Source organism: Oreochromis aureus, linkage group 11 (assembly GCF_013358895.1).
Source record: "Oreochromis aureus strain Israel breed Guangdong linkage group 11, ZZ_aureus, whole genome shotgun sequence".
In the NCBI taxonomy this organism is placed as follows: domain Eukaryota; kingdom Metazoa; phylum Chordata; class Actinopteri; order Cichliformes; family Cichlidae; genus Oreochromis; species Oreochromis aureus.
This window is the reverse complement of record NC_052952.1, coordinates 24,856,532-24,997,823: the sequence shown is the minus strand read 5'-3', so window position 1 is coordinate 24,997,823 and position 141,292 is coordinate 24,856,532. Positions and strand designations below refer to the sequence as shown.

The window sequence follows — 141,292 nt, the reverse complement described above, 5'->3', positions numbered from 1 at the left end:
CTTCCCTCCATCAGAGACACCTATTACACCCACTGTATCCGCAAAGCATCAGCATTGTGGACGACCCCACGCACCCCTCACACACACACTTCACCCTGCTGCCTTCTGGCATTCGAGCCATCAGTGCCATACTGTGAAACAGTTTCTTCCCCCAAGCCGGGAAATTTTTGTATCAATACCACCTATAGAAATACATTTACTTAGAAAATTGGCGACGTGTTTAATACTTATTTTACCCGCTGTATTTCAATTGATGAGTTTAAGGAACATGAACTGTTGATGTCTGACAATTTACTTTCATTACTTAAAGTACATTTTCTGTTTTAATGTGTCTATTATTAATGAACTCATACATGCATTCATCTAACAGTTTTCTCTCCGGGTACAATAACATCTCACTGCATGCCTCACCATATTCCACCAAATGACATTAAAGAAGTTCCAGGTCAGGTTTTAGTCTGGTAAAGGCGCAACTTCTTAATCAATTTGAACTTTTCTAACATATGTAACCGCATGTAACTGGGCAGATACTGTACATTTCAGAAACTTGTGAACATAAGTAAACCTGGAACCTTTATAAACACCAATAATCCAGCTATGACTAAAGAATGCAGGAAATACCAATGCTTTTTTTTTTTAGCATAAGTGAAGAATAGTAGAAAACAACTTATAATATTAGTTGTAGATTTGAAGACTGTATTTTTAAGTATTAAAAAAAATAAACATGCTTACTTCATAAAGCAATGATGTAAAATCAGTTATATGCTTAACTTATGGTGAGTCTACTAGAAATTCTTGCCTATTTTATCATACAGCAATATACACAAATAGTAACATGTTTTTTCACAAAACTGTAGGATCCTCTGTAGTTTCATCACTGAATATTCTTCTTTCCATAACAATTATTCCAAAATTAAAGTCTAAAGTTAACAACAAAAATATGATTTCAGCCTAAAATTGTAACCATAGCTTTGCTATACTTATTTTAAGCTGGATGGAAACAACTCACTAAAGTAAACCCAGCATATCACTCACAGACTCAAAAAATCCCCTTTCACGAATGTATTGCGGCTCACATAATTGCGATACACATAATCCAGACATACATGTTGTATTTTATAAACAATGACAAAGGCAAATGTACAAAAAGTAATCACGTTTATTTCAATTTATACATAACCACCATAAATTATGTCTCACCACTTACTTTGATTTTCACATCACATGTTGTCATGCGTCACATGATGCCCTCTGATATACATCTCTCTAGACTCTGGGTACATCCAACACACCATAAAGGAAAGACATTTGTGCTACAGTATGTAGGCATGGCTTGGCCAGTCCTGGCTCCTTGAGTCATTTTTGTCTCTCTGTCTGCCCCAGAAATCACAGTTATAAGAGAGTCTCTCAATCCAATTTTTAAAACTTAGTCCAGGTTTCCTGTGTGTCTCTGTGCCGGTCCAAACTGTGGCCTGCGGGCTGGTTCCAAGCAGCCCCTGAACCTCTAGCCAATAGTGACACCAAAGCCACACTGGAATTTGTTCTTACGGTGGTTGAGGAAAGCCCCGAGGGCCAGTGTGAGAGGCAGCGGCAACAGCTTTTTCTCAAGGGTTGCTCCAACCACCCAATTACTGTCAACTGTTCCTGCAGAAGAGAACATAGAAGTGAAGAATTTTGGAAAGAAAATGTTTGCTTCCTTTTTTTTGGTAATCTTCTTACTGATAGTTGCAACTTGTGTACAGTATTTACCTTTAAAGAGCAAGTTTGCTTTGGGGAGGTCCAACTGGTAACCAAAGGATGTTGTGGTGTCTTGCATCCTCGTGCTGGCTTCAAATTCAACTCCTACCTGCAACTGTAAAAGAACAAATTTAAAATATATATAACATAAGTCTGTTAATTCAATATTCAAATACCCATATGCACATTGCATGTGTCCAAAATATTTTCAAAGCACAGATCAGCAGACTTGCAAAAAATATATTCCAGAATTTAGATGTTGTTACTCTCGTCAGTCAGAGGCCAGTTTCCACTGAATGTGTGATAGAAAACAAACCAAAACAACAAACAAACAAAAACAAAACAAACACCGTTTTGCTAGGATTCCAACACTCTGAAACTGTTCACACCAAATGTGTCATTTTGAGGACAACACAGAATTTACTTCACCTGTGATTTTTTGCAAACAGACCCTCAGTATATCTGTCCCTTTATCCAGACTCCAATGTGCAGCAGTCAAACCCACAATTGAGTCTCATCAACAGTCTTTGCTAAATTTTACCAACGTTCAAAATCTTTGACCATCGGAAGCAAATTGTCTCTGATGTTAATATATTGTTGTGTACTGCTCAATCTCTCTGGCTGCATGCATTTTTGACTTACTGTTTTTATTGTAAAAATGTATTATGTGCTCAGGAGAAAGAAACCACTGCTTATCTAAAGTACATTTGCAAGTTACAGAGATTTTCTTGTAAAAGTCCCTCATGATTCTCTAGACATTGTCTTCTTTCATCCAATGCATAGCCAATCTTTTTGTTTTGTTTTTTTCATTTGAGCTACAAAACATTTTAACTATTACTGCTAAAGACAGTGGTTATGTTGGCCGCAAAAATCATGATAGGTTTGGCATTGTGTCAGTGATGTCCTCGGGAGGCCAAACTTCCACATGCCTAAGATGAAATCCTCAGACCCACTGTGAGGCTTTATGCAAGTGTAGTGTGATCTGAGTAGTATAGCAACACAATTTAACTGAAATTAGGTACCTGATCATTGGCTTTGTGATAGTATGTAGCATGAACTCCTGCTCCTCCCAAAGTCAACGTAGCAACATAGTTTTCACCTGTGGAGTTCAAAAAAAAGGGGGGGGGGGGGGATTACTATTGCACCTCTTAGATAGCTCACATTTTATAATGCCCTTAAAAGGTACATGATAAAATATATACATTTTAGCACAAAGCAGTCTTGCAGTGCAGATGGTGACTCTTAAAGAGGGATTTTACCTGTGTACCTGCCCAGGAGAGAGGTGACCGCTCCTTCCTCCCCTGGTCTCCTGTGATACACAAGCTCTCCACCGAGAGTCAGTGCTGGCGTAATAGACTGAAGATAGTGGGCCACCAAAATGCCTGCAGCAGTAAAAAGCATCTATTACAAATACAGATTATATTTTCTTTTGAGAAACATTTCCACTATACATTTTATATTTTCTAATTCCTCTTTCATTCAAATGTATACTTTAATATTACTTTTTTCATGTTTAAGTCAGAAGAAGTGCATTCATTGTCTAATATTTCCCACAATTATTTTGTTGAGACAAGTAGAAATGTATAAGCAGCACCAAGTATTGTACTAAAAAGAAAACAGCAGCGCCCATCTTTTTTTTTGCCAGTACCTATTCGTGTATGCATTTTAGTCCTTTGATTCCTCCCCATCTGCCTTGGCTCCCATAGTAAGTTATGAAAAAAATGTTTGAACTAAACATAGTACTTCTGTTTACAGAGGATGTTTTTGTTTTGTTTTGTTTTTTTAAATATTTTTTGGGCCTTTTTTCAGCTTCTATTTGATAGATACAGTGAAGAGAGGACAGGAAAGCAGGGGCAGAACATGTGGCAAAGGGCTGCAGGTCAGATCGAACCCAGGCCGGCTGCTCTCAGCCGTATGTGTATGGCTCAACGCAGTGAGCTAAACCGGTGCCCACAGAGGACGTTTATAGTCTATAAGCACTCCTAGATTTTCATTAACAGCTGTTATATCCCTCCTGTGTAGTTCACTAGTTCTTTTTTTTTTTTTAAGTCACCATCAAGCTGGGTTTTATTATCAATGGTTCTGAATATGTGGACACAGAAAGTTTTTTTAAGTTATAGTATTCTAGGAAATGAGAACTTCTTCCAGGAGTCACAGTTTGGACACATAGACTGAACTAGCAATGTGTTATTTTCTGTAGGTGAAACAGCACTCATTCATGGACCTCAGGTGCCCCCTGGTTTCCATTAATGTTTATTAGATCATTAGGTTGATGCTTTGGTTCTCAGACACCACACAATTCAACTCAGAAGCAAGCTGAAATTGAGTCACATCAGCTGTGGTTCTGATAGAACATCTGGAAAGTGTTTTACTGACACACGAAAACATGAAAGGCCCAATGGTGCTCAATTTATTATTTTGCTAAAAAAAAACTGATTATTGAACTAAATGCTTCAGGTTTCATATAAATTCTTTATTAAACATAAACTTTGTATTTCTTTTTGCAGCACATTTTTTACTTTTTATTTCTTGCAAATTCTGCTACAGTTTTGGCTAGGTCTCTCTTGGAAAAGAGATTTTAATCTCAATGTGACTTTTCCCTGGATAAATAAAGGATAACTGATAAAACTAATCTTTATCATACCAGATCCAACAAGTACATCTGGATTTCCGAGCGTCACAGCAGATGTGAAGTCCTCTCCTCGATACTCCATGTCACACTGCCAGTTCACAAACTTATGCTGCTGAGTCTGCCAATAAATAAATAAACAGAAAATATAAAATACTGAAAGGACAACATAAAACATTCACTGAAATGCTTAATAAAAATTCTAAAGGATCAGATCTAAATGCTATCGCATGTCTACATACCTGTATGGCTATTTTGGAGCGTACAGCTGTTGTAAGATGGTGGATGACCTGCGCATTCAGACTGCCGGTGTTGTCCATATCTCCAACCATCACTGGGAATGACTAGAGAGAATACCACTTCACTGTCAGCTTTTGAAAACTACGGCTGTATAAAATGGCAGTCAACATCAACAATACAGAATTTTGGGCTGTGAAAATGTGAAGCAAAACAATCTAACCAGGTGTTTTTGAAGTTTTGAACTCTAATAATACACTAAATGTCAAACACAATAATAATATGCAATAATAATATGTAACAATACACTTTATATTGAAAAGCCTTGTAGCTTGACGATGAACAAATAAAGCTTCATAAAGCTTCATAAAATTCATCAATTTTATGTAGTCAAACAGTCATTTAAGCCCCTTTTCCATTAGTACCTACTCGGCTCAACTTCAATCGGTTTTTCCATTTAGTAAAAGTACTTGGTATCAGGTACTTTTCGATCAGGTACTAAAATGTGACGTCGTCAGACTGCATGCCACTGATTGGCTGGTCAGTAGCGTCACTCGATGAGTCATGAAAGCATATCATTAACGCCATTTTTGAAACCCAGCAATGAGGAAAATGGCTACAAAAGACAATGCGGTGATCCCCGAGTCCGAAGAAAAGGCACAGACTGAGCAAAAGGTATATTCTTGCCACAATGTCCACCTTTTTCGTAGCATTCGTGTCACATTAATTACTTTGCGGGATGCTTGGATGCGTTGCTATGACGACAACCACGCACATTAGGTAGTACTGAATTGTAATGAAAAACCAGTCGATCCAAGTTGAAGCTAGTCGATCCAGGTAGGTACTAATGGAAAAGGGGCTTTAGAGACAAACACTAAATGAGGGAAAATGCACACAATTAACACCATAATAAAGTTGAGTTATCTTTGATTTAGGCACACTTTGTATGTTTCAGGAGTGGCATGTGTTATTGCACATAATATAGCACACACAATAATGATTTTTGTCATCGCTATATTCAATTGTTTTAGTCCACCACAGGTCAGACTTTAATGGTCTGGAATACATCTGGTGTTTAAACAGCTTCCATAATGCTCCAAAATTATGTTTTTCAGTTTTGTTTTGTTTTTTTGCAGGACAAAAACACAGATTTCACATAAGTGGCTGATGCTTTACAATTACACAGGACCCCAGAATTCCATAAAAAGACCTGTCACGTTCACAGACCAACATTTCCTAATGGCCTTGAAACATTCAGTGTATTAGCTGGTTGTTTTGATGTCAATATCCACAACCATACTCAAGATATTTATGAATGTCACTGTAAGCCTCATTGTAGCGTATCACAGCATCCCACTAAATTAGTGAACTATCAATTTTTGAGACAGGCATTTAAGGTGACACTACTTTGGCTCAATAATCCAAATCAACAAGTTAGTTTTTAGGTTAGGTGGCCACATTTTGGTGCTCTAGATGAATTTCAGATGCATATAATATTGCTATTGCTTTAATGTATGTGAACTTCTACAGTTAGTTTCCACATGCAATCAACATATTGTATTTTTTTTCAAAAAAAAATTGATTAAAAAAAAGGATTATGCATAGATCACTCAAGTGACAGACAAGATCTTTTACTGTTTGCATATAAAATGCAATCCCAGGGATCCCAGGAGCTGTGTTGTCCAGGGGCTTTTGCCCCCTGGTAGGGTCTCCCATGGAAAATTGGTCCTGGGTGAGACACCAGACAAAGAGCGATTCACAAGACCCCTATAAGTAGAATATCAAGGGAACAGTTCACCCTGGGATAGGGTTACCCTGGGACAGCGGGCCAAAGCTTCGGTTGTAGGGCTGTCTTAGTTGACACGCCTCTGCAATGTTGCATGGAGATCAGGGGTGGTACTTCTGGACTGGCTGACCGGGGTGGTGGTTTCCATCTTTAAGAAGGGGGGTGGGAGGGTGTGTTCCAACTATAGCGGGATCACACTTGTCAGCCTCCCTGAGAAAGTCTACAGCAGGAACAATGCGGTTTTCATCCTGATCGTGGAACACAGGACCAGCTCTTTACCCGCTCAAGGATACTTGAGGGTGCATGGGAGTTTGCCCAACCAGTCTACATGCGTTTTGTGGACTTGGGGAAGGCATTCAACCATATCCCTCAGAATGTCCTGTTGGAGGTGTTTCTGGTGTATGGGGTGTCTGGCCTATTGCCACAGGCGATTCGATCCTTATACATACATTGCGTTGCAAAAGACTGGTCCGCATAGCCGGCAAGTTGGGCTCATTCCAGCTGGATGATGGGCTCTGCCAGGGCTGCCCTTTGTTACAGATTCTGTTCGTAATTTTATGGACAGAATTTCTAGGCATAGCCAAGTGGCGGAAGGCTTTCACTTGGGTGGTCTCAGAATCTTATCTCTGCTTTTCATGGATGATATGGTTCTGTTTGCTTCATCGGGAGATGGCCTCCAGCTCACACTGGAACGGTTTGCACCCTAGTGTGAAGCAGTAGGAATAAGAATCAGCACTGCCAAATCTGAGGCAATGGTCCTCAGCTGGAAAAGGATGGAGTGACCACTCTGAGTCAGGGACAAGTTCCTTCCTCAAGTGGAGGAGTTTAAGTATCTCAGGGTCTTGTTCACGAGTGACAGGAGAAGAAAGCAGGAGATCGACAGACGGTGCTACGGCTGCAGTGATGCGGACACTGTACCGGTAAGACGTGGTGAAGAGTGAGCCGAGTATAAAAGCGAAGTCGATCTACGTCCCTACCTTTACCTATGGTCACAAGCTCTGGGTAGTGACCGAAAGAAAAAGATCGCGGATACAAGCAGCAGAAATGAGATTCCTCTTAAGCGTGGCTAGCCTCTCCCTTACAGATAGGGTGAGAAGTTCAGCCATCCAGGAGGGGCTCAGACTAGAGCCGCTGCTCCTCCGCATCGATAGGAGCCAGTAGAGGTGGTTCGAGCATCTGACAAGGATGCCTCCTGGGCAAGGTGTTCTGGGCAGAAGGCCCCTGGGCAGACCCAGGACACACTGGAGTGATTACATCTGTCGGCTGGCCTGGGAACGCCTTGGTGTTCCCCTAGACAAGCAGGACGAGGTAGCTGGAGAGATTGATTTGTGGGCTTCCCTGTGGGAGCTGCTATCCCCGTGACCCAGCCGCGGAAGGAAGGAAGGAAGGAAGGAAGGATGGAAGAATGGATGGATATAAAATATCACTAATCATCCATTATGGCTTATTAGACATTTATGTGAAGATTTACAAGTAGAGATACACAATTAATGGTGAGCACGAGTTTGACTTCAACCAAATAAATGAACATGATCAAGTGATATTAAAAATATGTGTTCAGCCAATCAAACACAAAACAAAAGCAAATAAAGCTCTCTAAAATTACCCCTTGATGAAGTCCCTGCATATGCCAAATAACAGCTGTTTCCTGCACCATAAAATGTATTGGATGTCATCTGGACAAGTATCACTACATTAAAAAGTGTGGCAAAGTAACACAGCTAACTTGTTCAACCACCTGATAACACCACAAACTGTAGTAAGATGACCGCATAAAGGCAGCGTAAACAATGCAATTGTTTCTTATTGAAATCCTCCAATAGCAGGTCAGGTGTCCAGAAAATCCAGCCTGTACAGCTTGTCAGCATATCCACCCAGCTCATGAAGACATAGTGAAATTGGCAACACGTTTAACCAAAGATATATTCATCCAGTAAATACAGTGAGTAATGAAGGCTTTGGGAAAATAGTCAAAATACTGGACAAAGATGTGTTAACCCTTAAGCATTAAGCAATACTAAAACAATACTAAAACAGTAGGTAGTTTCCTGCATAATCCTACCTTTCATTTTCATTTGGCTACACTCTAGGATGGCCACTTTAGTTTTGTTTGTTTTTTGTTTGTTTTTTTATCCTGTAGTTTGGACACAACTTTATTTAGTTCAAATTCAAATGTTTGAATGACACGGGACAATATATTTCACCTCAAAGAGGTGAATAAACACTTTATTTAATTAAAAAAAGATTTAATTAACAGGAATTTAGCACAATATAAGAATGCAAAGAGTGTCCTGTTTGTTTTGATTTTATCTTACACTTTGGTAAGTTTTCCATTTTTCTTCTAAAAGATGCACTGAATCTAGGTGACTTATTTTGTGCAAAGCATTGTACATAAGGAATGTAAGGCAACATGAATATAAAGGCAATTTTGTTCTAATGATTATTTGTGACAAATAACCGCGACCTCAATAATATTCATGCAATGAATGAGATGTTGATGTATTTATGGAATTAACATTCAATTCTGTGAACATTACAAAGTCAGAATCACATCAGTAATATGTTAAGGCAAAGGCAAAAAAAGAAAACAAAGAGAGCATTACCTCTGCTGGCCCAGTCTGTTTACTGCCTACATAGGTAGCACCAAATCGATAACCAGAATCACCCAGGGTGCTGAGGGTAACAGTATGGCTGACCTGGAAGTGGTTACTTAAGCCTTTGTTAACCACTAACCGCACCCCTTCCATCTGAAGCGGAAACACCTCTGAAACAAAGAAGGGAGAACAACACGGCTTAACAATGACACTTGATACAACAGCATAATTATGATGCAAAAGTTAAAAAACAAATGAAGAAACGCAGAGAGAACGCCTCATTTCCGGACCTTTACATTTGCGGTGGCATTCGTCATATGATCCTGGATTTGGGAGAGAGGCTTGTGCATCTGCCGTCGGCTGGTCAGATCCAGCTGCTGGAGGGACGGAAGACACTGAGGGCATAGTGAACCCAGGAGGGACCGACACCAAGCCTGGCACCCCTTGCCCACTTCCAGCTACAGCTGGGGCTGGACTGGGGGAGGCAGCAGCCAACACACTGCCCATAGTTTAAGATGGTAACAGCCTATTGAGAGAGACAGGCAGTGTATAATACGTTATTGTTTCAAAACAGCAATAAAAGCTGCATATTGCATTCAGATTACTAACTGTTAAACTGATCTTGTAGAAATGGTCAAAAAGTAAATTTTAACATATATGACCTGCATAGCCTGTGAGGTAAATACACAAATACATACACGCGGATTTTCTGCTCAGAGATCTGTTACCCATGTTTCATACACTATATCTGTAGGATCACGGAGCTCCTAAAGCATTAGCTCACAAGACCTCAGCTACCATCAACACCGCTACCCTCACTGAAGCAACGGTGCAGCATGTTGGTTTCAGCTAAGGCCCAATTTAGTTAGACTCTCGAGATTTTAAATACAATAAAAACAGTATAACCTGGTAGTAACACATGTCGTACTCCAACTGGTGGTTTGTTAGTTAAGCCACATGTGGATTTAAGCCACCAGCTGACAAAACTATTCACTAGCAGCATTTAACCTATGAATGCTAAAGCGAGCTAGCAGAGGTTGGTTAGCTAACTGGCTGGCTAGGTAGCCATGTGGAATCGACCACGAGATCTATTCGCCCATATGTGAATGGAGCGGTAAATAGATTTACGACGCAAGACAGAGTAACGCCATGAAATACCCCCCTGTTCCCAAACGACAAAAACACCCCCTTCCTTTCTGCAGTTTACCTACTTACGGTGACGGTTTGGGTCCAGGGGTAGAATAACACCGGTAAAGTTCACGACAACGTCAGTGACCGTAGTTGACAAGGGTCCGCCCACTACCAGACTCATCTGTGCATTGGCTCATGTGCATCTCATGCCGGCAGCAATTGGCTGAAGCTAGGACAACCCTTTTGTAGTGACGTATCATTAGATTAATTTACTGAACATTCGCTGAATTCGGCCTTTCACTGAATGACATTCCAAGGGTATGGAGCGAACAGGAGTGTTTACACAATTATATGCGAGGAACAAAAATATATTAATTATACGAATATACTTTGAGAATACGGGTTTTGTGTATTTAAAAAAAAAAAAAAAAAAAAAATGGGATCATCCCCCAGTGGACAGGGTTATTCTAACAGGTTCTAACTAAAATGTAAATAATGAAATGTTACACTGCATTTTAGGCAAATAAAAGACAGATTTATGGTTTGATTTGGATTCTGTCTTAGCAAGAAATATTAGGTTACATGGATCAGACTTACACCAAAATGCAATCATTCATGAAGTTTAAACAACCAGATAGAAAGTGCAGCTGTGGACTGCAATCAGTTCAACTTTTTATCTGCTTGGAATTGGCATTGCGAAACCTGATTTTTAAAAATAAATATAGTCAAGAAAAACATGGTTCATCAAGCCATAGAGATAATTTTCTTCTAAGAATAAAACAAAGGACTGCTGTTCTAATCCAGGAACCAAATCCACGAGTCCAATTACTAGTTTAGACAGACTGGAAGAAAAATGCATATGCGCATTACAAAAATGAGTCCCCTCCCTGGATGCTTAGCACTAATGTGAAAGTCAGCCAGAAACAAACATACATAAATACATATTTTACATGGATGATGACCCAGTGATACATTCATTGGAGTGTAAATTTGTGTGAATGCTAATAAGCACTTTGCCATTGAAAAAAAAAGTTGTGGTATGAATGGGTGAATGAGGCATGCTGTTTAAAGCACTTTGAATGCGCCATTAGAGTAGAAAAGTTCTATACACAACCCAATCCCTGATGTCAAATAGTTCAAAGTCATTAATGTAGTTATGACTACTGATATGTCACATGTGCTACAAGAAATGCATTTATTAGTAAGCGCAACTTAATTGAAACTTTGCTATTGGAACTCACAACTGTTTGTACTATTGGTGAAAAAAAATCAAAGTCGAGATCAGCCTTTAAATAGAGATACTATGTTATCTAGTTTAGCACTTTGAAGCAGCTGTTGTTCTGATACGGCACTATATAAAATTGAATTTAGATTGAACCTCAAGGTCTGAGAAATACTGTTGACTACCCTGGCTTAAAAGGAATTCTACTTCTTTCCTGGATTCCTGTATTTTGCTCCAGGCTTTATTGAAACGACAAGGGTCATTGATACAACTCTTTACATTGGTTATTTAGTACTAGAGTACATAGCAAAAGTGTAATGTTTATCATAAGAAACGGGTGTCAGGTTTGGTGCACTGCAGCAGCACAGCGGCCCTTTTTAAAGGTTCATTAGAGGAAAGAAGTCATTTTGGTTTATGAAGGGTTGTTTGTTCCAGCTTGTGCTCTTCTTTGGTCTCATTGTGGACTATATTCCAAAATATTAGGTGCCTCTCACAATTAAAGCAAATATCTTTAGTAAATCAAGGGGCAGCAACTTCATCTGTAAAGGCAAGGAGAACTGGTCACACCATTCAGATTTTCTGCCCAATTATCTGAATGTTAATGAAATGGTGATGACAAGAATGAAAGGATTGTTGGTGCTGATTTCATGGTATTTTCCACAGTTTGTCTCAGACAGTGTTACAAAAATAAACCCTGGGAGACAGCTTGTGAGGGTAAAAGTGCTAATGAGAAGGGTCAAGTAAGAATGGCCACAATGCTTCTAGCTGACAGAAAGATGGAAGTTGGGGAGAGGAAAAAAAAAAATTCATGCATGTCATGCTGCAGCAAAGGTGTCCACACAAAAACTGTGGCTTTACCTAATGCAGTACATGCAAATTTTATATTGAATGGTCTTTCAATCCTTAGTTAGGGTTAAGATTTTAAAGACCTCCACAGACAGAAGGGTCAGATTTCACGCAAGGCCTGTGAAAGTAATGCAGTAATGTAATAAAATACCAGATTACTTCATTCAATACTGCAGACCATGCATCACATTAATTTGGGGTTGGTGATCTTCAAATAGGCCTTTTTTAAACCAATAAAATACATCATAATACTGAGCATGTCATTATATTTATCACAGACAGTATAAGAAATGACCAAACGTAGGTGACCAAAGGTGCAGTTTTTCTTTATGTCACTGGCTCAAAATGCATTCCAGCAGGATGTGGACACAAACATTGTAGTTCACAGTTGGCACAATCCACCGAGTTCACCTTTGGTTACAGTTTTATTCTTATAACAAAGCATCAAAAGCAGATGATTTCCATCTTCCTTCAAGAGTGGCTGAATTTGGTGAGATCCTTCAACCTTAGCTCAAATCACATGGGCAGTGATTTATAGCAGTGTTGTCTGCTACACTGCTCGAAATCACTGTCCAAGCTCAACTGGCAATTTTCAGTGGCACACCAGTTTACTAGTAAACTCAAACTGAAAATGTACAAAAATATTATTGTGAGGGAGTATGGAGCAGAAAGAAAATCTTCACTTTGAATCTTGTGTGATGTGTAGCCAGTATTGTGTGACAAATGCCAGGCACCAAGTTTGTTCTGCAAAACAAAAGAAAAAAGCCAAGAATAAAATTATAATCTCCAGTTCCAACCATGTCAATGTGTCACTGCTGTAGTAAACCCACAGAGCAGATAGCTGGCCCTGTGTGCAGATCAGCTCTGTCCAAATCTATGCTGACTGCTCTGTAACCCCTTCACCTTTAAATCTTGTAAAGCTTTATATCCTCTTTCATCAAGATTAACTAATCAATTAGAAAGGTTGCTTCAGGAAGAGTGTTCAGATGCACTACGTCCTAAACCTAAAATACCCCTATGTATGTACTCTTCTTATGGTTCAGAACACAACGAGCAAGAATATTCTCTCTGGTTTCACCTGTACATGATATACTTTAAGCTATTCCTTGCTGATGAATTCCCCTCACAATCATAATACTGGAAACATAAAATAGGGCAGTGAAGACTCACTGGCCACAGATCAAACAGCTTTTCAGCAGCCACGTTCAAGGTCGAGCATGAACCCTGAATAATATTTTGATGTAGATTAACTGACAAATGCAACTAAAATCTGTGTTTACAAGGTTGCAACAACCTAGTCCTGAGCAACCAAAGGGCAGCAAACAGTCCATCTTGTTTCATTTATAAACCAAACTTTTGACTCCTAGAGATTTATTTTTCAGTAATGCTTCAGTTTGAGCCATTCAAGGAACTCACCACTGATTTGTGCAGCTCCCAGTTCTTAGTTTCATGCCTTCTCTTCACCGCCATCTTCTGCATCAACAGAGTGAAACTCTGCAACATACAGGCTCTTGTCAATGCTGCTGGGTATGGGCTTAATGTCAGTAACCAGCTGGTCCTCAATATTCTTCAAATTGTAGCGATCATCTGAAGTTATGAGGTTGATAGCCAGACCCAAGTGACCAAAACGCCCTGTGGAAAAACAACATTGTAATACCACTACTAATACAACCTTGACACAAACAGTAGCTGTAAACCTAACTTCTTATTGACAACACGACAGGTTACCTGATCTGCCAATGCGGTGGAGGTAGGTCTCTGCATTTTTGGGGAAGTCAAAATTAATAACCACGTTTACAGCCTGGATGTCAATTCCCCGAGTGAAGAGGTCTACAAGAAAACATGTGCTTACTCAACCCAGTGAACTTTCATTCTTCCACTTCACATTTTTCAAATGCAAAAACTCTTCACCTACCAGTGCAGACTAGGTTTCTGCACAATCCATTTCTGAAGTCATGGAACACACGGTTTCTGTACTCCTGCATCATCTTTGCATGAATGTAGAAGCATGAATAACCAAGTTGAGTGATTTTCTTTGCCAGAAGCTCAACTCTCTGAGTGGAGTTACAGAAGATGATAGACTGATTGATCTGGAGCTGGAAGAGAAACATATTTCACAAAATATGAACAAAACTGTTTTGTTGGAAGCTGTGTTTACATTGTGTTTAGTAGCTATAAGTGCAAATTTTATGTTTATCACAAATACATTTTCCTTTGTACTTAATCTAACAAAAAATGTGAACTTCAAATACTGGTTATAGGCACAGTGGCACGCAAAGGTTTGGTCAAAATTTCAGTTACTGTGAATAGTTAAGGAAGAAAGAAAGACGCCCCCCCCCCCAAAAAAAGAAGTACAAGAGAGAAAAAAGGGTGGCACAGCGGCTGAGAAGAAGTTGATGAGGATTTGTTCAGTGGTCCTTAGGTCAAAGAAAATGAAGAGCAACAGAAAATCAAGAGGTAAATGCATTACATGATCATGTGTGAAGCAACTCTGGTGTAACTTCAACTAGAAACAATTGCAAACAAACCATTGTTTTTTCCTAGGGTCAGTACTGTGTGAACACAGTGTAAGAGCCAATTATATTTACTCTAACCCTCATAATGGTCCACAGGCTAAATCATTGCATGCCACCGCTAACTTTTCAGTCAGCCTCCAGGTGATGAATAAAGTAAAAAGTAAGTAAAAGTAAGTAAGTAAAAAAAGTAAATAAGTGAAAAATGAATATGAATATGATGAATATGTTGGTTACTGGGCAAGTTGGCAATATTTTGGATGGCAGTGCAAGACTGATTTCATGAATACTTTCATAAAAGACACGAGAATGTGTCTTGATCAAATTTTTTATGAAATGCCTCATGTGTAATTTCATCTCACCTGGATAGTCACAGTATTCTGAGACTATCCAGGTGATAGTGTTCTTACATTTTTCAATTATTTTTGCATATTTTCCCACTAATATCTTCGACCACAAGACATGTAACAATGTTTTTTGGTTTGTTTGGTTTTGTTTTTTTGTTTTTTTTTGGGGGGGGGGGGGGGGGTGCAAAAACAAAACAAAAAACAAAACAAAGCTATCACCCCCAAGGCCCCTCTCGGTTTTTATTACAACTATTCATTTCAAAGCTCAATTTTTAAAACCTTACCATGTAACTACAACCCAGCCCATGCGGCAGTAAATTATTGACTAACCTCGTATTGTGGCTGGATTGTCTCAGTTGTTCTCCTGACTGAAGTTTGGTCCATTTACAGGATCCTGCCATGGAATTGCATTTGTCCCTAACCATCGGGAACCCTCGCATTAACTTTTATCGAGTAGGGAATAAGTTTGCATTCATCAGCTTACTTTATATTATGCTAACCATAGCTGTGTAGCTAGCCACCATGTAGCACACCATTATATATCAGCTAGCCCAACTTCGGTTACTGAAGTTGGGCTAGCAGTGACGTTTGTAGGGTCCCTACAAACGTCACTGCTGCTGTTTCGTTTCCTGTCTTCATTTATCTCGGAAGTGAAAAAACGTTTTGTTTTTTCAGAAATCCCTCAGTCAGAACATGGTATGTCATGTTTAGATGGAAACTAGCAAGCCAACTCCCTGCCAACTTCTAACTCTTACATTTCATAAATTCTGTTTTTATGGATGCCTGGATGTTAAACTTAATTGTTACACCTGATAGAGCAGCCACACTGACCATTTTATTAAAGATTAAATTTAGACAGTTTGTACCTCTCAGTGACGCTGCAGTCTTTGTTTGACTTTGGGACCAGAAGCGGAGTTTGGACCCGGAAACGGTTAATGACATCAGACTTAAAGACTGGATAACAAATGGTTGGTCAAAACTAGGGGTGCAACAATACATGTATGTGTATTGAACCATTCGATACAGTGCTTTCGGTTCGGTACGCATATGTATTGAACAATACAAAATTTTTTATTTATTTTATCAACTTTTCTTCTGATGCTGCTGTCTGTGTTGAGAGCTCAGTGGATCTGCGTTTGACTACTCCGCCTAGACTGCAATGTCGAGCACAGATCCACTGAGCGCCGCCCATATGCATTCACTCAAGCTAGCGAGAGAGAACCGTAGTGCAAAGACAAGTGGAAGTAGATAAAAACAACAAGCACGCATGCTACAAACTTTACCAGAATCATTTAGACAGCCCTTAGCACATGATTCTAAAAGGGCAAAAGAAATAGGGCAATTGCTACTTTTATTGCTGTCAACATGCGACCCTTTTCTGTTGTAGAAAAACACCGGGTTTCAGGAAATGCCGAGAGTACTTGAGCCCCGTTACAATATTCCTTCACGAACCTATTTCACCGATAACGCAGTTCCTGCTTTGTACAAGGAGACAAAAGCCAAATTAGAGACAGCAGTGTCAGCAGCACCTGGTGTTGCTCTGACCTCAGACGGCTGGACTTCAAGAGCTACCTGACCATCATCGCACATTACATTGATCCGGAATGGCAGATGAAAAGCAGTGTTTTGCAGACATGCCTCATCGAAAGTCACGCCACTGACGACTTAGCCAAAGGTCTGTCAGAAGCTGTGGAAGATTGGAAGTTAGTGTGACCAAATGCGATAATACCTGTAACTACTGACAATGCTAAGAGCATAGTTAATGCTGCCACAGCTGCTGGGCTAGGGCTAAGAATATACCCCAGAAGAAGGGTATAGTATAGCTTTGATTTTAGAAAGCGCCATTTCTCTGTAATAAACTCTTTTCCACAGATGAGTGATTTCTCGATAAGATTTCTTTTATTATTTTGTTGCTTCAGCAACATTTAATTTAAAAACTGTACTTTTGAGTTAAAAGAAATATTTATAATTTTAATAAACTAAAAATTAAAAAAGGCATGAACATTTTTTTTGTATTGAAAAAATATTGAACCGTGACACCAAAGTATCGAACCAAACCGTGATTTTTGTGTATCGTTGCACCGGTAGTCAAAACTAATCAAAATTTTGATTACTTACCCTGGAGAAGAGCGTGTTAAGACAGTGTACCTTCTGTCTTTCAGTCACATAGGCATAGTACTGAGTGATGCCCTTCAGTGTGAGTTCCTCCATTAGGTTGATTTCATAAGGCTTCTGCATGTGCTTACTCTACACAAAAGAGTTTACAACAACTTAAGCTGTTAAACAAGCGTACAAACAAACTTGCAAATTTTTACTCATGCAGAAGATTTAATGTTTGACATCTCACCATGAATTTTTGCACACTGATGGGAAAAGTGGCAGAGTAAAGCAAAATCTGACGATTCTTTGGCATGAAGCTGATGATATTTTCAATCAGGACCACAAAGTCCTGGGAGAGCAACTTATCTGCCTGAATAAAAGGAGGGGGAAGGTAAAACATCAAAAGGAATAGTATGCCCACAAACTTAAAAAAAAAACAAAAAACCAAAACAAAACAATAAACAATATAGAAAAAAAGAAAGAACAAATCGTACTTCATCCATCACCACCATTTGATTCTTGTCCACTTTTGCCACGCCCTTCTTAATTAGGTCCAGTATCCTTCCTGGTGTGGCAATCACTACATGCACTGCAGGAGAAGCGAAGCATGAAAAAAAAGAAAAAAAGAAGTTTTACCAAGGAAAGTGTTACTGCCATTGTTACTGTCACTCAGCTACATTTACATGCCAATTTACACATTTATAAAAGAAAGGTAAGTTTGAAACAATGTCATCTGTAAGTAATCTGTGTTTTACATACTGAGAATTGTTAAGTACACACCAAATAAGTTTGTCTAAGATACGACTACGTTTCAGTGTAAAAGCTACTTAAGTTATTTTTATTGTGTTCTCTGCCCTGTAAGCCCAGCTTACAATCTTTCTCTCTTCCTGGCCCCATTCATTGCAGACTTAAGAGCCAACAAACAAGAGTCAAGATTAAAGGAACAATTTGAACCTCAAATATGAACATATTTGCTACCTCGCCAAATAGTCAGATAAGCACATAAAATTTTACTATATGTTGGGGGAAAAAAAAAATTAAATATCTTTAACAATATTTTTTTTATAACTGATATCTAATTAAAGTTGACAGATTCAGTTCCAGCCATAAAAATAACTTTTTAAAAATTGTCTTAAATACCAGTCTCATCAAGACGCATGATGTCATCCCTCAAGTTTGTCCCACCCGTTGTAGCCATGATTTTGACTCCTCCCAGGTGCTTGCTGAGTTGAATGCTGATCTGGCTCATCTGCAGGGCCAGTTCTCTTGTTGGCACCATTACTATGGCTGGAAGGAAACAGATAAAATAAGGGCTGACATTAATGCAGAAAAAAATAAAGGTTTCCAGCAGCAGAAAAATTATTGATGGAGTAGTGCAGTGCAGCAATCATAATCAGTATATTATCAATATTTTCCATTAGTTGTAGAGCAACAAAAGAACCACTGATCAAAGTGTGTGTGTGTGCAGCTTGACCACAATATCCCTACAGTTCATGAAATAATCCATACTTTTCAGTCATGGCTGTCATATATTCACGCTCATGTCTCAGTTTCTTTTATTGCACTGTGCTGATGCACTTCACTTAATTATCAGTAGTCTGTAGTGCTCCAGACCACTGATTCTGCACAGTACTTTCATGCACTACTCCGACGCTGTGAAGCCACTAATCATGTACAGTCTGTCGCCACTTTCTTCCACTGTTGTCTAGCCACCAGGCATCATCTTCAACTTTAGTTGCTGGTCTCAACACTGTCATGACTGTAAGCCATCAGCCCAGCCCTAGAAGAAACTCACCCTGGATATGATCCTTCTTAAGGTCTATCCTCTCCAGGAGAGGAATGAGGTAGGCACCACTTTTTCCCGTTCCATTTTTAGCCCTTGCCAAAATATCTCGTCCTGATAGGGCAATAGGGATGCTCTCCTCCTGTTGGCAGACAGACAAGTCGATTCAGAAAAATGGGCATGGTTTACTGGACATGAAGCAATGTAAATATACAGGACTAAAGGATCACCCCTATTGTTTCCTCTAAGAATCAAAAATGTGCAATGTGACACCAATGTATAACAGTTCATACTTGTATGTAATCAGGAGGACTAGAGACTGGACTCATTTAGCCCCCTACTCACTTAAATTAAAACTTTTTTTTTTAGAGTAAATTAATCAAAAATGCTTCTTTGCTATTTGGTAGATGCATATTAGTGTTTCTCCTGCTATTTTTCCCCCATTTGTGGACAACTCCCCTGCAAAGCATATGGCTGAGGCATGGGGCTGTATCAAGGCAAAGTGGAGGTAACGGGATTCTGTTAAAAGGTGCAACTATTTATATGCCTAAATTAACACCAAAAACAGTAACCAGAGTTCTGGCTACTTTATTTACCTGGACAGGGGAGGGTTTCTCCCATCCCATTTCAAAGATTCCCATAAGCAGTTCTCGCTTTAGGCAGTAGTCTTCAAATTCATTTCCCTTGGTGGATGTCACATCCTGGAAAACACAACTCAATCATTTTAGTTTACTGTTTAAAAAGATCCAGAGGTTGAGGATTACAGCACTAGATGGCAGCATGCACTGAGTCTAAGTATGTATGTATAACCAGGGGTGCACATAAGTGGTCCGCAGGTGCGCATGCGCTGTCAAAATAAAAGACGCGCACCAGATAAGAAGTCGCAACGTGCGTTTGCGTACATAAGATTTTCTGGAGGAGGACAGACATTTGTTTAGAACTCTTAAAGATGTCGAAGAAGCAAGCTCCTTTAAGCAATTACTTTGGTGTTCCTCCACCTCCAAAGAAATGTCAGAAGGAGTCCGAACCGCAAAAGAAGCACGTATTCTCGGAAAAGTGGTTGCAGGGGGTGAGCTGGCTTCAAACAAATGATGAACGCACAGAGATGTGGTGCAGAATATGCCATGAAAATCCCACTCTAGCGGACAAAAACAGTGCCTTTTATATGTACACAAACGCGTGTTGCAACTTCTTATCTGGTGCGCGTATTTTATTTTGACAACCCATGCACACCTGCGGACCACTTATGTGCACCCCTGCGTATAACTATACTTGCTTGTAACGGCAGTCACCTACCGAAGTTTTCACCCTGGTGTCTTTTGGAGGAAGCTCCAGGCATTTCTTCCAGTCATCACCGAACCTAGTCGTAATCAGGAGTACGATTTTTGTGGGGAAGACCCAGACAATTATCAAGTGAAAAAGAAAATAAAGTTTTAATGTAAGCACTGTAACATTTTGTTCTTTATTTCATAATCTTCAGAGAGGGAAAAGGGCTTTAAGCGGTGTGATTTGGCTCAACTTGGAAAGATGAAGAACTAATACACTAAAAATACACAACAGCTTAATGTAGTAATTTCTATGGCAAGCATTGGTGAAAACAACTTTAAAGCAGCACAGCTTGCAAACTATACAAACTCAACAGTAAAACTAATGTATGCATGGCTAATATTATAACTCATAAGACCCGCACAATGGAGTAAGCAATTATTAGAAGTACTAATTGTTTCAACTAGATGGCAGAAATTAGCCAGATATAAAGAATAACTTTCACTTGTCCATATCTGTATTGCTAGTCTAGTTTTTTAAAATTTACATGTACAATGACAATAACCTATTGTTTTCTAAAGCAGTTCTACTGCTGGCCATAATATTGAAGAGTACAGAGAGCATGCTGACACCTTTAAAACTGACCTCTGGAAACCAATGTTATTTTTGATGCCCACTGGTTATGAAAAACTAAAAACAATTTCAAATTATATTCCTTTGGTTAGGCAGATACTTGCCCCCACCTGTACGTATGTCCCTGTTTGGTAAATGAGTGAACATCTAAATAAGCATTAGATGCAAATCTACTTTTTATGGTTAATTTATTTTGGATCTTGCTTTTAACACCCAGCTAGCCCTGGTGTGAATGCTGATGATGTTCTAAAATTGTCACATATGCACACAACCCAAAGGTGAACTACATGATCTGCACAAAATTAACAATCACAATTCTGTAATTCATGAACTTCCAAACAAAGTACTAAGTGCTCACAACAGCAAAAACATCTTACTGTTAAACCTTAAATTATTAAGTCATGTCAGGACAGGTGTAATGGTAAATAAAGCTGATAGCAGGGATAAAAAAAAAGGCTTTGACTGTTTATTTTGCAATTTTCAGCCAGAAGATTTGGTGAGAAGTCCTGAACTTTCCCATGGGGTTCTCATGCAGGTTGTTCTCTAAAGCACAAGCTATCAAGCAACAAAACATGATTATGTGAGGAAAAAAACTACACTTTTCTGTTTTCAAAGTAGAAGAGAAACATTACTAAAACCAGTATCTTACTTGATGCCTCCGCTGCTCTGAGGTATGCTGGTTCTTTTATGGGCACTGGGATGTTGGACATTTGACAGGAGTTCAGGCTGTTGTCCACCTGTCTTGGTCTGTCCCCTGAGCTGCCCATTTGCTGGTTTGTTCAATCCGGCCATTGGTGCTGGGTTTGCTGTTCTTGCTGTCGCCATGTGTCCAACACCTAACTGGATTTTCCTCACAGTATTGTAATATTTCAGCTTAGTTCCTTTTCACTGCGCTATTTTCAAGTGCACATGTATTTAAAAACTAAAACGTGAGAAAAATAAAACCCTTTTCTCTTATCTATCCTTTTTAAACCATGTGTTCACAATCTAACATTCAGACCTCTTCATAAAAAGAAGTTTGTGTGTAAATTCTGCCTATTTACAATACAACTCTCCAAAACGGAGAAATCAATATAAATAGCGTGACTAATATGACCAAAGAATAAACTTGTGTGTGTTTTTAGTGTGCACTTGTGAATATGAGTTTGACTGTTACATTGACTGAAAATGGGCAGTATTAAAATATGGACAACTTGATCACATAGCTAACTGCTCTCATGTATATAACTCGTGCTGCTGGGGTTTAATACTGGAGTAATCTTAATAGTGGTTTGAAAAATTACAATTCCTGCAATTTATTTAAAGCACTGGCAGGCTACATTAAATTTTGGGGGTCATTTTTTTCGGTTTTCAGTTCTCCTGTAACAAAAAGCTAAGATGGAAGCCTACAAAACGTTAAAGGAAACGATGAACAATAAACAAGAAAAAGCAGTCCAGGTTACCTGCAAGAAATAAACAATTGCGGTTGGTTATTTTTAAGCTTTAACAGGCTAGTCAAAAGAGAAGAGCACAAAAATAACGAGCGCTTCAAAGTGGTATTACTCAAAACCACCTGACCAGATCAACGAAATACATTTCAGATGTGTACCAAAGGCAAAGCTCACCTTTGCTAAATTGTGACACAAATAATGCTACTACCACAAGACTGGTGGTAGATGGCAAAAAAGTCTATCAAGTATTTGTGGAAATATAAGTAAAATGAGGAGGTCGAAAAACGTTAACATTTTAATTCTGACAACTTTGCCTTTGTTTTGATGCCGAGGCTAACAACTTAATAACAGCTGCAAGCCGTTTTAAATTTTAGCAGCCAGTGTTATGGTCACTTAGCTAGCCAGTGCAATTGTTAGCCATGTTAAACAACAAAGTAAAGCCAACAGTGACCGCCATGTATTTAGTTTTTCCATAAAGTTACCGCTATCGACAACAAAGTTAGCTAGATGTCTTTAACTTACACGAGTGTACGCGCCGTTAAAACTTCACGTACAGCTACGTGGGCTTTGCCATCGAGCTAACAAGCTAAGGCTGCGTCTTTTTTCCCGGTTTATGAGAAACTGTTTCAAAATATCTGTCGTTTACAAAGAAAACGCATCTGCATCCGTTTACATCTCACCCTTCAGCACTTCCATTCAACAATCCGAGCACGCTGATTCTAGCCTAGGCAGTATGCGCTAACGGTGACGCTTAAGTCTACCAGTCAGAGAAAGATGCTACCTTTCCCTTACAAACTTACCGCCTGTGTCGTGATTCAACTGTATATCGGCTTTTCGTTTAAGCTTGGTAGGCAATACTTTTGACAAAGGCACAGAAGTTTTTTTTTAACCTTTTGTCTCTTCTTTGAGAGAACTGACAATTCAACATGGCCGCGCTCGTTTTGGGGTTGGCTGTTTGAACCAAAGGAGCTGCCAATTGACCAATCACGGGCCTGTTTTCAAACGCCTCAAAAGTTTTAGCTACTCAGCTCAGAGCATTACTAAGGCACCGACTCTGAAGCCCACAATACTGGCACTATCTAAATATAATGACGCTGACATTAACCTTAATACTTTTATTATTAAGATCTCATATAAATTTTGCCTATTGAAGTAGTGAAGGTGGGTGAGCTTAAATTCATTAAGTCAACCCTGTGAAGTAATGACAGTCCACCAGAGAGGTGAAGAAGAGAGGGCAGGCAGGTTAGAGAGGGTGGAAATGAGTGTCAAGGGTGATTTGTGAAAAAAGGATAGCAGCAAGAGTGACAGGGAAGGTGTGTATGACGACAGTAACACCTTGCAAACAGTGGCTCTGACATGAGATGTAGCTGGAGGTGGCCGCTGTGGAAACCTTTAAAGGGAGCAGCCAAGTAAAGAAGAATATAAGTTTTTCCTGATACTATATGATCAAATATATTAATGTCATCCAGAAATCCAAACCAGTATCTGATAGCCTTAAATTTATGCACAAGTCATATATCTCATATAACAAATACCAGTGTGAATTCTAATTGTGGTTGTTAAAACAGAGAATATGATTTTCACTATTAATCGCATCCTCTTTGGAGCTAACTATAGATAACAGGCACCCGTTGTTAGCTGATCTTATGAGTTTCACAAATGCTGTCAGTATGGGAATGGCTCTATTATTACTGGGATATTGCACAGGTGGAGCTTTCCGCACCACAGTTATATTATGTACAAACAAAAAAGGTATTATGTTTTGGTCAAAGCTGACAGAGAAAATCTGTGTTATTATAGATGCTGTTGGCACATTGTTTTTTTGTTTGTGTTCTTGGCTATCTTCAGTTATTTTGAAGAGATTTGTATAATCATCTATTTTGCTTTGTGTTTAAACATTGGTGATTTATCTGTAATGTTCAGATGATGCTTTGGCAGCAGTGAGGTGTTTCATTTCCCTCGTGCTACCCTTGCTTATTGTGTTAGGGGTTTGTGGGTGGGCGTAGAGCGGCTTGGTTAAAAAAAGGAAAGTGAAGAGGGGATGGAAACTGTTTTGTCTCACATCCTGTTCTGTCACCTGTTTGCCTGTCATCGTACCCCCCTTTTTAATCTTTTCTTCTTGTTACATAAATACTTGATCACAAAAAGGTTTAAGGTGAATAATAAAGCTAAAGCAAGACATCACATTTATTATTATTATTATTATTATTTTATTTTATTTTTATGTTTTATTGTTTTTTCTTATAAAAATATCTACATTTTTTAACATTAAAAAAACATATCAGCACACACACTAACAGACATAAGAGGTACAATGCCTGTGCACAGATTATCAAAAGAAGGGAAACCAGGTATTTGACTGTGCAATATATGCTAAGTCTTACAAGGAGACTGCAAACTTAAGAAGTCTTGGTGGCATAATGATGAAGACACTCTTAATGTACATGCAATATCCACAGTTCAAGTAAGGCCAGGTACATTTGTTGCATAGCATCATCCCTCTAATCTGCTAATCAGAAATTAAGACAAAGTGCCTAGAAATACTTTTAAGATGGGACTCTGAGTTCATTGAGCTTTGGTCCGTAGCAGTCATTTACTCATGTCTGTACATAGTTTAAAAAAAATGTCTTTATGTTCAGTCTTGAATGCATGCAGTGGAATATTTCTACCGATGCATAGTTTTCCAGCAGTGTTTCACTCCCCAGTTTTCAAAGAGTCAGTACAGGACCAGAGTCTCCTTAGAAGCAGCAAGCTAAGCAGGGAGGCTGCAGGCAGTCTGTGAAGGCATGAAAGCCTGAGAAAGGACACAAACTATGATTGTCCAGGGAAGAAAAATGGGAGGTTTGGCCTAATTTCATGTGCAGTCCATTCCTGCCCCGCCATCCCATTGGGTGAAGCCCTCTCCAGCATGATGTCGTCGGATTGTTTCCTTGATGCTCGACTGTGTGGACATAGGCGCAAGTCTTACTGGACAATAAGTCTGAGATCGTAAAATGGAAGTCTCTGGAGAGTGGGAAGCGCTCTGATGAACAATGTGTGGTGTAGTTGAAGGTGAGCACCCACGACTATGGCTGGGAGATGGGGACCCTAAAAGAGAAGCACAGAGTATAAATTAAATACTGCAAATTTTGTTGTTTCTGTGTGTGAGAGAAAAAGACGCTTGAATGCTCCTCACCGTTTTCTGTTAGGTTGCTCTCAACTGGTGAGACTGACATGCAGTGCTGATCTTGGACTCTTATTTGCCTGGAGCCTCTTCCTCGTAACACATCTGCTATCTGGAAAACAATTTATAGTACATTGAAAACTTTGTAAGTGACTTAAAATAAGTTTCACAGTGATATACTAAAATAACTAGAGGGAAATGGTGCACTATTCAGGTTTGGCCTCTAGAGGGAACGATACACACATTTACTTCCCATTTTGGCTTCAACTCTTTCTTCCCACTAACCAGAGCTAGGCCAAGTAGGTTTTGCAACTGTTTGTATCTGTTCTGACATAAATTATGTAACACATAGTTGTGAATTCCCATAGTAAAATCATAGAGAGAGACTGAAAATTTGGACAAATATAAGGAAGTGATTTACTGTTAGATCAGTAACCTTTAGGAGGTCTATTGTTTTCCAGCACAAGAAGCAGGAACATACAACCATAAAACAGAATAAAAGGAACAACACTTTAACAATGGAATTTCAGCAATGTCCATTATATTTATTGTTTTTCCTCTTTGTCATCGCCTCACTCACTTTTTTGTTCTTGGCCACCATCACTGGGGTGTCATTGTGGTAGTTCTTGAGGCTACTGTCAGCTCCACTCTTCAGCAGCAGCCGCACTGTCTCCACCTGACCTCGGCCACAAGCACTGTGTAGGGCCGTGTTCCCACTATATGACTGGCTGTTGACATCACATCTATTCTGCAACAGAAAATCACCAGAAAATGATTCATAAAGGAAGCCAGAGTAGATGTCGGTAACTTAGAAAATGAAACAAAAGATAATGTCCCAAAGAGGGTGAGTGCAGTCTGTGATGAAGAAAGGAGAAAAGATTCACATATACAGCATAACTGCTAAACTACAATTATTGTACAATACTTTAAAAGAATCCTAAGAAGAAAAGGGAATACAAAACTTTGTACTGATGATGAGGTGAAAGAGAAAAGCAGAATTATTTAACTCCGCTGAGTCACAACCCTGCTCTCCCCTCTTCTACCCACACAACTTCATTACCTCAATGAGGAAGTGGACCATGTCTGCGTTATTGCTCTCCACAGCATGCATGAGAGGACTCTGGCCACTTTTGATGTCCTGATTAGAGAGAAAAAAAAGCACCATGGGAAAAGTCAGAGAATGCAGAGCGGAAATGTAAAAAAGCCGTGATGCTGTGAAAACCCACAATGCTGAGTCAGTACAGCAGGGACTGACCATAGCATTGATGTCAGCTCCAGCATCCAGTAACATTCTTGCCAAATCCTTACGGCCCTGCAGAACAGCCAGATGGAGAGGGCTAAAACCTAAGAATAATAAAAAAGCAAAAGCCTGCGTTTTATATTCATGTTCAGATCTTTACACATAGTAAAAAAGATATCAGTTACAGAGGTACAAATAAATGTCTTCTAAGCTGCTTGGAGATTTGGCAATGCAACACTACACTGACACCAGACCACAAAGGAAGGAAATGTCCTCTTCCCACCCACACACCCAAAACAACCAACCCAACCCATACCTGAGTGTGGGTTTACATTTTTCATACCCACCTGCAGACTGTTGTGCGCTAGTTAAGGCAGTTAAGGAGATTATATGATAAGGTGTAGTAATGTAGTAATGCAATTTTCTTGTGATAGCACTTTCAGTCTGGAAACTGTGTCAGCGCTTTTTAATTCACTTAACTTGGTTGTGCACATGTTTCAACTGATAGATGTAAATGTAAACTGGGTCACAAATGCAGGGGCCATGTGACAAAAACAACAACAACAACAAAAATAAACAGAAAAGATATCAGGAAGTATAGTTTAATTGTTAGCCAAACAGTTTTAATTTGATATTTTATGAATTAGTTAAACTAAATAAAAAATTATAATAATCAGAGATAAAAATGCTTGCAAATAATTACAGGCTTTATCACACTTAGTGAGAGCTAAAGAGGAGTAAGCAACACTTTTAGTGTAATACATGCCAAGAAGTATCTTTTATAACTCACCCTCAAAGTTTCGGATCTCAAGGCATGTGGCAGATGATGGCATAGAAAGCAGTACAGACAGGCAATCCCGCTGGTCATATTCACAGCAGAGGTGGAGCGCTGTTTGCCCATTACGGTCCAAGGCTGCAGGGTCGGCCCCTGCTTTCAACAAAGCTTCCACCATGTTTGCCTGCTTAGTTATCACTGCCAGATGAAGGGGAGTCTGAGAGGGAATAACAACAAGAATTATAGTTTAAACAAACCAGATATATCACGGCTGATAACCATAAAGATGCAGTGCAGTGTTTCTTGAGCTTTCGGTTTTTCACAAAGCCCACAAACAAGGGAACTAAATGCTTGACATAAAAAGACACAGTGTTTACTTTGGCAAATATAGGATAACTATTCTTGTCAGTGAAGTTAAGGAAGAATGTGGTGTTTTCTTGTAAAGGCCTCTGTTTATCTATAACCTGTTCGACAGGTTAAAGGTCAGTGAGACAAAAAAAACCCAAAAAAACAGTGCTTGTATGAACACACCAACACCTAGAAGAAGCACAATGACCATGAGCTGGTTTCACCTATGCATGTGTATTCCTAGATTTACACAAATACACTTGTGAAATACACAAAGTGCAACGTTTTCAGCACTTAAATTAATATATCTTACAGAACAAACGCTGTCAACAAGAGTAGAAGCATCAGACTTTGTGATTAACTGAAAATGAGGAAGAACCTGTTCTGAACCACAGTCGACAATGCCGGGAAAAGCAAAAGTCACTGTTCACCAGGTGTTTCCCTGGATGAATATTGTAAGCACTGACTGAAATCCCTTTAGCAATCTAGGATGTTCCTGTGGGTAAGGTCAGCATGTATCATCTTGTTTATATTTTTGTCAACTATGGCTCGGGAGGACGCAGGCAACCTGGTGTTCATTAAGCAATCCTTAGTTCATAGTTCAGTCATAAAGGGAAGTATTTAAACCTGGACTTTTTTAGCTGCTATTCTAGTTACACAATAAATGTAGCAAGTAGGAACGGACTGCTTCTCCAAGTTTCACTTTTGCTGTGTTACTACTACTGTGTATGTGTGTGTGCGTGCGTGTCTGTGCACCGAGAGTTTGTTCCAGTAAAGACTGCTAAAGTAGGTAGGCCAGCAGTGGGAGAACATCTTTGTGGAATTCCTCTAATGTGTCAATGCAACTTCCCTGAATCCTATGACTCACAAACATGCATAAGTACACAGTCATGTACACAATCATATTCCCTGAAAGATTTCCAGTATTTGAACTTTCTACTATTAACTTTGACTATAGAACAATATTATGAAACGCTACCATACTATTAACTTTTCCCAAACGCCATTAAAGACATGTCTTAAATCCCTTTAGATATTACTTTACCACTAAGGCCTTTTATGGCCTTTGATATAGACCCCCTTAGAGCTGGCAGGCTCTGGCTTTGGCTTCCTGTAATAGATTTCAGAGTGACTAAACTAAATTTCAGCCAAGATAAGAGGAAAGGTAGGAAAGGGATGAAGGGGTGGAGAACAAGGGGAAAAAAACGGAAGTAGCAGAGGGGAGTCCAGGGGAAAGACAGGATAACAAGGGAAAATCCCTTCTCTTTCCCTTGGGTCTGTCCTCATAGGCTTACATTCCCGAAAGATGAGTGGATCATCATGGATGAGGTAAAAAGATGACAGCAGTGGAGGTTTGGGGGTATGAAAAACAACCCCAGGCAGTTCCAAACAAGGGGAAGGCAGCACAAAGTGCCAAAGACTTGTCTTCTGCTGTGAGCACAAGAGGGTAAAGCCAGGCCTACTGCACAAATAAACATCACATGCTTACGTCAGTGTTGTTGACAGTTACACTGATAGGATCAGTCAGTTCATCAGTTATGGTTAGAAACCAAATTCTATAACCAAAGATATATGCAGCGAGAGATATAAAAAAAGAGAGAGAGAGACTGAGGGAGATAGAGAAACAACACAAGCGAGACAGAGAGAGAGAGGCACGCGCATGAAGGGAAAGTCCCTGTAAACTACCCTCTGAACCTCACTGCAAGGTATGTTGAGAAACAGCCCAAAGCAAGGCGGGGGGGAGGGAGGGGTCATGTGACTTCTCGGAACAAGGACACTAAAGTACACACAAACGCACACGGATGCCTTGTTTGTGCACACACATGCACACACGCTCACACTGAAAAATAAAATGGCATACCACCAACGTGCCATAAACAAAAAGAAAACAATTATTCAATTGTTAAACTACCAACCGCATACTGCACTGTAACAGTAACACGTCCACATGTTAGTCTCTGTTCTAATCCACATGTCAGTCAGTGCATGTTTTAGTGTGGGTGGCCCCAAAGGATTTAGTCCCCAAACCCCACAGTGTAAGCATCACGCTACATTGTCTGCTGTCATAAGAGAAGCAAAAGTTTACTATTGTACTATGTGTTTGTGTAGCTGATAGCATGTGGGAGTATCAAACAGCTGTCTCTATACTATTGTTGTAGTTCTGGGAGTGGAAGGCAAATCGTGCCTTGACACTTGCACTGCTCTTCAGTTACAATACTGATAGTAACACTCTGTCAAAATGTTCCATATGCAAAACCACAGAAACTCAGGATTTGTCATCATTGGATAAGTTGTATTTTAATTGTGCCTGTTTTTTTTGTATTGAAAATGGGCCAGTGCTAGATGTCTTCTGGACTATGAAGTGAACTCAGTGTTTTTAAAATTAAAAAAGTTCCCTACCTTCATTTTGATAAGTTTATTCATTATGCCTAGTTTTCAGTCAAAACCACGCAATCTGGTAGGCAAATGACTGTGACGGGACCTATGCCTGTAAATCTCCCTTTTCGGTTATAACTGTGTATGACATCAAATGTGAGTGTGTATGTGCATGTATGTGTGTGTGAGTGTGTGTGTATCGCGTGCATGCATTTTCATACATAGGGCAAACACAGGATATCATAAAACCTATGCTGTCAAGCCTCAGCGATGAGGAAAGACAACAACTGATGATAGCACAAGCCTTATTTCTGGTAAGCTTGCCTGTGGCGTTCTATGTGGTGTGAAACTCCACACTTGAGAACAAACCCCAGACTTGAGAACTGAAGGTCTGAAAAAGCTTGGTTGCTTTTCTATTGAGGAATGGAAAAGAGAAAGCCGGCAGAAATTAGGAGACAACAAAGGAGAAGAGAATGTTGAACTGTTGGCTTGGCACCAGTGCCTGGGACAGCCCTGGATTGGGAAACACTTAAAAGCAACTCCATATACACAATCCCAATAAAACATGTTGATAGAGTAAGTAGGGAGTTGCAGTGCTCCATCATTTTTCTTGGGAAAAGTCACCCTAGTGAAACTGCAATGGATCTATTTGTCAGTTTTTCACATCAAAAACCCAAAATTGCCCTGCACAAATTAAAATATGTGCAAAATACAAGTTTAAAGGGCACTTTTGGAAATTTTACTGTGTAATTTTGCATATGAACATTTTTTCACTTAAGGTAAACACACTAGGTATCAGTGTAAGGTTTCGGAGAGTTAGTGTGAGTCATTTTTGTGCCAATTAATCATATTGGCTTTCTTCTTTCTGAATTTCACAACATGGTAAATCCTACATGTAAACACTGAAAAATCCCTTGCTACATATACAGAAAGTGACCACTAGAAAACCATGTGCAAAATACAGAACACTGGAAATCACACATAGTCCTTCCCAGAATGTGCATGGCTTTGGCTTGTGGCAAGTACAGGTGGAGAAACTGGGAAGGGTGAATTCCGCTGCACAACCCTCAGCTGCCATGACCGTAAGTGTGTGATAATGCACTGCAAGGCAAGGAGGAAACCAATTCACTTCCTCTTTCTTTCTTTTCCATGTAAGTGTTATCAGAAGGGTGAGACGGGGAAATATATTGTGCATGCTGAGTCTGTTTTACATGCTAAGCTTTTTCTGCAAGTGTTCACATGTCCGCACATACCTACAGCTCCATAATCAGCAAAGATTCTTTGCTTTAAACTATTTAAATTTCTTTGCAAAACGCAGTGACTATAAGAGCTCTGTCTCCTGGCATTTAATGATCAGAACTGTGCATGTGTATATTTGTCAGTAGCTTTATCAATGCATCTGTTTTACCTGACGGAGATTGTTGTAGATATCAACGTCTTTATGAGCCAACACCAAGAACTGGATGAGTTTGTAGACCATGGCCAATTCTCCCTGGACCACGGCTATGTGGAGAGCTCTGTGAAGGACACATGCACACAAAAAATTTACACAGTGAACAAGTGTTGCATTTTCAAAGGGGATTTAACACAACCTATTTATCATTTTCAACCTTATTACCATTGATAAAATCCGTAAAAGCTAATCTCTTTTCATCCAAATCCAAATCCTCATCCCAAAATCCCTTCATGGGTGAAAAAGTGGTACACGTAACTTAACTATTTCCCCAATATAAATCAATATATGTGCATATATGGAAATTAGTGTGTGCCTCATTCCTGACCTCTGCAACCACTCTCCCTCTGTATCTGTGAGTCTCACTCACTCACAAATTATTGTGCTAAATAAAAGAAGGCAGCACATGCCCACAACCCACAATATTAGTCAGAAGAAGAAAATAATTTAATTGGTTTTAAATTGCAGGAAGTGTATTGGATAGCGTATAACAAGTTGTTGCAGACAATAAAGTTCTTATCAAACCAAAGGTATTTACTTGTTAGGAAACGTACTGTTGGGCATAATGCAACATGCGTAAAGTAATGAGTTATAGTCAACTCCAGAAGCATTTCCAGAGATGGAGCATAGGCACACACACACACATGAGCAAAGACTTGTTCCAAATTACCAAGCCTGACAAGTTAGTCTCGCTCTGCAAGCAGACAGAACTGTTTTCTTTTATTTCATTTTCTTACTGTAAAACCTGGGCTCTCAGTATTGACTCCAAAGCAAAAATGCTCAACCACGGTCATGAATGCTTGCTTTGTTTATAACACTGCATGTCCTCTAGTATATAAAACAATACCTTTTGGATAGGTTAACAAGATTAAACTGCAAAACTACTGTGTGATTATGTGCTTGAATGAGTAATGGCAGTTCTTTACATCATATACAGAATTAATCTTTAAAATTAATGCATCCCCATCATAAACAACTTAAAACAACACGTGAAAATGGAACAATAGCGAGCCTGGCTGAGTCTTTATTAGAAGCCACCTAGCAGCACCTACACACTAAAGCACAATGAAGCTTTGTTCACACATGGCCTATCAAAGAAGTAGGAGAACCAGGTCACCAGACTATTACTTGTGCTATTGTCACACTGTAACAAGTATATATCACATGAACTTTAGACAGGAAGCTGGCAGTTTTAAAGTCCAATCCACTTATAAATGACAACTAAATTCTCACATGCATCGTCCTCAGGTAGAAGTTCATAACTGCCGTGCAAGTGTGAAAACACCTTAATTAACACGTAGCATGTAAAAACGAAAAACAACAGCTGTGGTTTTGCTAAAGCTATGTGCCAGACTAAGTCAGTCCCTGGAAAAACTTGCAGTCTTAGATGGTTGCCTGGCAACTTTACTGTGGCAACAAACTTTTTGTTTGCTTTATTTTAACATACAACACTTTTATATATAGATGAAATGACTGAGACATAGCATCTTCATAATTGTACTTTTGAATTGTTTTCTCCCTGTCGCTAGCATTTATGCTAAACTTAAGCTAACCTCCGCTAACCTAAGAAGGGGGCCATATTCTTTGTGGCCTGTAAACTTAACATGTGGAGGACTAAAGTTTGTTTTTTGATCAAAATTAGCCAATTATGCTTGATCACTTGATTTAAGTTATAACACTGAAAGTTGCACTGACGAGTTCAGTAGATGTACAGCACTGACTCACAGTTCCTTTATCACACAACCTTATCAAGAAACCACTGTCTGTGATCTATACATGAAGCAAACGAACAAACACAGGGCAGGGTTTGGGACAGGGAAGGGCAGGAAACTGATTGGGGTGGGGTGGTGGTGCAGAGGCATGTTGTAGAAAACAGTTTATCAGTTTTCACATTTTTCTTTTTTTGCTCTATCAGAAGAAGCAGCTTCCAGTAAGACCCAGACAAGTTTTATGTCACTTCCTGTTGTCACTAACAAAGACAGCATTCTTTTCCTCTATCTTGGTCTATGTGCACTGAAATCTAGTTATTAAGCTGTATGGTTTCTGACAGGGGCTTTCTTTAGTTTTGCTCAGTCAGCTTCAACAGATAAGTCATAATCAGACATACAGTGCAATTATGCAACAGGAAACAGAGACAGTTCTTTAGAATAAGTTAAAAGTACCTTTGAAGGCAGTATGAGGTCAAAAAATAAGTTCACATAATGACAAAAGCACTTGCAACACTTTGCAACACTCTCAGTTACGTGAGATGTGTTCCAGTGACACAAAGTTAAGTTAAAGAAGAGTCCCACTTGGAAAAAAGTAGCTTAAATTGATTACAATTTTCAATTTTCTACATTACATACTACATATTAAGATTTTCCCAGTATTAATTTTTTTTAAAAATCTGTCTCCTGGCATTTAATGATCATAAATATTCCTTCAAACTGTGATCTGTAACCAACATTCACTTGGCAGTTGCAGGAATTGTGTGTGTGTGTGTGTGTGTGTGTGTGTGTGTGTGTGTGTGTGTGTGTGTGTGTGTGTGTGTGTGTGTATGTGCTAAAAGAATGCAAAATAAATGCAAAAAGTAGATAAACCATCTGTGCATATGTATATGCATGCTTAATTCTGAAAGCCACGCTTAAGCAAGGCTTCTTGACTATAGAGCATAAGTTAAACAAAGACAATGATCTCTGTGCAAGAGCAGTTTTCAAGTGTGACTGCAATAAACAATTTTGTATGTCAAGTGAGCAGGGCGGTTCTTCCCTCAGCAGATCCCTGTTCCTGTAACTAAGCTCAGCAAAGTGAAGAAATCTGCATCAACAAAGGTTTGGTTATATTTACTGTACATGTTATTGGGTACCCATAACTAGCCTTAAAAAGCACCTGCAGTGTCTCCACAATAAACACTACAGTAAAGGAGATGATCATTCATGGCACACTATATCTAGTCTCAAACATAGTGACAGGCTATTCATATATGACTTTAGCAGGGTTTTGTGATTCTGAGCCCTGAGAAAAGTGTGAAAAATAGATTTATTTTTGGATCATTCATGAATAACCCTTAACAAACTTAATATTCAGATCCTTTGCCTCCATGTATGCCTATTATAATTCTGTTTATCTTGCTCAGCCCTTTTAGATCATCATTCATGTGTGTCTTTTCACTTAAGATGAAACTGTACTGTTTCTTGTTCCTGGAAGTGGGGCAGACCACAGCCCCAGATAACCCCAGGCACAGCAGCCCTGACGCAGACAGGAGTCCCAAGCTTAACACAGATGGTAACTGTGTGTGTGTGTGAGAGAGAGAGAGAGAGAGCGAGAGAAAGAGAGAGAAGGCATGTGGTATCCTGTTTGGTATGGAGGGTGAGAGTGCAGCCAGACTGAATGATCAGACTGAAGCCTAACATTTCCTGTGGTCTGTGGACCAGCTGAGCAATGAGATGATGTGTCAGTTTGAACGTGTAGTAAACAAAAGAGAAGCAGAGTCACACCACAGTCCAGTTAACAAGAAATGACGACTTACTTCACATCCTACTGCGCTCGTCATTAACAATTATACTACTTTCAGTCTATGATGGTGCAAATATATTTACGTGGGAACTTTGATGAGCAAGTAGCTTATTATATAAATATACTGTTTGTCATTGCATCCACTAGAGCAAGTTAAAAACTTTGCTATGCAAAGAAAAAACAGTTCTGGCCTGACTCACATTTTAAATCCTTTACTCATGGATGGATGCAAGTGAAAGAGGAGAAATACTAGCTGTTACAGTTGATTCAAAAGCACTCATAATTGTATAGGATCTTGAACTTTCATATCTGTGGAGGCACCATCAGTGCCAACTAATGTAAAACGGCTTTACAGGACTATCCAAAAGTCTCGAGCCACCGGCTGGACACTGGCTGCTTTTTCATTCCTTTTCTGTTCAAAGATTGGAACAAAAGGCAGCCAAAATCCAAAGAAGAGCTTTGAATGTGCTTCAAGACACTCAGAGAACTATTCCTTAAGAGAAGAAAGTGCTATATGTCCTCAACCAGAAAAGGCCTTGTTTATTTCAACAAGAAAGTACAACCCACATTCATGTTACATTATCATGGCTCCTTAGTAAAAGCCGGCTGTACAGATTTGTAGAGAAATGTACGATGGATGGATGGATGGACTGGTTATATTAACAAAAGTGATACTTCACATGCATGATAAGTGACTCAGTGTTATCATTTTTGTGGACTTTCAAGATTAAGTACAGGTTAGTGTCTAGACCATCTCACCATTACAAAAAAAAGAAAGAAAACAGAAATTCCAGTTTATGAGTTTTCCAACTGATAAACTTACATCTAAACACAACTCAAATATCCATGCTCCCAGAGGACAAACCTAATAATTTTCTAGTTTTCATCTTATCAAACTTAAACGTGTCAGTTTAAACCTATGCACAGAACGGATGCAAGCTGATAAAGCTGAATAAATGTAGTTTGAATAAGAGCATTGCTAAGCTATGTATGTCATGGTAAGTAACTAAGTAACTGACTGACTGGAAGCATGCATGTAGGAGCTGTAAGTAAATCAACACTTTTGCACATCTTCCATTGAAATGACACTATAACAGAACAGAAAAGAGGAGTGAGAGAGAGAGAGAGAGAGAGAGAGAGAGAGAGAAAGAGAGAGAGAAAGAGAGATGAACCTGATAGAAAGAAAGCGGTAAATGAGGAAGTCAAGAGCGGATGTTTGGGTTTTTTGAGCCCATTCATTTAAAAAACACAGAGAAGAAAAGAGAGAGACACAGACACCTGAGAAAAACCACAACAGTTTTTTAAAACTGAGCACTCACTGGTTTTCCCGAAACTAAGGGGCTCAGAGGCGCTGAGAACAAATCCCATTGACGTAAAAGCAGGCGCATGCTCACCATCAAACACATTATGTATACACGCACATACATACACACACACACAAACACACACTCACACTCATATGCATACAGTGTGAAAAACGAGAGGGTGCTGTAAATGTTTCTTTCTGAAGAATTCACACAAAATTTTAAACAACCACAAAGCAACAAGAAGGTACTCTAGAACTAACCGATGCCTGCGAAAGCAAAGGAACTAGGTGTTGTGTAAGGTTTCTGCAGTTAATCTGTCTTGCACAGAGTTTCTGCTAATGAGACAGACTTTTGATTTGCATTATGCCTACACAGCAAGTTTAGTGTACAACTGTGAGGCGCACGAGTGAGATAAAAAAATAAAATCAGAGCACAGCTAAGATGTCAAAGGCGGTTAAAAAAGTAAACTGACTTTAATAGAATATAAAATAAAAACCATGGTTTTTAAAGCTTTTTTTGATCTGAGACATGCATTCATCTATTTCCGTGGAACCATCTGTTAAAGATGGATGTCATTGCAGTTACAAAGCAAATATGAGATAATGAGCAGCTGTAAGATGCCACGGGACTTGACTTGTGGCTCGGCTAAATATTGGTCATCATGAGGTTTAGTTTTTTTTTGAGTGAATGCAAATGATGATGATGATACTTTTTGAAACTGCATGATCAAAGTGCCAATAAATTCTTGGACATGCTTTGTTTTCGGTCACATGATTCTTTGTGTCTTTGTATGAATTTCTGTAGTTTTAATTAGTGTGTGGGTGGTAGCTTTAGACAAAGTAAAGTAACCATGCGTTAAAGTTTAACATTTGCATTCATGTGGTCTCGAAAACTCCTCTGGTGCCCTGTGTATTCTCACTACCACCACCTCATGCCCCGAGGGACCAGTCAGCTGACTCTGGATTGTTCAACATGTGAATACCAACAAATCTCTCTCAGCTTAGATCTATAGTATAGCTTGCAGGTTAGTATGTTAGGTATGTTAAATCTCAATAAGTCCTTGTCAGCAGTGAACCAGTTTTTCTTACAGGAAGTGAAAATGCAGTAAATAATGGGAGGGCACACTGACTGACTATACCTACTCAGTATGCACAGTCAGGTGAGTCACAGAGATCAAATAAACAAAGATAATGCTACTGATATCTCATGTCCAGATTGTGCAACAGCAGAAGTTTTGTCTTCGACAGCAGGACATTGACGGTAATGTTGTTTGGGTCGTTCCTGGTGAATCACTTGCACTGACCTCTTATTGAAGTGAACAGTTTTCCTTGAGAACTTAGTTTAGACTTAAAAATGTGAATAGCAATGATCAGACTGCACATTTTCACCACAAGGGCCTTTCGGTGTTTGGTAAGAAGTTGTGATAAATGATTAATGTTGGAAAGCTTTCTAACAAAAAACACTTTGATAAATAATACAATAGGAAAAATATGACTGCACAATTCCATGCAACTGCTTTAGTTTCAGGGTTATTGTCGCATTATGAAGGGTGACTGGGGTAGTTGAATTAAACAAAAGCATCATTAACTGCATATGGTTTTCCTACGGTGAAAATCAAAACGTCTGTTGTGAAACTGGATTAGGATGCGTACTCATACACCTATACACTGGAAAACACAGTGAGATAATGAGATATGTGTGAAACTTATAGCTCGAATATAATCACTTGCTATCATTTGCATGTTTGAATCAAGAGGCATGGTCAGGAGCTGAAAAATGAAGCCAACATGCACATGCATGTTAGTTGACTTAGCTACTTTAAGCCAAGTCAACTCATATTGACTCCCATATGTATGTGATATACCCATACGCTTTCTTAACCAAGCTAGCCAAGTGGCACCGTAGAGTTAACTCTCCATGTCCTTTTTATATATAGAAACTTTTTGCTCCCAAAAGACCACCATCATGAAGCTAAAGTTGCAATCATTATGCTATGTCCATCTTTTACATACAGTTTGTGGTTTTAACGTTCATGGTGTTGAAGATGAGTCTGAACTTGCTGCATATGTCCTTCTATTCACTGTCACCGGTCATGTTATACTATTTAAAAATGACGATATGAGTCAGATTTAGACTTTACATTTTTTGTAACAATGAACTTTTTTGACAAAGTTTAAGCTGAGTGTGACTTTCATATCTGGCAATTGATGAGTCACCACTTCTGAGAAGTTGGGATTGACTTGAATCTCAGACTCATACTGTACAGTAGACCACAATTTTCAAACTATTATCCTCTTAGAAGTCACTCTAATGAAAATTTCTTGAAGTGAAATGATTGTGCTGAATTTTCAAATCCATAAAATGTGCCAAGTTATGACTTTCGAAATGACAAAGGATACAATCATGCACAAGGTGGATGAATCATCTTTTAAGTTTACTATATAGACCAGTTACTTGGATGGATGGATTGATTGTATATCATAAAGTGACACCCAAATGTCAGAATGAAAAAGAAAATAATCAACATACGTATCTCCATCTTCATCTTGTCTTGTTGCTTGAGCGATACCTGCCAGGACGTTTTCAGTTTGGTGGGCCACAACATTATTTGGCTCTGAGAGATGAGGCAGGCAGAACACTGGGTAATGACCTAAGCAGGGATGACACAGAATGAGAAATAGAAACGATGAGAAAGAGAAATAAAAAGAAGTTAGCAGGGAGAGAGAAAGAGAAATGATGAAGATATAAATGAATAATAATTAAAAGCTCCTGGCATGCAAGTGATTTCTGTAATAAGGAAGTGGATAAGTTACAAGTCATATACTGTAAATATGAGTGTGCTGTATTCAGTTGTGAATTGACCCAGGGAGCTACTTTTATTCATGCAGTGAACACACTAATGAGGAATACAGTAGGTGTAAAATAGCTTAGTGGGCATTTTCCGCAGCAGTAGCTTCTGTATGGTCTCTGACTTCACTGTCTTTTCTGCCACAATGTCACACTGGCAGAGGAAACCACTAAAGAAAGGGGAGGAGGAGCTGTCTGTTGCCACAGTTTTAAAAATCAAAACAGCATTAGCAGGTAATGCCCTGTAATACCACAAAAAATGATGTGCCCCAACATGTAGTGCTTTGCTCTGTCCTTGAAACCTACATTTTGTCAGCTAGTCTGATCATTTTACCCACAGGCTGCTATTTCACATATTATTGGTTAAACCAAACTAAAGTATTCAATGCATTTTTCTTTGGAGATCAGGGGAATCAAAACTTCAGATGGTAATTTTACAGACATCTCATGGTCTCATAGTCTCATGGTCCAATTCTTACTTTGGGATTTAAACACTTACAATATTTAAAACGACCAAAACAAAATAATAAAGCTGTTGCACACCATACTGCAGTATTAGACTTAATGTTGGCCACCACGGCTTACCGTAAGGGAAAAAGCATATGGGGTATCCATTTGGAATCTGTCCTTCCAGCTGCCTGGGAGTTACTGGTGCTATGCCGACTCTTTCCACGGGATCGGCTAAAGTCTTATCTTCCGGAGGAGAAAATCGGTCTTCTTTTTCTGCTTTAGACGGTGACAGTCTCTTGGTCTCCGGTTCGACAGGAATCGGGCGTTTCCTAAAAGGAAGCTGTGAGGCAGATCTATCCGCTGGACGCTTGCGAGAAGCACTGGTTGGTGAGACCGATACGCCTCTGACCGTGGGGCAGTTTTCATCTAAACTGTCCGCCCCTGTGAACGCCGGAGGTGCAGGTGAACCGCCTGTCACCCGAGCGTCCCTGGAGCCGCAGGCTGGAGTCCCCCCGGCGTTCCCACGCGCTCGGATATTGGTGCGCAAATCCAGCGGCACTGGGGCAACCGACTTGTGGGTACCGTTCATGGTCATGATCCTTGGCATCAACTGGGAGAGATTCTTCGAGATCTGAAGAAGTTTATTGGAGTCAGTCAAACCAAAGTGAACCAACCGTGCGCAATTCCCATATCCATGAAATCAACTGGTCAGCGATCAGACCATCACCCTGTTTCCTTTTGAGTCACTAGTGGGGTTTAGATAAGCGTTCGAATTCAATGACCTGTGGAAAAAAACACAAAAAAATAAAAATAAAAAAGGCTACATGTGAAGAAACGCTAAGAGATAAGGTACTTATGTGTGTCCCAGTGCACCTATGACAAGGTAGAGTGCAGCTGCGCCAGCTTCATCTGCCTTTAATGAAGTGTCAGAGCGACACGGTGCTTTCCCTTTAAACCGAAACAAAGCGATTCTACCACTTAACTTTATACTAAGAAAGGCAGGAAAACAGCGACGAATTCATAGCATTCTTGCATTTCCGACTTCTGACATCTGTCTGTTTTGCATGCAAGTTAAAAACATTTAACACCGAATTTCGCAAGAAGTTCATGGCTGGTTGCTTGTTCGGAGACTCTGTGCATAGCAATGTGCAGAACAAACACGGAGGGACTAGTCGACTGCCGATCGACTGTCCAGCCCATGATCAATAGTTGACAACTTTTTTCTTTTAAAATAGTTCATTTCAACATTAAATTTGGATTCAGTACAAAATTTGATTTGTGAGCAACTTTCAGTTTAGCACGGTAATCAAAGTATTCATTAAATTACCTTGCAGAAACTGCTACTACTAACTAATATCAAAACATGAAAAAAACAACCCTTTCTGTTACAAAGAAGAAGTGAAGCTAATTTGTGGGAGGGAAAGATGACTTGATGCTAGATTAAAACATAATATTTTTTTAAGGCTGTCTCAGCCGAGTTTAGAGCAAAATATTTTATTTTGCGAGTGACTGGTCATGAATTAATAAACGAATAGTCACACTATTAACTGGGAAGTACATGAATATTGCTTTGCTTTCTGTCTTTTTTGTTTTTTGTTTTTTTATCATTCAATTCAAGTTCAGTTATATATCCTCAAATCACAACACATACTACCCCAAGGAGCCTTAAACCATAGCAATCAGTCAGACACCAACCTTTCAGAGAACAGAACAGGTGGAGGCTCAAGCAGGTTCATCCAGTCGTGCAGTAACTTCTAAAAGAAGCATGAACTTCACTAAGATTTTGTTACTTGCCTGTGTATTTGGAAGGTCTATCCATGATTACTTGATGCTGTGAGTTATATGCTCTTCTGCGCATGCTCTGCACAGCCATGTGGTGGTGGCCAAATGAGACCTTTCAGGGCTAAAGAAAATTAAGCAATATTGGAACTGCAGTTCCTCAAGTGACCACTTCAGGCTGACTCCTAAAGAAAGTCAGTCCACATGGACTCCAGTATTAAAGTAACCAGTTTAACGGCACAATTTATTTCAATTTAAGTCCATAACTGTGGTGCTACTATTGCTTTTGGAGCATTTTTAATGCAATTATCAGACTAGTAATTTGGGTAGTCCTATACTTAAACAGACTGTCCAAGAAGTCTGTGTGCTCCAGTTTTGGTGAGTAAAAATCCATCCATCCATCCATCCATCCTCTTGTTAGCACTAATAAGTAGGTCTCTTTGTCTGTGTCAGGCATCTATATAGTTTGAAAATCAAGCTTGCAAGCTTTTTGACTCTTCTAAGTTTTGTCACATCTGATAAAACAACATTTTGATAGTTATAAAGCAGACCACAAATTAATGGGTGACATCATTTTGTATGCTGTCTGTGGTGGTGCCCTGCCTGACAAATGCGCTGGCCATACCTTTATAGTTCAATTTCATGATCTATATCAAGGTCATGCCCCAGATTTCTCTGTGTTTTCAGTAAGCAAAGACTAGCAAAAGAATAGTTGAACTACTTAACTCATTATGCAAAGAAGTAGTGCAGCTACCAGAAAGTTACTGAAACTGGCAGGTTACTGAAACAAGCTACTCCAACAATGCATTTAGTGTTTTCCTTTCTGTTACTGTAAAAATGTTCATTGTGCAAGCATAATCACATGCTTGGACCATGGCTTCTACCTTGTATTTTGAGTATTTTAAGCTGTTTCTGTCATATAGCAAGCAAACACATTTCATAAGGAGGAGGTGACAAAAACCAAAAGATTTTCAAAGGTAAACTTCCCTTTTGAAATTTTCAAGGATCCTCTAATGACGAGAGGTTGGATACATCCTGGACAGGTTACCAGTCTGTCGCAGGGCTAACACAGAGATATAGACAACCATTCACACTCACACCTAGGGGGCAATTTAGAGTTACCAGTTAGCCTAACCCCACTAACTGCATGTCTGTGAGAACCCGTGCAAACACGGGGTCCCGGCCAGATGCTGGAGTTGAGTGCTAACGCCTTCACCACAATGCTGCCTTAGTTCAAACAAGGCTTAATTTGACATTGTCAGCATTTGTCTCAAATATTTGATTAGTTTTTCCCTTGCCTGGAGTTGGTGATATCACCAGGCTGCAGATCAGAGCTGAATTCAAGCAATCCCCAACGGGATTAGGGATAAAGGAAGATTGACTCATCAGTTGATTCATGTTACTGCTACGCTTACAGGTACCCACCTTTCCTGATATCAAATTCTGTATGCAATCCTGAAAATGCAAACACATGCAAAAATCACATCTCGTCTTCTTATCTTTAATCTTATCCCACCCCACCCTCTACCATGTTCAGATTACCTTGGTCAATTTGGGACTTTCCTCTTTCCACTGAAGTGTGGAGTGGGCAACGGAAAGTTAAGTATAGTGTCTAAAGTCCCTAAAAAGCCCTGACACTATACAAACAAGATCTGCAGCTGTTGGGTTATTCAAGCATTATGGTCTGGATTTAAGTGTCAGCCTTTATGAAAATTACATGCTTACTTCTTTTACACCGGCCTGATCCTGAACACGCACTTCATATCGATTACAGCAGGATGAAAGACACTTACTGAAGTTTGGTGACATTTAAGAAGATGCAAATATATGTCAACAGAACATCTTCTCACACTCATTTAACATTTTAGGGACTTAATTCAGGCTTCAGTTGAAGTAATAATCATAGATGATAGAAAGTAAAATATGGACACAAGCTGCAAAACACTGAAATGGGGCCCCCTTGTGCTCTGAGAGCACAGGTGCATCTTGAATCTTTTAAAAAAAATGCAGACATGAATTGAATCCTGCAAAAACTTAAATAAATAATTTGGGCCTAAACAAACTTCTGATGTGTTCCCCTGATTAGTGGGTTTGATAGCTGTCATTACTCGCAGATGGAGGAGCGCTAACCTACTGCAGCATTTACAGCTACAGAAAATGTGCCAATGACTTTTAGTGAGTCAAAAGACCAAAGTATTTTTGAAATGTGGTATGTATGTTCTTCACTTAATGCAAATTCAACTGTAATTTGAGTGAAAAGTAATGTAAGTAAAGTAAAACTAAAAATAAAATGAAAAGACTGCACTGGCAGCTGAAAACTGGATGTGCTTAGTCTGATAGGCTGAGTTAGTGTCTCCCCCTTGTGGATACAACAAGCCAGGCTTCATTTAGACGATGCATGATTAGATGTATGTATAGACATGATGGAAAAAATGTGCTAACACTAACAAAAAATAAATGTTTCCTTTTACTATAAAAAATATTATTTCACTGCATTTTTAGCAAACAGGTTATTTGTTAAAATGGCAATATTTGGCCAAAATATGAAAGAAAAAAAGCAACATATGTTATATGTATATGTAATACCTATTTGAAATGTAATTTCAACAAGACACTAACTCAGTATCAAAAAAGAGCAAGAATGAAAATATGTCCACAAATGTAAAGTGAAATTTTTTTCATATATATTTCACACTTGGGGTTTTGTATCTGCTTTTGGCCATTCTGGATTGAGTCCCAATACAGTTTACAGTACTGTGCAAAAGTCTCAAGCCACCTCTCATTGCTTCATTTATTTTCCTTCCAAGGAACCAGACTTTGTTGTAATTATTTTTAAAAGGACTTGATCTGTAGTTGATCTTTTAAAGTTTTTCTTGGGCTGCCTTTTCACTCACTTTCAGTTCAGTCTTCATACCTGACTATTTTCACCTTTTATATATTGATTGAACTGTCAGGCCTAGAAAAAATATATACAGTAGATGAAAGTCGTGTCCTTAAGAAAAAGGAAGAAATCCAACAAGGATCTGAGACAGGGTCTAGAAGATGCATCGGGCCTTTCAGTACTGTTCACTGAAGCCTCATCAGAAATGCTCTCAGTGGAAAGGTGACTGTCGAGATCTTATTCTTAATGAAGGGAAAAGGGAGAAAAGGCTGAGCTATAACAAACTGCACATGAACTGGACTAAAAATTAGTAGCAACAGATTTTAAGGAGAGATGAATCCAAATGAAAAATTTGGAGGTCTTCCAGGCTAATGTTTAGTTTGTTTTATTTTAACCTTAGCAGTTTGTGAACATCGTATATTTGACATGGTTATTATTTGTGCTATCAGTCTCCTGAAAAGCCATTAGCAGATCAGTGCTCTTTGCTATGAAGTGGTTAGGTGGATAGCAAAGTATGAAAGAAATACCTGACCACAGAAACTGACAAAAACAGCAAATTTTGCTTTTTAAAAATGGTATAATATTTTCTTAAACAGTGTATATGTTGAGTTTTACTAAATACTGAGGAGGTATTTTGAGTTGTGATGATATTAGATGATCTTTTTTTTAAAAAAAAAGGACAAACATTAAAATTAAGTAGGCAGAATCCTCACAGATACACGAAAATGTGATAACATTGCCTCAGAATTGAAGACACTTCATTGGCTCCTATTGCTATATATAATTACCTTTAAAATTCTTATATTAGTTCACAAAGCTCTCAATGGCTTGCCCCCCAAATACAATCCAAATTCCAGAAAAGTTGTGACATTCTTTAAATTTGAACAAAATGAAAACTAAAAGACAATATTTTATGCACAATAGAACATAGAAAACAGAACAAATGTTCAAACTGGGAAATTGTTCATCCACTAAATGTGCTCTTTTCAAATTTGATGTCTCTACAAGTCAAAAGAATGCTGGCACAGGGCAACAAACAGCTGAAAAAGTGGGAAATGTCAAAAAGGGAGAACATCCAGGAATTAATCTAGGAAGTAATTAAGCTAAGTGATCTGTTACATAATTAGCTATAAAAGGGACGTCTTAGAAAGGGAGAGTCTTTCAGAAGTAAAGATTGGGAAATGCTGTCAAAACTGTGAAGTAATGCATAAAAAGATAATGGAATATTTCAAAAACAGTGTTTCCCAACATCAAATTGCAAAGGCTTTGCAACTCTCATGATCTACAGTGCAGTGCATAACATCATCAAAAGATTCAGAGAAGCTGGAGGTGTCTCTTTGCATAAGGGACAAGGCCAAATACATATTGCATGGGGTCAATCTTAGGTATGATTGTGTTGCTGAAATTAATAAATAGGCCCAGGAATGCTTCCAGAAACCACTGCTGGCAAACACAAGCTGCTGTGCCATCTGCAGATGCCAACTAAAGCTCTATCAAATGAAACGGAAGCTATAGTTGAACATAGTCCAGAAGCGCCGTTGTGTCCTGTGGGCCAAGACTCATTTTAAAAGTCGGAAATTGTTCCATGGTCATATGAGTCCAAATTTTATATTCTTGTTGTTAATCACAGACGCCGCGGCCTCCAGGCTAAAGAAGAGGGAGACCTTCCAGCATGTTCTTGGATGGTATGAGGATGCAGTGTAAGTGTACACAGTATAGGCAGCTTGCATGTTTTTTAAGGAACTGTGAATCCTAAAAGTTATATAAAGGTTTGAGAGGAACATATGCTCCCCTAAAGATGATGTCACAAGGAAGGCCTTGTGTATTTGAGCAGGGCAATGCAAAACCACATACTGCAGCTATTACAACATACTGCAGCCATGCTCCGGAGAAGAGTCTGAGTGCTGAATTGGACTGCGGTCCAGATCTTTCACCTTGAGAATATTCGCTGCATGATTAAATAAAAAAAACATCAAATCTGACCACAAACTCTTCAGCAGCTGAAAACCTATATCAGGCAACAATAGGACTATTTTTTTTAAAGAAAAAAGAATGGGACTAAATTCTGACACCAAAACTCCAGAAACGTACAACCTCAATGCACAGAAGTCTTCAAACTGTTTTGAAAAGCACAAGAGATGCTATACTATTGTAAACATGCCCCTGTCCTAACTATTTAGAGACCTGTCGAAAGCATCAAATTTTAAATCAGATCATTTTGTGCATGAACTTGCACAGTTTTTCACTTTAAACATTTATGATGTTATCTATGTTGTGAATGGAATATTGGCTCAAAGACCTTTGCATGAAAGTCTTTTAGTTTTCATTTTGTTCAAATTTAAAGAACATCATAACTTTTCTGGAATTCAGGTTGTTCATCTGACTCGCTCACTATAAACCAGTCAGACCTCTCACGTCAACAGGTACAGATCTTTTAGCTGTTCTCAGAATCAGATTTCAGTCTGCTGAGGGTGATTTTAGTTACTGTCATCCTGTTCGCTGGAACAAGGTGCCTGCTGACTTGAGATCAATTACATCTGTGAGTACATGCAGGCTCAAAACCATTTTATTTACACACGACTACACTTAATAAGTGTTGCTGTTTTGTTTTGTTTTATTTTGTTTGGTTTTGTCCCATTTTGCTCTTATTGCAGCCTTAAGGCAAAACTTTTTTCTGTGTTAAGATTATGAAGTTTACATGTAATGAAATGTGCTATATAAATAAAATTGCCATTGTCATAAAAATTCTATAGCCCTGAAGGACAACTTAAAATTCTGCGTGAAGTCACCCTGTTCATACGTGACAAAGGTTAAAGCATCATCTTAAAACTAGCAAACACCTGCCTCATGGTGGTGCTAGAGGAAAAGTCAGTTGATGTCCAAAATAAATGATAAACTTAATCTATGTTATGTCAATCGATACAATAGTTTGGGGGCAGTAGTATTTTTACAATTTCATCCCAGACAGCAATATTACATGAAAATCTAATTGCAGAGTAAATTAATTTAATTTGAAAGTTATAGAGAGAAAACAGTGAGGTGAGGATGACGGTTCTTTGACCTTTGTATTCATTTCACAGGCGTCCAGCTCATTAGTTACTTGTCTACCTGTCTGGATTGTGACTATTGTTTAGCTGCACTCTGCTTTCATTCTTAGTAAAGGTTTAGTTTTGAGTCCACACCTCTCTGTCTTCCTCCCTCCCTGCCACCCACCTCTCTCCCTCCCTCTGTTTCTCTCTCTCTCTCTCTCCCTCCGCTTGTCTGCCTGAGCAATAGACCAAAGAAACAAACCTATTTGGTTTCCTGGTTGCAGCAAGACAATCAAGACGAGGGGCAGAGTGACATCAAGCAAGACAAAGGAGAAACAGTAATGTTTCAGGCCATGACAGAAAACATGTTTCCGCTGCGCTGACAGTAGATGCACTAGCTCTAGGACTGCTTTGCTGCTGAGATGTTGGTAAGCAAGAGTACAGTGCTTAAAATATGCTATAAATGTGTAGGGGTGTAGAGAGAGAGTGAGAGAGAGAGAGGAGAAGAGAAGGGACCGTGATGGTAGAAGTTTCAAATGTTTTGAGGGCTTGGTGTTAGCCTCAGTGCCTCTTTGTGTTTTATTTTTAGTGCTTTTCTTGGCCTTTAGTGTTGTAAAGTCCGTATTAAGTTAAACTTAAAATGTAGAATTTGTTTTGTAGCACTTGTATTTTTGTATTTCTGAAAGACGAACACAGGAGTGAGCGAGAAATCGGTAAAAGTGGCTGTATTGGCTGGAAGTGCACACTTTTCTTTTCCTTTTTAAATGAAACGTAATTGTAAGTACTCCTATTGTCTATTGCTGGATAATGTAATGCTACTGGAATGTTATGGCTCAACAATGGATGCAGTTTAAGGAGGACAAGATGCGTGCTTCTGAGATTAACACGATGGCACGCAAATATCGTTCTAAAGACAAATATCAGAGTGAACGCTCAAAAACTTGAACCACCCACTAGCTGCTACTGTATATTGCTTATGAATATTCACACACATTCAAAAATTGCGATTACACATCTCCTGACACAGCAGAACTGTAGATATTTATTAGCACACACCCCCACACACTCACAGACTGAGTTTTTGGTTGACTTCACCTGAAACCTCACATTAGCAGAACAATGGCGGCAGCAGATTTGGGCGCGTCCAGGAGCCCTAATTTGAGCTCCGGGCCCCCGACTCGTGGTGATCTTCGGCTTGTGGACAAGACACTCAGAAGACTGGATAAACTCCAACAGCTGTGTAGTACACCTCGGCTAGGACTGAGGAATAGTCCACCATACCTACCACAGCTGGTGTCAGAGACCTCAGCGCTGCTCATCCAGGTCTGGGAGCCTTTCCAAGACTTCAGGGCAGCAGGTGAACAGGTGCCACACGGAGACGAGGCAGAGTACCTGAGGATCCATATCAAAAACCTCTTTGATAAGACAGAGCGGGCTGTGCTTCTGTTTAAAGAAGGACGGAGGAAGATATATGAAGAGACTTCAACTTACAGGTGAGAGGGCCCCTGTCTGGCATCTACATACACAAACGAACACGTGTAAGAGGGAAAGTTTGGTCCTGAAACACCAAAATGTTTCAAAACAATACAGTAATTGTTTACAGAACGAACAACTTTTTTTAAAGAAAGAAAAAAAAGAAAACTGCATCATTTACTCATTATTACATTTTTACTATAACAGAATATTGTGACATTTGTAAAATTAGCATTTGTTTAGATTACATTTATGTTTTCCATCAGTTTAACCAAAAATACAAGCTCATCCTAGTTTCAGCTTCTTATATGTGAAAGCATGACCTTTTTTCAGTATTTTGGCTTTGGGCTTGTTCAGACAACGCATGTGAAAACATCACAAATAATACATTTTTATTTATTTATTTTTGGACAGCATACAGATTGACGGGTCAATCTGCCAAATTAAACGTAAATTTAATCTGCCAAATTAAGTCTTATTGTCAGTCTTATTTCCAGAAGTCCCACAGGTCAAATTTCCTTAACAGCAGCATATGTACGGAAGTAGGGAATCAGTTTTCGACCGAATTTTGCACCAAGAAGCGTTGTTTATGTTGTTAAGAATTGATCATGTCATGAAAGTGATTGTCTGAAATGTTGGCCTTTGTCCGAACGAGGTCTGAATCATTGTCAGACTTCTCAAAAGCACGGCCTGCCATGACGCTTCGATTATAGGGATGGTTACGCTAAGGTGCCGTGTTTGTTCATTTCTAACTGTAATGACGGCAGACTGACTGAATATGGAAAAACGGGCCAACAGCACTTATTTTTCATAATACAGCTCAAACATTTGTTTTATTATTTAATTAGTAGCATTAAGTAGCATTAAGTAGTGGTCATTTATGATGCCAGACATACGTGTCATACATATGTGACATACATATGTTCCTATGTGATGTTTTTAATGATCAAAATGCTTCCCATCCATGAATTTGTCCACTGTGTTTGAAATTTTTCAGTTTCTCACAGGAACCAGTCTGTTAGTGTGGCAGGGACAATGGATAGTAATGTAAATGTAATTTAAATATATGCATGCTTTTTATCACTATAGACTTAGATGTTATTTTAATTTACCACTTCTAATCACTGCTTTGAAATGTTTTGCAGTAAACCATGGCTACCAAACCTGGAATATCAAGATTTACTTTACAGATATTTAATGCCAAAAGTGATGATGAAAGCCATTCAGTTGACGGAGATGAATTGGGTTAACTTGTCTTTGCATAAAATTGTTGAAAAATATAATTATTTAATATCTAAAAACATTTTAAAGCTATCAGATTAGGAAACAAGAAATTTTTGAGGCATATTCCTGTATGAAATATAATGGAGTCATAAATGACCTTGAGGTTGAGGTACCTCTACTTCTTTAAGACTAAAAAAAGGCAAAAGGTCTGAGATCTTATTTAATCAGACATTGTGCAACAGTCGACTTGCTCTGGCCAAAGTGAGATTGAATCAGTCTGTATGTGGCCACTGACCGTGAGTTTGGCATCCCCGCTTCATACCAATTTTTCTTGCAAGTCACTGTAAGATCTTAGATTTGAATTTTCAGACTCCATTTCTTTGGCTGCCACAAATGAAATCGGCCGTGCCGATCGAAATAACGCAAATACCCGAGCTTTCCTAATCGGAGCAAATACAATATGTTTTTAACCAGATGCTACCAAACAAAATTGGACAGAAAATAATAAAAAACAAAATGAGTGAGTCCGCATCTTATATTATTATTGCGATCATGTTCTCAAACCAATTTTTTTTCTTATATAACAAAGGAATGGTAAAATACGAAGATGCTAATCTCAATTTATGCCATTTGATCTGGTGTTAAATCTTGTGTAGAGTATCTAATGTAGGTGTTGTGGCTAGTCAATTTTGCGGCAATGAATTTTGGTAACCCATGTCTGAATAACAGAAACCATAAGACCTATTGTTTCTCTAAACTCAATTTCTACAGGAAAATTAAATAGACTTTGGAAGAAAAAAGCAAAACCTCCACCAATTTTTCTTCCAGTAATCGTGACCAATGGTTTGTAGAAAGAAAAAAAGGTCAAATAAAATAAAGCCCAATGTAATTACCTGATTTAAAAGTCATTCTTACTTGACAGCAATGATAGAGGTTTCAGCTTATCGAACAAATTAAATGCACTGAAGAAAAAACTATTTTAAACCATCTATAGAAGCTGAGGCAAAATAAAATAAGACTGTACTGTAACTTTCTGTCTGCTGTTTTGCTCAAGTGGATACTCTGGAACAACTTAACAGACTTACTTTTATGTGGAGTGTTGGCTGCATTTTCCTGCACCTGTTAGGAATACTAATAATTAAAGGGGAAAAGAGCCAACCTTGCACTTTTGTGACGCTAATATGGGGAAACTAGAAACAACAACAACAACATCCTTTGAATTTGAGCAGCATGAGAGAGAGACTGTCTAACCTTTAACATGATTTTTATTTCGGCCTATGGCTATGAATATACTAACCTGCAACTGGTGTCAGGTCAGAACTGAGCGAGCAAACAGCTATGTTGCTGTCACAAGATTAGCAGCCTGCCAAATATATTAGCTAGCGTGAATGCTGATTAAAGAATAGCTGATTTGCAGTGTTCTCGGTGAGCACCAACTAAATTACAGTCCAATCTCTTATCAGTTAGCTGGTGACAAGCTGATGGTAAGAATATACCTTTTTTTGTCGTGACTGACTGTTGTTGCATTAAACTTCATGCGCTTTGATATTACATTTTAGTGTTTTAGCTTTACTCCAAGGCGCTGGCTGGTTCGCTGTTGAAAAGCAGCGCTCAAAATTTGTGCGGCAACTCCGAAATAAGTGGAGTTTTCTCCAAGTAGAGACAAACTTTTGTGAGCAATCCTACCCTTTATGGTTTTGCACTAAAAATTCTCTCCTGTCCTGCCACATTTAAAATATTCCTGTTTGGCGAAAAAAACACAAAGCAGCAGAGTGTGAGTACAGAGAGTATGTACGGGAAAGTTTATATAGGGATGCTGAACCATTTTGATATGACTGTTAATTACTTTTTTGTATTTTTTAACAACTATTTTCATTTTGTTATTGAATCAAATGTACCTAATAATTATCCAACTGTCTGTTACATTTATTGGAAATACATGTAGACAAAACACTTGTACCTAGACAAAGATTTTCACTGGGACAAAAGACAGCAGGTAGAGCTTAACAAACAGCATGTCAGAGAGTTTCTAGTCTTTGAAACCAGTTTTCCTGCACAATCTATTTTTCTGTGCAGTATGAATTCCAGTTTGCAATATGATTATTTCTGTATGCACACTTCTGGAATTTAGATAATTATCCATAAATAATTGTTTTTAAATGCTTTTCCAGCTCAGGGTTGTAGCTCCAGCCTGTCCCAAATGTCATTGGAAAAAAGGCGCATCAGGTCCTGGACAAGTCACTAGTCCATCACAGGGCTAATATAAAGAGCAGCCCCCCCACTCCTGCAACCAACTCAGCATCATTAGTTAAGCTTGCATGTAAGCCTTTAATCTGTGCAGAGTAACTGGGGCGCATAGTAAAAATAGACACAGAAAGGCTCCAGGTGACCATAAAGTTCACACCACAAAACTGCTTAAAGTGACACTGATCTATTAACTGAAGTTGCACGCTATATTATACAATGAAAAAAATCTTTATTTATACTAAAAGACAAAGTTAATGTACAAAATCTTTAACAATAATAATATCAAAATCATAATTACAGTTTAACTATCATTCTTATCCCTTCTTTCTTTTCATTGCTACTTCCGTTGAGGCACTGGCTGTAACTTCTACTCTATAGAGTCCACTGCATGCTGCACAATGTACATTTCTGCTAAAATTTCACTGCCAACAGCTGTTTTCAAAGATAATCTTTCCGTAGAATATGAAAATCACATAACCCATATTTAAAGTTTTATGGCGTCATCTTCAAGAATCTCATGCATGTACAACAGATGGCCCTCATACCACAAATCCTGCATGGTCAGTCATGTGGCAAGTTCACAAAGTGTTATACATATTGTGGTTTAGACATCAGAACAAGTCTCTTTTATATTCTCATCTTTTTTTGGGTTGTACTCTACCGCTTTTTATACTCATACAAATAAGCACATTTTCAACCTGCTTCTAAAATATTTGACTGCTGGAAGCTGAAATAGCAGCTCTTTACATGAAAGTTCTGCCTGGTAAAAATTAAAAACAGAAGTGAGATCTAATTATTATTTGAGACGACAGAAACAAACAGTGGAAGTTTTAGCGGTTGGAAGATTATCATAAGCGAAACGTTGATAGCTTTGACGGCATCTGAGAGAAATTTAAGAAGCACGCATACAGCTGCAAGCATTATAACAACTTCTGTATTAACCTGTGCAACACGTTAATACAGAAGTAATTCACAATTCTGTATTAACCTGTTGCACATTATACGTTTTTTAAACATGTTTAAGGAAGCATTATTCTTATTTCACCAGTCATGCAGCAAGCATTCAGACAAGTCAAATTAGCAATACCACGCTGCACTGACAATGTTATTGAAATAGTCGATTATAAGTATTATCAGCTCCTTACGCATCAAGCCACGTTGTATCTAAGGAGCTTCTAGCTACTTACGTATGATGTCTTTACGTGTGTCATTTATTTATCTATTTTTTTAAATATTTGTGTACTGTCATTTTGACTGAGAAATGGGCCTCACATAGTGTTTTGTAAAACTACATACAACTATCAAATTTCTGAAGTGGAGTAGATTTATAGTAGTCTTCCTCTGAATTATGGCAGAATTTGGTTATAAAACAACTAGTGGTATCCACGTAGTTTGGATGTTGCAAATCGTTTTAAACATGAATCTGTATTCTTTGACAAAAAGAAACACTGATAATAGCTATATGATTATGATTCTCAGTGTTAACATGTGGAATTGTTTCAAATTTGAGAAATATACCTGTAGTGTTCGATGCAAGCGGCTCTCTTTCACTTACATACCTGTCAAGTAAATCTGAAATCTTGCACCACTGCACATCTTGTTTAGTGTTGGCAGAGTTCAAATGTGGTTGTTGACCCAGAGATCACTTGAAGTAATTCTGTTTTGCTGCGTGATGTAAAAACAGAAAGAAAGAAAGAAAGCAAGAAAGCAACAGTAACAATGAACTTCACATCAAACTGTTTGAGGTCAAGCTCAAGCTGGTGAGGAACATGCCAACAATGTTCAGCTACAAATAACACCAAATTACTATAATGCAAATTATCATATCTCATAATAAAAGCAATTAAAACGCTTCCCCTAATTTTAGCCAGTGTGTTTATGGTTATTTTCAGTGCACTGTTTCTGTCTTTTGAATGATATTTTTAAGTACAAAGGCCCTGCCAGAGTGAGAGATGTGGCTTACACATTTCCTCCCGCCTCCTCCTCTACTATTACTCTAGAGTACTCTATATAACACCATAGAGGGTTTTCTTTTTCTCATTGAGGTGGAAAGTCTATAACCACTTTCCACAATAGCAAATTTCTAAAGAATTTTAAATATTTCAACAGTTATGATTGCCTCCAGAGTTGCATCATAAAACTGTTAGAAAAGAGGAAACACTTTGTGTTGCGAAATTGTTTATGAATTCACCAGGCATTCTTGTCTATACAAATACACCATCAGGAGCATCAGTTTTAAGTTTACTCAGTAAGTTTAAATACTCCAGTTATTGATTGGGATTAGTGCACAGAGCACTGAAGCAGACAGTAGTGCTTTCAGTCAATATAGATAATAAATATGGAAACATAGATTAAAGCCCTCTACTTGTTCATTGTATTTATTGTAAGATCATGAGAACTACAGATGCCCATGTGTTAAAAATGCAAAGCATATCTAAATGTCTGTAGCTTCTGTGTTTTCAAGGTTCAGCAGTAGTACATGCACTAGCTTTTTAAAAGATTTTTATACAAGTTGTGCTGCATAAAGCACATGCAGGACAGATCTTTACTTGTTAACACTACACATTACACATGCTTAAATGTAACATGTGCATGTGTGTGTGTGTGGTGGGGAGGTGTTATTGCTGTTGTTGTTGTTGTTATTGTTTTAATAGTTTTACTCCCATTTGAGAGTTGCACCAAGTTGCTTTTAGCAAAAAGACACTGAGTTCTTTTTTTTAACTAAACTAAAAGTTATAAATATATGTAACATAAAAAATAAAACTTTTAAAAATATCAATCATATTTATAGAAAGCCTTTGAAGTGCCTGGGAAGACTATTGAGACTGGCCTAAAGTGACACACTGGCCACTGGAACATTTTGTGGTATTTACAGACAAGCATGCAGCAGGCAGCATCCTGTTTGCAAGGTGGACTACCTGTTGAGTGTGTTTGATTCTGTTTGTGTGTTTGTATCTATGGAAAGTGTCTGTATTTCGAGCAACTGAAACAGAAAGGTAGTATATAACAGTGTCTACATTCTTGCACTAGTGCTAAAAGTTAAGATATCTTTTGGTACTTATCGCAATTACATAAAGCATTCGGTAAACTCATTTTAAATAGGAACACTATGTATACTTGAGATTCACAAACACAAGGGTTTCTGCCTAGAAGAAGATTGTATTGCATGATTATTCAAACAAATATCAGTGCCATTCAGAGCAAGTTTCTGCAGCCAGAGCTTAAAGTCTGTGACGTCTTTCATTCTCAGGAGGAATTTGACCAAACTGACTTTGTTGTTCAGTCACATGCTGTGGGAGCTGAAGGCCTTTTTTCCAGGAGGATGTTTTCAGGGTGACAAATACAGGGTGGCGTTATCTGCAGCTGAGGACTTTTGGAGGGAGTCATTTGGCGACAAGTGAGTATTGAAACATTTCTTAACATCGTCTTATGTGCAGTTTTTTTATTGTTGTTATTCTATTATGTGTATGTTTACATCTACCAAATGTTAAGCATGTGTCCTAACAGGTGTATAGTGCAGTGGAATACCTTTAAAGAACAGCTGAGAAGTATACATCCATTCGAGGAAGGCATGGAATCTATGGCTCTGAAGTCAACCATTGACTTAACCTGCAACGATCACATCTCTGTGTTTGAGTTTGATGTTTTTACACGACTGTTTCAGGTAAGGTGAAAATGTTGTTACTTTGAGAACCAGATGGTGTAGGAAATATGTCTATTTGCATTTTTGTTTGTGGGAGAATTGTTTGTTACCAGTAGCTAGTTAGCGTTGCACGATACATGGAATAAGAAAACTGAGTTCTAAACACAACAGCACCACTAAAGCTCGTGTTAGTTCAATGAAAACAAATCCAAACACTAAACAGATCGGTTGCCCTTTTAGAGGAGATGAATGGACAGTGTCACTAACAAGGCACTGAAAAAGATTAAGGCATGCTGCATCCAAGTTCAAATCCTCTTCGCTCTTCTCTTTTAGCCATGGAGGACTCTTTTAATGAACTGGAACCAGCTAGCCGTGACTCACCCAGGCTACATGGCCTTCCTCACCTATGACCAGGTTATAGCTCGTCTGGAACACTACCTGCACAGACCTGGGAGGTGAGGATTCATGCATCACTCAGGAAATATAAAAAAAATATGAAAAAAGGTCTCAAGAATCTAAATATATATAAATAAGAGAAGGTTTTCATTTATTTCTGCAATATTGACCTTTAGTTTTCTGGGGGTTTATTCAATAAATGTTTCTGCAAGCAAACAAACATTAGCCATGGCCACAAGTATCATGCAGTGCAAATTATTTATTGTTATGATAGCTAAGAATGAGAGGAATTTAATCTGAAAATTGTGTAAAATCTTCCGCTGATATTTCTGAAAAACCTCAATGTCTGAATCTGTTTATTTTCATTTTCTGCGTGAGCTACATATTTTCCTTTTCCTCCCAGCTATATCTTTCGTCTGAGCTGTACAAAAATGGGCGAGTGGGCTATTGGCCACGTGACATTCAACGGTTCCATCATCCAGACTATCCCGGAGGACATACCTCTCTACCAAGCTCTGATTCAAGGCTTCAATCAGGGCTGGTTAGGACAAACATACGCATTTCTCTGATTCACTTTTCTTTTGTTTATGTGTTTTCTCTAAGCTCTGTGCTTTTCTGTGCCTGCAGCTACCTGTACCCAGATGGCCGGGATGTGAACCCTGACTTGAAAAGCTTGTGTGAACCAGCCAGCAGAGGAAAAATTAAAGTTACAGAAGTGAGTGGATACAATTTATACATCGTTATCTATTTAAAGCGCACTAACCGCAGCATCTTGAACCTTTGCCAAGACAAAACAGATAATATCCTGAGATGTTGTCTTGTCTCTCTGACTAAATACAACCACCCAACAGGAACAGTATGAGCTTTACTGTGAGATGGGCAGCACCTACCAGCTATGTAAGATCTGCACAGAGAGAGATAAAGACACCCGGATTCAGCCCTGTGGCCATCTCCTGTGCCAAATCTGCCTCACAGGCTGGCAGGTATGAATCCTCATCCACTGACTCAAAGGTTTCAAATCTGTAACCTATTTAAATCCATTCAAATGCACAGACCCATGTTCAAATATATCGCGCTCATACAGAGACGTTAAAGTGAGACAGACAGTTACTGTAACTGTTGTTGTGTGTTCATTGGGGTGAAACAGTCTGGGCTGGCTGAACTAGATATAGTCTTTTTAGGCCACGGGTTGGTCGTTGGTTGCATTCCTGCTGTACTGTAACAATGCGGGTTATTTGAATGTGGTTTGGGGTCGGTGCAAAAAAAGATTTCTCATGCAAATACTTAAAATGTGGGATTGGTAAGAAGTTATTTTAACTCTCGAAAACTCCCTTGATTTATTTTTTTCCCCAATATTCATATATTATCTCCAAAACATAATATGCAAGTATTACACTTCGACATGGCAGTGATCTTTATCTTCCACGTTTCTTTCTTTCTTTCTTTTTTTGTTTACATGAAACATTATAGTCAAGCTTAGGCAATATCCAGTGCACGAATGCTTATAAAGCACCTGTAATATAATGTGTCTGCCATTGTACAAATTCTACACCTTTCCAGGGCTACAGTGTTCACTCCTGTGCTCTGTTGAGCTATTTTTAGATCACATATTAGATTTTATAGCTTGATATCCAAGGCATTACGCTCAAGAATCATCCTCTTATAATGTCACCATTATTTAATTGAATATAATGGAGATAATATAAAGCAGCTCATAGCCTATTCACAGTAATATAAACATGAAAATCTGAGGACAATGTACAGAATACCATGTGATAGTGATCTTTCAATACACTTTACATTTGACCTCTTTAGATGGCAGAAATCTCTCAGCCAAAGAAAATTCAGTCATCATGTGTGCAGCATGTCCTGTGTGCACTTCGTTTGTGCTCTTCCAGGGGGGCTTCCCCAACTTCCTACTTCCTCTTTCAAGTTACAGAGTGACAAAGAAGATGTCCAATCAGAATTAAAGCTGCAGCTGTCAAATGATAGCTTCATGGTCTTTGGCTAGTTCTTTTACTCAGAGAATCCCAGCCAGTGGCCCTCCACCTATTCAGTAGGTGTTTTATTTTGTTTCTTTTTTTTGAAGGTGCAGAGCAACATGTCCTGACATTTGGCTCAGGACTTCCTGTGTGAGCTTAGCCTCACATCCTCCTCAAGCTGTATCGGTTACGTTCACTGTGAGAAAAAGTGTGCGCATGTAATGTGAGAAGGAGAAAGGCAGAGAGAGAGAGTGAGAGAGAGAAAAAGAGAGTAACTTGAAAAGAAAATTCAAAAAGCTTCATGGATGCCGCACTACAACGGAAAAGTTGTAAGTTTTATGAGATTAAGGTTAAGCAAACTTTCTTTTTAACAGTAAGTTTACTTTACATAGACATCTAAAGTGTAAGGAACATAACCCAAAAACAAAATCACCATTGCAGCAGCATACCAAATATCAGAATGCATGTGTTAAATTCAGCAAGAGTTTGAAATAGCCCATTTATAGACTGCATGCATCATATTTCAGTAGTGGGAATGCTTTTACAGCGGCCCTGCAAGTATTTATAGATAAGATCTCGATTAATTTGTTGTTTGGAAACTTAAATATGAAGTTGTTTAGTCAGACGTCTCTTTATCTCGGTCTGATCATAACAATTATGTTATCTACAAGATGGCAAAAAGCATCACTGCTTCAAGGAAATGTCCTACATATCCTCTCATTTCTGTCCTGTTTCATGTTGCCAACTCATTCCTTCTGTCATATCTGGAGTACGGCCCAATAATTTGGCCATGTGCTGCTGATAAACATCTAGAAAAAACCTCCTGTTGAGTATTTTTGCATTGCTCCTTCTGTACCATTGTGTGCAAGATGCATGCTGTTCATGAGAAGTTAAAGGTGTTTCTGCTAGTCATACACACAGCTATAGTGAAATCTATGTCTTATTTATTTTGTGAAAAATTTGTAAGTAGTGATTTTAATGACGATCATGTGATACAACAAAATACTCTGGTCAGTTAGATTTAACGTAACTAATTTATTGAAAAGAACTATTTTGTAGAGAGGTTCCCTCTAAACATTAATCACTGTTAAAACTAGAGACGTACCTGCGTACAAAAATAGATAGGATGGTGAGCAGTCTGTATAATCATATCAACAAATCGAGGTCAGATCAAAACCTGGAAAAACACAAAGGGCGGTGTGTTATATGTGTTATAGCAGCGGAAGCAAAAGCAGAATGTTACAACGATTCCCTTTTATCTTGAGGTGGAAAACCACAATCTACAGTGTCTGTTGAACGTGGTATTTTCCACTTTCTTTATCTTTCAAACAGCCAGAGGCCTTTGTCTTTGAAGACATGTTCAACATATTCCACTACATACTGTACAATTTAAAAGATATGAAGCTGCTGAAGAGAATGGGTGTTTCTTCACATTCACGTGAACGTTCTCTTTTCCTCTGCCCATGATGGGTTGTTGATATTCATCTAGCAGAAGTCAGCTGGCCAAACCTGCCCATACTGCCGGTGCGACATCAGAGGAACAGAGTCCATCCTCCTGGAGCCGTACGTGCCAGTCAGCGATCAGGCGCTGGTGGAGGAGGGCGATGATGACGACGACGAAGATGATCATGAGGATATTGAAGAGGTGGTAAAGGAAATAGCTGCCCTGAGGAAGGTGTGTAAATACGTTTCTGTGTTCCATGTTGTTTAATTTTAGCTGTGCTGTGCTAGCAAATTGAGTTTTTGGTCTGCCATCAACAGCCTGGCCTGCGATCGGGTTAAGAGAAAATAATTGTTTGCATGTATCACCTCTAGCAGGTCAACTTTCTCATGTAGTTTCATCATTCAATGTCATCGTTTGGACAAAATTAAATTTGTCATTAATCTTTGGTTAGTAAAATAAGTACCTGCAAACTCATTAGACTGCAATGTACCTTAATGTCAATGCTAGTTATAGGATGCTATATGTAGTCACATTAGTATTTACTTGAGAGCAACATTGTCCAAGTATAGATTCATAAAACCACTTTCACATCCGTTTGACTCTACAAATACACATTTGCAGTTCTGTGTTTAAATAGTAGTTATACAGTAAAATCCAGGCACCTTATGTGCACCATGCATCCTCATTCGCATTTCTGCAACTTTAAAAGAAATTCTCTCTATTGAGTGAAATTTTTTTTATTTATTATCATTTTTATTTATTTATTTATTTATTTATTTTCCAGTTTTCCAGTTTGGACTTCCAGGTTCCCAGCTCTCACATTAGCGCTCCACCTTTACCCCCTAAAAATAATACAATGCCACGCTGTCCCTCTCCCTCCGTCCACTCTCAGACGTCTGAAATTAGGACACTGCCCAAACACTCCACCTCTTATTCGGTAAGTTTTTGCTGGCATTCAGGTTAGTTGCATATTCTTCTTGGTTATGGCAGCTTGAAAATGTGAGATGCTGCATTTGTCCAGTTCTCCAAGAGACTAAACTTTAAAAAAATGTTAATTCATGCACAGTAATGAAAAGATTAACCAACTGCCGTGTGCATATGCGCAATAGCCGACGCCTGTACAGTCACTATGTTTGTTCTCTTCTGCAGCCTCAAAGTAGCGGTGAAACGCAAAGGTATAGAAAACAGACAAACAGGTGAGCAGAGTTGTTGTTTTTTATTTTCATTCCATTTTTCTTTTAGTTCAGGTTAGTTTCAATCAGTGTCCAGAGTGGATCGTCAAGTTTTAGTTGAGTTTTTATTGTTTGAAAACAATAAATTGTTAAGTTTTAGTTTAGTTTTTCTTTGTCTCTTTATGTCTTTAGTGTCATTATTATTATATGGAGGGAATATGTCAAAATCAAGATTTAGGAAAATCATTATATGTATTACAATAAATACTTTTTTTTTGTAAGTAGTGGAAAGTAGTCATCTTACAAACCATGTCCAATCATTTCTTGCAAATTGCCTCACCAGACAAGTTTTAATAACGTTTTTACCAACCTAAGAGATACTAAAACTAAAGATATTAGCTTTATATTTCTACTTTATTTTTACTTTATTTATTTATATATTTACAATATTACAGTGTACAGCTACTTTTAGTTCTTAGTTTGGTTTTAGTTTACTTTAATAACCTTGCCCGTCAGATCGTGCTTGTATGCTAGAAAGAGCATTTTCCTGCTACTCAATTAAGTTCCATGATGTTTTAGCTTTATTTATAGTCACCTGGTAGTCTTCTTTCAGAGAAGTAAAAAGCTGCTTCTGTGACAACTGATGGCTTTGATGAACTAATTTGACAAACTACACAGGTTTAAATGTTATTTTCTTGTTTTGTATTAGAATGGATCATTTAATTGTTATTTGGCAAAAAGTATTTAGCAACTTTGTAATTAGAGGAATCATAAGATGATTAAAAATGGCTAGGCGACCTGCAAGCCTGAAAAATTATATTAATCTTAAATTACTTAATCTAGATACAGATATTGAGCCTATTAAAATAATAAAAATGTTCCTATGCTTTCTAACTATGTGTTAGAGCAGAGAGGTCATTTTTAAAAATCCAAATGTTTCTGTTTTTGCTTGTTAGGTGATTCTTGATGGTTTTTATACCTCGGATCATTAGCTTAGGTTGATGGAAAATACATTATTTACACATTAAGTTATTAAATAAAATTTTTAAAAAAGCAACTCAGATGATAAAATACACGTCTCTGTCTTTATTTAGTTGTCGAACGGAGGGTTTACGCGGCAGTGAAGAGGAATACGCTGGTGAGCTGAGACCACGCCCTTTCTCTCACAGGTGATTGACTCCTCTCTCCACTTAAGTTTCACAACAATAAACAAGTATTTTTTTTATCCAGTTTTGTATGTATACATGTAGTGCAGTTAGCAATCATAAAGACAGGATGATTCATGTAAAGCAGTTAATTTACTGGTATGTTTATGTGTTTGTTAAACAGCGTGGAACACCTCAGAGAAGCAAACTTTCCTTCCTCCTCTCAGAAAGCTGTCGACAGTAAGTCGTAGTTGTTACAACCTTCTGTACATGCGAGCAAACATGCAGAGGACCTTCCATCTTAAAACGAACTAAAGAAATTTCTGACACATTAAAGACACACAGCTGCACTGCAGAGACAAATAGGCCTCTTCAGGTCTTGAATAGGATATATTTGTTTGCTTATTAAGCTTTACTTGCTCTTCTTTATGATTTTTATTCTACATCTCAGACATGTTCACCTTGTCATGACAGAAAATTAGAAAATTAAACTCATACTGTTAAATATAGTTTCATTTTTGACACATTGCAGTACATTAACATAATAATGGTAGCACCGAGATCATTTTTCACAGGTGAAAACTGTGAAATGGAAAACTGTGAAATGGATTTGCTCTTATTTATTAGGTTTAGTTGTTATTGTTTAGTATTTTATCAGAAGTTGGAGATGACATTCTATACACTTACATGAATAACATAAGTCACCTTAAACCTCTAGACTTCTTATGAATATTGTGCATTTCACATGACATCTCTGTTTGATTGTGTGCAGGTGGAGCACCCTGGCTCGGACCCAGCATCCCTGTAATGGAGAGAAGACATAAGGAAAAGGAGATGAGCAGACCAATGCTCAGAAAAGACAAGTATGCTCAGGGAGAGATGAAGAGAACAATGTCATCCTGAGTGACAAACAACACGTGGAGTCAATAGACTTTTTTCAGAGAGAAATATCTGTGGACTAACATAATTCCATCCAAGAAATCAGCCTTTGTTGAATGTAAAAAATAATACTTAAGGCTGCAAACTACCATGTGCATGCTGCAATGCTTAAAATGAGCGGAGTGTTTGGGACTAAAAGAAAAATTGCCCACTGTGGCCTCCTACTGTTTGATAATTGCACTGCCATTAGCAGCACGGTAGGTTCAGTAGTAATTCCTAAATATAGTGTCACATTAGATCTTTGGAGTTAAAGTATTTACTGACACTCTGAAACAGAAATTAAGGAGAGGCTTGATAATTGGCAATGTGATTTTTATTAAATAATAGAAAAATGCTACCTCGATCGTTAATCTGTAACATGAGTTTGTTCTTGTAAATGTTATAAGAGTACAGAAGGGCCTCTATATTGACAAAGCACTTGTAACTCTTTGAAAACACCAGATAAATAACATTTCAGTCGTTCAGTTTTACATAAAAGTTTTTCACAATTTCTTCAGATATGATATTTGACCTACATGCAGAAGGCGTGCTGCATGTGCACTTTAACCAGACTTTTTGAACATTTATTTCTCTCTCCCCATCACTCAAAATAAGGGTCTTTGACTATGTGTGAGTGTTAAGGTGCTGCAAGATATTGCTAAGAAAGCTGTATCATGCACCTCCAAGACAGAGTCACAGAAAGACCCTTTCTCTGGAAGGGCAATAGCAAAGGTACATAACAGAGGAACGTTTTAATCTGAGAATAAGAGAGAATGTTGTTATATACGGGTCATTGCTGTTTAGGTCATTCTCTAGTGAAAAGAGTAACTCAGAAAGATCCATGAGAAACATGCACAGTCCGTGTGACTGCAGGCAGTTCAGACGTGAGCTATATTGAAAGTGATATGTAAGTGTTACTATATCTGACGTAGAAAGATTGCCATCAAAATAAAAGAAAGGAAATGATACCAGGGTTTTTATTCAGACATGAAGTGATACATTAAAAGGCTGTGAGAATAATTTGAAGGAGTGCATTTCTGAAAGGAGCTTTATATACATCTGTAACTGATTGTAAATGCAGTAACCTGTAACTGATGCATTTTTTGTCTTCAAGTTTTATTTGATTTTTTTTTTCATTAAATATGAACAGACCAATCAAAAATGTGTGTATACTAAGAAGTTTCATTTATTAGTTTTTTTGCCCAGCATGTGGGATCGGTACAACGGCCTCAATCACCTCCGAGGGGTGGTAGAGTTTCATCAGCGTGATGTCGTAACCTAGAGTCTGATAGTCATACCTGCACACACAGATATATAAAATAAGCCTCAGCTGTTTGTCTGCACGACTGCACGGCCACTAACAACTCCAACATCATTGTGAAGTTTGCGGACGACACTACAGTGGTGGGTCTTATCACCAACGGTGATGAGACAGCCTACAGGGAGGAGGTCAGCGCCCTGACCCACTGGTGTCAAGACAACCATCTCACCCTCAACGTCGCAAAGACAAAGGAGCTGATAGTGGACTTCCGGAGGTGCAGAGGAGTACACACCCCCATCACCATCAACGGCGCCGCTGTGGAGAGAGTGAGCAGCTTCCGCTTCCTTGGTGTACATCTGGCTGAGGATCTTACGTGGTCAGTACACATAAACAAGACAGTGAAGAAGGCGCAGCAGCGCCTCTTCTTTCTCAGGAGACTGAAAAGATTTGGCATGAGCCCCGCATCCTCAGGACCTTCTATCGCTGTGCCATTGAGAGCATCCTCACTGGATGCATCACCACCTGGTATGGCAACACCACCGCTTACAACCGCAAAGCTCTCCAGAGAGTAGTGCGGTGTGCTGAACGGATAATTGGAGGTGAGCTTCCCTCCTCCAAGACATCTACAGGAAGCGGTGCCTGAGGAAAGCGGGAGGATCATCAAGGACTCCAGTCACCCCAGCCATAAACTCTTCAGACTACTTCCATCAGGAAGGAGGTTCTGCAGCATCCGGTCCCGTACCAGCAGACTGAGAGACAGCTTTTTCCACCAGGCCATCAGACTGCTGAACACGTCATAGACACCTCACCCTCACTACTGGAACTTCAACATTATGCACTCCATACTGTACATTAATGCCACTGTTTTGCACATACCTACCTCTGTATATTTTATATTTTATATATCTTATTTTATTGTTTACTCTATTTCATTTGTAAAACATGTATATACACACACACACACACACACACACACACACACACGTGAAAAACATATTTAGTACACACATTCAGTAATGTATATACCTTTATATATGGTACATATATTTATTACTTTTAGATTAACCATTTTTATATTTTGCTTGTTGCACGTTATTGTATTTTGCACAACTCTGTTGCTTGTGAAGCTTGCACACAAGAATTTCACTCGCATGTACTGTACCAGTGTACCTGCACATGTGATGTGACAATAAAGGTGATTTGATTTGATTTGATTTGATTTGAGTATTTCATCAGTGAACGGAAATATTAAGCTGTGTCGTGTAAAAGTAAATCGCAGACAGGGCCGATCCTTTCTTTCACTCACTGAGGGAGCCAGATGATGATGTCATTTTTCAGCTATCTAACATCCAAAAAATTGTCATACACCAACGTACAAAAGGGTAAGGTTTGTGTATGGGATTTCCTATGCCCCCTGAATGCACCATAGGTGTGCATGTCCGCAGCTTCAGTTCAGAGACTGACGGCAGCCGAACAACGGACAGTGTGTGCGTTCATAAGACCGCTAGTTAATGTTTTACTTCACTCAGTTGTGTTGGTGTTCAGCCATGAGTGTATTTGATGACTTACCAGCAGTTTCTGCTTCTGTTTAAATGACGTTATGCATAAGTGGCAGTTCACTAGCATAACAGATTTGTTCGCTAATTAGCTTCTAACAGAGAGATTCGTTGTTATCGTGTTGTTGGTTCTGTGCTCTGTGTACCAGATGATAAACAGCGTACAGTTGCCTTCAGTGCATAGTTGTATGCGGTGTGTTAATGACCAATGTCTGACTTTAAGTTTATGTTACCACTCTGAAGTAATATGTCAGCTCATTTTCTTGTGTACTGTATTTGAGTACACCTGAGTTGTATATTTATGTTTATTATGTAATTTGATTTCTGTCACCTGCGGGCACATTCTCAATTGGAAATACAAAGAATAACAACTTTATTTCTGGACTCTGCCTGTTTGTTCCTCTCACATCTGAACATGTGCAAGTGTTCTGACCCGACACTCTGAAGCGATTGCTGCCAGCCCAAATTTCTTTAATCCTTCTAAACAACCAACATGATCGTTTTAATGTAGTTATTTAATTTATTTATTTTTTAATAAAGTAAGTAATGCACAAAGTCATGTTTCCAACACTGAATACTTGTACCAACAGTGGGCAACAGAGAGCACCCACTGCTTGTTGATGAACACACCATCACTGATGTGGTAGTCATAGTTCAGTGAGGTTATGTATGGCTAGGGTGATGTTCACACTCCTGCCATCTTTCCGAGTAACTGCCACTGTCGCACAACTGTTGAAGTGAATTTCATTTAAAATCTGTGTCATTACAGTAGAAATATGTACATTGTACGCATGTGTGTATCTCTGTATTTTTACCAGCACCTCCAACCATCAGCAGCAGAGTCAGTAGTCTCATGGTGTCTGGTGAATGCCCAGAAGACACCTAGGCACACTCTGCCTCATATTGCAATAGTCTGTGTGCTCCAACTATTTCTGCCCCTCCTCTCTTGCCTGGTTTTGTTGACCCCATCTGTATCTCTACATTCTGTTCTTACCGCTTGGTGCTAAGTGTTCATCCAAATCGCTTATCTCCCTACATTTAACACCTGTTTAAGCTTCTCTCATAGGTCACTCATTGTTGGCAAGCTACAGCCTGGGATGGGGGTCCACTGATGGATCGCGGGCTAATCTGGCTACATCCCAGTTTTGCTGCTGATTCCGAGGGGCACATGCTTGCCTTCACTTGGGGGGGGGGGTGGCATGTGTGTCTTCTCTGTGTGTGTGTGTGTGTGTGTGTGTGTGTGTGTGTGTGTGTGTGTGTGTGTGTGCAATATCCTTTAGACTTCTTGAGCTTGAAAGTCCGTATTTCATTCACAGCCTGAACTCTCGTATAGAAGCTTTCCTGTAAATTCTTACTGACAGTAATGATGTCCAATATTGTATAAAGCAAATCTTAAGACTCATGACCCCAAAATCAAAAAATTAAATGCTGGAATTTTTATTATCGTATAAATTTAAATTAATTAACTCCCTAATTGCTAAAACTAGTCTCCGTGTACATGTCGACATCTGTTATCTGGATACTAAATTCAGATATGAAAGATTTGTCCTTTCTTCAAGAAAAAAATTCTAAACATTATTTTGTGCAGAATATACAATGCATATAAAGTTGTGCTGGAGAAATGGCTTTTATTTTCTAAGAAGAAAACATCAAATTACAGAAATGATTGCTGTCAAAACATTTTATGAATGATAGTTTTGGACAAAAAATATAGAAAATGCTCAGATGTGTCAATGTTTTGGTCTGCTTTTGGTCATGTGTGTATAAAAGCCAAATGAGGTGAGAAGGAGACCATCTGTGCTCTCAGGAGCAGGAAAATAAAAGTAGTCCTATGTTGTTTTTTTATTTGATTTTCCTGAATTATGTCAGTATGTACAAACACAGTAGTTGGTAGTTGCTAAAAAAAAAAAGAAAAAGGACGTGGAGAGGGGGTGGGGGGGGGGGGGGCGGTACTGTGAAAAGGCATTTTTGCACCTGTCACCAACTTAAATAGAAGGTATGCAAATAAGACTGTCCAAAAAAAAAGACAAAGTTGTTGTTTTTTTCAAGAGATATGTTGTTGACTTTAGTGGGCAGGTTTGTAGGTGGATGGAAAAATGAAGGTGTCCAGGGCGAGGGGTGGATGAAAGGTCACAGAGAAGCTGTTGTATAAATACGGTGAATAACAGGTCACTCGCATCCAGTCTGCTCTTGAGCAAGCTAAAAGATGATTGGTCTGATTGTTTTCATGATCCTGGGCACTGCAGGTAAAGACTATTTGCATCATGCTCAAAGATTTTAGAGTAACACAGACTTTTAACTTTGATGAGTAGAACTTTATTGTATTTCCTTCATATTACAGCTGCAGTCCCTTTGGATGACAAGATTGTGGGGGGTTACGAGTGTGCAGCTCATTCTCAACCCTGGCAAGTATCCCTCAATGAGGGCTACCACTTTTGCGGCGGTGTTCTCCTTAACGACCAGTGGGTCATTTCTGCTGCCCACTGCTGGAAAATGTTTGTACCGACTTCTTGTATCTTGAAATTCTTGCTATGTGTGTCTAAGAGAACTGTAATAATTTAATTATTGCTTGCTTTTCAGACCTTCTACCCATGTTGCCATTGTGGGTGAACATACAATCTGGTATACTGAGGGCACAGAGCAGTATATGTCAATTGACGCCATCTACACACATGAGAGTTTTGATTACTTTACCCTAGACTATGACATCATGCTGATGAAACTGAAATACCCTGTTACTTTGAACGAGTACGTCAAGCCTATTGCTTTACCCAAAGCCTGTCCCACACCCGGGGATATGTGCACAGCGTCTGGATGGGGGCAGACATTCCCTGGTCAAGGTAAGGCCCACCTGATTTTGACAAAAAAGGTTTTGAAAAATTGACTTGCTTTTGGCAACATAGTAAGAATTTTCTCACAAAGCTTGGTAAATTTAAAAAATATAGTTAAAACATTTCATAGATATGAAGACACTTGAACAAAAGCCTTCACTAATTAAGAAATCTTTTCTGTAGAAAGCTTATTTTTGGCTTAATGTGATGATTCTAAACCCCCTTTAATGAATGCAGAGCACCTATTTTACACCAGTTTCAGAAGCCAGTTATTGTTGGCATGCAAGCATGATGTGGTTGTGATGCACACAGATGCTCTGAATACTTTAGTAAAGATAACAATTTCACATTTCAGTTTTTTCTCCCCTCTCCTTTATCTCAACTGCAGAATTTTCATATGAGCTACACTGTGTAGAAGTCCCAATCCTGTCTGACATCGACTGTGAGAACTCCTACCCTGGTAGGATTACTGAGAGCATGATGTGTGCTGGATACCTGGACGGGGGCAAGGATGCTTGTCAGGTATTTTTACTCAGTTACTTGAATAGTATTTGAAACCTTAATGAGATGAGATGATGAACAAACCCTGCTCTCTTCTTACACTTCCTCTCCCCTGCTCAGGGTGACTCTGGTGGCCCTCTGGTGTGTAATGGGGAGCTGCAGGGAATTATCTCTTGGGGCGTGGGCTGTGCTGAGCCTAACCTTCCAGGTGTCTACACCAAAGTCTGCTCTCTGGTTTCCTGGATCAATGACACTATTTCCCGATACAGCTAGACTGTGATCTCTAGAACTTCATGAGAGAAGGGGAACCAGACAGATTGAAATTGAAGGAGACAGAGAACGGAGGTGCTTGGGGGTATTGTCAGAAAGAAAAGCAGCAGGCTAATACAGAGTCACAAGGAAAATCCAATCTGAGGGCACAATAAATAAAATCAGCTATTCTGCATCAGTATGTTTATATTTATTTTTAATGTTACTGCCACTTTGGCAGATGTCTTACTATATGACATTTCTGTAATGTCTCATATTCAAAATTGTACATACTGACATACTGACATAATTCAGGAAGTGTGGTTTCCCTTTTAAAATCATCAGTGAATAATTGTTGAAAAAATCCATTTATGTGGTTGTGTCAGACGTTTTACATTTAGTGCCACACACTGAGGTTTGATTTTCTGTGTCTTTGGTGTAAAAAGCTTTAGGCACATTGAAAGGTGCCCATTTGTTAGTGTCAGTACGCAACAAACATCCAAAAAGGAATTGGGAGTTTAACATTTTATAAAATCTTGGAAAAAAGTGCTTTCGTCAACAGAAGATCTGGTGGGAGAAACACATGTATAGTATAAACACTGCTTAACAAACTAAATATATATAAAATAGAAAGAAAAGAAAGAAAGAAAAAGCAACTAATGATCAGAATTAGATATAAGTGCAGAAAAGCCATCAGTAGATCAGTACATCAATAGATCCTGTCACGGCGGGGTGCGCTGGTGTGTTTATGGAGGGGACCCAAAATTAGACACGAAAGAAGTGAACTGATGTTTGAACAAAAAGCAAGCCGATAATTTCAGGCTGATGTTCAAAAACAGAAAAACAAGGCAAAGCAAAACAAGGACGAAACTAAACCAAAATCTAAACTGGGAAAGAACTAAACTAACTACGAAACAATGACGAGAGACGAGAACATGAAACTGAACATGAGCATGAGGGAAAACTCTGTGACCTGACCTGACCTGACCTGACCTGACCTGACCTGACCTGACCTGACCTGACCTGACCTGACCTGACCTGACCTGACCTGAAGACAAACCGACAACCCAACAAAGAACAGAGGAAGACAGAGGACCTATATACACAGAAGGAGAATGAGGGAAGTGGAAACACCTGGGGAAGCACAGTTGACACGAATGAACATGGCACCACAGGGGGGAAATTAAAACAAAACACTTTGAACATGGAAACACCAGACTCTTCAAAATAAAACAGGAAACACAGAGAGATGTAGACATGACAACACAAGCTTGACAATTAAAACATGGAACACTGGGAGACACTAACGCACCGGGATAACTGAAAGAAAAACACTGATGTCAAGACAGACTGCATAGAGGACAGGAAAAGACTTATAAATAATAATAATAACAATAATAATAATAATAATAATGCATTGGATTTATATAGCGCTTTTCAAGGCACCCAAAGCGCTTTACAATGACATTATTCATTCACGCTTACATTCACACACACACACACAAATCAAGAAATAGATGAAAAACTAAAATAAAACTCAACTAAATCCTAACTAATAATACAACACAAGAACTTAACATATTTCCAATATAACATAAGAAATCAAAAATACAAAATAAACTCAAAATGCTGGGTCACAGACTCAGCCCCTGACAGATCATTTCAGTCACCTTTCAGTCAAAAGCAGGATGTTCAGAGTCGTTCCTGACTCCTTAGAACATTCGTTCCATATAGCTCTAAAATTTAGTGTTTTCTTCTCTCTTTTTTTTAATGATTTGTAATTTCTAAAGAACTGAGGCAACGTGTGCTGCTATTAAAAGTTTTTTATTGATGGTCTAAAAGCATCAAAAGAAAAGTACTTGCAGGTTAAAAAACAAGCACTGTAGTCATGTCTACTTTTTAAACTGGCTTGTTTGACATAATTCATCTATGTTTTTGTCTATGAAAGGTCAGCAGAAGCAGAAAATAGACAGCCATCATTCACTTGTGCTGAGGTGATGATTGTGTCAGATCAGACACACCATCACTCCTAAACCAGTGGACAGTTGTACAGGGATATTTCTGATGGGCTCTTCACAGAAATTAGTGCTCTTTCCAGGATTGTGGTGTCATAGACATGAGAAGATTAAATGGAATATGAGACAAAGACTGATTAGTAAATTAATGGCAGAATGTAAAATTCAAAGTCCTTTTTAAAAATCATTTTGCATATTCATTTATAATTAACTTATTCACATTTCAAACGCAGGAAAATGAAATGGAATCATTAATGTGCAACAACCAAAGCAAACATCCATCCTTTAATGATGTGTGAGAATCTGACTCTATACAGAAGATGTAGTTCTTGGCATATTTACTAAAATACTAAGAGGGTTTTAGAACAAATAAAAAAATTCAGCATTTAGATGCCTCTGTGTGTTTAAGAAGAAGAGGGCGAAACCTTTCAACTGTATACAAACGTTAAGTTTATGAAACAGGATGTCATTATCCATTTGATTGGTTATGTTTTTGACTTTGGACTCCTAAGTGTAAAATTAGTTCATTATTTACATCTTGCTAAGACTAGATTGATTTCAATGGTAACAAATGCACTAAAGGGCTCAAAGTGTGCCAGGAAAATCCCCCACACCATTACACCACCACCACCAGGTTAAACCTCTAATACAAGACAGAATGGATCCATGTTTTCATGTTGTTTGTGCCAAATTCTGACTTCACAATCTGAATGTTGCAGCAGAAATTGACTCATCAGAACAGGAAACATTTTGACAATCTGGTGTTCAGTTATGGTGAGCCAGAGTGAACTGTAGCCTGTTATTAGCTGACAGGTGTGTTTTTCTGCTGCTGTAGCCTATCTGCTTCAAGTTGAGTTATTGTTACCTTTTTCATTTTGGTTTCTGTCGTAACGTTAATAATTATTCTTGCTTCCTCAGAGGAAATTCTGTTAGTGCGAGGTTTTTGTATTTGTAAGTGTCTTTTTTGTGTTGTTTCCTGTTCTTTTTTTGTTTGTTTTGCTTTGTATGTGTGTTTGTGCGTGTGTGTGTGTTTGGGGGGGTGGGGGTGGGGAATGACTTCCTGTTTGCCTTCTTGTCTTCATTGTTTTCTACTGTGCCTCATTCCCTATCTGTCTCCATTTTCCCATCGGCCCTCAGTTTGTGTGTACTATTTAGTCCTTTCTTCTATTTATTCTTCCTCTAAATTTTTCTGCAAGCTATTGGATTTCTGTTCTATGCTATTACAGAATCTGTCTTTTTAGACTTTTTAAATCACCAAATAAAAGGTCGGCTTTTTGTTTTTCTATCTGCCTCAAATGAATTTGGGTCCAAAACTACACAACATGCCAGTGTGGATTTGATGCTGCAGGGGGAGAAGCATTTTTATTAGAAATGTTATCAAACTGTAATGATAATAATAAATTGGATTCAAATTTGACAAATTTATTTCAAATATCCAACTAACTAAATAAATAACTAAAAGACATCAAATGAAACTCAATAGTAAATATTAGTGTCTCTCTAAACTTTTGCATGACTCTCTAAAGGTCAGTACTGTAAAGAACTGTCTCCTACACTGTAAATACGATGATGGTCATAATGTCCTTTTTTTAAATATTTGTTGCCAAATGTATCAATAGCAAAGAAATAGCAAAACAAACAGGACTCAGTCTATATGATTTTATTGATTTACGTGAAAACTGAATGCACCAGAACTCTACAACAGAGTAGAGTTAAACTGGTAAAAAAAAAAAAAAAACCTAATTGCAGCGGAGTAGGGTGATGATTGAAAGATCAGACTTAGTAGCTGGCCATGGTTTGCGCGATCCAGTCGTTGAAGATGCAGACCTGTGAAAGGACACAGATCAATATTTGTTATTGAAAAGAGGATGGTGGGATGATGAAAGTTCCACAATGAGAACTTTTTTTCACATAGCTGTTTACATTCTAGAAATTATTTAACTTTACCTTGGTATAAACACCAGGGTGGTCCCTCTCAGCACATCCGTAGCCCCAGGACACAATACCCTGCAGCTCACCCTTGCACACAACAGGGCCACCAGAGTCACCCTGAAAACAGTAAAAAAAACCAAAGATGGATGTCAAGAATTAATTATTTAAATCAAATTAAATATAATTTAAATGTGTTGCTGTCATTGTGGGATACATCCACTCTTGTGGCATTTGAAGAAAGGTTTACTGTTCGAGAAGGGGACATTTGCAGGTTTGATTTATTACATACCTGGCAAGAGTCCTTGCCTCCCTCCAGGTATCCAGCGCAGAACATGGAGTCAGTGATCATGCCAGGGTAGGAGTTATTACAGTCACTGTAGGACAGGATGGGGATGTTCAGGCACTGCAGCCTGTCCTGATTAGCAGCTGCAATGTTTGAAACAGAGTATGGATGAAAAGGATTCATGCAGATGGAACCAAATCTCATGAAATATTTTGTAACTTTAAACTGCTAACATGCAGAAGTTACTCACTAGAGCTCATGGTGTTGCCCCATCCAGAGACTGTGCACATGGTGCCAGCGGGAGCACAGCTACTGGGCAGAGCCACAGGCTGCACGTAACTGTTGAGGGTGGCAGGCTGACTCAGCTGGATCAGCATGATGTCATTGTCAATGGTCCTGGAATTATACTCTGGATGGCGGATGACACGGGAGGAGTCGATGAACTGCTCAGTTCCCTCATTGACCGAAATGTCGTGCTCTCCCAGACGCACCTGGATACGGCTGAAAACATTTCAAAAACAAGAGAATAGAGTCAAACACTCAGAAACTACCAACAAATATAAATTGTTGATCACTCACTTAAATAAGGTTTAAAACATTACTAAAAGACACTTACTTTTTGTAGCAGTGAGCAGCAGACACAACCCAATTCTGATTGATCAGGGAGCCACCACAGGTGTGGTAGCCAATGTTCAGAGACACCTGATGGGGCTCAGAGTAAGGTCTGCACTCAGACCCTCCGACGATCTTGTCGTCTTCCAGGGCAACTGAAAACACATGTGTAAACAAACTGTTTACTCCTACACTTTCACATTAGGAGTGAAACATCTATGCTGTTTGATTTCCAGTCAAATGCATAAATCAAGCCTATTTGATTGGCCACAGAAACATATTTAATTTGAGATAATAAAGCTATGATGACTAAAGGTGTGATCTGAGAAGAAGCCTTAAAAGTTCACACTCACAAGCAGCTCCAATGAGCAGAACGAAGACTAGAGACCTCATGATTGCTGAGTGATCCTGTCGATGAGAGGACTTCACCTGGAGCCATGATTTATATCCACAGGGAGAGCTGCCCAGCTCTCTGAGCACTCCTATTGGTCAGTGTGGAGCCAGTCTCTTTGGTGGGTCGTTGGGCTGGAGACCCAATTTACATAGGAATCGCTTTCTTTTTAAAATCTTTATATAAATTATTTACATAAATACATTACTCTTTAGTATTACTATATCAATCTATATTCTATATTTTAATTGCTGTTAAACTATTGTTTTTTTTATAATACCAGGAAAAACTTTCCTTTGATATAAATTGTTATATAATTGTTCATTCACTTAGAGTAATACATTACTGTTTCAATCAATTGGTTCAATCCAGTCAATATATTATGACAATAATGACGGGTAATTTTAATAACTAATAACTGGAGAGCATCCTAGCATTTCAGTTTTATCTGAGAAAATCCTAATAATGTGTATATTGTACTCGTGTGGCTTTCCAATGTACCAAAACACACTTATACACTTAGACTTTGGTTTAAAACCCCCCCCCAAAAAAACATAGACATGAAATAAAAACTTAGCTCATGTTCTCAGAAATTAGTGCGCATAGCTTTGGTCAGGTTGTAGAGGTAAATATAACCTCTATATTTAGATATTTGTGACTGGATAAGCAGAGAAATGGATGAATGGAACACGGTATCTCACAGCTGTGAGCTTCTCAGCACCTATGACCAAGAAACTAAATTCACGAATGGACACTGAGACTGCCATGAGCAAAGAATAAGTTGACAGTGAACATTATATGTATAAAGTATTCTTTCTTTTTTTATTTTAGGCCTCTTTGATTTTTGACTCTTAATGAATTTTTGTTTTGTTTTGTTGTGTTTTGTTCTTTTGGGGGTTTTTTTTGTTTTTTGCTTTTTTCTTTTAATGATCAACACACCATGAGAGCTTTCATTATACATTTTGTCATTGTGACTTCTCTGGGAATGTGTTTTTTGCCCCATGAATAAACTGAACTGAGGTTCTTTTATGGAGCTAACAGACTGTTTGCAAGCATAATTTATTTTTTTAAAGGTTCTTACTAAAATAAATCATTAAAATTTAAAGGATGAAAATATATCCTAAAATATCCATCAAAGTTATCTGGAAAACAGAGGCAGTATGACTAAATTGATTTCTTTTTGACTTATAATCATGTCATGTACTGTGTGAAGTCCAAAAAAAAGGACAGTGGCAACATTTTTTAAAAGCCAGATATCACACCTTCTGACACCATAGGGTTAGGAATTATAGAGTTAATCAGTGTACTAGTGATGATGATTTATCCCTCACATGGATAATTATTTCAGCAGATTAAATTTGAATTAATGCATCGATACTTTTGCATAAAGTTTCTTAACCTAACTGTGTAAAGGTACTGTTTAGGCATTAGGAATAGGTTTAATAGTAGGTTTGCTGTTGTAAATAAGATGTTATTGTTATAAATTTCTGTGCTGTGCTCGCTAGAATGTTCATGCACTACAGCTGGTTTCTGTCTTAATTCTAAACTCTGGCCACGCGTAAAGTTACAGCATAAGTGGTAACGGGCTCTGCCAGTCAATCAATTGCCATTGCATGTTAGAAAGGAGTAAAAAGATCCTTAAAATGAGCCCACCCTATATCCAGATGGCCTCAGATTCAGTCGTACTTTTGTCCCCAGAAAAGGTTTGAAGCACATTAGATGAACTTACCAAATAAAAAAACACAGTCATTGATCAAAATTAGATCAAATTTCTATTTAAGAATACATAGACTGTTGTATAATTGGTAAAAGATATATATAATTTGTTATTACCAGTCCCAGATTATTGGACATATATCAATGCCTTTCTAAACAGCAGCAGCAGTGGCAAATTGAAGCAGAGAGAAGACAGGTAAGATTTCAGCAGTTCAGACGATTTATGTACAAAGTAACTGCCTTTCTCCTAATTCCTAAATTGCAGGATATGGTTGTAAAATGTTTGTTATACTATTTTAAATATCAAAAAAGAGTTTTGTAGGAAAACAGAAGGCAAAAAATGGAAGTCAAGTTGAATAACTTTATTGATTGAGGTGGATTCTGACTGCATGTTGTTTAGAACTCGACAATAACAATGGAGTTAAAATGATAGAAGAATTGCAGCAGAATAGAAAAGAAGTTGAAGGATCAGACTTAATAGCTGGCCATGGTTTGCTGAATCCAGTCGTTGAAGATGCAGACCTGTGAAAGGAAACAGAACAAGGTTTGTTATTATAAAGAGCAAGCATACAGAAGTTCTGCAATATGAAAATTAGGTTTCAGGTGACTGTTTGCATTAAATAATGACTTTAAATTTACCTTGGTATAAACACCAGGGTGGTTCCTCTCAGCACATCCATAGCCCCAGGACACAATACCCTGCAGCTCACCGTTGCACACAACAGGGCCACCAGAGTCACCCTGAAAACAAAATAAAAGAACAAAGATTCACACTAAGAAACTTTGTTATATAATTTTATCAATATTTCCAATATTCTGCATTTATCATTGAGGTGCACTGGTAGAGGCAGGGTCAGGGATTGCAGCAAGTTTGACTTATTACATACCTGGCAAGAGTCCTTGCCTCCCTCCAGGTATCCAGCGCAGAACATGGAGTCAGTGATCATGCCAGGGTAGGAGTTATTACAGTCACTGTAGGACAGGATGGGGATGTTCAGACACTGCAGCCTGTCCTCATTAGCAGCTGCAATGTTTGAAACAGAGTATGGATGAAAAAGGATTCATGCAGATGGAACCAAATGTCATGAAAATTTGCAACTTTAAACTGCTAACATGCAGAAGTTACTCACTAGAGCTCATGGTGTTGCCCCATCCAGAGACTGTGCACATGGTGCCAGCGGGAGCACAGCTCCTGGGCAGAGCCACAGCCTGCACATAACTGTTGAGGGTGGCAGGTCGACTCAGCTGGATCAGCATGATGTCATTGTCAATATTCCAGGAATCATACTGTGGATGGCGGATGACACGGGAGGAGTCGATGAACTGCTCAGTTCCCTCATTGACCGAAATGTCGTGCTCTCCCAGACGCACCTGGATACGACTGAAAACATTTCAAAAACAGGAGAATAGATTTAAACACACAGAAACTACCAACAAATATAAATTGTGGATGTCTCACGTATAAGAAAATAAGATTTAAAATCTTAAAAAAATATACTTACGACTCGTAGCAGTGAGCAGCAGACACAACCCAATTCTGATTGATCAGGGAGCCACCACAGAAGTGGTAGCCAACGTTCAGAGACACCTGATGGGGCTCAGAGTAAGGTGTGCACTCAAACCCTCCGACGATCTTGTCGTCATCCAGGGCAACTGAAAACACAAGTGTAAACAAACTGTTTACTTCTACACTTTCACATCAGGAGTGAAACATCTATGCTGTTTGATTTCCAGCCAAAAGTACACTGAATTTGATTAGAATCATTGTGAAGCTGCAGCCACGAGCAGCTGAAGCTATGTTGGATGAAGTTTTAGTCTAATAAGAAAAACATCTGCCAGTCAGAGAGGAAGACAATCTGCTCAGAAAAAAATTCACACTCACAAGCAGCTCCAATGAGCAGAACGAAGACCAGAGACCTCATGATTGCTGAGTGATAATGTCGATGAGAGGACTTCACCTGGAGCCATGATTTATATCCACATGGAGAGCTGCCCAGCTCTCTGAGCACTCCTATTGGTCAGCAAAGAGCCAATCTCTTTGGTGTTTCGTTGGGGTTGGTGATTTGTTTGAATAGAGATGGCTTAATTTTTTGAAACATTTTGATATAAATCATGCACATAAATAGATTACTCTTTTGTATCATTGTATTAATCTATATTTTAATTGCTAGCAACTTATTGCAAATTTTTTGTAATACTGGGAAAAGTTAGTTTCAATCCTGCCAATATATGATGACAGTAATGAGCAGAATAGTGAAAAGGGATGGCTTTCTTTTTAGCAAATAAGAAAACTCTCAAAGGAATGTGTGAAAAAGGATTATTTTATTTCTTAAATAGTTTTTTATGGTTGTTTCTGTCGCCTCGCAGACCTGAACTGTTTCACTTCAATAAACACTTAAGGGTCACTTTTTTTTTCCTATACTCAGACTTTTATGTACTGACAGTGGAGTATGATACAATAATAAATCTTAGTGGTTTTAATATCTCTAACAGAACTCTTTCAAAGGATTCCTTTGTATAAACAGCCATTTTCATGCATAAGCTCTCATAAAATACAATTTTAAATGTATGTTATCATAAAACCATAGACTAATAAGTCAGCCCCTATTGCTTGAAATTAGTGTGTCTCTGGTCAGACTTCTACAAAGGTAAATATCATCTCTATATTTAGATATCTGGAAACACACTATCTCACATCTGTGTGTTTCACAGCACTTGAAAACTAAATTCATATTGGACATTGAAGTGCTGTAAGCAACAAATTAAAAACCTAAGGTAAGATTTCTTACAGTAAATACGAATCTGTGAAGTAGTAGTGGAGGAAGTAATTGTCCTGTTCCTCGATTTTGCACCCGGTGTTTTCTGTTTGGGACTCAGTTTCCTGTTTGATATTTCCCATTTTACTTTGTCATTTGCAGTTTTCACTTTAAATATTACCTTTGCTTTGGTTTTCATTCTGATTTTGTATTCACCATATTCTTTGTTGTTCTAGAGTTTTTCTGACTCTCCTATGTTTATGTGATGTCTCTGACACGGTTTTGTAAACGGACTCAGGCGCAGACCAGGAGACCTTTGCAGAAACTGATAGTGCGTTTATTTACAGTGGTGTCACCGGGTGATTATATATATACAAGGTGCTCGGGGAAGAGGTCTGGGGCTCCGGGGGGGAAGGGTCCAAAACCACACTCTGCTCTTTCAACCAACAATCCCACTCTTTTCCACTCCAGTCGCTCCTCTCGCTCACTCGGGGGTACAAGGACGGGTCCGGGGGGGAATCTACGCACACACACAGAAAATCCAATTAGCACTAGATCACAAGGAAACTCACAGACTAGGCAGATTGCTGAAGCACTAACGCGGGTGACTCAACGTCCCAGCGACGAGTAGTGTAGGTCTGCCATCTTAAAAAGCCCTTCTGATTGTAGTAACCAGCGCCAGGTGTGATGATGAGCACAGGTGTGTGGGCCAGGGGCGGAGCCCACAGTGAGCACTGCTGTGGCCGGGGAAAGAGGGAGAGAGAGAGAGCACAAGAACAAAACACATGTTGCATAACACGGAATCAGCCGGTGAGGCACGGGGACCGTGACAGTCTCTTGTGTTTTGTCAGTTTTGTCTTTGGCCTGTCACGTTGATGTGTCTTAGTGTCAGTCTCAGTCTTAGGTTCCTGTTTTATTTTGATAGTCTCTTGCCCTGTGTGTGCTGTGTTCAGTTTTGCTTCCCTCATGCTCCTTAATTGATTCTGTTGACCCGCTGCTTGTTTTCCCCACCTGTGTCTCTTTCCCTGATTACCTCGAGCTGGTGGGTAACAGACGTCTCTGAAAACGTCAGTGCACTTTTGCAAATATGTGATATCTTGATAAATCGAGCAGATATTTGAAGTTTACACAGCTACATCCTTGCCTGAAAATATCTTAAAAGTTCATTTTGTGACCCAGAAAGAGTAATAAGAGTAATATTAAAATTAAGTAGCTGCCACCATTGTTGGAACCTGGAATTAGCTGGGCCGCGCTATGAATTTTGGGATAGGTTGGGCCACGAAGGATACACCCAACCCATCCTTCAGATCTGGGGAAAAGGAGAACGCATTTGTCGGCCACATTTGGTGGAGTCTTCGAATTTGGGCAGCCTTGGTTACATAATTGGCCTACAAATGTGGCCTCAGGAGGATGCAGCCTCTGAATTTGGACACAGTTTTTGCATTCCAAGCAAAGGGGAACTTTTGTCAATGCACAATTTCCTGGTATAGATTACACTGATGCTCACATCAGAGCAACAATCAGAAGAAAGCCAGCTGCTAGGACTGATCGGAGGCAAATTTCATTTCAAAAGACTACCTGACAGAAGCCTTGATAAAAGCATGGTTTTATGTAAACTGTGTAAAAAGGAGTTTGCATACCACCGAAGCACTTCAACCTTACCATCTAAATACAAAACAGCAAGGACAGAAACTGTGGGAGCTCTTAGCGCAAGCAGTCCCAGTCTGAGTACCAACAAAAGGTGTTGCAGCCCAAACTTGATGAAGTGACTGGCTTCAGGGCTAAATTAGTAAGTCAACATCGGACAAACTTACAAATTCTCTTGCAGAATGGCTTGCTCTGGACTGTAGACCACTATCAGTGGTAGAAGATAGGGGGTTAGAAAATGTGCTACAGTTAGCGTCAGGTGATCCAACTTTCCAACTGCCATGCCGAAAGACTATTTCAAGTAAAATTCAACAGCTTTATGACACTGAAAAGCAAGCAAAATTAGATGCACAAGCTAGACATTTTAACTCCATTGGAGCTCATTAAACTCCAAAAGTTGGCGACTGTCCTTGAGTCATGCAGGTAAATAAAACAATTTTTAAACTTTGTTACTGTTTCTTCAAAAAGCTCTATAGTTGACAGTTATTGTGTAGATTAATAATTACTTTCTCAAACTGTCTACTGCAGGTTTGTGACTGAGCTTCTTGGAGGTGAGACATATGTCTCATGTTTAGTGGTTTTACCTGCTTTCTGCCATCTGCATCACACCATGGAGGTCTCCAATGATGACTCAAACTACATGGTGAAATTCAAGACTGCCTTCACAAAGGACCTATCCCAACGTGTAACTACGCTCAACCATCAGTGGCTCAAGATAACTACTGTGCTTGACCCAGGCTTTAAGGATTTAAAGTGTCTTGCAAGGGGAGAGTGAGAAGAGGTTTGGACCATCCTTGAGGTCCTGCTGCAGGAACAGTGTAAAGATGCCAGCACAAAGGCGCCAGCAAAGACAAAGAGGCTCCTCCTCTCGTCATTGTCTTGAGACTCTGATTTAGATGAGGAAGCTCTGTGTAACAGGGCCCTGAGTTTGTACAGAGCAGAATCCACCATCAGCGAGACAGACTGCCTGCTGCAATGGTGGTCCAGTCGAGCAGGGACCCACCCACAGCTATCTGTCCTGGCCCGCAAGTATTTGATTAGTCCTGCCACTTCTGTCCAAAGTAAGAGACTGTTCTCACCTGCAGGTCACATAGTAACAAAAAAGAGAACTGTCTTGAGCTCTGAAAATGTGAACAGGCTAGTTTGTCTAAGTAACTGGCTGAAAGAGACAGACAGTATATAAGCATGGAAGTATTTTGAGTCCAATGGGTTTGTGATTTTTTGCACTAAAATGTTTGATGATCTCACTTTTTTAGCCTAATATACAAAATAATTTTGGCTAACGTTGCTCAGAGTTTAAAGGTGAAGCTGGTTAAATAACCTTTTGTTTCAGCCATATTTTCCTGAGAAGAAAAACTGCACTTTATGTTGACATTTTTATTATTATTATTTAAAGACAATACCATTTTTGAAAATGTACTTAAATTACTTAAAACTGCACTTTATTTTTAAGTTTGCCCAGTTTTGATATTATTTTTGTTTCTCTGTTTTGAATTGAAATACAGTTTAAATGCTTCTTCTTTTTTTTTCAGAAATTAAAAGAGCTTGAGTTTGCACTATTCATGTCCATGTCTATTATTTGTTTCTGTCTAAAATCCTTTTAAATTAAAAAAAAAAAGCGCTTTGGGGCAGATTTTCTTGTGCAATTAAATGCGATTAATTGAGAGTAACGAATTACAAAGCCATAATTAATTATCCATCCATCCATCCATCCATCTTCTTCCGCTTTATCCGGGGCCGGGTCGCGGGGGCAGCAGCCCAAGCAGAGGAGCCCAGACCTTCCTCTCCCCAGCCACCTCCTCCAGCTTATCCGGGGGAACACCAAGGCGTTCCCAGGCCAGCCGAGAGATATAATCTCTCCAGCGTGTCCTGGGTCTGCCCCGGGGCCTCCTCCCGGTGGGACATGCCCGGAACACCTCACCCAGGAGGCACCCAGGAGGCATCCTTGTCAGATGCCCGAACCACCTCAGCTGGCTCCTTTCAATGTGGAGGAGCAGCGGCTCTACTCTGAGCCCCTCCCGGATGTTATGCTAAGTAAACGGACTCTATGGCAGAACACACAGAAACGCAGAAAATGCAGGAAGTGCTCTTTATTTACAGTGTCCAACTTATTTACACGGGATGGAATATGTACGCCGACAAATAAACGGAGGGAAACCAGAGAAGGGAGCTGACATGCATTCTGAGGGAAAGGGGTAACCCGCACACGCAGGGTGGATCTATGGAAAAAGGAAAAACGTAACTTTAGGAAAGGATGCCAAACAACCGGTAAGAAACGGCAATAAACATGGGGAGAGTTGGAGAGCTCACTTGTCACACTGGCTGTACAGACTCGGGCGAGGATTCCCGGGAAGTAGAAGAAACGCTGAGATCTATCTCCGTAGAGATCCCGGAAATGCGGCTTCACAAACAGCTGACAGGTAAGCGGGTGATAGATCCAGCTGAGGATACAGGACAACAGGAAAGTAAACCAAATCCAAGACATAGGTTGGCCGTATGCACACCGCAGAGAATTAATAAACACGTTACCACTCGGGGAGGTGGCAATACTCCGACACCAGACGTCTGTCGCGCTGCTCCTAAATAACGCTCCATCAAATGACGTCTGATGTACCGCCGGTGTGTCAGCATCCCGTGACACACCACCCCGCCTACCTGTGCTGAAAACAGAAGCAGACCCCGTGACACCACACCAGAGAAACCCCACCAATTCCTAATACCGGATGGCTGAACTTCTCACCCTATCTCTAAGGGAGAGGCCAGCCACCCTTCGGAGGAAGCTCATTTCCGCCGCTCGTATCCGCGATCTCGTTCTTTCGGTCACTACCCACAGCTCGTGGCCATAAGTGAGGGTAGGGACGTAGATCGACCGGTAAATTGAGAGCTTCGCTTTTACACTCAGCTCCCTCTTCACCACGACGGACCGGTGCAGCGTCCGCATCACTGCGGCCGCAGCACCAATCCATCTGTCAATCTCCGGCTCCCTTCTCCCATCACTCGCGAACAAGACCCCGAGATACTTGAACTCCTCCACTTGGGGCAGGAGCTCATCCCCGACCCGGAGTGGGAACTCCACCCTTTTCCGGCTGAGAACCATGGCCTTAGATTTGGAGGTGCTGATCCTCATTCCCGCTGCTTCACACTCGCTGCGAAGTGTTCCAGTGCGAGCTGGAGGCCATCACTCGATGAAGCCAACAGAACCACATCATCCGCAAAAAGTAGAGATGAGATTCTGAGGCCACCAAAGTGAAAACCCTCCACCACTTGGCTGCACCTAGAAATCCTGTCCATAAAAATTATGAACAGAATCAGTGACAAAGGGCAGCCCTGGCGGAGCCCATCACCCACCGGGAACGAGTCTGACTTATTGCCGGCAATGCGAACCAAGCTCTTGCAACGGTTGTACAGGGATCGAATGGTCCATAGCAATGGGCCAGACACCCCATACTCCCGCAGCACCTCCCACAGGATGTCCCGAGGGACACGGTCAAATGCCTTCTCCAAGTCCACAAAACACATGTAGACTGGTTGGGCAAACTCCCATGCACCCTCAAGTATCCTAGAGAGGATAGAGAGCTGGTCCAGTGTTCCGCGATCAAGACGAAAACCGCATTGTTCCTCCTGTATCTGAAGTTCGACTAGCGGACGAACTCTCCTTTCCAGCACCCTGGCATAGACTTTCCCAGGGAGGCTGAGGAGTGTGATCCCCCTGTAGTGGGAACACACCCTCCGGTCCCCCTTCTTAAAGATGGGGACCACCACCGCGGTCTGCCAGTCCAGGGGTACTGCCCCTGATCTCCACGCAACATTGTAGAGGCGTGTCAACCAGGACAGCCCTACAACGTCCAGAGCCTTCAGGAACTCGGGGCGGACCTCATCCACACCAAGGTTCTCTGCCACCAAGGAGTTGTTTAACTGCCTCAGTGACCTCACCTCCGGAAATTGGCGAGTCATCCCCGTCATCCCCAGACTCTGCTTCCTCCTCGGAAGACGTGCCAGTGGGATTAAGGAGGTCCTCGAAGTATTCCTTCCACCGCCCGACAATTTTCTCAGTCAACGTCAGCAGCGCTCCGCCAGCACTATACAGAGTGCAGGTAGAGCACAGCTTTCCCCTCCTGAGATGGCTGACGGTTTGCCAGAATCTCTTCGAGGCAGTCCGAAAGTCTTTTTCCATGGCCTCTCCGAACTCCTCCCACACCCGAGTTTTTGCTTCAGCCACTGCCCGAGCCGCATTCCGCTTGGCCTGTCAGTACCTGTCAGCTGCCTCTGAAGTCCCACAGGCTAACCAAGCCCAATAGGACTCCTTCTTCAGCCTGGTGGCTCCCTTCACCTCTGGTGTCCACCATTTGGTTCGGGGATTACCACCACGACAGGCACCGACCACCTTGTGGCCACAGCTCAATGCAGCAGCTTCGGCAATGGAGATGCTGAACATGGTCCATTCAAACTCAATGTCCCCAGTCTCCCTCGGAATGCTGTTGAAGCTCTGCCGGAGGTGTGCGTTGAAGATCCCGCGGACTGGGGCCTCTGCTAGGCGTTCCCAGCACTCTCTCACTACGCGTTTAGGTGCACCGGGTCTGTCCAGCGTCCTCCCCCACCACCTGATCCAACTCACCACCAGGTGGTGATCAGTTGACAGCTCAGCCCCTCTCTTTACCCGAGTGTCCAGAACATATGGTCGCAGGTGTCACAACTCGGCTGGTAGTCGTGTGGAGGTGAGAAAGGAGGATCCAAAAGCAGACAGTGGCGGAGATGCAAGTGGGTTTAATTACAGCAGAACCGAACAAAAACCTAAACAGGGAAAAACGAATACAAAAAGGAGGACATGGATCGAGGAGCAGAGAGACACGGAGAAACACGGAATAACGTTGAATACACGGAAGGTTCACAGAGAAACACAGACGACGCGACGAGGAGCACAGGCAGTATAAATACGCACACCAGGTAATTAGGAAATGGCAGACAGGCGGGGACACAGCTGGAACTAATGGACATAACGAGACACAAACCTACAAAGTAAAACAGGAAACTCACAGACTGTTTTACACTACCAACTGGGGACACGAAGAGAACAGAGAGGAGAGACACAGGTAGGGATGATAGAAACACACAACTCAAACCCTAAGAACAAATACAAAATCAGAATAAACTAGAAAAATGATAATAATAAACTTAAAGCGCTGGGTCACCGACCCAGGACCATGACAGCAGGTCTGGTGATACGATTACAAAATCGATCATCGACCTGCGGCCTAGAACGTTCTGGTGCCACGTGCACTTATGGACACTCTTATGTTCGAACAAGGTGTTCGTTATGGCCAAACTGTGATTTGCACAGAAGTCCAATAACAAAACACCGCTCGGGTTCAGATCAGGGAGGCCGTTCCTCCCAATCACGCCCCTCCAGTTCACGCTGTCGTTACCCACGTGAGCATTGAAGTCTCCCAGTAGGATAACAGAGTCTCCAGGTGGAGCACCTTCCAGCACCCCACCCAGGGACTCTAAGAAGGCTGGGTACTCTGAACTGCCACTCGGCGCATAAGCGCAGATGACAGTCAGGACCCATTCCCCGACCCTAAGGCGCAGGGAACAAACCCTCTCATCCACTGGGAAGAACCCCAACGTACCGGCAGCAAGCCGAGGGGATATTAAAATACCCACCCCAGCCCGCCGCCTCTCACCAGGGGCAACTCCAGACTGAGACAGAGTCCAGCCCCTCTCCAGGAGACTGGTTCCAGAGCCCAAGCCATGCATAGAGGTGAGCCCGACTATATCTAGCCGGTACCTCTCAACCTCACACACTAACTCAGGCTCCTTCCCCACCAGAGAGGTGATATTCCATGTCCCAATTGCCAGTTTTGGTAGCTGGGGATCAGTCCGCCAGGGCCTCCGCTCCTGGCCGCCGCCCGGCACACAATGCACCCGACCCCTACGGCGCCTCCTGCTGGTGGTGGGCCTGCGGGAGGATGGGCCCATGTCCCCTTTTCGGGCTGTGCCCGGCCGGGCCCCATGGACTAAGGCCCGGCCACAAGACGCTCGCCCTCGGGCACCCTCCCTGGGCCTGGCTCCAGGGCAGGGCCCCGGTAACCCTATCCCGGGCAGGGTAAACTGTTCCCTCGATGTTTTTCTCATAAGGGTCTTCTGAATCACTCTTTGTCTGGTCCCTCACCCAGGAACAATTTGCCATGGGAGACCCTACCAGGAGGCAAAAGCCCCCAGACAACATAGCCCCTGGGATCCCTGGGACACACAAACCCCTCCACCACGATAAGGTAGCGATTCACAGAGAGGCTGTAATTAATTATTAATATAATTAATTATATTAATTTTAATCGAGTCCCACTCCTAATAGATAGATAGATAGATAGATAGATAGATAGATAGATAGATAGATAGATAGATAGATAGATAGATAGAAAGATAGAATTTACAAAATATTTGTAATTTTTATTCTTGCTGACCCTCATTCAGTCTGAAGTTACATTTTGTGCAAAGATGTTATACTTTAGTAAGTTTAATTACTTTCATGAGTTTTTCAAGGGAAGTGATGCCATCTCTTCATAATCTGAGGCACAGAGGTACAATAGTGCAAACATATATTTCCACCGCAACCTAAATATTTTGTGTTTTGTCATCAGAAAAAGGACAAGTCTATCATAAAGATTTAAAAAGATGCAAATAAAGAGTTTAGTAAGACTTAATTTCATATGACGTTTCTTACCTATGTTCAAATACAGTCTTGTTAAATAGAAAACTCCTCTTTCAGTTCAAAGGTTTCGTGTATCAGTACATAGTAAAAGATCATCTGGTCCTCATCAAGTTCTAAAATTATTTAAATACAACATCAGATGAACAACAATGCATGACATATTACACCATGTCTTTTCTTCTTTTTTTAACAACAATTAAGCTAAAATGCAAAAACAATGTGTGAAAAAAGAAGTACAACTTTTTGCTTCTGTCGTTGATTTGAGTGTTCCATTCCTGCATGGTGTCTGTGAATGCAGCATGAACATCTGCCCCTCTCCTAGCTCTCCTAGCTCTCCTTGTTGAACTGCTATTTTAATTTTCTTGCAGAACACCTAAGAGGATATTTAGCAGCCACGAGGCACCAACTAAATGCACTTGATCATTGGCAAGTATGAGCATCTTTAAAAGTTGTTTTGGCAGATTGTTGGTCTGGAGCACTCGATCGTGTTACATTATGCCAATGATTAAAGATATCAGCACTCATCTTAGAAGCAGAAGTATTTGATGCTGCCCATCAATCTGAGAAGGGTCGTCAAGACAACTGCCAATCGTCCCAGGACGATTCACCCTAAGGCCAGGCTGCGCAATGCTCAGAGAAATTAACAAGAGAAAAATATCTCACACTCTACAGGCCTCAGTTAGCATTATAAATGTTAAAGTTTATGAATGCACAGCACCATATTTGGAATTAAACAAAACACAGCATATGAGCACAAACACCTTATACCACTATCAGCTGTTGGAGGGTTGATGATTTGGGCTTGTTTTGCAGCCACAGGACCAGGGCACCTTGCAGACAGACAGACAGATAGACCCACATGTCCAGTAAGGGTCTTATACTATGAGAGAGAGTGGAAATTAATAAATTTACAACAGTGATATAAAAAAAAAGAACAGTAAAAATTAAGTTAGTTAAAAACAGTAAAGGTAAGACTGACATTGTGTAAGAGAGAAGTACAAATTCCACTAATAAATAATATTTATACAATAAATGTAAGAAGAACAACTGCATGAAAGTAAAATATAAAATATTTTTTGGATCTCATGCCTTGCAGGTGTGTTCACCTATTACAGAATGAAGAGTTGTTATATAGCTTTATAGAGAACCGTAGGAATGATTTCCTGAAGTTTTCTTTATGGCAGCGAGGTTGAATCAGTCTGAGGGAGAAGGAGATCTGCTGCCTCAGAAGAGTGGAATGGAGTGAGTGGAATGGGTTGTCCATGATGGAGGGCAGTTTGTTCAGTGACCTCGTGTCCCTCACTGACTCAAAGACCTCCAAATTCTGGCCAATGATGCTTCCAGCCTTGCGGATTAGTTTGTTGATCCTGCTGGAATCTCTGGCACTGATTTTTTTTGTCAAACAATTTGCAGATAATCAGGTAAAACTAATGAAAGTCAAGGTGTATAACTTTCTGTGAGTGCCTTACATTTTATATCAGGGGTCCCCAATCTCAGTCCACGAGGGCCGGTGTCCCTGCAGGTTTTAGATGTCTCAGTGATTCCTGTCAATATTCCAGGAATCATACTCTGGATGGCGGATGACACGGGAGGAGTCGATGAACTGCTCAGTTCCCTCATTGACCGAAATGTCGTGCTCTCCCAGACGCACCTGGATACGACTGAAAACATTTGAAAAACAGGAAATTAGTATAAAACTCCCAATAAAAATTAATTTTACGCAACTCTGATCTGATAATCAGACCTATAATCTTATAGATCTTATAGAAATATACTTACGACTGGTAGCAGTGAGCAGCAGACACAACCCAGTTCTGATTGACCAGGGAGCCACCACAGAAGTGGTAGCCAATGTTCAGAGACACCTGATGGGGCTCAGAGTAAGGTGTGCACTCAAACCCTCCGACAATCTTGTCATCATCCAGGGCAACTGAAAACACAAACGTAAACAAACTGTTTACCACTCACTCCCATCAGGCGTGAAACATCTATGCTGTTTGATTTCCAGCCAAATGCATAAATAAAGCTTATTTGAGTGGATAGAGAAACATAATTAATTTTCTACTTTGAGATAATAAAGCTATGATGAATAAAGGTGTGATCTGGGAAGAAAGCTAACCAACTGTTAGCAGAGAAGAAGCCTTAAAACTTCACACTCACAAGCAGCTCCAATGAGCAGAACAAAGACCAGAGACCTCATGATTGCTGAGTGATCCTGTCGATGAGAGGACTTCACCTGGAGCCATGATTTATATCCACAGGGAGAGCTGCCCAGCTCTCTGAGCAATCCTATTGGTCAGTGAGGAACCAGTCTCTGTGGATGGTCTTTGAAACTGGCATCCCTATTTGCATAGGGATGGCTTAATTTTTAGTAAATAAGGAAAAAATAATGTAATGTGTGATGTAGACAGTTTTTTGCTTCACTATTATTTGTATTGACTTATGTTTCATATCTGTAATATATGTATGCAAATTATTAATATAAACCAAACAACTTGTTAGAAACTCTTTCCTTAATGGATCATTAATACAGTCACAGCAAAACTAATCATTTCATTTATGTGTAATGTTCTGACTGTGCAATATTCTATAAAGCAACTCTTAAGACCCAATTAATTTATGCAAATTTTATTTTGGTATCAATTTGATTAATTCACCTGTTAGCTGACGGAAATGTGAGTTTGTTTTATTTTTCTGGTCACACTGTAAAGTTACATGCCACCTCTCTAGTTACATGTCACCCTTGTAATCTAGAAACTCAATTCAGATATGAAAGGTTTACCAAGAAAGAAATGATGTGCTTTGTTTTATTCATAAAACATAGGACATACATCTAAAGTTGTAATCGAGGAAGTGCTGTGATTTTATTTTATTTGAAAAAAAAATGATATGGGAGATACAATTGCTGAACACTTATAGCATTTTATATAGGCAGTAGAACCGGACGGTTGGTGGTTCGATCCCCACTAAATATCTCTCCGATGCATCCATCAGAGTATGAATGTGTGAGAATTTTAGATAGAAAGAGCGTAGAAAAAAGTGCTTGTGTGAATAGGTGAATGAGGCAAGTTGTGCAAAGTGCTTTGAGTGCTCAAATAGAGTAGAAAAGTGCTATATAAGAACCTGTCCATTTACCATATATTTATTAATGGATGCCCTTTGTGTTGTGCAGTCACTCAATCAGAACACAGATATAGAAACTTAACAACATCAGTCAGGATTGCAAGATCATTACATTGAACAGAGTCATGTTTGGCACTGGGGATGGGGTGGTTGGAAGGACTAACATGATGCCTTGGTGTAGGTTAGCTTTTCTCAGCATGTCTATATCCCCAATACACGACATCTTGCAGCACAACTTTGCAGACATCAGCACCTCCAGAGTCACCTTGAGAGAAAGACTTGGACTGAATCTTGATACTTGAACTCTGAATTTTTGCAATGCAATGCTCAGCACTGGAAAGTACATTTAAAGTAATAAAAAAAAGTGGTTTGTCCAGTTTGAAGACATGCTGTCAGAAAAGTAGAAACATATCTGGCAGGAGTCTGCCTTCGTCCAGGTATCCTTTACAGAATATGGTGTAGTCAACCACATTGGGGTATGTAATATGACAGTACTCTTCAGACAGGATGGGAATTTCTGCACACTGCAGCCTCTCAGCAGCTGCAGCAAATACAAAAGAACTTTGGAGATAATAGAGACTTTGCACATGGTCCCAGAAGAGGCACAGCCAGCGGGCAGAGCCACAGGCTGCACATACTGGTTGACTGTGGCAGCTGAGCTTGAGCAGCCTGATGTCATTCACAAGTGCCAAACTGTCACAGAAGGCTTGTTGGATTATATGGAAAACACTAACAAACTGCTCATTACCCTCAGTGGCTCCAGTATGATGATCCCTCATACACAACTCCATGCAACTGACAGACAAAGAAGCTGATAAAAATAGATTTTGATTTTCTGTTCATTTTTCCCATCAGTTGCATCAGTTCTCATTGACCAGGGAGCAACCACAGAAGACGCTTGATTGGGGCTGGGAGTAGGGCTCACACTCATACCCATCAACATCATCTGTGGACACAGAAATAGTAATTCATTTGTTGCACTATAGAAACATGCACAATGCACGAGACAGTCTGCACTTGCAAGCAACTTCAATTAGCAAAATGAAAACCAGAGATTTCATGGCGGAAATGGTATCCTTTTACTTCACCTCAGTCTCTATCGTGTGATAGCCAGTCAACTAAAACACACAAATTGATAGTGAGGTGTAAACCAGATGCGGGTGGTCCATTCCAGAGTTGTAAGGCTTCTAAATCTAACCCTGTATGGCTGCAACATATGGATTGTTCACATAACACCTTCGCTCAAGGCCGAGTTCAGAACTCAACCATAAAAAAAATAGCAGCGGTGAGAAATCAAATATAGAACAACATGTAACTATTCTTATAGCAAAAATGATTGCAGCATAATGGATGCAATGACTCAAATTAATGAGACCCATTCAGAAACTTCCTCTTTAGTTTAGATTTGAATAATCAATGTATCAGTAATACAGAGGTTTGCTGCTGATTTCTAACTGCTGTGTGACAATTAACAATCCTGCAGTCCTGCAATTATCTACATTTCAGTTACTGTTAGATTTTAAAGAGTCCTGCATACTAAATGCTAAATGTATGTCTAATCCTCAAACTGTTTATTAGAGGTCTTACATTTTTGTCTGTGTCAATGTAAAAGCTACTAAAAAAGTCATTAATATTTGTCATGACTAATTCCAGCTGTTACATTTTTTTAAAAGTCGGGATACTGTAATGTATTTTAACCTGTACCAGAATAACTTTGGGAATTCCACATTAAGCAGGATGCAGTGCCTTATTTTCACATCTCATTAATGTCTTTTTTCATTTATATATTTACATTTATGCTGTCAATCAAATAGCTCATTTATAAGATTTAATTATAAGCAATAATCCTGATAATCATATTTGGTCAAGAAGAAAGTTAATTCACTGAAAATTGCTCTGCCTTACAATTACATAAAAGAACAAATCCGATGCATATTCTAACAAATGATTGGTCTACTTGGCTGGTGTTATTTTTCTTTTCTCATTTGCTTGAAACAACATTTTTTGCTGATTTTTAAAAAAAAAAAAAAAATATATGTGGGTTAGAAACATTCTGCAACTGCTGTTGTGAACATGGCCATCTGGAGTGCAACAGGCTAGATCCATGTCAAGGTTAATGATTACAAAGTACATCTTGCTGTGCTTGCATCCTATATAGAAGATATGGCTGTAAAAGTTTCATACATATAGTTTCATAGCTAGATAGATAGATCAATAAATAGATAGATAGATAAAAGAACTGAAACTCGTTCAAATATTTGTTGCTTACCTTGCTCTCAGAGTGTTGTGCCTTTGGGGGTTATGGATGTACTGACAAAACAAATCCTGGCAAAGTAATGCACAGAGACCAGCACCATTTCTTTAACATAAACCACTATCTCCTATTTAATGTATGCTGCTGGTTGTGTATACCAGCAAACTTTGCTCCCCGACCCTGAAAAGGATAAGCGGAAGAGAATGGATGCATAGATTCAATCTGTATTTTTGTGATAGAAATTCCCTAAATTCACATTGGTTCTATTAAATCCACGAGTCATATTTTGGGAGGTTTATTCATTACTATGTCAAAGCTTTCATATTAGCATTTGTTGAAAGCATAGACTGGTCAGTAACTCCTTCTCGTGTCAATCAGTCACATCATTTATTGGTTCTTTGCTTTGCTAAAAGCTGTGTGGAAATATGAGCCACATATTTTAATGTATCTTATGCCTTTCATACAAGAAAATCTGTGATACAAAAACCTGTACATTTCAAAATAATTCTTCTATACAAAGAACAATCTTTGTTCCTCTTTAAAGCAAACTACTATTATTCAGTTGTCATTGTCAAAACCTTCTATTATACATCTATACCACAGTCCAGCTCACCCCTTTAAAATCAGCCTGCAAACTCTTGGGTTAATAAAGCTCAGAAAGGTTATAATTTTAAAAAACTTTGTTTTTCTCCTTAACTCTGTGCCTTTTTAAAGGCCCGTGGAAGCTTGTTTTTACCACTGAAGCAACCTCTTTGGGGTGGCATCTGAAAAAAGTTCAGCAAATTTGAAACAGGTATCTCAAAATTTAAGTTATTCAGAATAAGTCGAAATTTTGAGACTGGATCATAACCATTTAAGTTGTGGGAGGCAACAATGCACAACAATGCATAAGAGTTATCTAGATATGAACATTTTTGTAACATTCATCAGTTTATACAGTTTACATGCTCACACGCAACAACAGTATAACAATACTTTTTAATCAAGCAAACAAAAACATATAGAGAATGTGTTGTTGTTGTTGTTGTTTTAAAGGAGCTCAGTTGCAACAATAGACCGTGAGGTAGCGGCGGTGTTAAGCGGAAATATCTTCTCGCAGTTTCGTGACCCAGTCGGACGTATTAGCCGACGTACCACCAATGTCAACTCCGGCACATATATCGTTGATATACGTGACCTCCGGAATATTTCTAACATTTAGGTAACCTGCTCTATTTTGTGTATAAACAGTGGTTTAGATAGATTATATTCTAAGCGTCTCTTTGCTTTTTGAGTTTTATTTTGTCTGACGCGGGCTCTCGTAGGCGAAGCTATCCGACAAAATGCGCCTCACGTTGCAAATGTTGATTTCCCACGGCCGGATGGCCCGGAGGATGGGTTTGGGCCCGCGGTCCAGGATCGACATGCTGCGCAACATTTTGACAGGACTGGTCCGACACGAGAGGATAGAAACCACGCTGGCCCGAGCAGATGAAGTCCGCTTCTACGCCGAAAAGGTGATCATGTGAGGAACCAGTATGCTTAGAAACGGTGAAACCAGTATCTGAGTAGTTCTAACTACCCAAATTCAATATGATTATTTATTAATAACATTATTATTTAATCTTCGGGGATGCCTTTCTAATAAGGTCAGTGCAGTTATTGAGTAGTAACACGTGGACTCGCATCTTAAGAGGATTGTTACACCCACAGCAGCTCACTAACGTTACTAACATAACAATTAATATAAACAACGTTTTAATCAATCAGTTCATATTGGCCAGTGCAACACTCGGGTCACTCTCCGGTCAGCTGAAACAGGCACGTTCTTCCAACCAATCAATGAAATGAACGCTTGGTGGTTTTCACAGTTCATTGTTTCCACTGCAGATTGTGAAAATACACATTCATACATAAGCCTGCACCGTCTGACTGAGATCTGAGCTGAGTGAAGTTCTGCTGTAATGTGGAAACAATGCAAGACAAGCTTAAAGCGAAAAAGCAAACTAGTCCAACCCCAGCAGTAACATCTCTGCATTTCTGCCCAGTGTTGATGTCATGCTAAAAAACGATTGTTTATATGTGTTTCCTATGCTTATCTATGCTTATATTGGTAAATAGGCTGTAGTTGACAATATTAAAGAACGAGTTTTAGAAGTAATTTATATATTAAATAAATCACCTGTTTTGTAAACACCATTATTATTGTAAGTATTCTCTGTACTATTGTACCTACTATCAAAACAGTACTTCTTGGCTACTTAAACTATTTAAAATGCCACTGCTATGTTATTTTTGACTGCAATTGCTGCAGCTTTCTTGGCCATTTTGCCAAAACTGATTGTAGCTTCTACCTTGTCACTTCTTTCTGGCTCCAAATGTCTTGATATGATTCGTGAGAATGCCCCAGCCACCCCCCAGAATAACAAAAAGAGTATAAAAAATGCTTCCACAGCAAGAGCAGCTAGCGGATCACTGGTGCTGTGGAATATTGACTACCAGGTGTATCCACTCCCAAAGGGGCACAGGTCAGTGTTTCTGCACACGTCTGCTCTACAACAGCATGGGATGAGGTGTGCACATGCCTCACAAAACATCTGTTCCCCACTGTGGTTAGGGTTAAGCTTTCTCATGTCGCACCTTCCACTTGATTAGAGACATGTCTCTAACTGCCTTTTATTTTATCGGGATCCTTTATTTGCATTGAACACAAATAGTGTTTAGTGAGTCCTGGTGTGTAGTTTAAATTGGGTTTTGGTGTGTGTGAAGCACACTCAAGTGTCATCATGTGGTAGTAATGGAGAACCCCTATCAAACTGTGTGGGAGATTTGTGTGCATATAGTATGTCACTGAGCAGTTTGCTACTTAAAGGTTTTGTGTAAATAATTTATACACTTGGATTTAACTATTCAGTTGATGGTGACCCGTTATGTATATTAATGTGTGCATGTCTGTACTGTGTAAACTCCTACTGAATGTTATTAGAAGGAAGTTGAAATATTTTTGCTCATCCCTGTTTAGAAGTTGTTTTTCATATAAAAATAACGCTTTATTGCATTAAAACAGTTCTAGCTCTAAAACTTTGCCTTATTCAGTATGCAGACATCTGTGAATATGTAAATTGGTCTTCGCCACACGTCTTGGCTCCACACTCACAAAATTGCTCGCTACATAAAACTGAGCATTTTAGAGGATCCTGACAAAATATACAGAGCCTGTACCACATTGAAAATTAGCAAGTTTCAGCTATTAAAATGAAGCAAAAAACATGTTAATACAAACATAACAATTAAATAGATTAACACTTGTAAGAAAGGTTTGTTTTTTTTCACCTCTCTCAGGGCAACATCACAAGTTGTCAAGTTAATCATCACTTCTTTGCTCTCTGTTTTCACGTGGATCAGTGTAAGACACAGATGAGATGACGAAACTCACGCAACTGTAAATGAAAGAAAAAGCAGCAGACTCTCACACGTAACTGAAACAAAACGAGTACACACAGATAACATGAGCCCTGCCCTCATATTCGGTTTATGTGTGAAATCCTGACTGCCTGAATTTGTGATTTTCATTTTAATTGGCGTACTGCAACAGTAGCTGTTTTTTTGTTTGTTTTTTTTATTTGTTTTGTTTATTTGTTCACGACTTGTCTTCTAGCATATTAAAAAAAAACATGATATGAACTTCTTAACAAGGTTTCAAAAGCTTATATTTCTTGAAAGAGGTCTTTAATTCATTTTCTTCGACATGCATCTGACTGTCGATGTTTTCTTTTATCTTTTCTTTTTTTCCCTCTAGCTGGTAGACTATGCCAAAAAGGGAGACACTGATGAGAAGGCGATGAAAATGACCAGTTTTTGGCTGACGGTATGTGTCTGCAGCTCTTCTTCACTTTGTAAAGATTATAACCGTGTAGCTCTGAATATAAAACAGTTGATGTGAAGCTTATTTTAAGTATGCTTCCTCTCTTCAGGAGAAGGATCTGGTCCCAAAGCTCTTCAAGGTCCTGGCTCCACGGTTTGAGAATCACTCAAACAGCTACACACGGCTGGCACGCATCCCCAACAGACAGAACCTGGACAGAGCTAAGATGGCTGTTCTGGAGTACAAAGGCAACCCTTTCCCACCCCTTTATCCTGCGAAAAAGGAAAATGAACTGACTCTCATCAACCAGCTCCTCAAAGGCTACAGAGAGGATAGGGCACAACAGTTAGACACAAAGCCGTAGTTGCCACCGTGGAGATGGATCAAAGATTGCTGAAGGGTGATGGTGGGGTACTGAAATGCTTCTGAAGAGCCACTTGCATATTCTGCAGACTGTGGCTTAAAGACACTGATGTAGTTCTTTACCAAAAGAAGCCGCAGCTCTGTAAAGTATTTCTGATTGTGTATTAATAAATATTATTTCTTAAGATAAGCAAGAATTGTTTGGTTTTCCTTTGATTTTTAATGAATCCAGATTCATGCTGTTCAGCATTCATAAATAGGTTCACAAATAAGCTGCTTTTCTTATTAATGTGGTAATGGTGGTTATAGTTTTAAAGGAGTCAAAGGAATGAGCAAAAGTGTGCTACTCTATAACTGCATATTCCATATCTCCTGTTTGTAACAGAGTATGACTCTTATAAATTTGTTGCTTTCAAACACAAGCAATGTTGCTATTATTTTTGGACATGTCATCAATTTTCTGAAGGCGTTACAGGATGCATAGTGCTCCTTGTGACATATACACCAATCAACCACAACATTAAAACCTCCTGAATTACATTACACAGCTCTCCTCAAGCTGGCAAAATAGCTCTGACCTGCTGGGGCATGGGACCTCTGGGAGAGTTCTGTGGTGAATGGCAGTAGATGATTGTGAGTCCTGTGGGTTGCACGGTGGAGCCTCCGCAGAATGGGATTTGTAATGGCGCATTCCACGGATGTTCGATTGGACTGGGATCTGGGGAGTTTGGAGGCTGGGTCAACCCCTTGAACTCTTTGTCAAGTCCCCTGAGCTGTTGCAGTTTTTGCGGTGTGCCAGAGCTCATTGTCCTGCTTGGTATGGCTGCTGCAGCGTTAGGGTATGCTTGTCCTGCAGTAATGTTTAGGTGTGTGATGCATGTTAAAGTAACCCCATGAACAGCAGCAATCAGAGTTTACCAGTAATACAGTGCACTGTAACGAGGCAAGTAATGTAATTTACATATGACTGGTTTTAACCCTGTAAAGCCTGAACAATGAAATAATTGCCAGAAATTCAGAGTGTTGATTGATCCTTCTAACAAAAAAAACAAATTAAAACTAGCAATTTGCATATATGAGTTTTAAGATGTATATTTTTTTTTGCTACATCTGTCATTTTTGTGCAGTTTATTGCTTACAAATGTGCAATTTATGTTTTTCACGATAAAAATCGTCTCAAAAAAAGTCTCAAAAATTCGAATATAATACACGTGGCACTGCGGGGTTGATACAGGGTTGCCTTCATGTGCAAATTGGTGTAGTTCCACTTTAAAGGAGGATTTTATGGACAGTACATTGTCTCTAAGTTCACTTCACTAATCGTTTTCCAGTCTTGTTAATGTCAGTATAGACAAGGCTGAAGTAGTGATTCAGCCTCCTGAGTCACTCGGTGTCTATTGGAATGCAACAGACACGGACAATGGTAGACACGCATATATAAAATTAATCAGTACACTGGATGGACAGCGGAACTAACACAAGGAATTATGGACATGTTCAAATTTCATTTACATAAAGCACAACTGTACAATCACTAGCCATCTTGTAGTTACATCTGTTCAGCGACTCACTTTTGCAAATATCTCATCAGATATTTCATGGCAGATGGGCTGATCTGAGTATTTCAGAAACTGCTGATCTACTCTGATTTTCCTGCACCACCATGTTCAGAACAACTCTGAACGCACAACATGTCGAACCTTGAAGCAGATGGACTATAGCAGCAGAAGTTCACACCAGGTGCACTGCTGTCAGAAACACGAAGCCAAGGCTACAATTTGCACAGACTCACTAAAACTAAGTAACAAAAGATTTCCTGGACTTGATTTTTGTAGCAACATTTTGATGATAAGGTCAGAATTTGGCACAAACAGTGTAATTTACATGTTACAGTCTACCTGAGTATTGTTGCTCACCCTTTATGAGCACGATCTGCTTGTGGATGCTTCCAGCAGGATAGCATCACAACGCATCATCTTAAACTGGTTTCTTGAAAATAAAAGTTTTTTAGTTCACTGCACTCAAATTGCCTGAACAGTCACCACTTCAATCCAGCAGAGCATCTTTGGGTTCTTCAGGAACTCCGTGATATTATGATGTCAGTAAGGACGAAATCTCTCAGGATTGTGTCGAGCACCTTGTTGGATCCATGTCACAATAAATTATTGGAGTTCTGAAGACAAAACAGGGTCCAAACTGATGACTAGCAAGATGTACCTAATAAAGTGGCAGACAAGTCTCTCATCTAAGACCTAAATTTACAAAATAATGGCCTACATCTTCCCTCCACCATCCTGATATTAGTGCCCTTTGCATATACACTACTTCCTACTGACAAATCCCTAATGCAATGTGTCACATGTCACCTGTGAAAATTACACTTTTTCTGGGAACAATAACAGTGGTGATTCATGTGCTTAAATTGTCAGTTTATTGCTTACTAGACTATAAAAGTGCACCTTTTGTATACAGTGTTTATCATTTAGGGAGCAGTGAATGACTCAGTGTGAAGCACAGGTGTAACTAATAACATTAACCATGGCTCCAACAATAGCTGTTTATTTTTAAACTAAAGAAAAAAAATCCATCCATCCTCTTATCCAATTCAGGATCACAGCTGGGCTGGACAGGCTGCCAGTCTATTGCAGGGCTAACACAAAGAGACAGACAACCACTCATTCTCGGTTTAGACTCACCGGTTACTCTAACATGCAAACCTTACAGAAAAAAGGCCCCAGCCTGGCTTTAAACCAGGCACCTTCTTGCTGGGAAGCAACATTGCTATCTATCACACTGTTCATTACCAAGCATTATATTTTAATTTTTTCTCTGAAGACTGTTACATTAGTCATATTGAAAGCTTGTGTCTCTACCTGAAACGCAAACACAGACACTGGCATTTTGTTGTGGCTCTGTACTTCAGGGGTCACCAAACAGGATATTGGCAGTGGCTGCGAAACAATTAGGCTAGCCTACATCAGATTGTGAGCAGGCTGGAGTCTGTCCCTGTGGTGTTTTACTTTAATGGACTTGTAATGAGAACAGATTCTAAATTTGATTTACAGATATTAGATTTACTCCTTTGGACACGTGCCCTTGTCCTAACTGGATTGTAACACAGGAGCCATATAGCACACAAAGCCAGGCAAAGCCTCTAATAAAACCAAAGTTTTTTTTATTATTTTGGCAAAAAGTGTATATGTACAGCTTATTTAGAATTATTATTTGACACCATTAAAATGCATTTGACGGTGCTTTAGTGATGTGCTCTTAACCAGATCACTCTGAGTAGCCTAAAAGCTGTGCTGTTTTCTGTCATGCATACACAATCTCTTTTCTTCGCGCTCTGTCCCCAGTTCTTTCTGTCATTTCTGTAATTAAAAGTCATTATAAACAAGGTGAAGCAGGGATACATTTCAGTAAGTATGTCGAGTCACCCGGTTTCTTATCAGTCAAGTCATGGCAACCATAACAATGGTCAACAGCTGACGAAATGGCAGACATGCCAAATACAAATCAGACACATAATCAGAAATAACAGCTAATACTCTAATTCAAGTATCATTCAGTTGCACAGACTAAGTTACACCTCTGATTACACTCTTACAAGGTACACACCACAGTCCTAACGTTGCCTAAACTCCATTACAGAAAGATTGCCAGTGACACATCTGTGGATAATTAGCAGAGCCACAGATTTTATAAGCCAGAAATGAATGAAAGGTCGAGATAAAAAAAACACTGAATTTGTCAAGTATACTCAGTCTCAATGACACCCTTACATAATTCTTACCAGCATGTGAGATTCAGTGTTGCGTTACACTGACTAAGCATGAAACGTTAACTTCAAACGTTTGGACAGTTGATGGCATTTTTGGACTGTATTTACAGGTGTATGCATCTGGAATAGTACTCGATGTTGTAGGAATACAGGTTTCAAAGCAGTCTTATAAGGTGACATCATCACGAATAAACAGACTAAGACCAGGAACATTAAAGTGCTCCATGCAGGACAGACGAAATGTACACGGTTTCTGTTTCACAGTTCATCTATAAGGGTTTTTTTTTTGTTTTTGTAATAGCTCAATATTAGGGGATACAAAACTAGTGATACTTGTTCGGCTTTTCACACTGGGTAACTTATTCGGGTGCGAGGAGCCGACAAATATAATATTCGTGTTTCAGGATTGAGACAGAGGTGAGAATGAAGTTACTTGTATTCTATAAAAAAGGCAGCCTCCAGATTTTAAATCATGGATGTGTCAGATGTAAGCAAGCCAAAGAGAGGCAAAAAGAAAAATTGACAAAAGGTATACTAGAGTAATTCCAGTAACTTGAAAATCACCCCTGTCCTTGTGCTGTATTGCATCAGTACATTCACCAACGTCTACATACACAGAAATGACTTTTTTTTTTTTGAACAGGCATATTCTGTACTCTAGTGAAAATTCAACAAAAAAAAACAAAAAAGGATATAACATTGGTTTTATATTGTGTCTCAAACAGCGCAAGACGTTTTTGACTGGAGTAACAACAGAGTTTATCCAGTCGAAATATACTGAAGCTTATTGTATGCATTTACAAAAGGAAAGAGTTCAATACACACAATATGCAAATATTGTGTGGCCATGTTGAGTACATATAATCAGTGTTTTTAAGACAGGAAATACAATACAAACATGCGTGTTTTTACAAGCACTGTACCTAGGAGTGCCCACAGTAAACGTGACATTTACAGTTACACATCAGCATATCAATCCAGTATAGCCAGCTGCAATGGAGGCATATAAGAATATAAATAAACCAAACAGATTTCGTACAGAGTAAATATATCTATGTTTTATCAAACAGTGTCAAAAATTAAAAAAAAATCCTTTTTTAGATTAACCCAAAACATGTAATGGCATGATATTTCTCTATGGTCACAGCACCAACTACAATTTAATGATGTGGAAAAAACAAAAATAAATCTTTCCTTTTTTTTCTTTTTTTTTAATAAATAAAACTATGTAGATTGGTAGCACTCACCGGGTTTAGCTATTTACAAACTCTTTCAGGCACACCATCAATGCCTCATGAATTTTTGAGTGAAAACTATTTCAAGAATTTTGTTCATTTCCGCTTTGTGCACAGCTATCATTCTATTGCTCTGGCTACATCCACTTTGTCATCTTTCTCCCTGTGTGCCTTTTACTGGTCAACATCAAATATTTATTGCTTCTTTATTCTTTAACAAGCTCTGTACTTGTGCCTCAGCCATTTCCCCTCACTCCTCCATTCTGATCATTTCCATTCAAAGGTGAAAAGCGACCGTTTAGGGATTCACTTTTCTGGTGATCTCTTCTTTGTCCTTCCAAACATTTTCATTTCTTTTTTTTCGGCTGACCTTTTCTGTCATAAGTGTAATACTTTGAATTCCACTATATTTCTTAAGTTATTGTCACTATTTCTATTTTTATTGTCATTCTGTCCTTGCTTTCATGCTCCCCCCGCCCTACTGCCCATCTTCCTCTGTCCTGCCTTTCTCTCCATCTCATGCCTTTGTTCCAAATCCTGCTCCCCCTCCACTCTGCATGCTGAAATACTCTGTAAAGGACGGAAGCCGGGGTGGGAGTGGGGGTGATCGTGTGGCCGGGCGCGGGGGTATTGGAGGCGGAGGTGAGGGCAATATCGACGTCAAGTCAGCAGCAGTGGTGATAATCTTCTGTTCGCTATTTCTCTGCACATCTGGCCCTTTACGGGCCACTGTCTCCTCCACCGTCTTTACCGGTTCCTGGGAAAAAAGAAGAATAGAGTTTCACATTTTATCATGGTCTGATCCTCTGCATATGTATTGGCCATAAATTAGGACTTTGAAGACACCAATCAGTAAATCAGTTACGGTACGAAATGCCCAAGATACTTTGAGGGAAATTAAACATATACAGGTTTACCTGACTGGAACAGTGGTCTTTAATGACTACCAATAACAGAATGATAACACCAGAAGAGACAGCAATAGTGGACTGAGGGACTTTAGTCTGACCTAGTATATCTTCTTGAAGAAGAAAGAACACCAGTGGAAAACAAAAAGGTATAAAATGTGTTTTGGAAAGTGTGTGTAACACCTTGTGCTCTCTGAATATCTACCAGGTCTCTAGGCCTCTGATGGAAGTTCAATTGTTCTCAGTAACTACAGCTGTTGGGCTCTGGCTCAACTCAACCCACAGGCCAGTGCAGCCCACAGTGATGAATGCCCCAGATCTACCCAACCATCTTCCTGCTTAGTGGGCCTGACAGGTGCCTGAGGGGGCAGAATCCCTCCTCAGTTACTCCAGAAAGCATGAATCCTAATAGAGGTGTCTGTAGTACACAGGTACAGGAGAATTAGTGGTCCAGTGGATGAAATGCAAGTGGGACCACACTCAAAATGTGTCTTGACTACAATGGCAGATTATCTAGTCAGTTTAGATTGCTGGTGCTGAAGGAAAGGAAAGTCTTCAAGCTCAACTTGAAGCTGAAGCTTTCAGATACATCCATCACAAGAAACCAATGAAGAGCTTGAGAAGAGTCGCTTACAACAGCCTGAGTGACACGGCATCCATCAAATATCAACCAAAGACTGGAAACTTGGCTGGTTTCCACTAACAAATCAGGCCTGGCAGACAAGTCCAAGGTGTGGATATACCAACACAGAGTTTGTACATGGCACTCATCTATCAGGTCTCAATTTTCACAGTCAAGGGCTTCTAAGAAAATTGCTACTCAACTTGAAACCTGAACACCACGAACTGTAGGGGCAGAAAAACAAGCTTCCTATCAGCAACTTAAATGAGGACTGATGATAATCCATACTACTTAGGTAATGCCACAGAAAGATAATGACTCGCTGAGTTATGGCTCAGGTGGGTGAAGTGTCTCGTGTGGGGTTTGACCTTAGTGTCATCACTAAGGTCATCATTTAATGTTGCTGTTACAGGGTGTTGTAAACTGAAGCAGCTGAGAACCTGGACAAGATAGGAGCAAGCAGCAGACTGCTTTTAATCCACGACCTCTTCAATGTTCAACCACACACATTTAAATTGTTCTGTGGGAAAGGCAAAGATATAACTTCCCACTGTGCCCCACAGCGAGGGACCACTACTGCCACAGCCACAGACAAATCCTTAAGGCTGTCACAGATATCATCAATACTCAGGTTCAAGAAAGGCTGAAAACACTATCAGTACTTAACAGTGGCTGTTCAGTTGCCCACTGAGGTAGCAGAAGTTAAAGTGGCTCAGGAGAGGACTGCAGTTTGTAGATATGTTGCACCACCTAAATGTCAGGGGCTTTATGATTTTTTAATGTATCTGACTAAAAATACTTCTGGTCCAAGTTCCTATTTAAGCATTATTTCACTGTGCCAACGTGTTTTAATATCAGTCTGTGTTCACTGTCACTCGCCTGTCACACTTAGGATGCTATGAAAGTTTCTGCCAAGAAATAATCCCTGTAAACATTTTACCTTAGTTATTGTATTATCACACTAATGGAAATTTTTTAGGGTGAAGCAATCAGGTAATTTCAGTTTTCACAGAAATGTGCACATTTGAACAGGATTAGGAAACAACTGATCCAGTTATATTCTATATAGTATGTAAGTACATGTGCAGTAACTCTGATAAATGCACCTTGTTTTCTGGGTCTTCAATTTCCTTGTATTATATCTAATTTCAGTTTAGGATATCAATTATAAATTCAAATATACATAAAAACTTACAGTTTACACTTACTGATTGGATGGAGAAAAGTTCAGTGAAGTTGGGTTGCGAGTCTCCCAGGAAGGAGCTATTTCCATAGGCATGATGGGGAAAACTCTCCGCCCCCTCACCGCCTTTCGGACTGGACAGCAGAATCCCGATTTGGGATGTCCGTACATGATATGGGAAGTTCTTATTGGCTGCTGAAGGCCGTGTGATAACCTAAAAAGCAAACAGATTAGGAAATGACACAGATGTGCATATAAAATAAACACACACATATATATACACAGTTTAAAATCAGGGTATACAGTAGCTTTCACGCATCCAGATCCTAGTGAGAAGAGGAAAGTGCAAGGAATGTAGTGAGCAGGCATGCGAATGGAAATTTGCCTGAGCCGGGCTCATTAATAAATAATAACGTGTCGAAGGTGAGAAAAAGGAAGATAATGATGTGTGTAAAAGACAACCAGCATGAGGTAGTTAAGTAAGAAATAATGTATGACTGACAGCGGAAAAAGTGACTTAAATAATATGAACTCGTCTGCATGTGAGTGTGCGATCGATACGAACAAGAAAGACGATGTGAGCGTAGAGATGGATCCCGAGCTGAATGCCGTTGACGATCTTCTCCCGAGCCCAACGAGGAATCCCAAAGTTGGCAATCAGAGCCATAACAGGGACAGCAAAAAACCTGAGGAAGAAAAGTGAACACATTTACATTAATAATAAGAAAGCACATTAGACAAAAAGACCCCCAAAAACCTACAAGAATGTGGTCTGATGGTGGGAGAGAAAAAAAACGCAATGAGAGCAGAAGATTTAAAGCATATAAGAGAGATAAAGATGGAAAGAGGAGAGATGTGGATAATGAGGCGGGAGATTGTGGTTGCAATGAGGGAGAAATACATAGATAATATTAGTCTTTGTAATCTACTCTTCATTTCAAGCCTTTGCTGTTATATATATATATATGTGGGTGATGGCTAGAGATACTAAGCAGTGTATATGCAAGATTTTTTTCCTCAGGATTGTGTAGAAGTATGTAGCTGATCCAGTACAAAGCACTGAATATCTGGCACACATATAAAGAAGCATAAATTATTCTAATAGAAGATATCTCACCAACTCAGAAAAACACACAGTATTGTCTAGCAATCATGCAGTCAGAAACAATGATACACTGCAACCATGCGAGGTAAAAGTGTTTGGCCGTACACTACTGCAGAGAAGTTGTGTAAACACGTTTTTATTCCCAGATAGCTAAAACATCAGCTTTCTCGTGCACTTTTTTTCCCACAGAACAGCATAAATTATTCAAATCGAGAGTCCTCAAGCAGAGAAATGTGTATTTTTTTTTAATACTTGTGCAATCAAAACTCCAGTACCATCTCTGGTGCTATTAAGTGCAGAGAGCAGTGCAGGTCTCACCATAGTGTGTATGTGGTGAAGAAAGGGACGTAGAAGGGCTGCTTCTCGGGGTAGTGCTTCAGGGAGACCAGCACGGCGTAGCAAAACCACACATACGCAACCAGCTGCAGGCCCATCAGGCCGTATCCTGCAGGGCTGTCGTAGGCGTACAGCACTTCACCTGGGTCAAAGAACTGGCAGGAGGAAATGATGCCAAAATTACCACACACATTAAAACAAGTCAAAAATATTTTACACAAAAAGGAGGGAAGAAGCTTTATACTGAAGTTGGTGCTTTAATTACTAAGATGGATAGCTCATGGTTCAGTAGATCCACTGTGATGACCGAGGCAAAGCTCTGCTTGTAGCATCCAGTGTGAGTCTTTGACACTGATACTTCACAACTAGGTCACTGGTATTTGTGTGCACGGCTTTGTATGTGTATATTTGGGGCATGTGCTTGAATCTGCTGATACTAGATTGCATTTCACAGTCCAGTGACATGATAGCATGGGCCATCCAGGGTTACTCATACTGCATAATGCATAGATCTGACTAGTTGGTGTGGACCTGCTTGAAACCTCCCCAGCACACCAGAGAGTCATAAAGAAGTATTTTAATTCTGTATTGCAATATCTAATAGGGTACACAATTTTTGTATAAATTTAAGAATGAGCAAAGAAGATGCAAGATTTGAATCTGCAGGGATATGTGTGGTTGTGCTGTGCATGAATTTTGAGAACAGGTTTTCCACAACAGCTTGTAGTTGTCTGTCTGTGATTTGTGGGTGAAAAGGAAATTCAGGCAGAACTCGACTGAGTGACTAAATCCCACTTTTACAGCCACGAGTTCAATCTTAAAGCACAAATAAAACTTTGAAGTACAAACACTTTGGTCCCACATTTAATACCGCTCCGGAATCGCCAGTAGGAATGATTAGAAATGATTCAACATTGTTTTTACTCATTCAGACACTTGGAAAGAGTCGCACTAAATGCTTTCACACATTCAGATATGGTAACAGACAGCTATAACACTTAGAACACAGCCCTGCTTTGATTCCAGAGGGCCTGGCAGATTCCTGCCTGCAACCCAAGAAACAGTGTACAAGTCTTCCTTTCAGTTCCAATTGTAACCTAGTTAAGCTTATTTTTAGCAGGAGCTCCCTGGAGTTTTGAGCTCTTTAATAGCAGCGACCATATAAGAGGGCAGGCACCAGAGAAATTACACAGCCTCGGATCCACATATTGTATTGTGAGAGTTATCAGTGAGCTTCCACTACACCGTGCCAAATGTATCATCACCGTGCTGTCCTGTAATCCGCCGTCCCTACATTTACCATGTTTACATGTCACTTTGCTGCAGGCAGAGATGTATGCAACGAGTCTGTTATTAATTCATAAGCTCATCGAAGCTGGAACCTAGAGAGGCATAAGAATTAATGAGTGGAGGCTGATTACAAAGTCTAACGTCCCTGTCAAGGAAAACTCTAAAGGTTCTTGATCTGAGCTCGAGTACATTATATGCACTAGCATAAGGAAGCATCAATGTTGTGGTTGCACTTGGGAACTGCCTGGTTGTTTCTGTCAAGATAGAAAATTTGTAACTCATCAATGAATTTCAGCATTTTGTTTTTACAATCAACGTGATGCATTTTCATAATTAGTAATGTATCAATGTAATGAATAACTTGACAGGAAAAGCCATTACGGCCCACGCTGATCTATGGGCCCGACTCTTCTATGAATATTTATGAGATTATTAAAAAAGCCAAAGAGAGCAATAACACAAGTGCAGATGCTGTGTCGAGTTTAGGCGTGTCAGAAATCTTGTACCCAATCATCCCAGATGTAATTCAGACGCTGTTTTCATGTCACACCTGAAGGGCAAAGGGATCGGGAAGTTTTCGTATTTGAACTGAAAGCTTTGATCGCCACTGTTCACAGGACTGGCACTAAAGGATATTTTCAGTGTTGATTATTCTTTCAGTTATTCCCCCATTGAAGCAATCAATCTTGCTTTAATTAATTGATCCATACAAAAAAAAACAAAACAATTTCATTCTATCCACTGAAGACTTCAAAACCAAAGCATTATAAAAAGCATGAAATCCACACATTTGACAAGCTGAAACCAGAAAATGCTTGATATTAAATCATTATTAGCATAATTATTAATTCATTTTGACTCTGGAGCTATAGTTGAATTAGCAAATTAATCAATATTCAATTAATTTAAAACAATTTTCTATCCATCCATACATTTTCCTTCAACTTTCTCCAATTCGGGGAATTGAAGTCTATCCCAGATGCCAGAGTGAGAGGCAAGGTACACCCTCAGCAGGTCTGCCCAGTCTATCACAGGGCCTGACCACAATTTTGATAATTAATATTTATTTATTCAGTCACCACATAGTAAACAGACCGTGCAAAAAAAATTAATATAAGATCCCCACCTATATAACAAATAGTGACTGAACAGGCTCAGGCTTAAGTAAAAAACATCAACAATATTCTCACACGTAGCCCCCAAATATGGATTTGTACAGCAATCTTTTGAAAACTAAAAATGAATTACACGTGTTTATGGTCATGCTGTATCAGCATCATTAACAATTAAGATTTTTTTTTATTATTGAGCATTTTACAGCTGTGATGTGCTAATGTTTAGCAGGTTTAAGATTTCGCTTACCATCTTAGTTAAATGTCCCAGTCTGCTAAAACTAATTGGTGATAAAAACAAAAATACAGCTGATGCTCCCGAACAGTTTCGCAGGCATTTTGTTACCAAAGAATTATTGGACAAATTAAAACAATAAGAACATCAGAGTTATGCCAGTCGACTGCATGGTGTCTAAATTTTGCCAACAATCCACACTATAGCTGCCAAGCTACTTCCCTGCACACCTACTCACATTATCACAAGCCTGTCAACCTTACATAGTGGAAAAAGTCAGCATGATTATTTCTGGGCACAGTAAATGGCTCTAAAAATGTGATGCTATACTGCTGGCTAGGAATATATGTATAGATAAAATCGATATTAAAAATAAACTTCCAGTCCCTTCCAGCAGTGTTGGTGATTGTGTAAACAGTACCTCCGCCTCATAGATGAAGAGGATGACGTAGGTGATTGTGTAAACCGTCATGTAGATGCTCAGTTTCACAGACCCACTGTGACTGATCCTCGCCCTGTGATATGCAAGGATAAACCACAGGGTCAGAGGTTGGACACAAGTTGGAGGAAGATAAGAAGAAAATACAATGACACACTTTAAGAGACACAAAGGAAAGCTAAGGACACAAAACACACACACGCACACACAGAGACACAAAATCCTGCATTTGCTTCTTTACACTCAAGCAGACAGCTTAATCAAAAAAGAGCTATTCAGAACTACACAGCACAAAATAACGTGTGCATTAAACTCTCTGCTATTTATATATTTAAAACAGCTGCGGGCTTATGGATGGAGCAAAAACAGAAATTAATGCTTCTCTATTTGTAGCTGTCAACAAATAAGCATTTCAGCGTTAAGCCTTCATCAGCATTTCAAAGATCTTTTTGCACGGCTAATTCATCATCACGCTCAACAAAAAAAGAAAAGAAAAAAAGAAATCAAAGTTGTTGAGTAGTTATCTGCAAATTGTCAACTAGTTAAACGCTGCAGATAAATAGCACTGCTTTATGCTTAGCTGTGAAGCAGTACAGTTTATTCACTGGGGTTTTAAGAGAGTTTAATACGTCTAGAAATCTTCTGAACCCAGAGGAGGATCTAATCCTAGAGTCAAAAAAGCCAGCTTAAAAATCTTGCAAGCTAAGTTTTTGCTGTGGGTTCAGTATGAAAAAAGAGATTTCATTTGGGCCAAGCCAAAGCAATACCAATCTTTAAACTTTGACATGTTTAGATGATGACTCGCCAGAAGAAAAAAAATCAAGATTTTGAAAAATACCTTATAAACAGACGTGATTTGTAAAAAACTAAGCTCGTATAGCTGCATGATTTTTTCTTCTCACATAAAGCTGACTCAGAAACTGATGTCAAGAAAAAACTGGCATGTTTCTCCCGTTTGATAACTGGAGTTTGAATCCAGCATTCGAAAACAGGCAAGACCAATGATAGCTGGATGAGCAGGGCATTTGTCCAGCCATGTGGAAGATGGATAAATGCTGACATTCCAGTGAAGAAAAGCACTCTTAAATAATCCATTGTGCTGTCTAACTGCCTGTCCCAAGCAAATGTCTGCTAACCCTTGCCAGAAACCAGTGAGCAAACAAAAAAACCTGTCAGCCGGCTCTGCGGGCCAAAGGTAATGTTTCAGCTCAACATGAAAACATCAGAAAGTTCACACCATAACATCATTTATCTATGACATCCCTTCACACACATCAGGTGCTCGCCCACATTATTAGACGCAGCATCCTAACTGACTTTTTGACTCCTGTCACCCGGCATCATCAAGTCATCATGGTGACAGTATGTGCTGACAGTGAGTGACATTCTCAGCATAAAAATACCCACAAAATGTGACAGGCTTGTATAAACAGACACACACGCACACAGCACTGCAGTGTAGTGAGATAATACATGTACACACAGACAAAGCGCCCACCTGGTGACAGTGAAACCTTTGCCCAACAATATGAGCATCAGAAGGAACACCAAGAAACTGACGGAGAACAGTAATTTCCCTGGAGATGGTCACAGAGGTGGAGGGAGAGACAGAAAATGAGAGAGAGGAGACAGAAGGGGTAATTAGGTTGTGGTTTCCGAATCTGAGATATCAGAGGGGAACGATAAAATCAGGTCACCGCACACATTTTTGCGCGCGCACACAGTCGCGTACAATCACGCCTGATACAGCCTGTGCACGCCGAACCAGCTATTACATTTCTTCAGCTGCACACGCATCCATCAGCATCCTATCATTCATTCTGCTTGGACAGTGAGCGATTTTCCAGTGCAGAGTTAGTGTCAGTCATTGAGTCAGTGATCGATACAGGAGAGGAACTCACCAAGTATTTTGAGGCTGCCATTGCCAACTCCATCTCTAGCATACAGGCCCCAGTAGACACAATGGAACAGCAGGCTGAGCACTGCCAAGTGGAAAGGATGCAGGGAGGAGAGAAATTTAAAAAAAACAAAAAAAAACACCAGAAGGAAGAAAAGAGGGAAAAGAGAGCAGGGTGAGCAGGCGTTACAGAAGAGGAGAAAAGCCATAAGAGGAAGAGATGTGGGAGTTAAGAAAAGACACAGAACAAAGGTGACAGGGAGATGATAATGAGGGAGGAGAGAAGGGAAGCAAGACAGAAAAGAAGAAGGAATTTATAAAAGGAGCAAAAGCCTTGAGAGAAGTGGGAGGAGAGGGTGAAAGCGAATTCAGGGGTGGCAGGAGAATCGAGAAGGGATTTAGAGAGAGGACAAGCAGGCAAGAAAGAAGAAAGTGAGATAAGGGGGTGAAGAAAGAGAAGAGGATAGGATGAGGAGAGCGGGGAGGGGGTTCATCAGTAACAGCATGCTCCACTAAACACCGTAGCACAGGGCGACTGTTTGCAGTAGGTCCTATTCAGAGGCTAATAAGTGCGATAATATCTGTGCTCTTGAAGTGGGGATTAAGGTGTGAGATGCTGCAACCGTGCAAGAGGCTCAGTCATCTCGAGTGTGTGTGTTCTGTCAGTGTGCGTGTCTGTTCAGGACAGAAGCTCTCACCTTCCACACCTGCTGCCGTCATAAACATTTTGTAGGTTGTGTGAAGAAGCTGTCTTCCCTTCAGATTGTCTACAGGTAAAAAAATAAATAAATAAATAAAATAACAAGAGATAAAGGTGACAGAGGTGTGTGCGCTGGGGAAAGATAAAAAGGATGAGGATACACTGACAGATGGCGAAGGAGAGCGAGAGAGGTACAGAGACTGGGAGGCAGAAGAGAAGAGCAAGAACAAGGGAACGGGCCAGATAAATGGGCGGAAGCGATCATTAGTATGCATCCATCTCGCGATGCACATCTCCAGATGACGCCTTATACATCTTCTCTGTTCACGCCACATAATCCGAGAGGAAATATTCTTAATGCGTATTTAAGCAGCCTATTTTACTACCAAAACACTCCGGCAAACAGCAGTGGCCTGGGGGGAAAATTTATAGGGAGAAGAAGGGTCATAAACGATCACACTCTTTTAGCTCTCCTGTATTACAGTAGGCTTAGCCAGCCAAGTGTTGCTGGATCCTCCTGGGACTTTTGCAGGTGCTAATGATATTTTTTAAAGAGACACATTTCTCAAAAACTTCATATTCATTTATAGCCCTTTGAAGCTTTTGCAAACACTGTTGTTGGGCTTTTTTCCCCTCTAGGCGAGTGCACATCTCTCAAGCTTTCTGTTCCTGTTTTTTTACAACAGAGACACGTTGCTGTAATATGTATAGAATGTGGTGATAATAAAGCAAGGTCTCCCCTAAAGAACAAAGCCTTAATCTCAATGACAGGACATGCTGCTCCAAAATCTGCATGTGTGGTTCAGTATTAATGCTGCATACAGATGTGCAAGTTACCCATCCCACGTTTACTTTTTCACCCTCATCATCTTTTGAACTGTGTGCCATTAACAAGTGCCCTCTCCTCTGTACTCTATCGGACAAAGTGTCCATGAATTCTGAAAAGATATTACATTTTTGATTATTCAGACTTGAAAACAGTTTCCACTTCTCCTCAGTCAGCCTTTAATGAGCTGAGCCCAGAGAAGCTAAGGCATTTCTGGATCCTGTTTACAAGTGCTTTTTTTCTGCGTAGTAGTATTGCAACTTGCATTTTATGGATGCAGCAACAAACAGTGTTCAGAAGTGTTTCTGAGAGCATGCAGTGATTTCCACTAGAGACTCAAGTGGAGCAGGGGGATTAATCCAAAGAGAACTGAAACCAACAGTCAGAACCTCTAACTGACGTAATCTTGCCCACGTCGGTTATTTTTGAGTTTGTTTCGTTTTTCTTGTTGCTGTTTTCGAATTCTGTTAATACTCCCGCCGGTATTTACCGTCCCCTTTAAAACAGTACTGAGTGCGTCGTCACGTGAGCCCGCCCCGTCCAGCCTGCGCCATGGTAACATCATGGAGGGAAAAACTCAAACACCGAGCCCACTGTGCAACTCGAGCAGCTTGTGCCAAATTAAAAATCTGCATCTGTTGTTTGGACACATTTTTGGCTTTAGTAAATGCAACATCAAACAGGAAGAAAAAAACACTGCAGGGAAAATAGTTTCAGCGACCAAAGGTAAAAACAGCCAATCTGTTACAACAGTGTGTGTGTGTGTGTGTGTGTGTGTGTGTGTGTGTGTGTGTGTGTGTGTGTGTAGATTCAACTAAGGGTTTTTTAAACATTACACAACTTTTCCATGTTTTCTTTTACCCTGTTTCAACTTTTTGAAGTCTATTTCTGTCAACAAATTTCAGATAGGAATATATACTTCAAATCATTCTTTTTTGTTTTCATTTTTAGTCAAATAAAAGGCGAAATCCTTGCATTCTGTTTGGTAATTGAGTTATATGGCTTTTCTTTTATGTTCATAAAGACAATGACACAATTTTACATCTCTATACTAAAAATGATATATAAAATTGACTACAATTGCTAAACAGTTAATGCAATACTTTTGTTGAAATCCTTGAATTAAAGCTAAAAGTCAATTCAGCCACATCTTGATTGTTTCATTTAAAATCCTCTGAAGATTTTCAGAAGGAAGTCTCAAGACCCTGCGTCAGTAAGGACCCCAATGAAGATGTCAGAAAAAGCATTCACATGGTTAAAAAAAAAAAAAACATGCATCAGTTTAGTTCACAGCTGGACAAAGAAGTGAGAGTTAACAGAGCTAACAGAAAAATCTCACCAGAACTTAATTTAGTAGGCAGACTTGAAAAAATTTAAATCTGACTCTCAGTGCTGTGAAAGATTGTGTGATTCAATCTTCCATTCTTAATCTGAAAAGCGCCTCATTGGGTCCAAAGATCATTAAATGGATGTTTAATTTTAATAATCTAGAGAAGCAAACTACAGATTAAGTGCAATACAAGTGATTCTGCCCCCTTGCCAGTTTATAAAAAGGAAGATATGCATATGATAGCACAGAAACGCCCGACATGAAGAAAGCAGGGGATTTTGCCAGAAGCTGTTGTTCTCAGTTGCTTCAGGGTTATTTCAGCTTTGACCTTTACGTGACAAACTCGCTTCAGTAACCTTAAGGCTGCAGCTACCTTCTCCACTCAACCGTTCACCTTTACATGAAAACCAAGCCCCGCTATCACCGTCTCCTCTTTCCTGCTTCCCTGTTGCTCATGCTCGGTCTCTGCCCAAAGAGAAAACGGCACATGCTCCACCTTTACTTATCTGAAGAAACACGAGAACTTACTCCCATCCCATCAAGAAACCATGTAGATTTTATAATAGATCTGACACAAAAATTGCATTTCTGGGGGGCTTTGAATTCCTATCACATTAAAAGAGAGAAATAAAAGGCAGTACTTACAGGCAAAGTAGCAGGAGAGAAGGAACACCATGGAGAAGATGATCAGAAACGTGATGTCTGTTTCCAAGATGCCTGTGAAAGGAGGAAGGAAAATTCAAGAAAACTTGTGATAAAGGGAGAAAAATTGAGGAGGAAGAAAGAAATAGAAATATGAAAGAGAAGAAGGCAAATGTACAAGATACACAGTGGGTTTAGATGCAAAGGAAGAAGGAGTAAATAAGGTATACAAAGTGTTCAGATCAATAAAAGAAAGTAGAAAGTATGAGGGAAAGACAGATAATTTACAAGGGACAATAAATCCAAAGAGGAGGGTGCTTGATATGGATATTGGATTAAATGAGAAAAAGTGAGAGGCAGTTACAGTAGAGCAAGAGTGTGAGAGATTGAGGGAAACATTAGAGATGTAGGAACAATTAATTCAGATGCTACGTTGGCCCTCTTTTCTTCTTTTCATCCCTTCCTCTCAGTTTATCTATCATCATTAATTCATTCAGCCATCCCTTCATTATTGTCATTTGTGTAATTTGTTCAGTTGAGGGTGCTTTATTGGCCGTGCTAAGTGGTGTAGGCTTGTGCCATCAGCGATTCATTCCATAATCTCTCACTTTCAGTCTAATCACTCTTACCAAACTCGTCAGCAGAGAAATGCTGCGTCCAGAAAGACTGGCCATTGGTCAGTTTCATCTCATACTCCAGCTGCAGGCCATCTCCCTGCAAGACATAAGAGACCAGCAGAAGTGGACAGTGCATGGTTAGCAGATTTGTACAAAATATTAATGCACTATGTTTATTTATGATCTTTATAAAAATTAATTTGGGGGATATTTTGCTTTTACAAATGGTCACTCAAGGCTGGCTCCAAAAAGCAAATCCACTCCCACAGAATTACTTTAGAGGGGAAGTAAACATGTTTACAGCTAGTTCCAAAAAATGATTTTGGTCTCTATAGTTATTTTTTACCCTGTATGCAACTATATGGGGTGGGTGAATTTTTCATAACTTACCCATTTAAATTTTAGTAGAGCTAAATTATTATTAGGGGCATGGGCATCGAGTGACATTAGCCGCCTGTTCGACTCCTTGACTGTTTTTGTGTACTTGGGCCCTTGTGAAGCATTTTTAATGTGCCTAGCTGACAAATTATTTAGCTTTCTTTGCAGCTAATTGTATCAAGAACTTGCCCAAGAAGTTTAGGTGAGTCATATTGTGGCCTATTTGTATGCATTTGTTTGTTACTTAACTGTGTGAACCTAGCTAACCAACTTGCTAGCATTAGCTGGAAGCTTTCTCCTCCAAATATGCCTCCAAAGAATAACAATGTTAGACTAATGAGTGATACCATTATAGCTATACAGTTAATGGTTGCAGTACATTGTTGTAAATTATAGATTAGGAGCAGCTCCCTTTCATGTATGCGCACCACATACAGTGTCGCAGTCAAATATTTACCCATAAGCTCATGGGCTTCAAGGCTATTACAGAGGCCTTAGTTCGGTTCCACCGTGTGCCATTTGCCATTTACCTTGCCCCGCTCTCCCACCTTTCCTGTTTACTCTCAAACGCCTGTCATAATTAAAGTCTTAGAAACCCAAAATATATATATTTAAATACATGCATATTTAGACATGCTGGCGTGCTATTAGCATGGAGGCTTTTCACTGTGAAAATGGAAAAACTAAGTTTGTGAAAGTATATTATGGGGGACCACCATGAAAATGTTCATGAAAACAAACTTATTCCAGCACTTAAATCACTTCCACCCAGCTGAGCATGGGTTTTTTGAAAGAGGTTACAAAGGAAAACTGGACAAAGCCACCCTGAGCTCAGGAGCCAGCCACAAGCCTGCAGCCTCAGTATGAACAAAGCATCAAACCAGATACTTGGAAAATTATGGAGATGAGTGAAAAAAGGGTCAACATCCTGGTGAAGTTACGCATATACTGAAAAATGTTGTTAAGTACCTGACAATTGTTTTGTTATATAAATATGTTGCACCTGCTTTTGTTTGGTAAGGTGAAAAACATGTCAGGTAAAGGTGGGTGCACAGCAATTCGTTTTCAGTTAATTATCTATGCCTCGTTCCAGTAGCAGAGTGATTTATTTTCAGCTGATTAAGTGGCAGACGTTTCGGTAACCTTCTCCAGTTTGGGGGAAATAGTGAAGTTTAATTATTTCTTTTATTATGAAAATTATATTTTGTATTTATTTATTTATTGTTTGCATATGCTGCAAGTTATTGTTCCCAGAAAAAAAAAAAATGGACTCGACTAAGAAAATGGCAATTGGTGCATATCTGGTAATTTACTATGAGGGGACAGGTATGGTATACCTGATTACAACTGAATGCAACTGTGTCATTTAGTCATTCTTCGAGCTGGCCTCAGCGCACCTCACGATCCTCCTGCTTCAAATCCAGAGATGCTCAAATTAACAGGAAGTATGAAAAGATCATATCCATAGCAACAGCTTTCTCTTGCTTAATTCTCTGAGTATTCTTGGTCTCAATTATTAATACTGTGATTTTAATTATTTGTTAGGCTCAATATCTTCAAATGTTGATCTGATATAACTGCCCGACGGTGCAGTGGTATGAAAGCTATCACAAAGAGAGAATATTTGTTTTATTTAAGTCAGGAGAGACACCACAAAGAAAACTAGCATGCCCCTGTGGCAAGCCAATATTGGGTTAATGTGAATGTTTATTTCTCAACACAAAAAGCATCAAATTGAAATGAATTTGGGAGGTGAGAAAAAAGATGTATGGGGAGCAAGAACAAGAGAAAGGGCACAAAGATGGGTTGACAATCAGAGCACAGAGAGCTCATTTCACAGACGCAAGTTCAAAGCCGATGGAGTTCGCGCTTGTTGCTTGAGCGAGGGACCAGAGAGGGAGGGGGAGAGAAAAGACTTTGATTTCATTTGGCAGCCTGAGACTCCATCTCACTCCCTCTATCAAAAAAGGGCGAGAAGCGTGGAGCGTGCACTGCCACAAAATCAATACAGACACAAAGAGCAAGGAGACAGAGATAAGGAGAGTGATAGATGTGGAGAGAGAAAGTTTCAAATACAGGTAGAGAGAAAGCGAGGCTGAGGAAACAAGAAAATGCAAAAAAGGGAGAGAGAGAAATGGATGCATGGGAAAGAGGGGAGATGAGGGAAGAAGTGGCACTTCACTGCAGGAATTCTCTCCACAGGGTTCACAGATGAGTTTAAGGTTGCTGGGTAGTTTCTGGTGTAAAAGGCACCCACTTTCGACGTACCGCACTGATGTATCGCACACTGAAGGTGTTCTCACCCAACATCAAAACAGTCTGATACAACTTCTGATCCCTTAAGCTGCAGATAACAATATTTTCAAAGGATTTCTGAGTCTTTTGAGAGAGTGTGCCTCTGGAACGTAAATGTTTGGGTAGCGTTTGAGTGCAACAAACCTTTTTTCTCCGAAAATTGTGTTTGCACAGTCAGTTTTATGTGTGAGTTTAAAGATGTATCCTTTTCAAAAATGTCTCCAAGGTTCTTCAAAGTAGTACCGGAGGACAAGGTAATGCCATCCAGAATGTGTTTCTAAGGTTTTTAAAAATACAGTAATTTCAGTTTAGTATGAATTTAGAATTAGAACATTTCAAGTCATCCAGCCCTTCATTTAATTGGGACTTGATTGTAGTTTATCTGCCATGCAGATTTAAATACTACTTGCAGAGCTGTGGAAATGTATGCAACATTTTCGATTAACGTTACTTGAGCAAGGCATGGATGATGTCATACACACTGGCCCAAGAATGAAACCCTGTAAAAATCCAAGACTAACTTTTGTGTGTTATTTACATGAATAAAACAAATCATCATCAGATAATCATGACTCCAACCAGCACTGCTGTTTTTCTCTGATGTAAAATGTTGGTAATGCTGGATGCTGCACTCAGACAAGCACAGACACAAGTTCATGGTCCAGATCATTAGTAACATTCACTAAACTCTTTTTGTGGTATGATGATCTCAATATCCTGACTTAGACTCTTAAAAAAAACTCACTTTTTTAAATGAGAGTTGATTTATTTCTTACAAGAAATAAAGGGAAGGTGGGATAAGACCCCTTAGCCTGGTAATATTGAAGTTAATTAACAGAATGACTTTTTTGAACATTTGTGAAGTCCAACATACAACCAGTCAAGATCAGATGGTTTCTAAAGCTGCTGTATTTGATGATCGATATGTGACATCCTGACTTGTAGTCCCCGTTTGCCTCCCATAAACCCAAACCACTGTAGCAATATTATAGCATCTACTTGGGTAATTCCCTGACTAAAGTCAGCTTAGCCCTGATGACTATGATTATTTAAGCATCATTTGCTTCTCTAAAGCTACAGAGGCCATTAAACATCTGCTTTCACAAGCTTGTAGCAATAAGCATGACCAGTAAATTCAAGTGGTTATTAAAATTTAGGTGAAAGCTCCCATAATGCTGAAATAGCAGCCATTCTTCTAGGAAGGCCTGCCACAGGATTTTATAACCTGACCGCAGCAGGGGATTTTCTCACAGCCTGGTACTGAAGTATCAGTGAGGTCAGGCATGGATGTCGGGAGATAAGGCCTGACTCGCAGTTGGTGCTACAACTCATACTGAAATTGCCAGACGGTCAGAGAAATGCTTCAACAACAAACTCAGATAGCCAGATCAACAGATTAAGATTTCCTTTTATAGATCTAACGAGCAGAGCCCAGACCATGATAAGCACCTTCAGGCCAAAAAGTACACTCCTGTATCAGTGTGGGACAAAACACAGAAATATACTGTATCATGGCTGCAAAATCTTTTAGGCTTTTAAAATATAAAAACATGCAAACCCTTTAAAAAGATTCCCTGCCAGAGTCACTGCTCCATGACCCTTTGTGGTGGCGATTTATCATATGAATGAATTTTTTTAACTTGGAGTGAAGAAGAAAGTGACAGATGGGTAAAATAGCAGACAGCACAGCAAAGGAAATCATTTTTCCCCTTTTTTTGTTAGGTTTCTTCAGCGATTGATCCTGTCCACATATTTTTTTTTATCTATACAATGTAAAATAACATAATATAATTTATGTTTAGGTATTGGCATCACTTTGCACTTTCAGGAATTGTGATGACAGTGAGCTGATAGTTGATGAAAAAAGTAATTACCGCATAATCGTTAAGGTAAACGTTAGTTGCAGCTCACACACAGATGGTGCATACACTGTGTACTGTAGGAACATGTTACTAGAATCACAGTTTTAACTGTGTTCACACCGTAACTACTACTACAATCTACAAATCACAAAGTGATTTTTTTTATATGGGTAAATATATCTGCCAGCAGACTCATAACACTGTCAGATAATCCTGTTATTTTTTTGTTGTTGTTATTTATTACACTGAACAAGTGCGATGTTTCATGTCCAAACTGGCTCCCCGTCTAGAACAGGAGAACCTGGACAAAATGCAGTAGCTGTGATTTGTCGCTCGGCCAAGCTGACAGCTGCAAAATTCTGGCCGTTTCTTTAACCCCTGCCTCTTTACAGCCAGCCTAATTTCAGTTCTTTCTTGGTTCCCTGCTGAAGTAATTTTGCTTCATTAGCAGTAGTTCTGCTTGGAATAATAAAGAAAAAGTTGATTACAGCAATTCAAAGCCTTCTAGATCTTCACTTGTGTTTGAAAGTACACAACACTTAATGCTCCGACAACAGTTGCTCGTACAAATGCAAGTAATTATTCTGCATTTGCTCTGTTTTCTCTTCACTTTCTATTGATGGTACCCAATTAGTTCTACATAACAAGTTTTATTAATACACAAACTTTTCAAAACAGTCTAATGACAACAGTATAATAACAAGGATTTTTTTGTAAAGCTTTGTAAAAGTTTCGATGTTATGAATCATCATGTGAAATTCTGGGATGACTTGAAGTTTATTTATGAATGTCTTTTTTTTTTCCTCCGCTGATGAAATAATAATTATTTGCAGCCTTGAGGTTTCCTGCTATAATTAATCAAGTGAAATTGCTTGGAAATGTTAAATAAAGATCAGCCTCACATTTTACCAGTTCATGCTGGCGAGGGAATTGAGAACAGACGTCCTCTTGTTTTAAGGACTTAGGAGCTGATTTGGATTTAGACCCACTTCCACAGGTAAAGAGTGAGATGGAAAGTACACGAAACAAAAAAAGAGCCGGATAAGAGAGAAACAGGAACAAAGTGGGAAACGGGGAGTAGCAGATAAAAGTGAGGGTGCTGGGAAAAATGCATTAAATGAGCAAGAGGCAAAAAAGAAATGAGACCAGTGAGATTGCAAGATGGAAAGGAGAAACACAATTAGGGACAGGCTGACAGAGAGGAACAGGAGACGCAGGAGTAAATAGATATGAAATGGCGTGGAGCGCGTCACAGCTTGGTGACAGAGAGTTGAAAGAGAGACACAGCTAAAGATTGTGAGCGACAGAGGTAAGAAAGATGAAGAGGTGTGAAAGCAAAACGGAAGCGAGAACGCAAGCAGTGAGAGACGAGGGGTGGAAATTGGCTGCGGGACGTAGCATGCATATTTCCCCAGGAGTGGAGTCGAGCCTTTATTCTCAAGTCCAACAGCATTAGGCAGCGTGTCTTTCAGCGGATGCTGGCGTGACACTAAACCATACTCTCCAGGAAGCATCCATTCTAATCATATCCCTCTTCAGCTAGGGCTCTCAAGTGGCAGCACAAAAACAACCCTACGCACCCCTCCCCAAAAAAATACAAGGCCAGGAATGCTCACACACAATTACACACAGAATCGGAGCATGACATGCTCGCGTACAGGTGAGTGTGTCATTGATAAGCAGGCATACTGTGGTACACATTCAGCAGATATTTAACACTTTCTCTTACCTGCATTCATAAAAAAAAAAAATAAACAACAACAAAAAACACAGCCATCCCTGGGATTTGTCCTTGACTGAAGGAGGATATATCATCACTGAGCTATCATCATCCGGGCTCATAATTTCTGGACAGGGTGCCCCGGCCTAGACTCAACAAACAACACACCACAGCTAGCACTTTGGTCATTTTCTTCCAGCAGACCATTACCACAACACTGATCCCATTATAAAACAACACAATGCGTCAACGTCCCCAAAGCGAGCCAGTCAGCTACAGTGGAGGCCTCACAAGGCATGTTTAACTCAGTCGAAGCAGACGGCTGCATACTCGGAGTCTCTGTGCTTTGATGCAGAAAGTGTAGCAGTATGAAGGGAGAGATAAGGCACTTCAGAGTGTCAGGCGGAAATCCAGAGACAGATACACAGATAAAGGATCGGTCGTAACATCTGAGGAGATGAGTTTAGGGGTGTCTGTGTGGCATTTTACGCACAAATCTTTAAAGTAACATGCGGCATAATCCTTATCTGAAGACCAGTTTCTAAATGTTTGTAAGGGTATCTGTCTAACTGGTTAGGAGCTTGAATCACTACTCTAAATCACTGGGTTATAATTCTTTTTTGCCTATTTAGATATTTTTACTTCCACTATTTAAAGTCTAGCCTGGTGCAAAATGCCCAAATGGGTAAGCATACACTGGGACAGAAATTATGCTCACGTTGATTTAAAATTTATTGGGAAGCAGCACAAAAAAAGTAGCCTTAAAATATCCAATATTTCACAGAGCCCTCCTCGGGGTATGCTGGATATATTTTTGCCTGAGCTTTCCTATTTTAATATCTGATTCAGCTGTTTGCACCAGAAATGTATGAGCTTTCCGCCTGAATGCAAAAAAAAAAAAAAAAAAAAAAGCATTTCAATCAATTTATTGGTATCTAAGACAAGAATATAACTCCCTGCTTCCTCGGTGTCACCCTAAGGGATAGACTAGACGATGACGTGGAGGATGATGGCAGTAATGACGTGCGTTTGTCTTAGAACACAAACAGACCTGTCCACAGGAGTGGGTTTGCTTGTGAGCTCTCTCTGTGTTTTTGCATTTAAAAAGGTGTTGCGTCACCACGGCATTGTCTGGTGGTGAACCTGCTCTTTCTAAAGAAAATCAGGGCAGCAAGGTCAGGGAAGGCTGTGGAGGGTCAGAGGTCAGTGCTTACCCCGCACTTGCTGAGAGCGATATACCACCATCGCTCCCTCACCGAGCGGAAGCTGCGGCCACCCACGCAGCTCAGGACCTCCTCGTTTCCATCCCCTTCCACCTGGGAGGGGAAGAAATGCACGTATTATTATCCAGAAATGCAGCACATTTTGCCTCACAGAGACACTGAGCTGTCATAGTAGATTTTGGAGCCTGAAATATCAAGATACAAACATATTTCACACCCCAGTGTAGCCTGAAATGTGGCAACAAGATCCAGTAACCGCAACAACAACAGAGTCATGCTGTTAGTCACACATTCTAAAGTAATACACACTTTGTGTTGCTTGGTTAAAAAAAGTGTTAAAGTAAAGAAAGATCTTTGGGAACGTTTCTGTTTGATTGAGATGCATCATTACCAGAGGAAAAATGTAAATAAGTAAAATGTTATGCAAACACATTACTCGCCTTTAGCTTTCACTCCCTCTCGGTTTACTGATTTGCTGTCTTACATTGCAGAAGTGTATACAATAGGAACAAAAAAAATACGCTCAACTGTCGGATGATAAAAGGAGAAAACATCATACTCTGTGAAAGACACACATGCTGTTCAAGAGCTCAGTGGTCAACTTCAAATACAGAAAAGCATCCCTGCACTGGATTTCCAAAGATTTGCTTTGTTTCTCGCTTAGGGACAAGATGCTGTAGAGTGCAACTGTGCGTGTATATATAAATCTGTGTTTGTGTGATGCTCTTACCACACAGCCTGACCAGGTGTAGCGTGTGGTGAGGTTGATGACCTGGTTGTTTTCGGGCCTCAGCACGGCTTCCTTCTGGTAGCAGTTCTGACATCAGCGGACACAGAAAAATCAAAACAAGTTTTTAAAGCCTCTCACGAAGTGCTTTTCAGTAAACCTCAGGACAAGATGTACCCACAGTTGTTGGGCTCCCAGAGAGATATTTCTCAGTGCACAGAATTCATGGTGACTTTAGTTGAAATCTGATTGAAAATGTGCTTCTGGTCTGTTTGAATGCTGCAAATAAAACTGATGTTTTCTGACTCTTCTGCAGTGGATTTCTGTTCCCTGTCTGACTGTTTGACATTAATGTTAAAAGCTGTGTGAAGTATAAGGGCCGCAGCGTTTGATTTAGAGAATCTGACACGAGAAACTGACTGAAAGCTGAGAAATGATGTGCTGTTTGTAAGTGCACTGAAAATATCTCAACATGATGTCTGTGTGTCACAAGATGTCAGGGAGAAGAAGAATACACCACCAACCAAATTACTTTAGTGCACCAGCCAAGAAATTCACTGTATTTGGGTCATTTTTTTTTTTTTTTTTGCTGTTCTAAACCATTTTAGCACGGAATTTTCCAATATGCCGCAAAACACTTCATAACCTAAATAACTGTTATAGCCATTTCCAACTCTGAAATGCGCCCTAGTTTAAACAACACAACAACACAAGAAACTTTAAAAATCAGATGCTTCATTTCCACACATGCTGCTGGACCACATAGCTTTTACAGCAGACAGATGATAGAGGGTAAATCAAAAAGTACTTCAAACTGACCACTTTTGACCATCAAAGCGACAAACACAACATTTCCTACAGTAGATACCTTCCCTCTCGTCACACAGCTTAACTTACAAAGAAAATTACAGCAGCATTTAATAGGATCGTATAAAAAAATGCAGTTTAACATCAAGACTCTGTGTTTAAATTACAAGAACTGAACATGACAAGAAAAAGTTCTTTTTGAGACTTCATTACGCGCAGGAATGAAGAATTTATCATCCTGAATGTAATTCTGTTTTTCATTTCCACATCAGCGTCAGAACATCACTGCACAGCATACTGTTCTGACCATCCCCCTCACACACACCAACACATCTCCTCATTACTGGCTTCTCTGTGACATGCCAGCTCCATCCTCTTTGTGGAAATGTTTCCCCAGATCTCAGTTGTAAAACAGTGCAAAACGCTGCATTTCAATAAATGGAGTATTTCTGTTTAACACGAACCAAAATATTTAAAAGTTCCCTATTCCCTGTAATACAAGCAGATTTTTATGCAATGTTTAGTTACTATCGTGTAATCAACCAATACACATGTGATGTGTTAAGATATATAGATCTCGATACAGTATATCTTATCACATCACATGGATACAGTCCCAAATTATTACACCACTTTTTTTAGACCACTTGTCACATAAAAATAAAACATTAATATTTAAAAATTAGTCAAAAAGTTCTTTGAAACTGAAAATTATATTGTTATTTATTAGGCAAATAAACAATGTAAGTTCACCTTTTTATGGCCAAATTTGAGCCGGCACGCTGGTCTTTTCTGGGAAGTCAAAAACTAATCAAGCATTAATTAATTAACAGTAAATTTGAAAATGTGTGGATAGTAATAATTATATTTTAGCATTAAAAGTCATTTAATGTAATCTTCTCAATTAGAGAGCTTCTGCATATTGGTGGATTAACCATTACAGAAACATCAAAAAGAGATTTTGGTAATTACCAATTCAATACTGTTAACTTAGGTCAACTGTGGCATAAACCTTGCATTGGGTGGTGGTGTCCTAAAAAAGGACTGTTTCAATGGCTCAGCATTTTTATGCAATCTTTAGTCATTATATTGTAAACAACCAATCAACATTGGATACGATGATTGACAGACAGACAGACAGACATAGATATATGTATGTATGTATGTATGTATGTATGTATGTATGTATGTGAGTTTTACTAAATGTGGGGTTGATATGTGCATATAAATACATTTTTCTATCTTTTTGCCTTTTCTCTCAAGCATATTGGATTTTTAAACAAACGGCATTAATACACTAATGAAGTGCAGGCTGTTTGCTTTGAGGGTATTTGAAGCTAAAAGTCTGTTCAGTCAGTGCAAAGGATTTACAGACCATTTAAAGACAGAGCACCAGCCTTTGATCAGTTTCCTAGTATAAAGACAAGGTTATGTTGCTCACCAAAACTGATGTAAATGTGATCAAATTAAGCTCATGAGTATGAACTGTAATCCAATATGTTAGGGAAAAGCACAGGAACAACAAAAAATGTTCTTTAACCAGCCTTTAATGTTGCGTTATTAATCAGAAAGTAGACATTTATATGAAGGAAGCTTGTTCTGTCATTTCAGTTCACACGGAGCTCCCTAGTGTCTTGCTTTGTGTTCACAACTTTGGATTGTACCATACTTGATCACTGCAAGTATCATCAATAATACACGACTGCCTGATAGTAAATAGTGAAAAGGATAGTAAAAAAAACTCCTTTTCTCCCCAGACTGTCAGCTTTTAAAGACAACTTTCCTTTATTCGGAGCAGAGTGAGAAACGTGTGATCCTACGGTTTAAATGTGAAAATTAGCACCAGCGATGACATGTGATTAAGCAAATGGAGCAGCACTTTCCTTTGATAATAGCTTGTCAAAGACATGATGCTGAGGGTGTCGATGTCTCACCTTTTCGGGCCTCTTGTACACAGCTGGCCACTGAGAACTGTCATCAAAGTAGAGCAATATGTTCTGACAGCAACGAGACTGCAAAGAGGAGACAGAGAGAGAAAAGGAGAATGAGAAAGAGATTGCGCTGGGTTGTGGATATCAGAGAGGAGGCAGTGAGACAATATGAGATTTATATGACAAAATTGTTTCCAAAGTCTGCGGGCAAAAGCAGTAAAGCAACGCAAGGGAAAGCAAAGATGGAGTGGATGTACAAAACACTCCAGAGGAAAAAAAAAAGACTCCTCCTTTTTCTTTTTTTTTTTGGGCATTAACAAAAGGATGAAGCAGATAAAGCAGGAACAGCCAGAGGAAGAAGGAGAGAAGGAAAAGAGCAGTGGCATCAGTTTTTATTAGGTGGGAAAAAAGATAGAATTAGCCGAGAGGAAAACACTAAACAATTAAAAAAAATCGTGAAGACAGAGCAGATGATGAATGGAAAAGTAATGTGTAACAGACACACATTAAACTTAATATGAGGCATCCTACCTTTGGGTAGCGAAACCGGAAATCCAACCGCCCAAACTCGGTAAGAAAGCAGAAGCGTGTAAGGAAAACCCAGTCCTGTAAATCAAGAAAAGAAAGAAGCTAAAATGTAAAATAAATTAAAAAATTGATATGATCAAGGTAAAATGAAACTTTTACCAGCAAGCTCATTTTTTCAGCCTGCACAGCAGTTCTCTAAGCTTTTGCCTCATGCTGCTGTCAATATCAGACTGTATTGAGGTTTTGTAGTTAAAAGACCACTAACCATGCAATCTTAGATTGTCCACTATTTTGGATTTTTGACACTATAGGATCAAGTTAATAAGCCTCAAGTCACACACATGGGCCCAGACACCAGTCTGCAACCATCTGGCAACCAATGTTTGTGAGGAAAAAATGTGTTTTCCCGAACCGGTTGGTAAAAACCTCATCCATAGTTTGCATGGAGCATGCATCCATAAAAACTGTCCAACTACAATCGCAGCAGTGAAGAAAGTTTGATAAGTGTAACACAAACCGGAAATGGAGACCGTTTGCTTTCAAAATAAAAGCTGCACCTTAGAAAAGCGTTGGCTGCAGTGATGAGGCCATTTTGGAGGCTTCCAGGTCTAAAGATTGAAGCCGGTGGAAGTGCCTTAAACTTGTGCAGAAAAACATTTTGAGCTATGACCTCAGTAAACATTTTCCCGTGGAGTTCATAAATCCAATCACTAGTTTCAACTGTTTCACAATACAACATGGAGCTTGTCTAGCAAATTATGGTCCCCATCATATTATTATCTTTATATGCTAGCTATAAGCTAATTAGCACTAAATACTAAGGCTTATTTTATAGGTATTAGATAAATTAAAATTCTTACTTGTTCATTAGATTAATCTAAAGCAAGTTATCAAAATTCAAAAAGGTAAGGAAAAAGCCTTTTCTCTCTAAAAAGAAAAAAAAAACTGCAGAGACTAAAGTGGAGATGCACAGCACCACAGCATAGCAGCACAAACACCTCATACTAACTGTCAAACACAGTGGTGGAGGTGATGATTTGGGCTTACTGTTCAGCCACAGGACCTGTGCATCTTGCAGTCACTGAGTCATCCATGAACTCCTCCATATACCAAAGTATTCTAGAGTCAAATGTCAGGCCATCTGTCTGATAGCTAAAGCTTGGCTGAAAGTGGGTTATGAAATAGGACAATGACCCCAAGCACAGCAACAAATCCACAGCAGGATGTCTGAGAAAGAAAAGAATCAAGGTGTTGCAATGGCCCAGTTAGGTCCACACCTAAACTGCATAAAACTGCTGCGGCGTGACCTTAGAGAGATGAGCATAAATGAATGCCCACAAACCTCAATGAATTAAAGCAATGTTGTAAAAAAGGGTGGGCCAAAATTCCTCCACAAGGACTGATAAAGTCAACTCCAGTGGTTGAGTATTTTCTTTAGGTAAAGCTGGAGAATAGATTAGACATTAAAATGTTTCACAAGTTAAAAAACAAAAAACTTTTAGTTGTGTACATTCTCTGGGTAATGCTGATATTGCATCCAAAATGTATTTAAAAGTTTATCCAATAATTACTTGGATATATCAGTAAACGGACCAACCAACAGCCAGACATTAACTTGCCTGAAAGCTACAGCACCAGCTCGGCTTAAGAACAGAGAGACTGCGGGGAAGGAGACATATGGAAGTTAAAGATATAAAAGGAAGGGGAGCCGGAGGGAAGAGAAGAAAGAAAATAAGAGATGGTGAGGACATAAATGGAGCTATAAAGACAAGTAAGAGCAAACACCGGGAAAGCGAGTTATAACAGCAGGGAAGAGTTTAGAAGCATTAAAAGAAAAGAAAAGTAGAAAAGCAGCGAAAAAACCAAGAAGTTGATGGAATAAGAACAAAAAGAAAAGTATAAATGAAAGCGCTAGTGCCAAGAGCATAAACTTCTAGAAAGGGTAAACAGAAAGGGCATTAGGGGGCTGCTGAGCACATTAATAAGAAAGAGAGGTGGAGAGGAAGAAAAAAAGTATTCCTTCTTAATATTATTCAGCCATAAACTTGGCAGCATGAGACCAGATAACAGTGCTGATGGTGTACTTTACTGAGCTTACATAAGGCACTTGCAGCAGTGTGAGGATGGTGGATCAGTCACTGGTGATCTCTCTATACATTGTTCTATACAGCTGTGGGTAGACACACTAGATATGGATCATAGTGCTGAACACAGCACTAACACCACATCACTTATATGTTGTTTACACACGCTTCTCCGCCTGGATGACTGCCCAGTGCGAGTAGGCCCTACTGAGGCAGCCAGAATAAATGAACTGCTTTAAAACTAAAATGAGACATCAAATCCTTAAGAAGTTGTAACAGCTAATCTTGTAAAATTAATACACCAAATGGTAGAAATCTCGTTTGTACAAATGGCATTAGGGGAAAGACTGAGGCTGGATTTATATTTGAAATACTGCAGGTTTGTGGTAAAAGCCTCACAGTCACTAGGGTGTCGCCTGTGATTAACAATATCTTAAGTGCTTTGCTAGCAAAATGACAGACAATGGCCTCTGCAGTTTACAAAAGTAGATGATTAAATTTAGGGTACAGGCCGGGCGTTTCTGACAAAGTCAAAGTATTTCTGGCTCACGTCTGGTGCTGGATGTCATTTTTAAAGGTTTGCACACTGCTGGTATTAGATTAATTTTGATAGTTACACAATACAATGCTGTTTATACAATGCATTTGAAATGTAAATAAATAAATCAGTGAGGCAAAATGAGCAATATAACCATAAAATTTGGCTGAGAAAAATTGTGAATTTTGATTTTATACTTAGCACACTAAGACCCCTGGCTCGAGACCAGCAGGAAACTTAACCCTGTCCCAAGTCCGGATAAAGAGGAGGCTTGCATCAGGAAAAGCATCCAGTATAAAAATGCCAAATCAAATATACGGATCCATCTAACATAGTAACCCCATGAGAAATAAGTGAGCAGCCATAAGCAGCTCCGTATTTTCTTTTTACAATTTTCATTTTTGAAATCAAACTACATACAATACAACACATTTTTTGTTAAAAGCACTGAGCTGTACTTACCTACAATTACAGTATTTAATTCCAGCACTAAAACAGTTTCCAGTTTAGCTTCTGTTGTATTTGTGACAAAAAAAAAAAAAAAAAAAACAATACGAAAAAGCTTTAGTACTGATCCACAGATGACGTCAAATGAAGCAAGACTGTTATCTTAAAGATTAGAACAATTTACATGCCGCAATTTACAAGGAGCAGCCAGGCGCTGCTAATCAAATGCACTTAATTAACTGATCATCAGTAAGTGTGACCACCTCTATAAATGCAGATGTTTTGGTTGTTTGATGGTCTGGAGCAGCGGTCCCCAACCTTTTTTGCCTCACGGACCGGTTTATGCCCGACAAGATTTTCACAGACCGGCCTTTAAGGTGTCGCGGATAAATACAACAAAATAAAACTAGTACCGGTACCGAAAAAAAGAAGATTTATTCATAACACACGTGAAAAAACCCAGGAAAACCGAGTTAATGATAAAAACGATAACAAAATAACGCTGAAAACCATACATTTCACACCTGAGCCTCAACTCTCGCGGCCCGGTACCAAACAACTCACGGACCATTACCGGTCCGAGGCCCGGGGGTTGGGGACCGCTGGTCTGGAGCATTCAAGCTTGTGTTAACAAAATGCTAAAGAGGAAAGTCATCAGCAGTCTTAAAGAAGTAATTGTTGCCGCTCATAAATCTAAGAAGCGTTATAAGGTCATTTCCAAACAATCTGAATTCCACCTACAGTGAGAATGATGATTCATTAGTGGAAAACATCATTCTTCCCAGGAGTGGATCTCCCAGCAAATCCACCCTAAGATCAGACCATGCAACGCTTAAGGAAACTGCAAAAAACCCAAGTGCTACATCTCAGACTCTACAGGCCTCAGAAGACTGAACAAGAATGGCTTGTTTTGCCAGCAGAAATCATCTTCTCTCTAAAAAGTACCTGGCAGCACAGTTTAAGTTTGTGAAGTTGCATCTGAACAAAGCATGAGACTTATGGAACAATGTCTTCGGTGAGATGAGACCAAAGTGAACATGTTTGCTCATATTACACACTGCCATGTTTGGTGAAAACCAAACAAAATATCAGAACAAACACCTCACAACAACTGTCAAGCACAATGGTGGAGAGGTGATGATTTGGGCTTACTGTGCAGCCACAGACCCCGGGTTCCTTGAAGTCATTGAGTTAAACATGAACTCCTCTGTGTGCTTAAGTATTCTAGAGCCAAGCTGGAGCTTGATCACAATTGGGTCATGCAAGAGGACAACGACCCCAAACACAGCAGCAAATCTCCTGAAAATCAAAATAATTAAAAAGGTGTTTTCTAGACAAAGTTCAGATTTTCATCATGCTGAGGAGGGACCTTAAGAGAGCTGTGCATAAACAAAATGCCCAACAACCAATGAACACAAACGTCCTTATAAAGAAGAGTAAGCCATAATTCCTCAACAATAATGGAAGACTTATCAAGTCATACAGAAAATGGTTGCTTTAAATTATTCCTGTTAAAAGTGGTTCTACAAGCTATATAAGATGCATACGGTAACCTTGACAGCAGGTGTTGCACTATAAGTTTCACAATCCCAGATATTCTCTGAGGTTTTTTTTACCCAAGGAGAGATGCTGCTGGTCTGTTTAATTGACAAGAAACATATAAAAGAAACACACTGTCACATATGTCAAAGAAACGAGGCTCAAAAAGCCTTTCGCAAACTCCCACAAAAATGTATCATGAGATACCAATACGCACATTTGCACATGATGATCATCACATCCTAAAAGCTGCACTAAAGGTTTTCAGTAAGTTACAATAAAGTCTGAGGAAATTTGCACTTTAATTTTAACCATACAAGAATTTTGCTATAAAATTACAATTTGTTCTGATTTCCTAATTAAGACTTGAACTGATGATAAACTTGAAAAGTCATCTTATTTGGCTTTTACCAAAAAAATTCAGTTTCCAGTAAAACCAATTCAATCAGAAGTCAAGAAGCCCTACCAACTTTTTTACAACTATTCATTATTATTGCAAGATGCAACTGCACAAAAAGGTATGAATTAATCATTAGTCTACTGTATCAGTGGTTTGTACACATTCATTTCTCCTGAAAATACATCTTTAAACTGTCAAAAGGAACTCCAGTCCATTCGTGCAGCTGCCAGATGGTGGAAATCATGACAGCGTGACACAATGAATGTTTGATTGAAAGCGAGAAGGATAGGAAATCCCGTGAGGGAAAAAAATTAATAAATAAATCACTCGCACGTAGAGCAATCGCAACTAACCACCAGTGCAGATGTCCACCACCTAAACAAAAGAGAAAAAAAAAACAGTGACTTAACAGCAGAAGCTATCTATCTTTTGCTTCCACTGGTCTGTGAACAGGTCTCAGCCTGAGTGTGTAATCTGTCAACAGAAGCTGGCTAACATTAGCCGATTCCAAGTCAGCAAGACAGTTCGCTGAATTGTACAAAATTCACCGATAAGACAATACAGGGTAGGTAAATGCTACTGAAGTGGCAACACTGCTATAAAATTGCAGGGATCATGCTGGGTCCATATGCTGCAAATGGGCTATGAAAAGTGCTTTTCTTTGAAAATACAGAGGACGTAAAGGCTATTTTACTCTATTCTGTCCTCAAAATTTAGGTTCGGCTTGACTTGGTGTGGCCAAAAAGTTAAGTTAGACTTGTATAAGCTATTTACTAACCTAAGGTTGCTGATTGTTATTGAGGCTATGACAATGGAACAGGCACATGCATACAACATATAAGATGATAACTGAATTAACTAATTTAGCTTCACTGGTAAAAGCTCATTTAAACTATAGCATGCTGTGCAGAAAATCACAAAAGATATAGTCCCTGAAATGTGGATAAAGTATTTTATTATTGTGCAGTACCAGCACCTATACGAATCGGTTAGTGTGTCCAAACCTCACGCTGATCTCAGAGTTGTGCTTAATATTTACTATCCTTAAAATCAATTGTGCTCCTCAAATGTTAAAAACACACTGATCCAAAACATGAGCACATTTTCTTGCACAGTGTGCGTATCATCCTGTTGCACGTTTCAACCTCTTCAAAGACCGCAGTTTGCCTCTTTCTTATTAAAACAGGCCTTGAGGTTAGTTGTTATGAACTCTTGATCTCCAACCAACCAAGAAAACTCCCCATGCACCATTATACTGTAATTACCTCTGCCCTGCCTTGTCCCTACATAAACAAGCACAGTGATTTCTGTGCTGAGAAATAAAGTGCATCCAGAGCAGCGTAGCATGGCTAGCGCCTCCATATATCACAGCAAAACAAAACCGCAGCCATATTTCAGCTACTGCCAGCCAGCTTCAGCCCCTGGAGCCTCTGGGTTATAATTCATGGCAAACTCCAAAAGTCAGTGAAGCCCGAGACTCAACCCCACCTCCGTGCGTCGTCCTGGGTGACGCTTAAGGCAGTAACCATGACAACCAGGGCAGGAGAGGAAAACACTGACCCAGAGATGAATCCCTGGAGAGAGGAGAGAGGGGTGGTCCAGTTGGGTTATTGAGATAGTGGGGGGTGTAATTTAACTCACCACAGGCCAGGACTGTGAAAGACCCCTTTGTTACACGAACACACACAGAATTACTCGAAAGCATCCGTCACACACTTTACAGCATGCCATGGCCAAAGTGACACATGTCTACCCTTCGATAAAGATCACTTAATGCACACACAAACCTCTCTCCTCCTCCATTAGTGCCATAGCAACCACAGCATACCTTCATTTGCAGCTGCCATAGAAACATCAAGCAAGACACAATCCTTGTTTTGTTTTTTTGCCGTGCACTTGTCCTTCAATTTCCTGCACAGGTACCCGGGAGTAGAGGACAGGTCCAAACATAGGGGTTCAATGCGGATTTAAGTTCAACTTAATTGCCAACTCTATCAGCTTCTCGCACCGAAGAGTGCAGTCAGGAATTTCACACACTAATTTCTGGCTCAAGTTCAAATAAGTGAATTACTGATTAATCAAGTGTCAAAAAAAATGTATCTAAAGGACTCGAGAATAAAACAGAGTTGATGAATTTCCAGTTATCAAGATCCTACTGAAAATTTCTCATCTCAAATTTGAGCATTGCATCAACTAAACCATCAATGAGTGACCCAGTGTCTACTGGTCATGCATACTGCCATTAAATGCTTAATAGACTTAAAAGACTTCAGTGTTTGCCACATAATTAGATTGCAGTGGGTGCACACTAATGCCCAAGTCCCCTGAACAGACTCAAATTCCACCGTCTTAAACCCCAGGTATTGATGGCAGTCCTTGTTCTGCTCTACAGCTTCGTTGAGCCTCAGCTCTCCACCTGCTACACGTTCTGGTGAGAGTTACCCTTCAGCTTACAGCAAATCTCCAGTGCGAAACGGGGACCACAGTTACCAGCTGCATTCCAAGAAGGTGAAGTAGGAGTAGGAGTGTATGATCGTGAGACAAGCAAGCTGAGCGACTTCAAGGACTGCCATAACAGCAACCTGGTCAGCCGGCAATGAAACAGGAGACACGACTACCTGATCACCTGCAACTGAACTTTCACAATAAGAGCAAATGGGATTGATTATGTTTTTATTTTGGATAGATAAAAGGAAAAAGGCTAATTTGCCTTTATTGGGCAACTGTTAATAGACCTGGATGGTTCCCCCAAATCTATGTGTGGGAAACAGATAAAGTAGCGGAGCCAAACACAAAATAAAACAGTACATAGTCAAAAATTATGTGAACTGCTGAACAAAGCCCGTTGACATCCAGTCATCACATCTATATGGGTTTGAGAACAAAGATTCCTGAGCCATAGGCATAAGTATATCACTAGAAAAGTCACTATTCTTGTAGAAAGTCTTTACTCAAGTTTTCTGAACCTGGCTGCAGGGATTTGGTTCTTTTCTGCCGCAGTAGCATTACAGAGGTCAGGCACTGATGTCAGCGATAAGGCCCGGCTTGCAATTGGCAATCCACTTCATCCCGAAAGGTGTTTGATGGGTCTGAGCATTCTGTGCACACCAGTCAAGTATTTCCTCAACACACTCAGAGAGCCCTGTCTATGGACCTGCCTTTGTGTATATGGTATTATCACGCTGAAGCAGAAAATGTGGCTCCAGCGTTGGATGCAAAAGAATAAATATCATTGGTATAGCAGGTAATTATTCTAATTACTGGAGCAGTTAAACCAGTTTAACTACATTTTTCAGTAGCTTGCTAGCAGATCAACTACTTCCATGTGTGCTTTTAGATTTCAGTAGTTAAGTTACATGCAAATTGTAATTTGTGTGTTGTTTACTAATAACACCATAAATCTGAGGGATTTTTACTATATATTACTGAACCCCTGCTGACCACCCATACCATATTTTCATTAGAACAAATGACAAGCAATGTAATATTTAACATATTTAACACAAACTCTAGCACATCTAGAGTTTGTGTTAAATATGTTAAATATTACATTGCTTGTCATTTGTTCTTATGAAAAGTCCACAGGTGCTGAGATGAAATGTTTTAGGGACAGATTTAGGTCTCAGGATGATTCTAGGAAGTTGGACAGTAAGCTCACCTGTAACTAGCACATATTAGGTTCCAGTTATACTCATTATTAGTACTGATTCATTACATCTATTAAAACATCACCAGTGAAGTTGCCTGGCTTATTAATCATGCTATGTCCAATACCCCCAAGTGTCTAGGGGCAGGGGTCTGACTGACATGCACTTTATGCAGAGTCAAGGATGAAATTTTTCTGTGAATAGTGCGGTATTCATTTATTAGCAATTTATTTATAATTTTTTTTAATGAAGCTATGTTTCCTATTTAACTTTCCCGGCACTGCAATTCCACAGTGGATGCTTTAAATCAAGCAGCTAACAGAGTCTAACTGAGCCATGACAACATCAGCAAGCTTGTATATTGTTGGATGGATGCAAAGACAATTCAACACAGGTGTTGAGCAATTCCACAAACGTTAACAACTAAGTTCCCACTAGTTATTCCACCAGTGTGTGTGTGTGTGTGTGTGTGTGTGTGTGTGTGTGTGTGTGTGTGTGTGTGTGTGTGTGTGTGTGTGTGTGTGTGTGTGTGTGTGTGTGTGTGTGTGTGTGTGTGTGTGTGTATCAGTGAAGTCCAGAAAAGACAATGAGCCCGGGAGAACAGCAACAGTGGATGAGGTGTCTACCTTAATCCCCTTTTAGTCTTCCTATTTCCCCAAGGCCGCTGCATTGTGATGCAGAGTCACTCAACCACCTTCCAGAGTGTGTGTGCATTGTTGCACCTGTACGTGTGTGTATGTACGCCCATTAATCAAGTGCGATGCCTTGATGCAGTATCTGGTCAATTCAGCCTCTCGCAGTCTTATTCTTTCCTCCTTTCTTTCTCCCTCCCTCACACTTTGTCCTTTCATCTCAGTAGCTTTCTATCTTTTTTCTCTTTCTCACCAAAAACCCTGTTTGCTTGCTAAGCCTCATTAACAATTAATTACCAATCAGCTAGTCAAGTCACCCCTGGCCCGCTGGGCTTCTCAATGATTCATTAGTCAGGGTTACACAATGCTGCAACGCATTAAACACACTCACGCACAGGCACACATGCAAACACACTCAGCTCTCTTTTTTGTCTTTTTGGGGAGGTTCAGTGAGCACACGCAGGGTTTCCAGACATACAAACACACGTACACATCAAACTCAGCTTATGAGCACATGAAACACCCACTCACACACATACGGCACCTGTATCTGATCACAATGTCCTCATTAAAAAGAGATAAAGGAAAACTGATTGAGTTGTGGACTAGATAATACTACCCACACAGGGTTCCCAAAACTTACTTCAAAGTCAAGCTAAAGGACTTTTAAGTGACTCTTAAAAGTCTTGCTGGGTGAATTTCAAGAGTTCAAAACTGGCATGTTTTAAGATAAGACACGGCATTAATTAAAGTAAGACATCACATATGAGGCGTTTTACTTCATGATCCTATTAAACCAAGAAATCCTGGCAAAATCCCTCATTTCAGATCTGCTGCTTTTATCAACCCAGACACAGCCTCAGTGTTATGTGATGTGAGGTGCTGATTTTTAGGACGGGGAAAGGCCCAATGGGCAGCAGTATGCTGGTGAACATGGTGTTAGATTTTTCATTTAGAAACACAAGTTTCAAGGCCATTTGTTGTTTTTCAAAAGGCAACCGTTTGAAGACCTTTCTTTATAAAACCACACATTTTAATTAACTGTGAAGAACACAAACATTTAAACCTGCTCATGGACATTTTTATTTAATAATCTGTATTCAGCACTGAATCCTCAAGCCTGCCCCCCTCTTAATGCCCCAATAGTTGTCAGAAAACTAGGACTAAATGATTAATTTACTGATTTTCAAATTACAATTTTGATCTTGATAAGAGTCCACTGTTTTTAAAATTGCAGTTAAATACTCAAAAAGTTTCTAATCAAGCAAGTTTGACCCAGCAACCGCTCCATTTATTTTCCTTTAATAACAACACTTCTCTACAAATCAATTTACAGTGTTTTTCAGCTACTTCACAACTGCTGTAGACAAATTTACTTTGATTAACTGCAATTAAATGACCCTTAATAAACTGAAATCTATAATTCTTTGTTCTATCTGTAAGTCAAACAATGAAAAGTTCCAGCTGTTTTAAAAGTCTGAATAATGGTGCAAAACAACTGGAAACATTAGCAACCATATTTACCAGCATACCTCAGCTCAATGGGCTTTTTCCCCATTGTAAAACCAACACCCAGCATCCTGGGGAAAAACACAAAGGAGTCATTTTTACAGCTCACTAACCAAGTTTATTCACTTTTTCAAACTGGATTGCAATATGTGCCTGGATGCTGTCAGTAACAGCCATTTCATTCATGGCAAGACAAAATACAAGATTTCTGAGCATTTAATATTTCTCAGCTTGAGACCAAATGTATCTCCTTTTAGTACTTAAAACACCAAAGCTAAAGGCGGGCACTTAAACTTTCACGGTTCAACAGCAGGTGTGTTCCGCCAAAATGTAACTGAGCAACAGCTCAGCTCAGTTCAACCTAAGGTTGAATAAAGTCTTTGCTTCAGCAACTGATTTTTAATATCAGTATGCTGCAAACTCATACACTTCTATGGACATTAACACAAGAGACCCAGACTGAAGCAGAGGGTGGATTTACTGCCTTACTCAGAGGTCCCGTGCCATTGTGCGCTAAAGAAGGGCAAACTTTTTCTCCCTCTCAAAATTTCCCAACTGGTTTTAAAAACAGCGTCCTTCTCCTGTCCTTTAATCTAACAGCAGCACCACCCCTCAGTAGGGACATTTTATCAGTGCGTCCACACACTATGAGCCACTTAGACTAATTGTACACATCGACCAGCCCCAAGAAAGCTGTTGACAAGTCCGCACCACTGCCTTTGGACAACTAGGCTTGTGCCTCTCCATATATTTCTCCAGCCGTCCAACACTTTTCAACAGCTCATCCCTCCCAGTGAGGTAAATTTCATTTATCAATTTGCAGCTCTGCACAAACTCAGCCTTCACCTCTGCAGGCACTGACACAGCTACCGCATCAAGGGACCGAAGCTGAGTTTATTCAATGAGTGAGCGTGTGAGCGCGACAGACTGATAGGAGTGTGAAGTCAACATGATTGTGTGCATGGGAGTGTGTGTTTGTGTGTGTCTAAGAGAGGCAGGATGTCGAGTAAAGTTAGTGGGTGACCTTGGGGCAGGAATGCACAAGCAAGACTGATGAGGAGTAAACCACACACACAGACACACACACACATGCAATATCAATATGTCAAGCCCAGTGTTGCAGGATGTCATTCAAAGTGCTCTGTTTTCTTTAGGCACTCAGCTAATATCTGACCAGCTACAGAACGAAACCAAAAAAAAGTGCACCACAACTTTTTAGGAGACACCCAGCCTTCGTTTTTTTCTTTTATTCATTTATTTATTCTCATAGTATTTCTTTCTTTATTTTTTCTGGTAACGCAATAAAACCAAAACAGGTACATGCTGATAAATTAACTCAACAAGAAGCCCACTAGCAACAATTTCAGCAATTATTTTAATAATTTTTAAGCAAGAAAAAGAAAAGAAATTCGCTGGCATCGCACTTTTTGGTGAAATTTTGTCCACTTTTGATGGATGAAATAATTAACTGGGAGAAAAAAAAAATCAGCCTACAGTGGATCATGAAATTATGAGATTTACTTTTCATGAATAATATTTTATTACTGGCCTGGAACAGCAAAGCCAGTAATAAAGAAAAACTAAATCCTTTTTCACTGTGGTTTTCCAGAAGAGTAGATGGCTGTCCTTCTGCTCAGCAGCTGGACAGTCACACACATGCACACAAACAGTTGGAAGTTGCCCAGTGCAGCCTACATTGCTGGCCACTGTGCAGCTCCACTGGAGCAGGTGCACATTCAGCCTGTGTTCAAGGGCATCTCTCCAGCCATGATGGATGGATGCGTGCCTCCTGTTCAATTTATCTATTCTGATCTCCATCGTCATCCTGCAGATTTAAAAATGGTGACTTCAATGTCACCGTTTGGCTCAACTCCTCTTAAACCTGCAGTCAAGAGCACACAAGCCAGCAGTGCATGTCAGCAGGTCAGAGGAATCATTAAAGCTTATTATTGCAAACTGTCTGGTGTTTCTGTTTAAATCTTCTTTTTGGGACGAGTGAGGTAAAACTGTACCATGAGGTGAGCAAAATATCTGACCAAACACCACCACCCACTTTTTCAAACATATCTGAGCCACCCAGTGCAACAATGGATCCCACCTCCCTGTTTCTGGTCACTGAGTGACTCCACTGTGGCAACAGGAGGCTTTAAGAGCTGAGAGCGCTCCTGTTGAGCTGAAACAATTATTTTATCAAGCAAAAACAAACCGGCGATGAAAAAGAAATTACTTTGGCAACATATGCATTTTTGACTTCATAATCTCGATGTGTGTGTTTGTTACACACTAACAGCTGATTCCACATTGTCTTCTTCGCTTTTTGCCAGATATTCTAAGTATCCCGATCACGTTCAAAACAGCCATTAATAACTTTGTCGGAGGTGGTTGCGTCTTTCTTCTGATTGGGCTATTGCTTCACTCACAACAAAATGGTAGACGACCCAACTGTACTGCTCATTTATGTAAAAGTTGATCCCAACAAACTCGCGTGGATGTCAGCAGAAATGTAACACAGGAGGTGGTAAATTATAAAAGCGGCGCAGAGATACCTGCTCCAGCTGCAGAGTCAACATTTGAACTCGCAGATCTCGTCAGGACAGCAGTGATCCCGATGCTGATCTGTGTGACAGCTTCCCCCCAAACCCTAAACAGGCGGTACTGAGCCCAGGTTCAACAAACAGCAAACCACCGCCGCGCGCCACGAGCCATATGACTCACACCTGTGACAGGTCCTCCGATCATAAACAGAAAAGCCGCTGCTAATTTACATCCAAGCATGGCAACAAAACCCCGGACGCACGGATGGGACTTGAAGAAGAGTAACCACTTCGTAGGCTTTATTTCCAGCTCTGAACTGGCGCGATGCCGCTTTAGAGGCAACAATAATACAGAAGACTATCATGATGAGGGTAAAACATACGCCACGCTTGATACGCACGTAGATGGCGCGGGATTTTAGGGCAGAATAGAGGTGAGTATGTTTCACACGCTGACACTAAAGAGCTGTGCACATATGCGAGGCAACTTGATCCGTGAATCGGCTGTTGCCCCTCGTCTAACGGAACAGTCCACCACAGAGACACCTGCGAGCGGATTCGCAGTCATGTCGGTTTCGCTTCTGTCAGTGTGCGGTGGGGTCATTGTCGCAAGGCAACAAATTAAAGGTAGAGGGGGAGAAACAAACGCTCACCTCTTTTGTGTTGACGACGCCTCTGACGTATTTCCCGAGGACTGAATCCACGCAGAGGACGCTGAACAGCACGGCCAGGCACAGGAGTCTCTCCCCGACCCTCACCTCCATCTTTCTCTCTCCTCAGCTGCCGCTCGTCTGCTCTCCGAGCTCCCAGAAGCCTGTCTCCGCGCGAGAGCGCGCGTTGACGGAGAGAGAGGAATCAGGCGCGCTCGCGCCGGTTGCCTCAATGCATGTGCCCCCCCCCCTCCGGCAGGTGAAGCTGGATGGCGGATGATGGTATGGTGGTTGTTTAGGGGGGAGTGAGGGAGGGGGGTGGCGGCTGCCGAGCGCGCGCACGGTTCCGCTCGTGCTTCGTCAATGCGACATGTCCACACGCTCAAAATGCCATCGCTGATTGCAATCATGTTTCCATTAGAGGTCACGCACTTCTAATGAAGTTGTTCTGAGACAGATGCTGCTTGGCCTCCTGGCCCAAAATATGATATTACTAACC

General features: G+C 39.7%; 10 protein-coding genes and 1 long non-coding RNA gene across 22 annotated transcripts; 3 read left to right on the top strand and 8 right to left on the bottom strand.

Moving 5' to 3' along the window:
- Nucleotides 1-1,094: 1,094 nt before the first annotated feature.
- On the bottom strand, nucleotides 1,095-10,428 carry tomm40 (translocase of outer mitochondrial membrane 40 homolog (yeast)). 3 transcript variants are annotated; one of them, XM_031726129.2, is made up of 9 exons: nucleotides 10,191-10,428; nucleotides 9,274-9,509; nucleotides 8,993-9,153; nucleotides 4,609-4,710; nucleotides 4,382-4,487; nucleotides 2,997-3,119; nucleotides 2,760-2,836; nucleotides 1,750-1,852; nucleotides 1,095-1,644 (listed from the first exon to the last, which is right to left on the bottom strand). In XM_031726129.2, the coding sequence occupies exons 2-9, from the start codon at nucleotides 9,488-9,490 to the stop codon at nucleotides 1,505-1,507; spliced, it is 1,029 nt and encodes a 342-aa protein (XP_031581989.1). In that variant the 5' UTR covers nucleotides 9,491-9,509; nucleotides 10,191-10,428; the 3' UTR covers nucleotides 1,095-1,504. The 3 variants fall into 3 exon arrangements, with proteins under 3 accessions (XP_031581989.1, XP_031581990.1, XP_031581988.1); XM_031726130.2 differs by having other exon boundaries at nucleotides 10,195-10,428; XM_031726128.2 differs by having other exon boundaries at nucleotides 10,199-10,427.
- A 2,059-nt stretch (nucleotides 10,429-12,487) lies between these two features.
- On the bottom strand, nucleotides 12,488-23,210 carry ddx61 (DEAD (Asp-Glu-Ala-Asp) box helicase 61). Of its 3 annotated transcripts, none has more exons than XM_031726104.2 (13): nucleotides 23,055-23,210; nucleotides 21,474-22,266; nucleotides 20,222-20,285; nucleotides 19,522-19,626; nucleotides 18,938-19,067; nucleotides 18,283-18,429; nucleotides 17,637-17,731; nucleotides 17,390-17,512; nucleotides 17,161-17,289; nucleotides 14,098-14,278; nucleotides 13,911-14,012; nucleotides 13,599-13,814; nucleotides 12,488-12,926 (listed from the first exon to the last, which is right to left on the bottom strand). In XM_031726104.2, the coding sequence occupies exons 2-12, from the start codon at nucleotides 21,647-21,649 to the stop codon at nucleotides 13,630-13,632; spliced, it is 1,437 nt and encodes a 478-aa protein (XP_031581964.1). In that variant the 5' UTR covers nucleotides 21,650-22,266; nucleotides 23,055-23,210; the 3' UTR covers nucleotides 12,488-12,926; nucleotides 13,599-13,629. The 3 variants fall into 3 exon arrangements, with proteins under 3 accessions (XP_031581964.1, XP_031581965.1, XP_039475198.1); XM_031726105.2 differs by having other exon boundaries at nucleotides 22,935-23,060; XM_039619264.1 differs by lacking the exon at nucleotides 23,055-23,210 and adding an exon at nucleotides 22,777-22,923.
- A 1,237-nt stretch (nucleotides 23,211-24,447) lies between these two features.
- bcl3 (BCL3 transcription coactivator) lies at nucleotides 24,448-41,528 on the bottom strand. 2 transcript variants are annotated; one of them, XM_031726148.2, is made up of 10 exons: nucleotides 41,404-41,528; nucleotides 39,844-40,490; nucleotides 38,941-39,061; nucleotides 31,565-31,673; nucleotides 27,448-27,649; nucleotides 26,673-26,761; nucleotides 26,478-26,555; nucleotides 25,998-26,165; nucleotides 25,430-25,529; nucleotides 24,448-25,341 (listed from the first exon to the last, which is right to left on the bottom strand). In XM_031726148.2, exons 2-10 carry the CDS (start codon nucleotides 40,313-40,315, stop codon nucleotides 25,109-25,111), a joined length of 1,572 nt encoding a protein of 523 aa, XP_031582008.1. In that variant the 5' UTR covers nucleotides 40,316-40,490; nucleotides 41,404-41,528; the 3' UTR covers nucleotides 24,448-25,108. The 2 variants fall into 2 exon arrangements, with proteins under 2 accessions (XP_031582008.1, XP_039476184.1); XM_039620250.1 differs by lacking the exon at nucleotides 41,404-41,528 and adding an exon at nucleotides 40,582-41,049.
- Nucleotides 41,529-47,655: 6,127 nt separating this feature from the next.
- cblc (Cbl proto-oncogene C, E3 ubiquitin protein ligase) lies at nucleotides 47,656-64,341 on the top strand. 3 transcript variants are annotated; one of them, XM_031726133.2, is made up of 14 exons: nucleotides 47,656-47,825; nucleotides 48,513-48,890; nucleotides 55,592-55,738; nucleotides 55,849-56,005; nucleotides 56,318-56,439; nucleotides 56,784-56,921; nucleotides 57,008-57,095; nucleotides 57,232-57,363; nucleotides 59,852-60,037; nucleotides 60,591-60,743; nucleotides 60,956-61,002; nucleotides 62,073-62,147; nucleotides 62,308-62,363; nucleotides 62,896-64,341. In XM_031726133.2, the coding sequence occupies exons 2-14, from the start codon at nucleotides 48,517-48,519 to the stop codon at nucleotides 63,024-63,026; spliced, it is 1,806 nt and encodes a 601-aa protein (XP_031581993.1). In that variant the 5' UTR covers nucleotides 47,656-47,825; nucleotides 48,513-48,516; the 3' UTR covers nucleotides 63,027-64,341. The 3 variants fall into 3 exon arrangements, with proteins under 3 accessions (XP_031581993.1, XP_031581992.1, XP_031581994.1); XM_031726132.2 differs by having other exon boundaries at nucleotides 48,510-48,890; nucleotides 62,896-64,340; XM_031726134.2 differs by having other exon boundaries at nucleotides 47,657-47,825; nucleotides 48,510-48,890; nucleotides 59,855-60,037; nucleotides 62,896-64,338.
- A 3,658-nt stretch (nucleotides 64,342-67,999) lies between these two features.
- On the top strand, nucleotides 68,000-69,638 carry LOC116309498 (trypsin-2-like). The gene is made up of 5 exons (XM_031726110.2): nucleotides 68,000-68,104; nucleotides 68,200-68,353; nucleotides 68,439-68,698; nucleotides 69,078-69,211; nucleotides 69,311-69,638. Exons 1-5 carry the CDS (start codon nucleotides 68,065-68,067, stop codon nucleotides 69,461-69,463), a joined length of 741 nt encoding a protein of 246 aa, XP_031581970.1. The 5' UTR covers nucleotides 68,000-68,064; the 3' UTR covers nucleotides 69,464-69,638.
- A 3,460-nt stretch (nucleotides 69,639-73,098) lies between these two features.
- LOC116309500 (trypsin-1) lies at nucleotides 73,099-74,722 on the bottom strand. Its single transcript, XM_031726112.2, has 6 exons — nucleotides 74,635-74,722; nucleotides 74,286-74,436; nucleotides 73,920-74,170; nucleotides 73,676-73,812; nucleotides 73,402-73,503; nucleotides 73,099-73,281 (listed from the first exon to the last, which is right to left on the bottom strand). The coding sequence occupies exons 1-6, from the start codon at nucleotides 74,672-74,674 to the stop codon at nucleotides 73,234-73,236; spliced, it is 729 nt and encodes a 242-aa protein (XP_031581972.2). The 5' UTR covers nucleotides 74,675-74,722; the 3' UTR covers nucleotides 73,099-73,233.
- A 2,013-nt stretch (nucleotides 74,723-76,735) lies between these two features.
- LOC116309499 (trypsin-2) lies at nucleotides 76,736-78,368 on the bottom strand. The gene is made up of 6 exons (XM_031726111.2): nucleotides 78,271-78,368; nucleotides 77,891-78,041; nucleotides 77,519-77,769; nucleotides 77,276-77,412; nucleotides 77,028-77,129; nucleotides 76,736-76,910 (listed from the first exon to the last, which is right to left on the bottom strand). The coding sequence occupies exons 1-6, from the start codon at nucleotides 78,308-78,310 to the stop codon at nucleotides 76,863-76,865; spliced, it is 729 nt and encodes a 242-aa protein (XP_031581971.2). The 5' UTR covers nucleotides 78,311-78,368; the 3' UTR covers nucleotides 76,736-76,862.
- Nucleotides 78,369-82,866: 4,498 nt separating this feature from the next.
- Nucleotides 82,867-83,637, bottom strand: LOC120442660. Its single transcript, XR_005614845.1, has 3 exons — nucleotides 83,321-83,637; nucleotides 83,102-83,232; nucleotides 82,867-83,010 (listed from the first exon to the last, which is right to left on the bottom strand). It is a non-coding gene; the product is annotated as an uncharacterized LOC120442660 (long non-coding RNA).
- Nucleotides 83,638-87,217: 3,580 nt separating this feature from the next.
- LOC116309520 (trypsin-1-like) lies at nucleotides 87,218-89,721 on the bottom strand. 4 transcript variants are annotated; one of them, XR_005614843.1, is made up of 4 exons: nucleotides 89,661-89,721; nucleotides 89,280-89,430; nucleotides 88,607-89,161; nucleotides 87,218-88,380 (listed from the first exon to the last, which is right to left on the bottom strand). XR_005614843.1 is itself a non-coding variant. In XM_031726140.2 (3 exons), exons 1-3 carry the CDS (start codon nucleotides 89,698-89,700, stop codon nucleotides 89,035-89,037), a joined length of 318 nt encoding a protein of 105 aa, XP_031582000.1. In that variant the 5' UTR covers nucleotides 89,701-89,721; the 3' UTR covers nucleotides 87,218-89,034. The 4 variants fall into 4 exon arrangements, 1 of the variants encoding a protein (XP_031582000.1); XR_005614842.1 differs by having other exon boundaries at nucleotides 87,218-88,885; nucleotides 88,970-89,161; XR_005614844.1 differs by having other exon boundaries at nucleotides 88,970-89,161.
- Nucleotides 89,722-93,954: 4,233 nt separating this feature from the next.
- Nucleotides 93,955-97,274, top strand: mrpl17 (mitochondrial ribosomal protein L17). Its single transcript, XM_039618993.1, has 4 exons — nucleotides 93,955-94,078; nucleotides 94,182-94,373; nucleotides 96,656-96,724; nucleotides 96,831-97,274. Exons 2-4 carry the CDS (start codon nucleotides 94,200-94,202, stop codon nucleotides 97,083-97,085), a joined length of 498 nt encoding a protein of 165 aa, XP_039474927.1. The 5' UTR covers nucleotides 93,955-94,078; nucleotides 94,182-94,199; the 3' UTR covers nucleotides 97,086-97,274.
- A 2,984-nt stretch (nucleotides 97,275-100,258) lies between these two features.
- Nucleotides 100,259-140,953, bottom strand: tmem145 (transmembrane protein 145). 2 transcript variants are annotated; one of them, XM_031726100.2, is made up of 15 exons: nucleotides 140,797-140,953; nucleotides 126,817-126,891; nucleotides 126,289-126,366; nucleotides 123,551-123,637; nucleotides 122,812-122,913; nucleotides 115,355-115,439; nucleotides 114,729-114,800; nucleotides 111,926-111,994; nucleotides 111,232-111,312; nucleotides 110,829-110,907; nucleotides 109,313-109,406; nucleotides 106,237-106,409; nucleotides 105,379-105,499; nucleotides 104,839-105,027; nucleotides 100,259-102,857 (listed from the first exon to the last, which is right to left on the bottom strand). In XM_031726100.2, exons 1-15 carry the CDS (start codon nucleotides 140,905-140,907, stop codon nucleotides 102,618-102,620), a joined length of 1,656 nt encoding a protein of 551 aa, XP_031581960.1. In that variant the 5' UTR covers nucleotides 140,908-140,953; the 3' UTR covers nucleotides 100,259-102,617. The 2 variants fall into 2 exon arrangements, with proteins under 2 accessions (XP_031581960.1, XP_031581961.1); XM_031726101.2 differs by lacking the exon at nucleotides 111,232-111,312.
- Nucleotides 140,954-141,292: the final 339 nt, after the last annotated feature.

Coding starts and splice junctions, on each gene's coding strand:
- LOC116309499 (XM_031726111.2), bottom strand. CDS start 78,310: ATGAGGTCTCTGGTCTTCGTTCTGCTCATTGGAGCTGCTT. Junction 78,042..78,270: donor TCTGCTCATTGGAGCTGCTT/GTGAGTGTGAAT, acceptor TTGTGTTTTCAG/TTGCCCTGGATGACGACAAG. Junction 77,770..77,890: donor GCTGCTCACTGCTACGAGTC/GTAAGTATATTT, acceptor AAATGTTTTCAG/TCGTATCCAGGTGCGTCTGG.
- cblc (XM_031726133.2), top strand. CDS start 48,517: ATGGCGGCAGCAGATTTGGGCGCGTCCAGGAGCCCTAATTTGAGCTCC. Junction 55,739..55,848: donor AGGGAGTCATTTGGCGACAA/GTGAGTATTGAA, acceptor GTGTCCTAACAG/GTGTATAGTGCAGTGGAATA. Junction 61,003..62,072: donor TATAGAAAACAGACAAACAG/GTGAGCAGAGTT, acceptor GTCTTTATTTAG/TTGTCGAACGGAGGGTTTAC.
- ddx61 (XM_031726104.2), bottom strand. CDS start 21,649: ATGGCGACAGCAAGAACAGCAAACCCAGCACCAATGGCCGGATTGAAC. Junction 19,068..19,521: donor AGAAACCCTCCCCTGTCCAG/GTAAATAAAGTA, acceptor GTCTGCCAACAG/GAGGAGAGCATCCCTATTGC. Junction 14,279..17,160: donor TTAACACGCTCTTCTCCAGG/GTAAGTAATCAA, acceptor TTTCTCTTCCAG/CTCCAGATCAATCAGTCTAT.
- tomm40 (XM_031726129.2), bottom strand. CDS start 9,490: ATGGGCAGTGTGTTGGCTGCTGCCTCCCCCAGTCCAGCCCCAGCTGTA. Junction 2,837..2,996: donor TCTCCTGGGCAGGTACACAG/GTAAAATCCCTC, acceptor TGAACTCCACAG/GTGAAAACTATGTTGCTACG. Junction 1,645..1,749: donor AGCAAACTTGCTCTTTAAAG/GTAAATACTGTA, acceptor TCTCTTCTGCAG/GAACAGTTGACAGTAATTGG.
- LOC116309498 (XM_031726110.2), top strand. CDS start 68,065: ATGATTGGTCTGATTGTTTTCATGATCCTGGGCACTGCAG. Junction 68,354..68,438: donor GCTGCCCACTGCTGGAAAAT/GTTTGTACCGAC, acceptor CTTGCTTTTCAG/ACCTTCTACCCATGTTGCCA. Junction 69,212..69,310: donor GGGGCAAGGATGCTTGTCAG/GTATTTTTACTC, acceptor TCCCCTGCTCAG/GGTGACTCTGGTGGCCCTCT.
- tmem145 (XM_031726100.2), bottom strand. CDS start 140,907: ATGGAGGTGAGGGTCGGGGAGAGACTCCTGTGCCTGGCCGTGCTGTTC. Junction 115,440..122,811: donor TCGCTCTCAGCAAGTGCGGG/GTAAGCACTGAC, acceptor TATGTCTTGCAG/GGAGATGGCCTGCAGCTGGA. Junction 102,858..104,838: donor AACTTTTCTCCATCCAATCA/GTAAGTGTAAAC, acceptor CTTTTTTCCCAG/GAACCGGTAAAGACGGTGGA.
- bcl3 (XM_031726148.2), bottom strand. CDS start 40,315: ATGCCAAGGATCATGACCATGAACGGTACCCACAAGTCGGTTGCCCCA. Junction 26,556..26,672: donor GAGCTGACATCAATGCTATG/GTCAGTCCCTGC, acceptor CTCTCTAATCAG/GACATCAAAAGTGGCCAGAG. Junction 26,166..26,477: donor TGGTCCACTTCCTCATTGAG/GTAATGAAGTTG, acceptor TTTCTGTTGCAG/AATAGATGTGATGTCAACAG.
- LOC116309520 (XM_031726140.2), bottom strand. CDS start 89,700: ATGAGGTCTCTGGTCTTTGTTCTGCTCATTGGAGCTGCTT. Junction 89,431..89,660: donor TCTGCTCATTGGAGCTGCTT/GTGAGTGTGAAG, acceptor TTGTGTTTTCAG/TTGCCCTGGATGATGACAAG. Junction 89,162..89,279: donor GCTGCTCACTGCTACCAGTC/GTAAGTATATTT, acceptor AAATGTTTTCAG/TCGTATCCAGGTGCGTCTGG.
- LOC116309500 (XM_031726112.2), bottom strand. CDS start 74,674: ATGAGGTCTCTAGTCTTCGTTCTGCTCATTGGAGCTGCTT. Junction 74,437..74,634: donor TCTGCTCATTGGAGCTGCTT/GTGAGTGTGAAC, acceptor ATGTGTTTTCAG/TTGCCCTGGAAGACGACAAG. Junction 73,813..73,919: donor GGGCAACACCATGAGCTCTA/GTGAGTAACTTC, acceptor CAAACATTGCAG/CTGCTAATCAGGACAGGCTG.
- mrpl17 (XM_039618993.1), top strand. CDS start 94,200: ATGCGCCTCACGTTGCAAATGTTGATTTCCCACGGCCGGATGGCCCGG. Junction 94,374..96,655: donor TCCGCTTCTACGCCGAAAAG/GTGATCATGTGA, acceptor TTTTCCCTCTAG/CTGGTAGACTATGCCAAAAA. Junction 96,725..96,830: donor TGACCAGTTTTTGGCTGACG/GTATGTGTCTGC, acceptor TCCTCTCTTCAG/GAGAAGGATCTGGTCCCAAA.